At 34.1% G+C, this 144,179-nt stretch overlaps 1 long non-coding RNA gene across 1 annotated transcript; it reads left to right on the forward strand.

The window, feature by feature from the left end:
• The first annotated feature begins 39,106 nt into the window (after nucleotides 1-39,106).
• Nucleotides 39,107-99,680, forward strand: LOC131842298 (uncharacterized). Its single transcript, XR_009357486.1, has 3 exons — nucleotides 39,107-39,304; nucleotides 76,781-76,827; nucleotides 99,652-99,680. It is a non-coding gene; the product is annotated as an uncharacterized LOC131842298 (long non-coding RNA).
• Nucleotides 99,681-144,179: the final 44,499 nt, after the last annotated feature.

Genomic DNA, 144,179 nt, shown 5'->3' on the forward strand with positions numbered 1-144,179 from the left:
TTTTTCAGTTAATTATTTTAAAATATAACAAGAATATTATATAACTATATTTTTTAAGCTCGTATACATATCACATAATAGGAAGTTTCAAGTTATTCCCATGAAAAAACCAAAAAAGAGCTCACCAGAAAAGTTGGACTCAATCACGGCTCTACCTTTTGAGTTAACTATGATTTATTCTCTAAAATAGGATAGTCTATTTATAAAATTTACAAAACGAAGCACTTTATTAGTTAAATATCTATTTTAAATACAATTTTAGGGACATATAGTAAGTATAAAATTATGTACATATAAAACAAAGTTCTTGACTCTACATATAAATGCACGGGAGTCGAAAAAGGGTTATTAAATACATATAAAAATGAAATTTAACATAAAATATCAAATTCTGCACTATGTTCTACGTAATGCTGAAAAACCATAAAATACCTATTTAAAAAAGTAGGTATTTAATAAAGTATAAACCCCTACACAGGAACATAGAGGCTTCAATAGACAAATTTGCATTTTTATTAATATCTTTAACGATCTAGCAAACATCAATTTATATAAAGAACTTTTTTGTATCTCTAAATGAAGTAAATAAAATATATATTTTATATCGATATACAATTTAACATTAGTCTAGCTATTCAAAGAGGGAACGCTGCCAGTATCTTCGGAACGTTGCCTAAAGGGACCCCTTTCAATAATATATTTTAGTCATCATATTATATTTTTTTTAAGCTATTTAATTTTAGGTTCTTAGTTGTACAATTAGTATATATAAATACTAGTAATAAATACGATCAAAATATATTTTATTAGTTAATTTAACATTTGTTTCAAAACGTTAGTCTATTAAAAGGTTAATAATATATATCAATATTATTTCTATGTACCCTAAGTCTTACAATTGTAATAAAAACACATTTAATAATACACATTTATGTTGTAATTAAAAATGGATTACATTTATAAATGAATAATATATTGCACTGCATTGCAACTTTACATATATTTATTATAAAATACAGTGTAATACAATGCAATCTCAAATAGGCTACTTTTAATTATAACTAAAATACTGTCTTTTAATTTTGGTATGAATTTATGATTACAGTTCTAAACAATTTTATTATACTCGTATTTAATTAAATAACTTACAACACTGCACGTGTAAAGATTTACAATGTGAGTATTCATTTAAAATATAATAATATTCACCATATAAATATATTTAAAGTAAATTATTTAATTTAGTGTATTACTTTAAATACCAATGTTGAACATGTGTGGATTATGATTATAGCAAAAAATCATTTTACAAAACGATTTATTCTTAATTATTGTTTAGGAGAGAATAGGAATTGGACATTAAATTATGCTTTTTTTTAATCAACATTGTGCACTATTAATAATGACAAAATATAATTATTTTAATCAATATTATTCACTATTAATTATGACTAAAAATATAGTTATATCAATCAATATTGTTCACCATTAATAATGACTAAAATATAGTTATTTTAATCAATATTGTCTATCATTAATGACTCAAAAATATAGTTATATCAATCAATATTGTTCACTATTAATAATGACTAAAATATAGTTATATGAATCAATATTGTTCACCATTAATAATGACTAAAATATAGTTATATGTATCAATATTGTCCACTATTAATAATGATTAAAAATTATAGTTATTTTAATCAATATTGTTCAATATTAATAATGACTAAAATATAGTTATATGAATCAATATTGTTCAATATTAATAATGACTAAAATATAGTTATATGTATCAATATTGTCCACTATTAATAATGATTAAAAAATATAGTGCATTTTTTAAATAAAGTGAATTAAATGGTAAATTATCAAAAATAACGTTCTAATTATATTGTCATATTAAATATAGATCTTGTACTATATGAATTATAAAAATTATATAAATTCTAACGTTATAGCGTACCTATACTACAATATTAACTGTATAAGTATTATATATAAATTTTATTAACTATATAAATAATGATACGGACTAAATACCTTTTTTGATGTTGCAATTAAAACGTATTTTTGTGAATGTATTGCTTATATATAATATAACTAATATACTATATAGAAATACAATATATATTTGATACGTTAAAGTAACTATCGAATGTTTTTATTAGATTTTGTTTTAGTATTAATTATGTACACATATAAATAAAATTGGAGCGTCTGTTTGTAATATTGAAATAATCGTTATTTACTCCATGCATATGAATATAAATACGGTACATAAATCAAAGTATCACTTTTACAATTTTTGACCGATTTTGACGGGACTTTTTTTGGCAGATAGCTGATGTAATAAGGCTATCTACTTAGGAAGAACTACTTATTACTTACTCTACTCGGAAGAAGTCGCGAGAACAGACAGTTATTAAATATAAATATATTCTTAAGTAAAATCATAATAAATAATTAATATGTAACTAAAATGTACCTTTAAAATATTAACAAACTATTTACTAAGATGGTTTATTTGAAAGTGTTCTCAAATATTACTCTGTATAAAATTTAATTTATTTAACCCACTGAACATATTCATTATATATATTAGAACTATTTGAATTGACATAATATATAATATATATGTATAATAATCATATATATATTTAATCAAATATCTATAAAAAAGTAATTTTCTTATGTTTAATAAAAAAAAAATACATAAAATAAATGAAACAGTTATATAAATAAATATAGAAAACAGATTATATCATTACATAGTATAAAACAAAGTCGCTGTCGCTGTCTGTCCGTCTCTATGTATGCTTAAATCTTTAAAACTACGCAACGGATTTTGAAGCGGTTATTTTAATAGATAGAGTGATTCAAGAGGAAGGTTTACATGTATAATACATATAGATTACTAAGATACTAGTAATTAAATTGATGTAAGTAACTAAGATTGTGTTTGTGAAGTGTTCTCAAAACGGCGTTAGGCGGCACACTAAATGGCTAGGCTGATTAGTGAGTGAAAGTAGCCTTAGTTACTCCTTATTACATCAGCTACCTGCCAAGAAAAGTCCCGTCAAAATCGGTCCAGCCATTTCAGAGATTAGCCGGAACATACAGAACGATATACAGACAGACAAAAATGTTAAAAAATGATTTTTTGGTGTATGTACCGTATATATATTCATATGCAAGTAGTAAAAAACGGTTAATTCAATATTACAAACAGACACTCCAATTTTATTTATATGTATAGATTTAAATATATTGTTATAAGTTTATTTTTTTTTGCATATTATCACATTTTTAATAGTAATTAGAGTCCTTCTTTAGTGCAATCTTTTGTGACTGTAAAAGAAAGAAAATAACAATAATGTGCTTCGATAAAAAAGACTAATTAACCTTAAAATTTTGAAATTGCAATATTTGTGGGTAGAGTTCTTTCATATAAATTTTAAATGATTAATAAATATAGATAGATAGATCATAATTTTTATATGTATCATAGTACACACATATAGGCTTATTTATAACAACTATTAACGGTAAACCTGAATGTGTGTGCTACAGTAATACATATATATAAAAAAAACATATATTAAAAAAAGCAACACACAAGTTTCTTGCTCATTCTTCTTGTGATGAATCTGCATTCCGAATGAGTGGTAGAATCAAAATATGACTGTTCAAAAGTGCTTGTAATGACTTTATTTGAATAAAGATTATTTCTATTTCTACTTCTGGTACACAGCTCAGTGTGGAGAATCACTCGAGGAGCAAAACACTGATTTGCAGCTATGTCCTCGAGGGTGAATAATGTTGTTTAATTTTTTTTTGTAAACTAAAAATGAATTGAACGAAATAATGTGAAATAAATAAATAATAACGGAACTTGAATTAAAGAATTACAGTTAGAGTACCAGAGCTATATAAATACCGAGATATATCAATGCTATAAATAGGAATATATGTAAATATATGTAATAATAATAATAATAATAGTCATGAAAGAAGTGACATGTATAAATGTATTAAGGAAATAAAACGTAAAAGATAAATAGTGTACTATTCTTCTATTATATGAAAATTATTACTATGACTCATATATTGTAAATATACATATATGTATATATATATATTACTCATAGTACTAATACGGTTGGTAACGGCAGTGAATGTATGGTAAAATAAATATATGACTTACCTATTTTCTAGTAGTGTGTTTAGTAACATATATGACACAATAAAGGAAATACAATGTAATAAAAAATGTATGTCAAAAATCTATACATATAAATAAAATTGGAGTCTATTTGTAATATTGGTGCTGTGGGTGCTGCTTGTGGGGACTAGTCTGTTCAGGTTGCGAACACTGATTAGATTTTTTTATTTTTTTTATATAGCATATGCTGGTGGTCACTCTATTCTCCCAAATTTGAATTTAAATAAAATAGTATTATTGTAAATATGTACAACATTAAAAAAAAATGAGCTGAGTTTCTTGTCAGTTCTTCTCATCTCGAAATCACTCCGAACTGACGGTAGATTTGACACATCATAAGAGTCTGTAATAGACCTACATGAATAAAGATATTTTTAATTGAATTGAAATAACCAATTTTTACTACATGCATATGAATATAAATACGATACATACACCAAAATAACATTTTTTATAATTTTTGTCCGTCTGTCTGCCTGTTAGTTCCGGCTAATCTCTGGAATGGCTGGACCGATTTTGACGGGACTTTTATTGGCAGGTAGCTGATGTAATAGGGAGTAACTTAGGCTACTTTTATTTTAGAAAAATAAAGTTAAATTCCACGTGGAAAATCGCGGGTGTAGCTAGTTGTAAATAAAAAATATATGGTTTAAATTAAGAAATGGCTGTAAAAACAGGTCTGTCACCAACATGTACAAAACGGTTGACAAACATTTAAAATCAATATAAAATAATATTAAGAATAACTCTAGAGTATATACCGACCCTGCTATTTAAATAAACTAAAATCTTCTGCAAATGAATTTCAATATTGATACACTAATTCGGAATGCAATTCAGAGAAGAATGAGCAAGAAACTTGTGTGTTGCTCTTTTTAATAGATGTTTTTTTTTTATATAAATAATTACAGTTTAACAAGTTAGAGGCATGCGACAATCAACATAGAAATTGCTACGCACTCATTATTAGTGTAATCAGATAATATTGTCAGTGCTATGGATTTTAAGTTTTTCTGTGAAAACATTACAAACGAAATATACATTGGAATGAGTTTATTTGAATAAAGATTATTTATATTATATATTATATTTCTGTGTACAGTTATAGTGTTATAGTTTATACAACTTAACTATTAAGTCACGATATAGTTATATATATGACATAGTTCCAGTCAATAAGTAGGTAACTAACATTTTTTGACAATTTGACTGACGTCTGATTGACATTGAAATTGTCACACAAATCACAAGAAGAATGAGCAAGAAACTTGTGTGTTGCTCTTTTTAATAGATGTTTTTTTAGGTAATGTGTCATATATATGTCAATGGTTGTCTGTTTAAGTGACTTTTTTATAGTTTATCATCACGCCAGATCCTTTACGGGGTAGGCAGCACCGAGTATTAATAGCTTCAGTCCTTATAAGTAACTCTCATTATTTGCAACTCATCTCATACCACCCGGTATGAGATGAGTTGCAAATAATGAGAGTTCCAGAGGGGGAAAGGGGATTGTTAGTCATGTGGACTGATGCTAGCAATGTACCTTGTCAGGTTGACCTCCACACGGTTGGCCCTGGTTAGTGAATTGAACGTTTTTTCGGTTTTTGATAAAACAACCAAAGTTGAACGGATTTTGATAAAACTACAGCAATATAGCTTATGCATCAGAATAACTCATTGAAATGTACTATCAGGTTGACCTCCACGAGGTTTCTCCTATAAATAACTGATAAATTACTGGTAAGCCACGATGAGCTGACTGACCTGACCTCATGCTCACCTTATCATCCTCCACTGGTGCCCCGACAGAGTAAACCGTTAGCGCAGGCGGGTGCACCATTCTATTATCATCCATAAAAAAAACCGGTTCCAGAAACTCCTGGATGGTCCATCAGATAACACACGGTCAATCTGAGGCTATACTCGCTATGCTTTAACTTTAGATTTTATATATCGCGGATTCGATTCCAAGTTACAAACGTTTGTATTTATGAGTATTTTCTATTTATTTGCAGAAAAAAGACATATTTCTATCAGTTGTCTAGTACCCATAACACAAGCTTTAGCTAGCTTAACTTGGGTCTAGATGGCGCTGTGTGAATTGTACTGAGATTATTATTATTATTTCTAATTAATATACATATAAAATGTATTTATATATCAGTTGTCTAGTACCCATAACACAAGCTTTAGCTAGCTTAACTTGGGTCTAGATGGCGCTGTGTGAATTGTCCTGAGATTATTATTATTATTTCTAATTAATATACATATAAAATGTATTTATATATCAGTTGTCTAGTACCCATAACACAAGTTTTATATAGCTTAACTTGGGTCTAGATGGCGCTGTGTGAATTGTCCTGAGATTTTTATATTGGTTTCATCAATATTTCTTTTAACAGATATATAAGGTGAATGGTTAGTCATGGCAACTAGTTACCCCATTGCTAGCAATGTACCATGTCAGGTCGACCTCCACATGGTTCCCACTGGAAACCGTATTGGTAAATTTATGGTTATATCGTCACAATTGGCCTGACTTCATGTTCATGAGATGAAGATGATGCCAGTCAACATATAACATCCTTCACTGGTCACCATTCATTCCACTCACCATTCTACCACTAATACAGGAAAAACTACTTAGTAGTTTTTTTTGGTAGGAAATTTCTAGCTAGTTTTTGAGGTTGAAACAAAGTCGGTGTCGCTGTCTGTCGTATGTGTGCTTAAATCTTTAAAACTACGCAACAGATTTTGAAGCGGTTTTTTTTAATAGATATAGTGATTCTAGAGGAAGGTTTATATGTATAATACATGTAATATATTTCAAGAAGGGTATATTAAGGTTTCTTAAGGGTCGGCAACGCGCACGTGACACCCCTGGTGTTTCAGGTGTCCATAGGCTACGGTAACCGTTTACCATCAGATGGGCCGTATGCTTGTTTGCCACCTAAGTGGTATAAAAAAAAATGTACACTCGTGTGAAGCTGGGGTGGGTAGCTAGTGTATTATATAAGTGACTCTACATATGTTTTATATATAAATAAAAATATAGTTATTTTAATTATAATATTTACTACTAGCTCTGCTCGTGGTTTCACCCGCGAAATTCGTAACCTATATGATATTTTGATGCATAATCAATATTATTGTAAAGTTTAATCAAAATCTGTTCAGAAGTTTTTGCGTGAAAGAGTAACTAATATCCATCCATTTCAAACTTTAGCATTTATAATAATAATAATAATCTCAGAACAATTCACACAGCGCCATCTAGACCCAAGTTAAGCTAGCTAAAGCTTGTGTTATGGATACTAGACAACTGATATAAATACATAGATATTGTTTTCGTAAATACATATTATACATAGAAAACACTCAGATCGATATAAACAATCATATTCATGAATACAAATGTTTGTGCCGTGCGAGGAATCGAACCCGCGATTGTATGTCGACGTTTGTTCGCGACTTCTCCGCGTGGAATTTAACTTTCTTTTTCTAAAATAAAAGTAGCCTATGTTACTTCTTATTACATCAGCTACCTGCCAAAAAAAGCCCCGTCAAAATAGGTCCAGCCATTTCAGAGATTAGCCGGAACAAACAGACCGACAGACAGACGGACCAAAAAATGTTATTTTGGTGTCTGTACCGTATTTATATTCATATGCATGTAGTAAAAAACGGTTATTTCAATATTACAAACAGACACACCAATTTTATTTATATATATAAATATATAGTACCTATTATAAACGCGGAAGTGAGTATGGATATGGATATATTTATTACTCTTTCACGCAAAAACTACTAAACGGATATTGATGAAACTTTACAACAATATAGCTTGGATATCAGAATAATAAAGACTGTAAATTTCTTTACCGATTTTGATGGGACTTTCACTATATAGCGAATGTAATAAAGGGTAACTTAGGCTAATTATATTTTAGAAAATGTATTTATTTTAATTGGGGCAATAAAGTCCTCGAGTGGCGACCACGGACCGGAAGACGCAGCGTGGGAAGGCCTCCAGCAAGGTGGACCGACGATCTGGTCAAGATCGCTGGAAGGCATTGGATGCGAGCAGCGCAGGACCGATCGTCGTGGAGATCTTTGGGGGAGGCCTATGTCCAGCAGTGGACGTCTTCCGGGCTGAGATGATGATTTATTTTAATAAAAAAGACAATTTGTATTCACACACATAAACTTAAAAATGTAAAGTAATAATAAAATTATTTAAAAGAGCAACACGCGAGTTTCTTGCTCGTTCTTCTTGTGATGAGACATCTTTCCGAATGAGCGGTAGATTAAAAAAATGTAATGACTATTCAAAAGTGCTACAATGTAAGTTTATTTGAATAAATTTTCTGTTCTATTCTATTCTAAATTAAATTTCACGTAGACGTAGTCACAGGTAACAGCTAGTAATACTACTATAAAGTTACCAGATCTGTCTGTGTAAAGTTTGACATTGGACTCGAAATTAACCAGTTTTTTTTTCATCTAATGTAACGGTCCATAAATAAATAGATTTACGAGTAACATGAGTATATACAATAAAAATACTTTCACCCCTCTTTATCTATCGGGGTGAAACATAATAGAAAAATAGTTCAACCCTATTTAACTACACAGATTAACATTGGTTGATCTATTCCATTTAACTTGTTAAATATAAATTAACAGTTTCATGTAATAAAATATTCACCCTACATATTTATTATACATACACCAAAATAACAATTTTTACAAAAATTGTAATTGTTAAAGTTCTGTCTTTCTATCTGTTTGTTCCGGCTAATCTCTGAAATGGCTGGACCGATTTTGACGGGACTTATTTAGCAGGTAACCGATGTAATGAGTAACTTAGGCTACTTTTATTTTAGAAAATGTATTTATTTTACAAAAAAAAAGCAATTAAATTTCACGTAGACGTAGTCACAGGTAACAGCTAGTAATACTACTATAAAATTACCAGATCTGTCTGTGTAAAGTTTGACATTGGACTCGAAATTGACCAGTTTTTTTTTTCATCTAATGTAACGATCCATAAATAAATAAAACAGGTCTATTTACTAGTATATCTATGAGTATATAACCCCTCTTTATCTATTAAATATAGAAAAATAGTTCAACCCTATTTAACTACAGATTAACATTGGTTGATCTATTCCATTTAACTTGTTAAATATATATTAACAGTTTCATGTAATAAAATATTCATCCTACATATTTATTATACATACACCAAAATAACAATTTTTACAAAAATTGTAATTGTAAAAGTTCTGTCTTTCTATCTGTTTGTTCCGGCTAATCTCTGAAATGGCTGGACCTATTTTGACGGGACTTATTTAGCAGGTAACTGATGTAATGAGTAACTTAGGCTACTTTTATTTTAGAAACTGTATTTACTTTACAAAAAAAAAGCAATTAAATTTCACGTAGACATAGTCACAGGCAACAGCTAGTAATACTACTATAAAGTTACCAGATCTGTCTGTGTAAAGTTTGACATTGGACTCGAAATTGACCAGTTTTTTTTTCATCTAATGTAACGGTCCATAAATAAATAAAACAGGTCTATTTACTAGTATATCTATGAGTATATACAATAAAAAAATACTTTCACCCCTCTTTATCTATCGGGGTGAAACATAATAGAAAAATAGTTCAACCCTATTTAACTACACAGATTAACATTGGTTGATCTATTCCATTTAACTTGTTAAATATAAATTAACAGTTTTGTTTATTAAAATATTCACCCTACATATTTGTTATAAGGATACCTGTTTGTCCGTTTGTTCTCACCGTTGTTGGGTTATGGGAGAGTCCTTGGAGTAAGGGTGACGGCCAAGGGTAACTTCAAGGTCCAACCGACCTGTTCCATTAGGAATTACCATAATATTGAGCTGGTGGTAAGTGAATTGAAGGAGATTTGTATAGTAAGTAACACGCCACGTTTTTGTATTATGATAGACTTATTTTCTGCTGATATACAAGCACCGATTCTAACGTTTAATTGATTTGGTTAGCAATAAGTAATCTATACTAATATATTACTATATAATCCACTCCAATTTTATTTATATACTTATATATTATATAAGTATATAAATAAAATTGGAGTGTCTATTGCTAATATTGAAATAACCGTTTTTTTCTACATGCATATGTATATAAATACGGTACATACACCAAAATAACATTTTTTACAATTTTTGCCTGTCTGTATGTTTGTTCCGGCTAATCTATGAAATGGATGGACCGATTTTGACGGGACTTTTATTCGCAGGTAGCTGATGTAATAAGGAGTAACTTAGCCTAAGTTACTTACACACACACGTCTCACGTGATTTTTATTTTAGAAAAATAAGAGTAAATTCCACGCGGAGATTAGCTGGAACAAACAGACAGTAGACAGACAGTCAAAAATTGTAAAAAATGTTATTTTGGTGTATGTACCGTATTTATATTCATATGCATATAGTAAAAAACAAGCAGACGCTTCAGTTTTATTTATATGTATATATGTCATAATTTTGTACATGTTCTTTCAATGTTGATGCAATAAAGTGTTATAAATAAATATATACATATATATATATAAAGGAGTTATAATAATGTACCTTCATTTTAAAGGTACATTATTATGACTGGCCCATAGACAATTGTCGTATAAACTGCACAGAATAGACAACGTCCAATCATAGAGACGCCGGTTTGGTTTTAAATAAAAATGATTCTATTTAATATGAGACACGCAAACTAGTTTGGCACTGTGACGCTCCCTGCTTTGAATAATAATTACGGATGTCGCCAACTTGTCTCGTCTGGTTTTAGTGGTTGCTGAGCAGTGACACGTTTGCAAACTTACATTGTATATATATATATATATGTATATACTATGCACGCGGTTTCACTCGCATGAAATTTGTAGCCTAAATGTTATTCTCATGTATAAGCTCGCTAAAGTCCTTAGTTGTCCTTCAGCCGCTCCATAAGTTTTTCCTTCGGTTTGGAGTGCCATCTGCACTAGCCCACGATCGTCCGGTGACGCTGTCGCCAGCTGCGGGCGATAACATTAGAGTAGTCCGAAAAACATATATAAGCTATATTATTGGAAACGACCAATGTGTGTTGCCAGTGATGACTTACGGAACAGAGACGTGGTCGCTAACTATGGGCCCCATCAACAAGCTCAGAGTCACTCAGATGGCAATGGAGAGGGCTATGCTCGGAGTTACTCTGCGTGATCGAATCAGAAATGAGGAGATCCGCAGAAGAACCAGAGTGACCGACATAGCCCGAAGAATTGCGACTTTGAAGTGGCAATGGGCAGGGCACATAGCTCGTAGGACAGATGGCCGTTGGGGCAGTAAAGCCCTCGAGTGGCGACCACGGACCGGAAGACGCAGCGTGGGAAGGCCTCCAGCAAGGTGGACCGACGATCTGGTCAAGATCGCTGGAAGGTATTGGATGCGAGCAGCACAGGACCGATCGTCGTGGAGATCTTTGGGGGAGGCCTATGTCCAGCAGTGGACGTCTTCCGGGCTGCGATGATGATGATGATGATGATGATTATTGGAAACTTAAATTTCGGGAGTTTTTGCGTAAAAGAGTAACAAACATCAATTCATGCATTCATGAATATTTACAAACATTCGTATCTAACAATATTAGTTTTTTTTATATAACACAGGGGACAAACGAGCAAGCGGCTCATCTGATGGTAAGTGATTACCGCGGCCCATGAGCACCCGCAACACCAGGGGAATTGCAAGTACGTTGTCGGCCTTTAAAAAGGAATAAGCTCTTTTCTTGAAGGTTTCAATATCGTTCGGAAATACCATTGCTGGAAGGTGATTCCACAATGTGGTTGTGCGTGGCAAAACAGTTTCTAGAAAACCGCACCGTGGAGGACCGCCATTCATCCAGATGATCAGGCTGGTATTTTAGTTCTGACGGGTGGTACGGTGGTGAAACTCAGCAGCTGGTATTAATCCGAACAATTCCTCAGAACACTCCCCGTGATATATGCGGTAAAAAATGCATAGCGATGCAATATCTCGCCGCAGAGCCAATGGGTCGAGTCTTAGTGAGAATACTAGACCATTACACTCGCATTTCCTTGTCAAAGTCAAAAACAGATTCCTTTAATATTATACCTCCTTACTTAAACAAGTTGGGATTTTTTATCACTGTCCCTTTCGTACTTGATCTTCATGTAACTGATGGTGAACGGTACATGAATATCACTACGGATATCACGTTATCATTTGACACTAATGCTACTATAATAATAATTTATGCAGCATCATAGTACAGACTAAAATAGTTAATTTTAAACTTTCGTTTTTAATATACATTATTTAAATTATTAACCGGGTCTTAACACGAATAATTTTATGGCAAATAAAGGTATTTACCTCTCTCGACGTTTCGACTAGGTTATTTTTGTGGTCACGAGCTGACTGGTGTAACAACGATGTCAATGTAGATGGTGACAGCAGTTTTTTCTTCATCTAAAAATCCGTCACTAGATTGTTTAACGAAAGTTCGCGTCACACAGCACTCACGGTATCCGTACACTTATTGACTATTGATGCTACTTAACTTTGCTTGAATTTATTTATGACTGGATTCCACGCAGGTGTTAAGACCCGGTTAGGAGGTGAAAGGGCCTCCACTCAGACAGTGCCGCAGTGTATCACTGCAGCGCTGATTTTCAGTGGAGCCACTTGAAAAAAGGAACTAGCACTCTTGATGAATTTAAATATACAAAATGAAGAGTGAGTTAAATGGATGAATTATAAGTATGTGTAATAAATAGAAGATATATATAGAAAAGTGTTGATTGAAACACTTAATTATGTAATATAATATAAGTAACATATTTATTCAATATATGTACTTTAATGGTTGAAAGGCCGGATCGTGAACCCGAAAGTGGCAACACCAACCTCCATCTGACACTTTCTGAGATTCAAGAGCATATTAATGAAGTACCGAAGTCTCTAGAAGAGATCTTATCAAGGCCTGTACTATTCAAGACTTTATATAAATCTATTTCCAACTCAATTTCTAACTCTAAGTTCTTCTCAATTGGATCTATATACCGAAATGGACGGTAGGAACGGAAAAAAATTATAATGTAAAAACTTGACGTTCATAAGCGGCTAAAATGTCCTACATGAATAAATTGTTTTTGAATTTGAATTTGAAATTGAACACTATGAAGAAACTGTGATTGTGTATAAGTTTTTGTACTTTATGTTGGGTTAAAAAGGACTTGTATCCAGAGCCGTAAAATATTAATAAAAAAAAATCTGACACTTCTTCAATAAACTAAGGATCTTTGCCTATTCCATCACTGAAAAGGAGATGGACAAATATGGGAAAAAAATTAAATTACTATAAATGTCATGCGCAACCAAATTGTACAAAATACTAAAAATGAATTATTTTGTGTTCATAAGGAAACTTTATATTACGCAGTACATCATCATAGTAAGAAATATATATATATATATAGTTAATATATATATTATAATGTATATACGACTACTGAAATTATCTGCCACATTTAAGATTTTTGTAGTTGGAGTAAATATTTTTTAAAATGATGTTTAACAGACGAAACTGTCTGACTGCCTACCACTCATTATTATTCCAGAGGACTATGATGTCTTACTTACCCTGTAATTTCACTGCCTAAAAATCCTACAAACAAATAATAAACAAGCTGGTTGGTAGGTAAAACTGAGGTATATACGCAGACGAGTTTTTACAATGTCTGATATTGTGTGCACCATTTTTCATACCTCTAATACCTGAACCTGAACAGACCCTCTGTTCAGGTTACGAACACAGATTAGACTTTCTGCTTTGCAATAGCATATGCTGGTGGTCACTCTATTTTCCCAAAATTGGAATTTAAATGAATCTGTATTATTGTAAACATGTACAATATGTATTTGAAAAGAATACGAGCTGAGTTTCTTGTCAGTTGTTCTCATCTCGAAATATATACTAGCTTTTGCCCGCGGATCCCCTTAGGGATGGATTTATCAAAATCATTTCTTAAAGGATACCTACATCATAGTAGCTTTATGCCTGCAAAGTCTCAGCCCTATCGGTTTAAAACAACAAAGTTTCATACAAACTTTCATCCCCTATTTTATTCCCTTGGGGCTAGAATTAATCCAAATACTTTTGATTAATTCTAGCCCCAAGGATTGCGGATGCCTATGTCATAACATCTACCTGCATGACAAATTTCAGTCCGATCCGTCCAGTGATTTGAGCTGTGCGTTGATAGATCACTACGTCAGTCACCTTTGAGTTATATATATATACCAAAACCAGTGTAGCATTATATATATTTTTTTATTTTATTTCATTTAGATTTAGACCCATATTGTAAATACCTTATAGAATATACATATTTTCTTTTTAATCAATCAACACACATACACACATATATCACTAACTATAATAAACATCACACCTATTTGGTTTTAGGACGCCCTCGATGGTCTAGAGGTTTAGCACACTTTCAATGGTAACGGGTTCGATTCCTCGCACTGTGCAAACATTTATATTCATGAGTACGATCGTTTGGGTGTTTTCTATGTATATTATGTATGTATTTACAAAAGTAAGTCAGCTCTGCTTACCGTGGGACTAGATGGCGCTGTTAATTGTCCAGAGTTATTTATTAAAAAAAAGTTAGTCACAGAAGCAACCTCGCTATCTGTCCGTATCAGCCCGTCTGCGTACGATAACTCAGTAACCAACACAAGGCTTAAAATAAACCCTGAACGTGTGTAGACGATTTTTTTAACGTCTGCACGTTAAAAAAAAATGTCTGCGCCATGCTGGGCTGTTTGTTTAACAAGCGTTTATGGCCGCTTTATTTGCGCTCCACGTGTACGGGACAAGATAAAGGTGCCCACTCACTTACATGTAACACGAATTACGCGATCGTCGTGAAAAAAAAACATCCAGTGAATGTTTTTTTTCACGACAATTCCCATAGCGCCATCTAGTCTTAGACTAAGCTGAGTCTGTGTTAAGGGTACTAATTGAAATCTATAACATACTAGCTGACCCTGCAATTGCTTTTTTTGCCATATAAATTAAAATCGCTATTAAAAGATAGGGGTTGATGATAGAAGGGTGAAAATTTAGGGTTGTATGTATTTTTTAATGATACACAATAAAAAATTTTGCACTAAAAAATAAAAAAATAATGTTAGGGGTGGACAATCCTTATCACTTAGTGGTATGAAAAATAGATAGTACACTACTGATTCTCTTGATATTAAATTCATTTTCAAGCCGTTTATATACGTAACTAACATGACACGAGAATTTTATATATAAGACTTAGGTCCCAGATTGTTTTGTATATTTTCGCATATAAAAAATTGTTATATCACTACGTCGTATAAGTTGTAATTTTTCTTCCTAAATAATAATATCATGAAATTAAAAATCAAAAATTATCAAAAATAAAGTGGATATCCCGTTATCATTATTCTTGAAGCGGTGGTCAGCTGTTATATCACATAATAATTTAATATTCATAGATATTTGACTTGAAAATGTTATATCACTACGATGTACAAAATTATCTGTTATCACAAAAAAGCACACTCGATAATTGTGGTCTCACGCACGCTAATGCAAGGAAGAACTTAAAGCTTCCAGTAGTGGTGGTCAGGTTTCACACTGAATATTATTGCTCTCTCACATGCTGATAGTCTATGTCCAGCAGTGGACTGCAGTGGGCTGATAATGATGACGATGATGATGCTAATAATCGAGGAATTCAACAAAATAATATAATCCATTAAGTAATGAAATAGACTTGGTAAAATAATATCTAATTCGATTAAATATATACAACAAATCTGATACATTCATCAATATTAGTTAGTTTAAAACAAGTAACATAAAAGAGAAAAAATCTTAGTAATACATATAATAAACGCAAAATTATCTGTATGTATGGATTTATGAAAGGATGGTTGTTTGTTGCACTTTCACGCAAAAACTACTAAACGGATTTTGATGAAACTTTACACTAATATAGCTCATACATCAGAATATCACATAAACTACAAATTTCGGATTAAACCGCAGGCATAGCTAGTAAATAAGTTACATAGTATAAAACAAAGTCGCTGACGCTGTCTGTCCCTGTGTATGCTTAAATCTTTAAAACTACGCAACGGATTTTGAAGAGTTTTTTTTTTAATAGATATAATGATTCAAGAGGAAGGTTTATATATATAATACATGTACACCCGTGCGAAGCCGGGGCGAGTAGGTAGTATATATTATCGATAAGAGGTGTGGTGCGGAGCGGTGTAGTCTGTACGCACCTCTAGGTAAACTATACCTACTCTTGCTGACTAAGAAGTCAGTATAAGGGTTACAGTTATAACTTTAACTAATCTTTTCACTGTTTCGTGATTGTAAACTTTACACTTTGTGCAAAGTCGTCTAACTTAGTATCACCTATTTTAGCTGCTAACGCTAATCTCATTCTCATATATGCTGCAAATGGCTTACTTTCTAAGCTTACATTCTATATGTATAACTTCCTGGGGGGTGAAATCACATGCTACGTTTACATTCAGCCGCTTCCCCTGCCACTCGCGCTGACGGAAATATTACAGAGCGACAATAGAGGGAGAAGGCTGAATGTAAACACACGCTGCCACTCGCGCTGCCAGTCCTATGACTCGCGCACTCTATTCTATTCTATTCTATTCTATTCTATTCTATTATCATCCATTAAAAAAAACTAAATTAACGTATGACGTCATCTTCTTATATGACGTCACCATAGTGACGGCCTCTTTGGTCCAGCGGTTTACCACAGCGCTTACTTCTGATGGTCGCAGGTTGGATTCCTCATTTGTATTCATGAGTATCATTGTTTGGTCGGTCTGAGTGTTTTCTATTAGTCGTGCCCGCGGTTATACCCGCGCTAGATTTCAATATAAAATATAGTCTATGTTAACATGTTAATGATTTGTAAGCTATATTACTGTAGAGTTTCATCAAAATCCGTTCAGTAGTTTTGTATGAAAGAGTGACAAACATCGATACTTACAAACTTTCGCATTTGTCTATACATATAAAAAAATTGGAGCGTCTGTTTGTAATATTGAAATAACCGTTTTCTATTCATATATGGTAAATATAAATTGTTATTTTAGTGTATGTACCGTACACTAAAATAACAATTTTTGTCTGTCTGTCTGTTTGTTCCGGCTAATCTCTGAAATGGCTGGATCGATTTTGACGGGATTTTTTTTGGCAGGTAGCTGATGTAATAAGGAGTAACTTAGGCTACTTTTATTTCCGGAAAAAAAAGTTAAATTCCACTCGGACAAAGTCGCGGGAACAGCTAATAATATTAATAAGATAGTTCTTACTGTGTGTCATCGTAAGCGTATTTATCTAATCATTATCATATACATCCGGACCAAACGTAACCTAAACCTGAAGGTGACGCATCTAGAATCAACTCACAGCGCGAGTTACAAAGCGTTTTGGCCTGGGTCCCCACTAGAGTTGCTAACTCTAAAATTTAGAGGGTTGGGGGGGGAGGGGGGGGGGGGGGGGGGGGTTGAGAAAGAAAATCATGAATTTTTTAATTTATATTAATTTGTTTCCGAGCAGCATCTAACATTTGTCGGTTTTTCACCACTACATCATAAAATCACTAAATATACAAAATCGAAGTTTATAACTTACGTACTTGTAACTCTGTTTTTTTTAAAGAAATACACAGTTTCTTTCGTAATACGAGTGAATAGCAACGGGCGAACAATGGATGCATTCATTTTGTAGAGAAAACCGGAGAAATTATTGCTCTCCGGGAGGTCGGGAGGTTAGCCATTATTACCGGAGTCTCCCGGGCAATCCGAGAGGGTTGGGAAGCCTAGTCCCCACCAACATGCTGCCCACCTTCATGAAGGAGGACTACTGACCGAATGGAATGGTATACCGGGTCTACCGTGACAGATCGCCAAAGTGAGTTTTTTTCGGACTACTCTAATGCTGGCCGCAGCTGGCCTTTACAGCTTCACCGGACGATAGGAGGCGAGTGCAGATGGCACTCCAAACCAAAGGAAGGACTTATGGAGCGGCTGAAGGCCAACTCCTGCTTGAAAATGAGTGTGGTGACCACAAAGACAATGTTATTATTTTATATAATTATTACATAGTATAAAACTAAATCGCTGTCGCTGTGTCCCTATGTATGCTTAAATCTTTAAAACTACGCATCGGATTGAAGCGGTTGTTTTACTAGAGTGATTCAAGAGGAAGGTTTATATATATAATATATGTACACCGGGCGAAGCCGGGGCGAGTAGCTAGTATATTAATAAAGCAAATAACTAACTATAATATATCATATCATATGCTAGTCCTAATGATGTAGATGTAGATAGATAATTTATACTAACATTTTTTTTATAATTTTTATAATGTAGCATTAAAAATTTAGCCCTAATATTTCACCCTTCTATCACCAACCCCTATTTCTTAATAGCAATACTAATTATTTTATATGGCAACACAACGTTTGCCGGACAGTTAATAAATAAATAAAAATCGTCTATAATTGGAGTTTATGTCACTGGTGAGTCAGTTGGACATTTAAATTGGCATAGATAGATAAAGAGATATAGACTAGATAGATAGACAGACTTTTTGGTGTCAGATTTTACTCACACTTACATCCGGGTCGGGACACTAAACCCAGACCGTACAAGTCTTATACAGCTTATTATTTATGCAATATTAATGGCCTCTTACAATGTCTGACTATCAGGACTTTACAGTGGAATATGCTGATAAGATAACGGTGATAACAGATTACGCGATACGGGGGCGCCGAGGTGTCTCATACGTACCAGTATGAACTGATGAAGACTGGCCTCAGTCTACATTTTACACGTGTCATACAGACAGAAATACGAACTTGCTGTCCCCAAGTATCGTTTAGAAAAAGTCAATATATCTTTTATGGGAATAGGTATAAAATATACAATAAGATACCAAAAGATATATTAGAGTTACACTTAAATTCAGAACATCTGTTAAATCATATTTACTGAGCGAAGCCTATTACTCACTAAACGATTACTTGAATGACGAGCGTGCATGGCAATAGTTGTTCATGCACGGGATTTTCATTTAATTTTCAGACACCTATATAAATTAATGTTAGACATAGACATATAAATATACATGTAAAACAATTATAGCTAAAATGTAAATATTTGAATTTTTAAAAGAAAAATTAATTAAATTGAGTTTCTTGCCAGTTCTTCTCAATTGAATCTATATACTGAACTAGACGGTAGGGGAAAAATTATAATATAAAAATTCGACGTTCATAAGCGACTAATATCCTACATGAATTTAGGTTTATTGATTTGAAAGTAATGTGTTAATAGACTGCCAGAGGATAATAGGACAACCAATCATGAGAATAATGTGCAATTGAATGAATGAATGAATGAAACCACATGAATAAATGGTTTATTGATTTGAAAGTAATGTGTTAATAGACTGCCAGAGGAAAATAGGACAACCAATCATGAGAAGAACGTGCAATTGAATGAATGAATGAATGAAACTCTTTACTGTACCAGTCACAGAAAATACAGTTATATCTTATATATAAAATTCTCGTGTCACAGTTTTCGTTCCCATACTCCTCCGAAACGGCTTGACCGATTCTCATGAAATTTTGTGAGCGTATTGAGTAGGTCTGAGAATCGGCCAACATCTATTTTTCATCCCCCTAAATGTTAGGGGTAGTCCACCCCTAAATTTTTTTTTTATTTTTTAGACAAAATTTTTGTTTCTTCTTTTTTATGATACAACATACAAAAATACATACAATCCTAAATTTTCACCCTTCTATTATCAATCCCTATTTTTTTATATCGTTATTAATTTATATGGCAAAACAACGTTTGCCGTGACAGCTAGTTATATATATAAAAAATAAAACACAATAGTAAACAAGACAAACAATGGGCGGCCTTATTGCTAAATAGTGACCTCTCCAGGCAACCTTGGGATGGAGAGAAGTGATTAGCCATGAGTCTGGTAGAGGATGACATGCAGAACCCATAGTGGTCTCCATAGTGGTCTCCATATAAATATCTCTTGAAATTAACTATTCGCTTCAAAATCAATTCGTAGTTTTAAAGGTTTGTACATATAATATACATATAAACCTTCCTCTTGAATCACTCTATCTATTAAAAAAAACCGCTTCAAAATCCGTTGCGTAATTTTAAACATTTAAGCAACATAGGGACAGACAGCGACAGCGACTTTGTTTTATACTATGTAATGTTGATTTATGAATCTCTTCTCCATTTTATTCGTAATGTTTATATTTCTGTAAAGGGAGAGGACATAAAGAAAAGATGGATTGTGTGAAAGATGATATGAATAAAAGAAGAGTATGCTCAGATATGACGAATGATAGAGAGCAGTGGAAGAGAATGACATACTGCGCCGACCACAAATAATGGGATAAAGGCAAGGCAATGAATATAATTTATATCTGTATATTTTTAATTTGTGAAATTAATTTCTATTTATAAAATATCACATGTAAGTATATATAATATAATATAATAATAACATATAATAATCTCAGGACAATTCACTACTAGACCCAAGTTAAGCTAGCTAAAGCTTGTGTTATGGGTACTAGACAACTGATATACATAGATTTTTTTTTGTAAATACATACATATTATACATAGAAAACACCCAGACCGATACAAACAATCATACTCATGAATATAAATGTTTGTGCCGTGCAAGGAATCGAACCCGCGACCATAGATCGTAAAGCGGTGTGCTCGACCGCTAGACCACCGAGGTCGTCAAATATATATATATACTATGTGTATATATGTATATATATGCTATGTATTTGTAAAAAGACACTGGAAGTCTTTTTTTTGTGCTACAAGTGTCTTGCCAGAGAGTCGAAGGTCTTGCTATACTCCTCTTGTCTGGCGGGCTATTAGTTACTTGCGTTGTCCCTCTCATTTTTTTTTGGTTCAATTTTTCTCTTCTCAGGGAAAGGCAAAAGGACTCAGCCCATACAGCCATTGTCTTCAGTAAAATTTTCTTATATTATTTCTTTCTAATAATTGTCTTCACAAGTTATAAATCCTGAAATGTTGATACGACGTACTAAAAAATGGGTTTGTAAGTTTCTGGGTTCTTTAATAGATTCTGGATGGAGCGCGGGATCTCGATTTTATCGTATATATTGATAAATTTATCAATAAATATTAATCGCTGGATTGCGAAATGTTGAGTCAAAAAACAAGTGATCTAATGATTGATCTTCGTCCGCAGAACAGAAGATCCCTCTCATTATTGTATGTTGTGCAGTAAATTGTTATATATTTTAATGTTGGATTGTTCACAATGTCACATGAAAGTATGTCGAGCGAGGTTCGTTGACTCTGTGACGTCACGTTGCTACAGGACTGGCTTACAAATTTTATTGTTGGCAGATTACACATTTTTCGCGCCATTCCAAATTTAAATGTGTCACCTCTATTTACTCTATGGCTGATTGAGAGAGAATGACATATGAAACGAATATTTTTTTTATATTACGAGGTTGGCAAACAAGCATACGGCCCGCCTGATGGTAAATTGTTACCGTAACCTACAGACGCCTGAAACATCAGGGGTGTTATGCGCATTGCCGACCCTTAAGAAACCTTAATATATCCTTTATTTCTATTTACTCTATGGCTGATTGAGACTGACATTTGAAACGAGTTTTTTTTATGTTACGCGGGTGGCAAACAAACATACGGCCCATCTGATGTTAAATGGTTACCGTAGCCTATGGACGCCTGAAACACCATGACTGTCACGTGCGCGTTGCCGACCCTTAAGAACCCTAATATACCTTTCTTGAAAAACCCCATGCTGTAGTCTCGTACGTGGCTTAAAGGGCTGGTCTTCTAGATTAGTAAAATTTATAGAACAAAATATGCGAGCTGTGAATTTCTGTATAGTACTGCAATGCACTACCATATATAATCTAAATATATATAACTCAAAGGTGACTGACATAGTGATCTATCAACGCACAGCCCAAACCACTGGACGGATCGGGCTGAAATTTGGCATGCAGGTAGATGTTATGACGTAGGCATCCGCTAAGAAAGGATTTTGATTAATTCTACCCCCAAAGGGATAAAATAGGGGATGAAAGTTTGTATGAAACTTTGTCAATTTTAAATCGATCGGGCTGAGACTTTCCATGCTTAAAGCTACTATAACGTAGGCATCCTCTAAGAAAGGATTTTGATAAATTCCACCCCTAAGGGGATAAATTAACACGAGCGAAGCCGTGGGCAAAAGCTAGTATACTATATTAATATCTATGAGTTATGAGGGGGTCAAAAGTGGCTCCAAATGGTTCGTGTAAATATACACACGGTGCTGCTCGCCAGTTCTCTTACTTGAAACTCGGCTTTGACACGCTACCTCGTGTCTAGATGTTTCTGGTTTAAACTATTAACTAATAAATATATAGGTACATAAATTACTCTGGAAGTAGACAGAGGTGGTAGAAAAGTCTGTTTTGATTTTATGTAATACTAGCTGTACACGCGTTATTGTCCGCGTGGAATTTAACTTTATTTTTCCAAAATAAAAGTAACCTAACTTACTTCTTATTACATCAGCTACCTGCCAAAAAGGTCCCATCAAAATCGGTCCAGTCATTTCAGAGATTCGCCGGAAAAAACAGCCAGACAGACAAAAATTGTAAAAAATGTTATTTGAGTGCATGTATCGTATTTAAATTCATATGTATGTAGTAAAAAACGGTAGTTTTAATATTACAAACAGACACTCCAATTTTATTTATATGTACCTATAGATTAATGATATTCTTGTATGTATTAATTTTTATTCATGTATATATTTGATTATTAGGTTTTTTTTATTTCTAATTATATATTTTTGTATTGAATATTTATGTACATAAATATATATATTGTTAGTATATAAATATATTTATATAGTATATAAATATATCCTAGAGAAGGAAAGAGAAAGAGGGGAAGGCAGATGATGAAATGGGAAGATGAGTTGGAGTCAACTGTGGGCACAAAATGGAGAACAGTTGCACAGGATAGGAGTCAATCGCTGGAAGTCGCTGGAGGAGGCCTATCCCAAAAGCCACACTGAAATTAGAGACATATTATATAAAAAAATTGTAATAAATCTGCTTACGTAATATTTGTACAGCCCCTTACTTCCGATGTTCGCGGTTCGATTCCTCGCACGGTACAAACATTTGTATTCATGAGTATGATTGTATCGGTCTGGGTGTTTTCTATGTATATTTTATATGTATTTATATCAGTTGTCTAGTAGCCATAACACAATTTCTGCTTAGCTTGTGTGAATTGTCCTGAGATAGAAATAGAAATAATCTTTATTAAAATAAACTTAATATAAGCACTTTTGAATGGTCACATTTTTTTTATTTTACCACTCATTCAGAATGCAGACTCATCACAAGAAGAATAAGCAAGAACTTGTGTGTTGCTCTTTTAAATAAATATTGTTTTAATTATATTTACATTAACAAGGATTAGGCATGCGACAATCAACATAGAAACCGCTACGCACTTAATCTCAGTTCAATCTGATAACATTGTCAGCGCTATCAATTTTAATTTAGATATTTTCTACAAAAACATTATTATTATTTTATTATAAGTATAGCTACACGCCCCGGCTTCGCCTGGAAGTACATGTATTATACAAATAAACCTTCCTCTAGAATCACTCTATCTATTAAAAAAAACCAGCTTCAAAATCCGTTGCGTAGTTTTAAAGATTTAAGCATATATACGGAACAGAAATCACTTTGTTTTATAATAATAATAATAATTGAAGCACTTTTGAATAGTCATTACATTTTTTTTACATATATCTTTTTTTTTTTTTTATAACACAGGGGACAAACTGTCTCATCACAAGAAGAACGAGCATCCGCAACACCAGGGGAATTGCAAGTACGTTGTCGGCCTTTTAAATTAACTCTTTTTATCAATATCGTATCGGTTTACATTTGGAAGGTGATTAATGTGTGTGAATACAAAAAAAGTTACATCTATATCTATCTATATCTACATAAATACGTAGATAGAAAAACTACGTGCAACATGACATACAAATGCGACCTTGCATGTAGGTCGTATATAAGAAACATGCCATTGTAATAATAATAAACATTTACAAGTGTTAAATACATGACAGACGTGTCAACCACATATATCTACCTGCGGCCTCTTTTTTTTATAACATAGAACGAAAAAAAGGGCCTCAATCCAGTAACCGGTTGCCTATCCTAGAGATTTATTTGAATAGATAATAGTAGGGCTGTTTCGAGATTGGTCCGTTGCCTCGTATACGCTTGTTTTTTTTTCTATGATGACACCTCGTAAATACTGGCTGTTATTTATTTGTGGTTGGAAAAAAAAGTTTAGGAATTTTGGCGGGAAGCACTATTATTTGTAGCGGAGTGTGGTTTGAATTTATTTTTTATTTTAAGTGTATGTTATTGATAGTAGTAAAAATAAATGTTTGATCTTTTTTTTTTTTAATTTATCTAGGACTAACAAACAGTAATACAATATTATATATATATATTACATTATAATATAATAATAATAATATCTCAGGACAATTCACACAGCGCCATCTAGGTAAGCAGACACTAAACAACGGTCATTTTTTTCTGTAAATACATACATATTATACATAAAATCATTTACAAACAATGTCTATGAATACAAATGTTTGTGCCGTGAACCACGACCATCGGATAGTAAAGCGGTGTGCTAAACCACTAGACCACCGAGGCTGTCAATGTGTATTGAGATGTAAGATAAATGTATCACCAACGAAGGTAATCACAGTTTACTAAAGACAATAACGACGAAATATAGCAAATTTGTTTACGAGTAGTGGTGAATTTTGTACAAAGCTACAAATATAGAATTCAAATACAACTTATTTATATATATATATAAAGTATAAATGCAACTTATTATATAACTAGCTTTGGTCGCGGTTGCTCTCGATAATTTACCCTTAGGGGTGGAATTTATTTTTCTCAGTTAACGCCTACGTCAAAGCTTTATGCTGCAAAGTCTGTGATAGGTTTATAATTGACAAAGTTTCATACAAACTTTAATCCCCTATTTAATCCCCTTGGGGGTAGAATTAATCAAAATCCTTTCTTAGCCTACACAACAACGTTTTGCGGGGAGAGCTAGTAATCCTATATTAAAAAATAACAAAGAAATTTGAAAATAATAATAAAAGAATTATTTTAATATTTTCTTGATAATGTATGTTATTGATAAAACTTAAAAAAATAAATGTGTGTTAAAATTGATTATTTTTTTTTAATTTATCTAGGACTAACAAAGGGATAATACTATAAATATTATATGTAAAATATTACATATATATATATATAATAAACAATAACTCAAAGGTGACTGACATAGTGATCTATCAACGCACAGCCCAAACCGCTGGACGGATCGGGCTGAAATTTAGCATGCAGGTAGATGTTATAACGTAGGCATCCGCTAAGAAAAGATTTTGATTAATTCTACCCCCAAGGCGAAAAATAGGGGATGAAAGTTTGTATGAAACTTTATCAATTTTAAACCGATCGGGCTGAGACTTTGCATACATAAAGCTACTATAACGTAGGCATCCCCTAAGACAAGGATTTTCATAAATTCCACCCCTAAGGGGATAAAATAGATGACGAAAGTTTGTATGAAAGTACTGTAAAGGCGCAAAAACTATACCTAATAATGATACTTCTTAACGCGAGCGAAGCCGCGGGCAAAAGCTAGTTTTATATATAAGAATAATGGTAAGATATTTTTTTCAAAATTGTTCCTAAGTTTTGGAGTCTGTTCAATACAAGTAAATATACAATTACATAATCCGTCTTTGTAATTAATTAATAGATTACTAAAACTTCCATTTGTCTCGCCATAGTATAAAAAAAATACTACTAAACATAAAAGTACAATAGTCACTTTTACATCGTTACATAGTATAAAATAAAGTCGCTGTCGCTGTCTGTCCCTATGTATGCTTAAATCTTTAAAACTACGCAACGGATTTTGAGGCGGTTTTTTTAATAGATAGAGTGATTAAAGAGAAGGTTTATATGTATAATACATGTACACCCGTGCAAAGCCGGGGCGAGTAGCTGGCTAGTATATAAAATGTAGTCTATATATTTATGTATAATAATAATTATTATTATTTAGTATTGCTATGCCTTATTTTTATTTCTCTAGACCATTCTTGCGCCATCTACCACTTTCTGTCTTCTTTCCTCTATCCAAAGGTGTAAAGTTTCATAAAAATCAGTTCAGTAGTTTATGCGTGAAAGATTAACAAACATTCATACTCATAAACTATCGCGTTTATAATCTATGCATCTATACATATACCTACATAAAATTGGAGTGTCTGTTTGTAATATCGAAATAACTGATTTTTACTACATGCATATGAATATAAATACGGCACATACACTAAAATAAGATTTTTTATAGTTTTTGACTGTCTGTTTGTTCCGGCTAATCTCTGAAATGGCTGGACCGATTTTGACGGGACATTTATTGGCAGGTAAAAATAAAGTTAAATTCCACGTGGACGAAGTCGCATCTTCAATTAGTATAAAATATGCCTCTAAAGACTAGGACTGCTGTATCTGTGAGTTATAAGGCCAGCCGTATGACTTATTGTATGGATAAGTGAATTATTTAAAAACTTAACTGTACATTCGTTGCAAGCAGTTGCTGAGTAGCCAGGTTCGTTCCATGTCTATGTCACAAATGTATAATATTTGATTGTATAATCAAATATCATACATTTGCGAAAGGTTGTACTTTGTTTTCAATGTGTTGGAAAGAGAGGGTGGATAGTGGGTGGTAGTGTGAGAGAGACAGAGCATCGAGGTCTTCCGTCGCGCGGCTGTCTGTAAGTTGGGTGGGGTCACTGTGCTAGCGTTTTAAAATATATATTAAAATTACGATTGCAGATATCAACACTAACGTTGGGGTTGAAAAAATTGTTAGATAGTAAATATCTATATCTGTCATCATCATTATATAGTATAAAATAAAGTCGCTGTCGCTGTCTGTGCCTATGTATGCTTAAATCTTTAAAATTACGCAACTGATTTCTATGCGGTTCATTTAATAGATAGAGTGATTCAAGAGGAAGGTTTATATGTATAATACATGTACACCCGTGTGAAGCCGGGGCGAGTAACTGTTTTTTTTTCGGACTACTCTAATGATGTTGGCCGTAGCTGGCCTTTACAGCTTCACCGGACGTTAGGGGGCGAGTGCAGATGGCACTCCAAACCCGCGGAAGGACTTATGGAGCGGCTGAAGACCAACTCCTGCCTGACGGATACGACTTTAGTCTGAGGGCACTACTAGGGGTTCGAACCTCGGCTCAGGCCGTCGTAATTTCGATCCCCGTTTGAATTGGACGGGGGATCGATCGGAGGGGAGTAGTTAATATACCAAATTTCTATTTGATACAAATATTAAAGAAATATATATTTGTTTTTATAATATGACTCAAAGATAGTCTATCTATATATACACTGTTACTATCTTTATGTTAAATTTCAGTAAGATCCGGTCAGTTGTTTAGTCATGCAAATATGACCGACAGATACACTTTTGTATTTATAATATGATTATACTTTCTTTTATTGTGTTTTATCTTGAAAATTACAACTGAAAATTCAAATTAACCTATCTAATAATAGAAGAAGAATATCTCGAGGCAATTCACACAGCGCCATCTAGTTCCAAGCTAAGCACAGCTTGTGTTGTGTACTAGACAACTGATATAAATACTTAGATTATTTTTTTGTAAATACATCAATATACATTTACATAGTATAAAACAAAATCGCTGTGGCTGTCTGTATGCTTAAATCTTTAAAACTACGCAACGTATTTTGTTTGTTTTTTTAATAGATAGAGGAAGGTTTATATATATATAATACATATATACCTGTGCAAAGCCGGTGCGAGTAGCTAGTATCTATATAAAACACTCAATTTGCTACAAACAGTCATACTCGTCTAAGTAACGGAAAATCTAAACCAGATCATCGTAACCGCTGTCCGCTCCGCTCGTCGCCCCGCTGTCCGCCCTGCTGTCCGCCCCGCTGTTAGTCAGCCCCACGCCACTAGCCCGGCCAGAATAAGCTCTACCGGCAGGTTGTTGACCCGTGAAGCCTACGTACTTCCGTGTCTCGAAAAGTCTAGACAGACGCTCGGATTTTGGTCTGTCCCTTAAGAGAGAACGAAACTTGTAGAAATGATATATATACTTTAATTAAATAGACGTAGAAATAATCTTTATTGAAATAAACTTAATATAAGTACTTTGAAATTTAAAATTTTTGTATGAATGTAAACTGACCAATTGCAAGATTGACTAAAGTAAATAAATATACTAGCTACATACTTGAGCAACAAAAGTTATAGTCATAAAGTCCAGTACCAACAAGTACCACTCGTTCTCGAGTATGATATCTATAGAAAACTATCTTCAGCTAGAGTAAAATTAAAAAAAAAGTTAACCGCCAAGTAACTTGGTTTGTAAGCTGTTTTGTTGACATTTTTTGTAGTCTTCTGAAGTGGAAACATGTCTGGTATGAAGGTAAACATAACGTGATGTTCATGGTGCTTTTATAAATCATATTTACTGAGCAAAGCCTATTACTCACTAAACGATTACTTGAATGACGAGCGTGCATGGCAATAGTTGTTCATGCACGGGATTTTCATTTAATGTTAGACATAGACACCTATATATATATACATTGTAAATAAACTGGCTTTTAAAAAAAAAGTAATTCAATTGAGTTTCTTGCCAGTTCTTCTCAATTGGATCTGTGTACTGAGCTGGACGGTAGAGAATAAATTAAAATTATAATGTGAAAAAAATACGTTCATAAGCGGCTAAAATGTCCACCGTGAATAAATGGTTTTTGAATTTGAATTTGAATAAATAACTCTGGGCAATATACAAAGTGCCATCTAGTCCCACGGTAAGCAGAGCTTGTGTTATGGGTACTAGATAACTAGATATTCTTTTGTTTTTGTAAATACATATATAATATACACAGAAAACACCCATATCAATACAAACAATCATGCTCATACAAATGTTTGCACCATGCGAAGAATCGAACCCGCGACCATCGGAAGTAAAGCGGTATGTTCGACTGATAGAACTGCTCTGATGTGTACAGTTGGTACTTGTTTGTCATCTATACATTTAAATAAAATTGGAGCGTCTGTTTGTAATATTGAAAAAACCGTTTTTTACTACACGCATAAATACGGTACGTACACGGCACAAAAATAATTGTTTGTATCGGTCTGGGTGTTTTTTATATACCATATGACATGTATGTATTTATGAAAAAAATATATCTATGTATTTGTATCAATAATTTAGTACCCATAACACAATTTTTTTTTTCTAGATGGCGCTGTGTGAATTGTCCTGAGATTATTATTATAAATACGGTACGTACACCAAAATAATATTTTTTACCAAATAATATTTTCAAATTTTTTTTTTTGTATGGTTGGACCAATTTTGACGGGACTTTTTTTTGCAGGTAGCTGATGTAAATGATGTAAATAAGGAGAAACTTAGATTACATTTATTTAAAAAAAAATCTCTAATTAACTTTTTTTTTAAATTTCACGCGAACGTTGTCACTGGAACAGCTAGTCACTAATGTATTAAACCAACCGAGTCCATCATTATACGGTTTTAGATGATGATAATAATACGGTGATCCCATCTGCTCTAAGGGTATGTACTGAAGATGCACCAGTGGAAGATGATGAGGATGAAGTCGGATTTATTAGTGAATTTATCCATGCTTTGCAAGGGTAACAGTCTGAAGGTCAGCCTGGTGAAGTCTCTGTGTAACATTCGGTTCATGATAACTGTAAAAAATTGAAATAAAATATAATGAGAGTGTGATCTTATTACCCTAATATAAACAGAAAGGAAATATAGGTATGACATACTGACATTAGATATTTTGCCTGTACCCGTCCGTCCAACCCCAGAGACGGCCGGGTCACCATGAGGGATTTTCCCCACGTAGAAAACAAGGCCTTCAGACGATAATCTGTAAGCAGGCAGGATCATATTATGGGTACTACGAATGATACATATGCGTATGTTTATAAATTTTTTTTCGGACTACCATAATGATGTAGGCCGCTGCTGGCCTTTACAGCTTCACCTGACGGTAGGGGGCGAGTGCAGATGGCACTCCAAACCAAAGGAAGAACTTATGGAGCAGCTGAAGGCCAACTCCCTCCTAACGGATACGAATTTAGTCTGAGGGCACCGCTAGGGGTTCTCGGCTCAGGCCGTCGTAATATCGATCCCCGTTTGAATTGGACGGGTGATCGATCGGCGACCGGGGGCACCGGTGTGGAGCGCCCCGGCGCGCGCATGCGCCCGGTAGATTGCGCGGTTTTAAAAAAACAAGGTAAATGACAAAACCAATATCGAAATTAGTAATATATGGTTTTGAAGAATAAACGGAGAAATGGATAAACGTAACAGACTTGGATTAGACGAAACAGACAGAGAAGAAATAAATAAATATTAATACAAGCCACACGGTTAGATACATGATTTATATTTAGTATGATAGGTTCATTCAACTGACTGCCAAGAGTTTCTCAATTCCACGTTAATTTGTTTTGTGTGTGTTACTTGATATCGTTGCGAAAACTCAATGGAGATCGTCATTGAAAACTAATAACTTGTTACTAATTAGTGTAAAAACAATATTTGCCTGGTAATTATCTGATGGTTAGCTGTGGCTTTATTATTAAGAACTAGTTGTGCCTGCGACTTCGTTGGGTGATTATTAAATACATCGTTTTGCCAGTTTTTGCTACATTTTTCACTGATGCTTCACTTCTATTGGTCGTAGCGTAATGTTTCAACGAATTGACGATCCAACAAATATATATTTTTTTTCAATTCGAACTAGTAGTTCTTGGTTAACGCGTTCAAATAAATTTTTCAGCATTATAATTTTGGTATAGATTATCATGTTAGGTTGACCTCCACGTGGCTAGATGACTTGATGGATTTTGTCTTGCAAGCGTGTACCGTTAATACAAACGGAAGCCATACCATCATCATCCACAAAGATATAAAGGGACAATCAATTAGTATTGAATCAGATTAACTAGTAAACACACGCATCGCTTTAAAGCATCGCAATTGCGACCGTACCGGAGCACTTAGCAACAGCGTACTTTTCACCCACTTTTGTTTTACTTTACAAAGGCCTTCGACAAACTCGACCATACTGTTCAATGCTTAAATACGTACAGATAAAGTGCGTTTTCCCTCGCACATAATGTTTATTTCACTTACGAGCAAACCGGCCGCGGAATAAATGATAAGTCTCGAGATTTCGTTTGTTTTTTTATTGGAGTCCCTCAAGGCTCTGTATTGAACCCGAACCGCTTTGTAATGCAATGACCTTGATACGTGGGGTTGTCATATGTATATTTATTAAAAAGGGTGATTTTATTAAAGACCCGGTTTTAACAGGTTAACGCGTGTCGTATAAAGACAAGTTTTAGAGACCGCTTCTCATAAAAAAGCCCTTATCGGTTCAGTGGTGGAAGATTAAATTAGAGTTTCAAAGATTTTAAGTATAAAAAAATTACGTGATGGAGCATATGTTTAGGCCGTCGGAGGATGCAAAGTCCTGCAAGAATTTTTGAAAAAGATAGCAATGAACAGTTCTTGTACATGTATCTGAAACGACAAGCGAGGTAACCTTCAACCTGATTGAAATTCATGAATACAATAGAAATAGAAATAATCCTTATTTAAGTAAACTTAAATATAAGCACTTTGGAAAAGTCATATTTTTTATTCTGCCACTCAATCGAAACGCAGACTCGTCACAAGAAGAATGAGTCTAATTGAAAATGAGAAACTTGCGGGTTGCTCTTTTAAATAAATATTATTCAGCATCACACATTTAAGATTTTGTATGAATGCAAACTACCAGATTACATGACTGTTTCCTATATATAATAATACTACATATGTCAAATAAACAATATGTGATACTATTAGGCACATTGATTGAAGTAGAAAAAGTATAATCCATCACATTTAAAATAAGTGTTGTTGCTAAGTAACAGTTTGTGTGTAATTGCAATCGGAACGAAATAAATTATATTTACAACTGTATACGTAATCCACTGAATATCTCTATCAGGGGCGGTATAGGTCCAACAGAAATTTTTAGTATTTTAACAGATTTAATTTTGGATATGTTTTTTGCTAGTAGTTCTATTGTTTACTCTTCTGTATATTGTTTTATATTATGTATGTTATTTAAATGTCGAGATGTGGAATGTCTTAAATGTAATGGATTAAGGGACCGTATTAGGCACATTGATTGAAGTAGAAAAAGTATAATCCATCACATTTAAAATAAGTGTTGTTGCTAAGTAACAGTTTGTGTGTAACGTGCAACTGCAATCGGAACGAAGTAAATTATATTTACAACTGTATACGTAATCCACTCAATATCTCTATCAGATACCTGGTGAACAATATTACTTCAAATTTAAAATTCAAAATATCTTTATTCATGTAGGTCTATTACAGACTCTTATAATATGTCAAATCTACCGTCAGATCGGAATGATTTCGAGATGAGAAGAACTGACAAGAAACTCAGCTCGTATTCTTTTCAAATGAATGTTGTACATGTTTACAATAATACAGATTCAACTTTGGGAGCATAGAGTGACCACCAGCATATGCTATTGCAAAAGGAAAGTCTAATCAGTGGAATAGAAAATAATATAGTTGAAAAGCAAAGTCTAAGCAGAGCCTAATCAGGAGAATAGAGTAACCTCTATTCTCTTGATTATATGTATTATACTATTGTCTTATTATATTATATTATCTGCTTAGACCGTTAGTTATAACGGTATATGTTATTGCAAAAGCAAAAGCATTACTGAGAGTTATTGTGTCATGTTTCATTACACTGTAAGTCCGGAACGAACCTTGTAAAGTCAGCTATTTGCAGCAGACATGAGCGAGACAGACGTACGTACGTATGTATATGACTTTGCACAAAGTCAAAGTCTCCCACGTTAGGACAATGATAGGAATGTTAATATTCTATTTCTATTCTATTCTATGAAAACAAATACTTTTGAATTGTTCAGTAATGACTCTCGAGAAATCCACATGGAGTACCTTTCTCATCTTTGGGCGGGAGCACCTGGATATTATCTCGGTCCTTCCCAATCTCTCGCGGTATCGAGCTACTTAGCTTGAGGCGAGACTTCGCTTCGCTTTGTGTGTTCTACCGATTATACAACGGACTGTGTTCTGAGGAATTGTTCGACATGATGCCGACGGCCACCTTTTACCACCGCACCACACCATCGACAGGGAATTCATCCCCACATGCTGGAACTTGGATGGTCCCGAAGAGTGCGGTTTCAGAGGAGCTTCCTCCCGCGTACACTTAGGTTGTGGAATGAACTTCCTGCCAAGGTTTTCCCATTAGACTACAGCATGGGGTTTTTCAAGAAGGGTATATTAAGGTTTCTTAAGGATCGGCAACGCGCACGTGATATCCTTGGTGTTTCAGGCGATCATAGGCTACGGTAACCATTTACCATCAGATGAGCCGTATGCTTGATTGTCACCATCGTAGTATAAAAAAAATCCAGACGGCGTATAAAACTATAGACAATAACACTGTCTATATAAAGATAACATAGACAAAACAATCGTTCAGACAAATCGTATCTCATTCTAATATAGACTAAACAATAAACATTGTACTTTTATCGAAGTGTTTAAGAAAACCACCAACGCAAATGTAATATAATTCCATACTAATGGAGAAAGTCTGTCTATTTATTACCTTTTTATGGCTAAACTACTGCTACCATCGCACTACACGTTAGAAACTAAAATACCATCCAGATCATCTGGATCAATGGCGGTCCTCTACTCGGCGGATTCTCCTCGAAACCATGCACAATTATATTGTGGTACAGTATTTCGAATCGAAACGTTATTGAAGCCTTCAAGAAATTACCCCCCATTAATTACTTCAAGAATTTAATTAATTTAAAATTTACCCCCCCCCCCCCCTCCCCCCCCTCCACACCTTCCCATTCCCCTTGTCAGCAAAAGTAAGCAAAGCTCATACCTCCCTCCATGCTTACGTAAACATTTTTCAATTAATATATTGTCTTTTTAGTAAAGACAATGTATGGGTTGCAGATGTCGTAATCAATGGTATTTTCCGAACCGATACGATATTGAAACCTTCAAGAAAAGAGCTTATTCCTTTTTAAAAGGTCGACAACGTACTTGCAATTCCCCTAAGTTTGTGAGTGCTTATGGACGGCGGTAATCACTTACTTTTTTTGACCTCTATGCAAACAATACTTAATTTGTTTTGAAAATATAGATTGTTTTAGAATTCGGTAATAGGTTATCTTTTAACTTATATTTTTACGGCTAATCTCTGAAATGGCTGGATCGATTTTGACGGGACTATATTTGGCAGGTAGCTGATGTAATAAAGAACATTTGTATTCATGAGTATGATTGTTTGCATCGGTCTGAGTGTTTAATATGTATTTATAATAAACTAGCTACACACCCCGGCTTCGCACGGGTGGGTGTACATGTATTATACATATAAACCTTCCTCTTGAGTCTATCTATCTATTAAAAAAACCGTTTCAAAATCCGTTGCGTAGTTTTAAAGATTTAAGTATAGGCGGTAAAAAAAGGCCATACAGCGACAGCGACTTTGTTTTATACTAGGTAGTAAAAATGATTTTCTATATCAGTTGTCTAGCAAGCTCTGTAAGCAGAGCTTGTCTTAGGTACTAGACAACTGTAGTACACAAGGTACTAGACAACTTGCAGTAAGCTGCAAACTTAACTTGGGACTAGATGACGTTGTGTGACTTATCCAGGATTATTATTATTATTATATACTGCCCAGCATTATTATTACATTCCACACTCAATGTATTGTATGGATAGATTGAGTTGGCATTGTTTATAAATAACTCTGCACAGTAACAGAACCCGCGTACCTATCATCGCATTTACGAGCTATAATAACTGGCGTAGTATGACGTAACCTCTAACAATTCTCAATGAAGCTAAAATTGACCATCTCATTCCATCGCAGTCAGAAATAGAAATTGATCAACGAGTATTTTTGGTGTCTGCCAGATTTGAACTCAGAACCTATCTATGTAAGTCCACCCATTGGTTGAACATTCCTTTTGACAAGACAAAAAAATAAGTTAAAAATAAATAAAAAAAATAAAAATAAAAATAAATTCAAAGTCAAAATATCTTTATTCATGTAGATCTATTACAGACTGTTATGATATGTCAAATCTACCGTCAGTTCGGAATTATTTCGAGATGAGAAGAACTGACAAGAAACTCAGCTCGTATTCTTTTCAAATGAATGTTGTACATGTTTACAATAATATAGATTCAACTTTGGGAGTATAGCGTGACCACCAGCATATGCTATTGCAAAAGCAAAGTCTAATCAGTGTTCGTACAATAGCATAAGCTGGTAACATTCTACCTAATTGAAATTTAAAAGAGCAAGAGATTTTGTGCGGAAAACAGTTTATCTTGTTTAAAATAAAAACTATTGATTATTATATACATCTGAATTACACTATGTATGTGTGTATTTAATATAATGTATACTGGAAAATTCCTGTCTTAAATCAGTCCCGTTTTTTTATACAAAATAAAAATATATTTTATAAGACCAATCTTTGAGATTTTTTCTCTGCTACAAAAGTTAATCAATCATGTAACGAGAATTGTAAATATGATGTCAAAGATCTGAAAAATGAAATACCTAAATATCAGCCCCGAAGGATTTGTAATTGCTGAGAAAAATTAAGATTTCTGAGGTCAATATTTGCGATGCGTCGCTTTAATGTTTATTTTTGTAATCTACAAGCTCAATAGAAAAAAGTAAGTAATTTTAAGAAAGACGTGTTGTAACTTAAATAATGTAATTGTAATGGGTGAAAACTGTTATTGATATAGTTTATGTTGTAAATAATATAAATGACGTAGTGGAGTAACTTGAAACAGTCATGCTCGCTATAAAGTTCAAACTTGTGGCGGCGTGGTGGGACGGGTCGATGTGCCTCTAATATGGTTGAGTGCAATGATGGCTGACTCATCCGTCATACTCGTGAACGGGTGTTGCTTGTGAGGACTGGTCTGTTCAGATTGCGAGCACTGATTAGATTTTTTATTTTTTACAATAGCATATGCTGGTGGTCACTCTATTCTCCCAAAATTGAATTTAAATGAATCTGTATTATTGTAAACATGTACAATATTTATTTGAAAAGAATACGAGCTGAGTTTCTTGTCAGTTCTTCTCATCTGGATATCACTCCGAACTGACGGTAGATTTGACATATCATAAGAGTCTGTAATACATTAATAAAAATATTTTGATTTGATTTGATTTGATCCTGTCCGTTCATGATTGTCGGCGAGAAATATAATGAAAAGTACCGTATAGTGAGTGATAATCGTTAAAAATATTATCACATCATCATCATCCGATGATAATGTGATAATGTTCTTAACGAAGTAGACTTTTGCAATATATATATTTATATAGACTATATATATATCTGGTGCGGTATGTTGAGGTCGAAGTGAATGAAACAGTTCACATATATGTACATTTCTAAGTACCTATATCTATAGTGAGTATCTCCTAAACTAAGTAGAGCTTGTGTTATGGGTATTAGACAACTGATATATAAATACATTTTATAAGTATATTAATTAGAAATAATAATAATAATCTCAGGACAATTCACACAGCGCCATCTAGGCCCAAGTTAAGCTAGCTAAAGCTTGTGTTATGGATACTAGATAACTGATACAAGTACATGTCTGGACATTTTAGTGAGCATGACTACTCATTCCACTCGACCACGTCACAGCTAATTACAAGTCAAGCAGAGCTTGTAGGCACAAGTTCTACCTACTTAACTTGAAACTAGATGGCGCTGTGCAAATTGTCTAGGGATATTATTATTAACTAGCTGTATCCGCGACTTCGTCCGCGTGGAATTTAACAAAAAAGTTAATTAGTTTTACATTATTTTTCTAAAATAAAAGTAGCCTAAGTTTCTCCTTATTACATCAGCTACCTGCCAAAAACAGTCCCGTCAAAATCGGTCCAGCCATTTCAGATATTAGCCGATACAAACAGACAGACAGACGAAAATTGTAAAATATGTTAATTTGGTGTATGTACCGTATTTATATTCATATGCATGTAGTAAAAAACGGTTATTTATTTCTTTATTGAATTTTTTTTCAATATTACAAACAGACTCTTTTGAAACAGAATTTTATTTATATGTATAGATAATATTTGATCAAAGCTATTCTGTATGTCTTTTGTATATCATGACTTAATATTTTTTATGCCATTAATTTTATATGTCACTAAACGATTACTTGAATGACGAGCGTGCATGGCAATAGTTGTTCATGCACTGGGTTTTCATTTAATGTTAGACATAGACACCTATATAAATATACATTGTAAATAAACTGGCTTTTAAAAAAAAAGTAATTCAATTGAGTTTCTTACCAGTTCTTCTCAATTGGATCTATATACTGAACTGGATGGTAGAAAAAAATTAAAATTATAATGTAAAAATTTGACGTTCAAAAGCGGCTAATATGTCTTACATGAATAAATGATTTTAGAATTTGAATTTGAATTATGTATTTTAATGACAAAGGTACAGCCTACTTCATAATATGGCTGGTAATCTTGATCATCACGTTATCACGTGATACCACATACGTCGCCTGAGATGAAGATGATGCCTAGATAATCGTAATTTCGCTGCTCTATCTCACCATACTCGACAGCCTCTGTGGTGTAGTGGTTTAGCATACCGCTTTACTATCCGATGGTCGTTGGTTCGATTCCTCGCAGGGTACAAAATTTGTATTCTTGAGTATGATTGTTTGTATCGGTCTGGGTGGTTTCTATGTATAATATGTGTTTATTTAAAAAAAAATGTATCCATGTATTTGTTATCAAGCTCTGCTTAGCTTGGGACTAGATGGCGCTGTGTGAATTGTCATGAGATATTATTATATATACAACCGAAACAGCTTACAGAACAAGCTGCTTGGTAGCTCTATTAGCTAGACAGAGTGGAGACGACTTTTACAAAATCCACCCCGTAAAAAATGTTGCAAATTTCCTTTTATAATCTCTCTAGTATGAAAACTAGCCAACGCCCATTTTCATATATAAATTTGCAAGAGAGAGTAGATGTTTTACGTAGTGTGTTGGGTTTTAAGCAGAATGTACGTGTCCTTTGCCTGTGAACGAAAAAAGATGTAACATATGTTCGAAATATAATCGACTTTCTTTTCGAAATCGGCTAAGTACAAGCTGTTGCTAGGGTATCGACGTCGCCCGGTTTTGGATTATGTACATGCACCAATTGCAGTGGTGTGTGTCGTGGCTGTGTGCGCGCCCTGCGCCGCTGCAGCCAAGCCCTAGGTCAGTACTCCTCGGTGCATCCAACTGAGTGCACCGCGCGTCGTCTCGTCCAGAAACCCCACCACAAAGCCATTATGGCATTAAAATTCACGATTCCTGTGCCTAATTTAACGTTTAAAAAGAGAAAAAGCAAAAAAAATACGTTTCACGAAAATAGGATTTCAGTTTTCGAATGTTCTCCTTTGTCCGCCGCCATTTTGGATCCGCGATTTCGAGACTGCAAGGTGAGTGCGCTTTCCAATTTCTTTTTTCGAATTCACACTTTTTAACATTTATAAATTCTATTTTCAAAATTATTTTATGTAAAAAAATAAAATGCGTTTTGTTACTAACCATAATGTTTTCCTTTCAAATTTGTTAAAAAGAAGCGAACAAAGACGGTACAGATACGTGTAGGTTTTAAATAAAGTATTGTTTGAAATTTTAATTGGATATTTTCAGTGTTATAATTTGTTGAATGAATAATTGCTTTTGGTACTACGTGTTACTTGGTCATAAATCAATAGATACGGAGTGATATGCGCTTGTCTTGAAAGATACCTACCTATGTTGCCCGGGCGAGTTGGTACATACCTGCAAGTATTGATCCGAGCTGTACACCTTATATACATACTATATATATACATATATAGTATGATTTTCATCATTGATTCTCATTTATGACTTTATATATTCGTCTAATATTACAAATAAATTATAATATTTCAACAAAAGACGACTCCATTGTTACAAGGTAGGTACCTTCGACTGCCCTTAAATACATTTCCCTTAATTATATATTAAAATAATGTAATATTTTCTACATTTTAAGTTATATATATTAATTTCTCATATAATTTATATATAGCATTTAAACTTGTTACGTCATTGTACGCCATTTTGGAAATGTGCACCGCCCCTCTCCAAGATGCATTTCCTTCTTCACAAGGATTTTATTGATTTCGATGTGCGCAATGAAATATATTTTAATTATATGGACATTTATTACTTCTATTACAGGTCAAAGGGTCGTGACTTTTAATGAATATATAAGATTATTAGAAGGATGTATTGCTACAATAACTTCGGGAATTTTAATTTAAAATGACATAGATTTTTTCTACGGATACATTTAATTGCGACATCGTACTTTGTCTATGAAATATCAATGATTAACTATTATTTTATTTGTGGATATATTGGTTCTATTTTTGTATCTGTACCAGTAGGATCACTGGAAGAATGTTCTAGATACATCGAATCTTGAACTATTGTGTATACAACTGGTAGATATAGCTTACAAGCTGTTGATATACCAATAAAGGAATTAAATAAACGATATAAAATTTATTTAGATGATATAATATAAAAAATATAAATAATTTAACGCAATTTTCCTTTGTGTAACAAAGGTTCTTTGTTCTACTCTTAGTTAACATCTATGCGTATCTGATTTTCTATCTAGCATCAGGCTAGACTGATGACTTTGTATCAAATTTTAAAAAATATACAATAGATTTTTTATATTTATATATACATTTTTTGTCGCTATGAAATCCAGGGCTTGGTTAGGGCAGTTAGAAACAGACATTTTAGAAAATCTTTATTTGACATTAATTGGTTTGTAACTGCAACTGTCAAATAATTTATACTTACACAATCATGAAATGTAAATTTCTGTCTGTCTATCTGTTTCGTCAGTTATCGATTTACCTAGACAGTCTTTGTGCGAAATGTATGCGTGGGGGTAATTTTTTTTTATATGCAACGGTGCCCGCGCCTGCGCTCTCAGCTCCTACCTATGTGAGAGGGGGTGAGTGGAAGGGGTTGTGGATATGCTGAGCATGCGAATTTGTAACGACGTTTTCCAGGGTCGGTGGCCATGTTGGATTTGACTGCATTGGGAATGGGATCGCCCCACCTTACAAGTGGCGACCTCTCATGAATATCAGAGGTATCACGTTATCATGTGATACATGTGATAGCTGCTCTTCCCGCGTTGCTATTCTGAAGGATATTGCTACCAATGGAGCCACTATGACCCTATACACAGTGCACATTTCTCTCCGGGAGAGTGATGCGAGAGTTATTGATTTGTAGATTTTTCTCATTTTTTACGTAATAATTTTTTTTATTGAATTCGTCATGAATTATACTGAGAGATGAGTATCGCTGGTCAAGAATGAAACACTCTTTGTTACACACCCAGACCGATACAAATTATCATACTCATGAATACATGTTTGTGCGAGGAATCGAACCCGCGACCATCGGACGTAAAGCGGTGTGCTAGACCGCTAGACATATAAATATATAAATAAGGGACATATACCAAAATAATATTTTTTTAAATTTTTGTCTGTTTGACTGTCGGTTTGTTCCGTTTACTCTCTGAAATGGCTGAACCGATTTTGACGGGACTTTTATTGGTAGATAGCTGATGTAATAAGGAGTAACTTAGGCTACTTTTATTTTAGAAATTTAAAGCGGACGAATTCGCGAGTACAACTAATTTATATATATATATATTTAATCGAATTATATGTTATTTTGCCGTGCATTTCACTAATTGATGGAGTTTAATATAACTCCATCAATATAAAGCCCTCAAGTAGCATTTATGTCATCAGTACCTAGTAATAATGTTAATTTCGACATTTTTCAAAGTTCTACGTGAAGTATTTCAGGTAACTCAGTCGAAACGTCTAATTTATAAATTTGTGGATAATAGTAATATATTTTTCCATTTCATTCGTGCTCCATTTATTAGGGAAATTTTGTGGTGCTTTCCCCATTTGCCTTCCACATCTTGGTTCACCGGCCGAAGGAGTTCGCCCGTTGATATCTGGTCAAAATTTTTTCCGAATGGAAATTATTTCTTTGCTAAAAAAACAATACATTAAGCGTCGTTTACGTCCAACGCTAGGGGAAGAGCTTTGCTTACTTTTTAATGGGATGGGGGGTAAATAATTTTAAACCATGTCACAACGCCGTCTTAGACCTTTGTGGTGTTTTATAGAAAGATTCACCTCGCGAATCTCCCACCACGTCCTGATAACGCTGCCGCTGTTTGGTCGGGGACTGTTTATTCCACATATTCGCAGCTAACCACCATATCTGATGACCATCACTGCTGTAGGCTACCAACGGGGTCACAGGTGGCGGATAGTGAATGGCCATCAGATATGGTGAAGAATTAAAGAGCATGATGGAAGATCGCGGAAAGTGGCAAGAGCTCCACCGACAAGAGCGTAGCTCTTAAATTATGAATGAATGAATGAATATTTGTCTTTGGAGTGGTTTTAAATATAATATCATTATAGGACACAGTTACCTAGATACATCAAAATAATAATTGCATTTAATAATGTCTAGTAAGACAAATTCAATATTGTCTACTAGGCACTGCTGTATCTAAACTGTGTCACCCCACCTTACATTTTCCTATTGTTATTTAGTATATAAGATCATTATTTCTATGTACATATTGTCAGTTTATTACCATCTGTAATATACATCGTCTCTACCAACAACATAGTATCATTTACCCGCAACATTGGTGACACAGCATATCTACCAACAAGCGGTAGTGCTTTAGAAAATCATCATTACATAGTATAAAATAAAGTCGCTTTCTGTCCGTCCGTATGTATGCTTAAACGTTTAAAACTACGCAACGGATTTTGAAGCGGTTCTTATAGATAGAGTGAGTGGTTTATATATATAGTAATACATGTAGACCCGTGCGAAGCCGGGGCGAGTAACTAGTACTTACTTAAATATACTTAATGTATGTAGTGAATTATAGAGCTAACATGCTCTCTATTAACAGAATCCTAATTAAACTTTACGGGTTAGTTACAGAAGAAATAATATATATATTATAAATAATATATATTAGGTACAGAATATATAAATAAAGAAAAAATATATGATATCCCCTTAGGGGTGGAATTTATCAAAATCCATTTTTAGGGGATGCCTACGTCATAGTAGCTTTATGCATGCAAAGTCTCAGCCCGATCGGTTTAAAATTGTCAAAGTTTCATACAAACTATCATCCCCTATTTTATCCGCTTGGGGGTAGAATTAATCAAAATCCTTTCTTAGCGGATGCCTACGTCATAACATCTACCTGCATGCCAAATTTCAGCCCGATCCGTCCAGTGGTTTGGGCTGTGCGTTGATAGATCACTAAGTCAGTCACTTTTGAGTTATATATATATATATATAGATAATGATATTAATAATAATTGTAAAAAACATTATATAATAATCGTTAAATATTAAATTAGGATATAATTGTATAACACATGTAATTTTTAGGCTAAACTTGTAATAAAAATTTGCATGTCTACTGTAAAATGTCATATTACAGCGTTGTCTGCTGATATCATCACTATGGCTTAATTGTTTACTTATATCTGTCTCGTATATAAACGACTTGCTTATAATAATAATAATAATATCTCTAAAACCGTGCGAGGAATCGAACCCGTGAGCATTGATAGTAAAGTGGTAAGACTGCTATACCATCGAGCCATCAAATACGGGTTAAAAAAAACACTTTGGCGTCTGAAATACACGATTTAGGTACACATGCCGTCGACTTTTATCAAAGTGTTTTAGTTAGTCGTAGGTAAACATATCTAGTTCAGTTGTAGAACATGCCTTATTATGCCTAATTTACAGTCAGCCCGAGTGGGCAGGGAAGTGAGCAGCGCGGGAGTGTAAACACGAGTGGAAACAGTTCCCATGCCATCGGCGCTGCCACTCGCGCTGCCCGGCGCTCCCTCGATTGTAGGTTTTTCGTGCGCGAGTCAAAGGACTGGCAGCGCGAGTGGCAGCGTGTTTTTACATTCAGCCCTCGCTCAGTTGTCGCCCGCAACATTCCCAGCAGCGCTAGTGGCAGGGGAAGCGGCTGAATGTAAACGTAGCAGAAAGTCATTTCTGCGAAAGTGAAATAAAATACAGTGCAATTATGATTAAAACATTTCTGTCTGCCATCTGTCTGCGACGGTCAACGGTCGTTTATCTGGCTTCTGCAATTCAATACTGATAACTCACGTTATACTCATTTAATTGTTGGGAATATGTTCTGTATCATTATTACATAGTATAAAATAAACTCGCTGTCTGTCCCTATGTATGCTTATATCTTCAAAACTACGCAACGGATTTTGAAGTGGTTTTTTTAATATATAGAGTGATTCATATTACGCCGACCCCAAATAAATGGGATTAGGAAGAAGCAGAGAGTAATTCAAGAGGATGGTTTATATATAATACATGTACAACCGTGCGAAGCCGGAGTGAGTAGTTAGTTATATATAAAAATTACGTATCACGTTGTTTGTCCGCGATGGACTCCTAAACTACTGAACCGATTGCAAATTTGATTTGCACGTTGTGTGCAATTTGATCCAACTTGAAAGATAGGATAGCTTACATCTCAATTTATAGATGCAATATTGTTTTATTAAAGAACCTACAAACTTACCAGTTGTAAGTACTTACTAAATTGTAGAGTTTAAAAATGGTTACCTAATGAGAGAAGATTATAACTTTGACGACCTCGGTGGTCTAGCGGTCTAGCGCACCGCTTTACGTCCGATGATCGCGGGTTCGATTCCTCGCACAGCACAAACTTTTGTATTCATGAGTACGATTGTTTGTATCGGTCTGGGTGTTTTATGTGTATGTATTTACGAAAAAAAATCCATGTATATGTATCAGTTGTCTAGTACCCATAACACAAGCTCTAGCTACCTTAACTTGGGTAGATGGCGCTGTGTGAATTGTCCTGAGATTATTATTATTATTAAACTTTAAAGATGTTTTTATCTTCATTTAAAAGAGCAACACACAAGTTTCTTGCTCATTCTTCTTGTTATGCATTCCGAATGAGTGGTAGAATCAAAATATGACTATTGAAAAGTGCTTGTAATGAGTTTATTTGAATAAAGATTATTTCTATTTCTATTTATTTGTCACTGTTTATAATCTATACATATAAATAAAATTGGAGTGTCTGTTTGTAATATTGAAATAGCCGTTTTTTACTACATTCATATGAATATAAATACGGTACATACACTAAAATATTTTTTGTTACAATTTTTGTCTGTCTGACGGTCTGTTTGTTTGTTCCGGCTACTCTCTGAAATGGCTGTACCGATTTTGACGGAACTTTTATTGGCAGGTAGCTGATGTAATAAAGAGTAACTTAGGCTACTTTTATTTAAGAAAAATAAAGTTAAATTTAATACATAGGGACAGACAGCGACAGCGACTTTGTTTTATACTATGTAATGATGATTTGGAAGATCATCATTAATTAAATTTAATATTGTAACTTATTCACAAACATTATTGACGACCTCGTTGGTCTAGCGGTCTAGCACACCGCTTTACGACCGATGGTCGCGGGTTCGATTCCTCGCACGGCACAAACATTTGCATTCATGAGTATGATTGTTTGTATCAGTCTGGGTGTTTTCTATGTATAATATGTATGTATTTACGAAAAAAAATATCTATGTACTTGTATCAGTTATCTAATACCTAGTAACACAAGCTTTAGATAGCTTAACTTGGGACTAGATGGCGCTGCGTGAATTGTCCTGAAATTGTTATTATTTGGTAGACACTTACAAACTTATAGGAACCATGTTGAGGTTCCTATGGGTTTACGGTCACGGCCACTCACGTAATCCTGGTGGTCACGGAAGGAACACAAATCCTCGAAACAGTGAGGTCACTCCGTGAAGCCTGTGAAAACATCAGGAGACTGCGCTTTTGGGAGCAGATCAGCTGGCTACTCTAGTAGTCTCGGCTCTACATGCACAACGGTCCAGATGAGAGTCTGATTACGGGGAATGGAGTCCAACTTATATTTACATTTTTATGTGAAACTATAATCAGTCTCGTAACATATTTCTTTGTCAATTCCGTTTGTTATTTAAAACAGAACACAAACACATGAGATATTTATACTAAATTATATGTTTTAGAATGCGCTGATTTCAGAAATAATGGCCATTTTCTTCTATCGCGTCATCATTGCCTTGCCTTTATCCCGTTATTTGTGGTCGGCGCAGTATGTCATTCTCTTCCACTACTCTCTATCGGTCGTCATATCTGAACATACTCTCTTATTTATATCATCTTTCACACAATCCTTCCATCTTTGATTTGATTGGCATGCTCTAAGTTTTTTCTTCTCTCCCCGGTTTTTTTTTAGTGGAAGTTAATGGAATGATGCACCCGCCTGCGGTAATGGTTTACGCTGGCGGGGCACCAGTGGAGGATGATAATAATAATAATGTCAGGACAATTCACACAGCGCCATCTAGACCCAAGTTAAGCTAGCTAAAGCTTGTGTTATGGGTCCTAGACAACTGATACAAATACATAGATTTTTTTTTTCGTAAATACATACATATTATACATAGAAAATACCCAGACCGATACAAACAATCATACTCATGAATACAAATATTTGTGCCGTGCGAGGAATCGAACCCGTGACCATCGGTCGTAAAGCGGTATGCTAGACCGCTAGACCACCGAGGTCGTCATAATAATCGATAAGATGAGCATGAAGTCAGGTCAGTTAGCACATGGTATCCAGGGGGATAGATCATAGATCGTTTCCAGGGGGAACCGCGTGGAGGTCAACCTGATATGGTACATTGTTAGCAATGGAATCATCAGTCCACGTTACTAACAATCCCCTCGCCCCGTTTTTTTTATGGATGATAATGGAATGGTGCTTCCGCCTGCGCTAACGGTTTACGCTGGCGGGGCAGCAGTGAAGGATGATAAGATGAGCATGAGGTCAGGTCAGTTAGCACATCGTCATAAATTCACCGGGAATTTATCACGATGGTTTCCAGGGGGAACCGCGTGGAGGTCAACCTGACATGGTACATTGCTAGCAATGGGGTCAAGAGTCCACATTACTTACAATCCCCTTCCCCCCTCTCACCCCGGCTAGCAAATTAGTTTTTTCTGTCACGTATATTGGAAATTAAAAAAAAGCACTCGTTTTTTTTTTACTGCCTAAAAATAATATATACATATAGGTATATACTCATATACTTACCCTCCGATCGATCCTCCGTCCAATTCAAACGGGGATCGAAATTACGACGGCCTGAGCAGAGGTTCGAACCCCTAGTGGTGCCCTCAGACTAAAGTCGTATCCGTCAGGCAGGAGTTGGCCTTCAGCCGCTCCATAAGTCCTTCCCTTGGTTTGGAGTGCCATCTGCACTCGAAAAGCTTATACACTTATTAATATTTTTAAGGAAACCTATTCTTCTATTAATAGATTGGAAGCAGTCAGAAAACATCTCTTTCTCAAGCAGCATCAGTCAGTAATGACTTTGAATGTCCGTTATAGAGTCAAAATACCTGCCCTTCACACTATTTTTAGTTCAGGAAATAGCCAGAAGTCCGCTGTAGACAAATCTGGTGAAAAGGTTTTTCAAGAAGGGTATATTAAGGTTTCTTAAGGGTCGGCAACGCGCATGTGACACTAGTGTTTCAGGCGTCCATAGGCTACGGTAACCGTTTACCATCAGACGGGCCGTATGCTTGTTTGCCACCTACGTGGTATAAAAAAAATGTTCAATAACGACAACGTTCTTTTTGGCCAAATACTACTTCAGAATCATTGCCTCGTTATTATGGAGACTCCACGATCCTTGTTGCCGATATTCTGGTCTGATCCGATGAACTCTGCCAGCTGACGTTTCATAACTCTTAGTAATATTCTCCCAGCATTGGAAGTGACTATTCGAAAGACGAATCCTCGTCAATTTTTACCCCTCCGATCGATCCCCCGTCCAATTCAAAACAAACGACGGGAATCGTATCCGTCGTCAATTTTTTCGGTGAAGCTGTAAAGGCCAGCTACGGCCAACAGCATTAGAGTAGTCCGAAAAAAAAATCGTCCATCTTTGAAGAGTGAAAACCAAGTGAAAACGGTGTGGCTTAAAGGTTCCTCGCCAGATACTTTTGTAATCATTTCGAAAGTTTCTGTAGCACTTTTCCAAGCTTGTAACAGAAGTTGATGTTTGCTATAATTTCGAATTTAAAATCTATAACGAGACAGCTAAACTTTGGCAAAAATGAAATTATTAAAAAACTTGGAATCTGAAAATTTCTATAAAATAAAAATACGATGTTTGTTTATTAATTATTTTTTTTGACAATTAGTATTAAATAAAAAGAACCACATAAGTTTATTTTTTGATCATATATTAAAAAAAAAAATATGTTGTTATTAATATCTATAAAAATGGGATAGAATGTTTTGAATATTTTTCCTTTATTTTAGGAGGTCTATAATCTATAAGAAAATGTAAACATATCCTATGTATTATAGTTCCTTTAAGTTTACAAACCTTTTAGTAAGTAATTCAAACTAACTTTACAGTTTCTTAATAGGAATCTTATAAGCTCTACTGTTTATAATAAAACAAGAGTAACTATTAGACCTACATACAAGCACTATATATTCATTCACACCCACAGAATAAATTATATCTAGACAAATAAAAAAAAAGTAAAATATATATTAAACAACAAATGTGCGACCAGCCAATAAGTTCATCTAAAAAATAATTTATGTGTAACATAACAGAAACAACCCGCCAATCGGCGTCTACCTGACATATATAAATAATAAAAAATCATAGCCCACAAGGGTCTAAGAACCCAAACCATCTTTGATTACAATCTAAATAGTTCCCGGTATTTCTTCATGGCATACATAACAAACCAAACCCCACAATATAGGTATCTGATAAAAAAATCCAACACAAAAACCGACAGATTATGGGCTCGATAGAAATGTTTCCTAGTCTTAAAAAAAAAAAATAACAACCTCCAATCATCGTCGTTCCCTCGGAATTTAAAAGCAACGACCAATCGTAACAAAAAATGGTTCGAAATTTGAATAGACCAATAGAGCGGTCTATGATTCAGGCGCATATCGACTGCAGCTGATGCGCTTGTTCCGAATTTGAATCGGCCAATGAGGTGCGCGCGCGTCTCCCGCCCTTTGACTTCGGAGCGGCAACGTCGCATGGCCCAGGGCCCTTTGGCGGGATAAGTCACTTTAAATTCGCGTCTCAGACGCAACGGACGGGTGCTCAGTTTTACTAATCTGTTCATAATGGCTACCTTTTGCTCTCTGTTAAGACGACATTTATTTTTTCCAGCGCTTTTAATTAATCAATATTTAAATTTATATTTTCCATTATAATCTATACATGTAAATAAAATTGGAGTATCTGTTTGTAATATTGAAATAACCGTTTTTTACTATATGCCTATGAATATAAATACGGTACATACACCAAAATAACATTTTTTTTTACAATTTTTGTCTGTCTGTCTGTTTGTTCCGGCTAATCTCTGAAATGGCTGGACCGATTTTGATGGGAATTTTTAGGCAGGTATCTGGTGTAATAAGGAGAAACTTAGGTTACTTTTATTTTAGAAAAATAAAGTCAAATTCCACGCGGACGAAGTCGCAGGAACAGCTAGTAATTCTTATAATTATTTGAACTATAATAACACTTTTGAATACTTATTCAAAAAATGTAATGACTATTCAAAAGTGCTTCAATGTAAGTTTATTTGAATAAATGATTTTCTAATCTATTCTATTCTAATACGGTACATATACCAAGTAAACACTACAATTTTTGTCTGTCTGTTTTTCTGTTTGTTCCGGATAATCTCTGAAATGGCTGAACCGATTTTAACGGAACTTTTTTGGCAGCTGATGTAATTAGGAGTATATTAGGCTACTTTTATTTTTAAATTCTTAAGTAAAGTAAAATTCCACGCGGACGAAGTCGTAGGAGTAATTCTTCTTCTAAAATATGGTCGAGCGCAGTGATGACTGGCTCATCCGTCATACTCGAGAACGAGTGCTGCTTGTAGGGTCTGGTCTGCTTACTTATCGCTACGACTGATTTAATCTTATTGTATATTTATATTTGAGCCTAAATAAATTAGTGCTGGTTGGTAGTTTGTATTCACACGTTTCGACTTGTAAAATGTGAACTTACAAGGATTGTTTAAAAGAGCAACACACAAGTTTCTTGCTTATTCTTCTTGTGATGAGACAGCTTTCTGAATAAGCGGTAGATTTAAAAAAAATGTTGACTATTCATAAGTGTTGTAAGTTTATTTGAATAAATGATTTTCTATTCTATTCTATTCTTATAATCATTTGAACTATAAGGTACATATACCAAAACAACACTTTTTACTGAATCCGCCAGTACAGCCATATATCTAATTATAAATAAAACATTAATCCAGTTAACATTTAATGAAAATGCCCTGAAACTTGTGAATTAAAATATCTGAATAGGTATTATTGTAATATATTATTTATCGTTATACATATATATTAGTTCCATAAATATAGTTACATTGTTTGATAAGAGAAAACAATGGTGTGTACCTACCTACCTATAAAATATAAATATATCTACTGAATATAAAAGCTAAGAATAATGATTTCAATTGCTCATGTTTCCGTAGGGTAGGCATAAAAAAATTGTTTTGAAATAAATTTTATTATATAGTAGCTGTTCCCGCGACTTCGTCCGCGTGGAATGTTATTTTATTTATCTAAAATAAAAGTAGCCTAAGTAACTCCTTATTACATCAGCTACCTGCCAAAAAAAGTCCCGTCAAAATCGGTCCAGCCATTTCAGAGATTAGCCGGAACAAACAGACCGACAGGCAGACAGACAAAAATTGTAAAAAATGTTATTTTGGTGTATGTACCGTATTAGAATAGAATAGAATAGAAAATCATTTATTCTAATAAACTTACATTGAAGCACTTTTGAATAGTCATTACACATTTTTTTTAATCTACCGCTCGTTCGGAAAGCTGTCTCATCACAAGAAGAACGAGCAAGAAACTTGCGTGTTGCTCTTTTAAATAATTTTATTATTACTTTACATTTTTAAGTTTAAGTGTGTGAATACAAACCACCAATTAGCACTAATTCAATTAAATACTCAAATAGAAAACAATATTGAATATATAATTTATATTCATATGCAAGTAGTTATAAACAGTTAGGTACATCATTATTACAAACAGACACTACAATTTTATTTATATGTAGGTATACATATAGAAAATTATACTCTTATTTATAGGTTATTAATAATTTAACATCCTAGTTGTAGAATTATAGTTATTCTATAAATTTAAGACAATAATCTAAACAATAGTTTGTCTGATGAATGAATGAATGAATGAATGAATGAAACTCTTTATTGCTCCTCTCACAGAAATACAATTATGTATGAAATGATAAAAAAAACAAAGAACAAGTTAAAGAGATAACAATGTTTTGTGAGAGTGTTACACGCTCAGTAACGAATAAACATTTGTTAGGTGGTGTTGTTATCTTTAAACTGAGGTATCATCTGGTGTTCTACAGTAACCGTTTACCATCAGGTGGGCCGTATGCTTGATTGTTACCATCGTAGTGTAGAAAAGTTTTTTGACTTCGGCTTGAATGAATGAATGAATGAAACTCTTTATTGTTTCTCTCACAGAAATAAAATTATGTATAAAATGATAAAAAAAAAACAATAAACAAGACAAAGAGGTAACAATGGGCGGCCTTATCGCTAAAAAGCGATCTCTTCCAGCCAACCTTAGGACGGAGAGAAGTGATTACATTTGCGTCTGGTGGAGGTGTAATGATGGTAACAATATTGGAAGAAATGTTATAAATATACATATAACATAATACATACATATACAATACAAAATAATATAATAAAATTACATATACATACCTATATATGAATACTAGCTGTCCCGGCAAACGTTGTTTTACCTTAAAATAAAAAAAAAATTAGTGGTGGACTACCCCTAACATTTAGGGGGATGAAAAATAGATGTTGGCCGATTCTCAGACCTCAATACGCTCACAAAATTTAATGAGAATCGGTCAAGCCGTTTCGGAGGAGTATGGGAACGAAAACTATGACACGAGAATTTTATATATAAGATATATACAATTATACATACATGTCGTATGTATGTATGATTGTATATATATTCATTGGGTAATATATTACGATAACTTACGTAAATTGTGGTTTTTGATATCTAATTTGAAGCTCTGCAGTGATTTTAGTCTTTGAACAGATGTGGGCAGTTCGTCTGATCTAGTGACATGGTTTAATATATACCTACATATCCCTTTTTTTTTAATTTTAACTTGGAGAAAATCCCTCATGGATGCCCTCCCACCCCCGTGGAGTATACCTACTGTGAGACTAGTACCCACTAAAAATTCCAAGATGTTCCTCACCCAACGTCATGTGCCGGAGTTGCGGGATCGAATTCAGTCCACCGAGACTATACCTACATATCTACGTCACATCTATTTTGCCGCCAAAAAGTGACAAGGCAATGATCACTCCAAAAAACAGCAATATTCATAATATTAATACTAGATTTAAAGACAAACTTGCTGTCCCCAAGTATCGTTTAGAAAAAGTTAATAGGTCTTTTATGGGAATAGGTATAAAAATTTACAATAAGATACCAAAGGATATATTGGAATTACCCTTAAATAAATTCAATACATCTGTTAAATCATATTTACTGAGCAAAGCCTATTACTCACTAAACGATTACTTGAATGACGAGAGTGCATGGCAATAGTTGTTCATGCACTGAATTTTCGTTTAATGTTAGACATAGACACCTATATAAATATGCATTGTAAATAAACTGGCTTTAAAAAAAAAGTAATTCAATTGAGTTTCTTGCCAGTTCTTCTCAATTGGATCTATATACCGAACTGGACGGTAGGGAAAAAAAATAAAATTAGAATGTAAAAATTTGACGTTCATAAGCGGCTAAAATGTCCTACATGAATAAATGATTTTTGTATTTGAATTTGAATTTATTATTTTGACGTCCAAAACCCCAATAAAAACCCATTGCTTACGTTATACGTGGGCACTCCAGTTGAGACCTACCCTTGGATGGGCAGTAGCCCAAAACCCCAATAAAAAACCCATTGCTTACGGTATACGTTGACACTCCAGTTGAGACCTACCCTTGGATTGGCAGTAGCCCAAAACCCCAATAAAAAATCCCATTGCTTACGGTATACGTTGGCACTCCAGTTGAGACCTATCCTTGGATGGGCAGTAGTCCAAAACCCCAATAAAAAACCCATTGCTTACGGTATACGTGGGCACTCCAGTTGAGACCTACCCTTGGATTGGCAGTAGCCCAAAACCCCAATAAAAAACCCATTGCTTACGGTATACGTGGGCACTCCAGACCTACCCTTGGATGGGCAGTAGTCCAAAACCCCAATAAAAAACCTATTGCTTACGGTATACGTGGGCACTCCAGTTGAGTATGATAAAATCAGGATTATATATACTCCAAATGAGTTAGCAAATAACAACGAATTTACGATTATAATTTCCAGTGGTATCTCGTCCAGGTCAACCTGACATGGTACACGACAACTAAATTTGTTAGCTGGACCATAGAAGCCGTCAAATTAGGATATGCCAACACATGAATGTAATTCTTCCGCACTATTGATCTCCAACGTCTTTTACCTCAACTCATTTGATGTGATTTGATAAAAAAAATCATCGGATAGCTATAAAAATATCTTTGGACCAATTCCAAATAGCACTTGGTGCCAATAATCGAGCGCATATCTTCACACACTTCGTTTCGTGTTTTAGGGGAACTGTCAGGGAAAACTAATGCTGTTTTTACACTACCCTTTGCCTCTGGCCTTTTATTAATTTAATTAGTTCAGGTTATAATATCCTATAATATCCTAACATACATATGAATAATATAATTAATAGAAAAAGAAATATAAATTGTCTGTATGGTCACGGCACTGACGACGGTAATCTGCCACGGTAGCGTCGTCATCCGTCATACTCGTGAACGGGTGCTGCTTGTAGGGACTGGTCTGCTCTAATCACTATGACTGATTTCCTCTTATTAATTGTTTAACCAGTTGGTTATGTTTTTTTCTTTTTGAGTATTTAATTGAATTAGTGCTAATCGGTGGTTTGTATTCACACACTTAAACTTAAATTGTAAGTAAGAATAAATTATTTAAAAGAGCAACACACAAGTTTCTTGCTTGTTCTTCTTGTGATGAGACAGCATTCCGAATGAGCGGTAGATTAAAAAAAAAATGTTATGACTATTCAAAAGTGCTTCAATGTAAGTTTATTTGAATAAATGATTTTCTATTCTTTCTATTCTATTCTATACACCACACCCTTCCGCCAGTAGTCCTCCTTCATGAAGGCAGCATCTTGCTGGGGACGCCGTGAAACTTGCATTATGACAACTCCAGCTGCGTCACCATCAATGTCAGGTAGCTCCTGGTCCGTAAGCTGTCGACATTGTCCTGCTCCTTTAATATATCTTTAAAAATCTTGCACAATTCACAGCTCCATCTAGTCTCAAGTTAAACTGATGGGTATAACCTATATGTTTCGAACAACTGTTATATCTAGTATATATGTGTTAATAGATGATAATGTACTGGTGCAGTATACTAGGTTGTAGGTAGGTGTAGTGTAGTGTGTTGTAGGTAGTCATGTAGTGGTGCAGGTACTAGTATTTTATAATATACTGTTATTTTTACATATTGCGCCTTTAGTTACCACCATCGTTGGCTGCACCCACCCCAGCCATACACAGTCCCACACAGCAGCGTATATATTTAGTGTTATGTTGTATTTAAACTATGTAACAGCGACTTATATTGCATGTAACAAATCAAATAATAATTTATTCGACTTACATAAAAAGTTGTATATCTAGATTGCATGATTTCTTGGCGCCATAGCGACGGTCGCTAGAGACGCGACGGTAGTGTTGTCACACTATTCGATAAAACATTCTATCGATGATTTTTTTTTATTAAAATTCAAGAAATATTTATACATGTATAATTGTGACCAGATTCAAATCTAATCATTTCTCTCAATCCTAAGGTTGCCTGGAAGAAGTCACTTTTTAGCAATAAGGCCGCTCATTGGTGGTCTTGTTTACAATTGTGTTTTTTATACATGTGTATGTAGCTATATTTTCTGTGACTGTAACTGTTAGATGTTTTCTGTTTGTACCTAAGCACATATTTACTGCAACATTTAATTTTACCACCTTGATCTCTGGTTCAGTTTGGACCCCCACCCACATGGTTTATGATGGTAGATAAATATCACTGTTTGTTCATACTGTTGTTTGGACACACCCAGTCCTGTTACGTAGAAACAGTACTATTGTTCTTCCTCGCAATAAAATCAAATATAAAAGTTAATCCTTGACTTTTCAATAATCTCGCCTTTGAAAACGTAATAAAAGTTTCAGGAACAGTAAAGAGTTTCATTCATTCATTCAATTACATATTCTTCTCATGATTGGTTCTCATCTCCTCTTGCAGTCTATTAACAGATTACTTTCAAATCAATAAATCATTTATTCATGTAGGACATTTCAGTCGCTTATGAACGTCAAATTTTTTATATTATAATTTTCTCCCTACCGTCCAGTTCGGTATATAGATCCAATTGAGAAGAACTGGCAAGAAATTCAATTGATTTTAAAAAGCAGTTTATTTGCAATGTATATTTATATAGGTCTATGTCTAACATTAAATGAAAATCCCGTACATGAACAACTATTGCCATGCACGCTCGTCATTCAAGTAATCGTTTAGTGAGTAATAGGCTTTGCTCAATAAATATAATTTAAAGATGTTTTGAATTTATTTAAGGATAATTCCAATATATCCTTCGGTATCTTATTGTAAATTTTTATACCTACTCCTATAAAAGACTTATTGACTTTTTCTAGACGATACTTGGGGACAGCAAGTTTGTCTTTAAATCTAGTATTAATATTATGAATATTAAGACAGATAGGTAAAATTCTTATCATATAGAATTTATTTATAAAACATTAATGCTAACAAACCAAAATGGACATACGCGTCAGAATCATCATCATCATTACATAGTATAAAACAAAGTCGCTGTCGCTGTCCGTCCCTATGTATGCTTAAATCTTTAAAACTACGCAACGGATTTTGAAGCGGTTTTTTTTAAGAGAGTGATTGAAGAGGAAATAGAAATAGAAATAATCTTTATTCAAATAAACTTAATATAAGCACTTTTGAATAGTCAAGTTTTTTGATTCTACCGCTCATTCGGAATGCAGATTCGTCACGAAGAATGAGCAATAAACTTGTGTGTTGCTCTTTTAAATAAATATTGATTTACTTATATTTAATTAACAACAAGGATTAGGCATGAGCCAATCATCATAGAAACTGCTACGCACATAATCTCTGTTCAATCAGATAAAACTGTCAGCGCTATGAATTTTAAGTTAGATATTTTCTACAAAAACATTATTATCATTTATAAATTCTTACATTTAGGAAGGTTTATATATACAATATATGTACACCCGTGCGAAGCCAGGGCGAGTAGATAGTATCCAAATAATTAACAAAATTATCATATATACGACCTCGGTGGTCTAGCGGTCTAGTCTACCGCTTTACGACCGATGGTCGCGGGTTCGATTCCTCGCACGGCACAAACATTTGTATTCATGAGTATGATTGTTTGTATCGGTCTGGTTGTTTTCTATGTATAATATGTATGTATTTACGAAAAAAAAATATCTATGTATTTAGCTTTAGCTAGCTTAACTTGGGTCTAGATGGCGCTGTGTGAATTGAGATTATTATATATGTATATAGAGATGGCAACATTATTATTATTATTATTATATATGTATAAAGGGATAGGGATGGGGAGGAAGGATATGAGAGTAATGAGTACTAATGGCTCCCATAGAAGAAGAAGAAAGAAGAAAAACATTTATCGACAACCATTATCACATTTACACATTTGACAAAGCTACATTTTACATATATATGTATATTACATATATACATATACACATACATACATACACACTTAGAACAATTACAAAAAATCATATTATGTTATTTATACATATGGTTGGCAACATGGCTGACACTCAGCGTATGCTGTAATAGCTAACTGTTGTGACGCTGGTATTCTGTGCCTGCCCAAAGCTACCAAAAACTACCATATCTGGTGTTTCCTCCTGGAAACCAGTTGTTAAATCTTAATTATCATCATCATCATCTTTGACGACCTCGGTGGTCTAGCGGTCTAGCACACCCCTTTCAACCTATGGTCGTGGTTCGATTCCGCGCACGGCATAAACATTTGTATTCATGAGTATAATTGTTTGTATCGGTCTGGGTGTTTTCTATATATAATATGTATGTATTTACGAAAAAAATCTATGTATTTGTATCAGTTGTCTAGTACCCATAACACAAGCTTTAGCTAGCTTAACTTGGGTCTAGATGGCGCTGTGTGAATTGTCCTGAGATTATTATTATTATTATTTGCTTCTTATCCCATTTATTCCTTTATTATACTCCATATCCCATTTATTTGTGGTCGGCGTAATATGTTTTTCTCTTCCATTCATCCATTGTTAATTCTTAATGATTAAACTATAACAAATTTATTACATGTCATTTTCATGAACTAAAGGATTACAGATTTCCCGTTATTGAATATATCAGTAATTGTACATGCAACTTATACAATAACTAGCTGTTACCGCGACTTTGTCCGCGTGGAATTTACTTTATTTAAGCAAAAAAAAATTTTTTAATAGCCTTAGTTAGTTTTTTTACATTAGCTACCTGCCAAAAAAAGTCCCTTCAAAAACGGTACAGCCATTTCAGGGATTATCCGGAACAAACAGACAGACAGACAAAAACTGTAATAAATGTTTTTTTGCTGTATGTACCGTATTTATATTTATATGCATGTAGTAAAAAACGTATATTTCAATATTACAAACAGACACTCCAATTTTATTTATATGTATAGTTTGGTAATCCATTTATCGATAATTGTGTGTACAGCACTGGTTGCGAAGCGACGCAATCGACAATCGATCAGTCTAATGAAATGTTAATTATAAGATTTAACTCTTTCCTTTTAAATCGAGGGCAGATTGATAATAATAATAATAATACTCCCACAAACACACACACACTCACACATACACACACACACTGCACTTACTTAGTTTCGGCCTATAACTGTGGTTGAAAATGCAACAATAGTGAAAATAACAATAATAATCTCAGGACAATTCACACAGCGCCATCTAGACCCAAGTTAAGCTAGCTAAAGCCTGTGTTATGGGTACTAGATAACTGATACAAATACATAGATTTTTCGTGAGTACATACATATTATACATAGAAAACAGATAGATGCAAACAATCATACTCATGAATACAAATGTTTGTGCCGTGCGAGGAATCGAACCTATGACCATCGGAAGTAAAGTAACGTGCCAAAGCGCAACACCACCCAGGCTATCATACTTCTATATTGCTATCTGAACGTAATCCAGCTAAGGTCTATCTTTAATGTAAACTCTATTTCACCATCATCATCATCTCAGCCCGGAAGACATCCACTGCTGGAGAAAGGCCTCCCCCAAAGATCTCCACGACGATCGGTCCTGCGCTGCTCGCATCCATCGCCTTCCAGCGATCTTGACCAGATCGTCGGTCCACCTGGAGGCCTTCCCACGCTGCGTCTTCCGGTCCGCGGTCGCCACTCGAGGACTTTACTACTCCAACGACCTGTCCTACGAGCTATGTGCCCTGCCTATTGCCACTTGAGTTTCGCAATTCTTCGGCAAACCCTATTTTAGGAACATATGTTTTTTGGCATAAACTTGTGGTTCACTTGATGCATACCATCACACTTACACTACACTACACATACTTGTATTTCTGTCCACACTCGAGATCCTTCCATTAGTACCTCTCCATACAACATAGATTTAAGTTCAGTGTAAAGTCAGCCACGCCCCGACTCTGCGTAAGAGCGGATCCAGCTTTGGCTCCAGGAGGGGGTCACATAGTCGTGGTCAATTCAAGAACTTATAATTAAATTTTGATAACAACAGATATATTAAAAAGTAGGTATTTTAATAATGTACGGTATATAATGTACTTAAAAATATTTATTCTTTATTGTACACTTGAAAAACTTAACACTTAATAACTTGTACATATAAACATATATATTGCCATCTTCTCTTGAAGACATCAAGAGAAGCACTATTTAAATACAATGAATTAATTATTAAAGGTATGTAGTTACATAAGATTTGTTAGACGACGACCTTGGTGGTATAGCGGTCCAGTACACCGCTTTATGTCCAATGGTCGCGGGTTCGATTCCTCGCGCGGCACAAACATTTGTATTCACGAGTATGATTGTTTGTATCGGTCTGGGTATTTACTATGTATAATATGTATGTATTTACGAAAAAAAAATCTATGTATTTGTATCAGTTGTCTAGTACCCATAACACAAGCTTTAGCTAGCTTAACTTGGGTCTAGATGGCGCTGTGTGAATTGTCTTGAGATTATTATTATTATTATTATTTGTATGGTGACAAAATGTATAAATAAAATCATTTAGTTACCCAAGGTATCAAGTCAAAATCAGTAAGGTACCCCCCAGCCCAGACTTAGTTGGACAACTAATAGAGTTGTCCAACTAACTCTGGGCTGGGGGTCATGACCCCCCCTGGATCCGCCGTTGACTCTGCGTCAAACATATGCGTTACTAATAAGTCCTGTAGCACACTACTAAATAAACTTACTAATCCTTACTTCCTTACTAATATTATAAATGCGAAAGTAACTCTGTCTGTCTGTCTGTCTGTCTCGCTTTCACACCAAAACTACTGAACCGATTTAAATGAAACTTAGTACACATATAGTCTAGAACCTGAGAAAGGACATAGGCTACTTATTAATCCGAAAAAAAGGGTTGTAAGGGGTTGAAAGGGGAGATGAAAGGTTACATGGAAGTATCGACAATTTACGCAGACGAAGTCGTGGGCACATCTAGTGTACTATTTTTTTTTTTTTTATTGGATTGTTTGGGCTATTGTCAGATGTGTAGCACCTGTAGCACTGCGACCTACATAGATCTATTGTGCTCGCCCTTTTCAGAGTTCGCTACCTAGACCCGTCAGGGACAAGAATTGAAGGATATTCTTAGGAGCGATCGTTTTTATCTCCTCGGGAAAGAGTGTAAACTTTCCAAAGGAGATATTTCGTTTATGCATGAGTGGGCTACAACCACATAGGATGTGTAGTGTACTATACATAGTACAATCACTACACCGGTATATTCACTACCTATATCATCATCATTACATAGTATAAAACTAAGTCGCTGTCGCTGTCTGTCCCTATGTATGCTTAAATCTTTAAAACTACGCAACGGATTATGAAGCGATTTTTTTTAATAGATAGAGATTTATATGCGAAGCCGGGGCGGATAACTAGTCACTAATAATCCCTTACTACGTTGGTTCGTATGTGGAAAGAATCTAAATATATATAACTCAAAGGTGACTGACATAGTGATCTATCAACGCACAGCCCAAACCACCGGACGGATCGGGCTGAAATTTGGCATGCAGGTAGATGTTATGACGTAGGCATCCGCTGAGAAAGGATTTTGATTAATTCTACCCCCAAGGAGATAAAATAGGGGATGACAATTTGTATGAAGTTTTGTCAATTTTAAACCGATCGGGCTGAGACTTTGCATGCATAAAGCTACTATGACGTAGGCATCCCCTAAGGATTTTGATAAATTCCACCCCTAAGGGGATAAAATAGGAGATGAAAGTTTGTATAAATCTTCTTAGATTTTCGACTGATTGAACTGAAATTAAAGATTGGAGCTACTATGATGAAGACGTTCGCTTAAATAGGATTCTGATAAATTCAACCCCCATGGGGATAAAATAAGGGATTATGCAGGATGTAAATATATTATGTAGTTTGAACGTATCAGTACCTAATGGAACGAATAAATTAAGACGAACAAAATAATTTCTAGTTCTTTAGGCTACTTTTGTTTTAGAAACAACATATCAAGTAAATAATTAGTTTATTAGCATACAACGTTATAATTTTATTTTCTCATTGCTTTCTTGATTTAATTGATTGATTTTAGAAATATGAAAGCGTAGCGGTTTTTGTATTAATTGCCGCATGCATTCTTATGTAAAATGTGAATACTATAACTATCAGATGGCAATTGTAAGTAGCTTTGACGTGGTCTGGTGTTTTGAGTAGTCATGCTTACTAAAATGTCCAGACTTGTGGCGGCGTGGTGGGCCGGGCCATTGGGCTCCCTAAAATATGGTCGAACGCAGTGATGGCTAGCTCATCCGTCATATTCGTGAACGGCGTTGCTTGTAGGGACTGGTCTGCTCTAATCACTACGACTGATTTCCTCTTATTAATTGTTTAACCAGTTGGTTATGTATTCAATATTTTTTCTATTTGAGTATTTAATTGAATTAGTGCTAATTGGTGGTTTGTATTCATACACTTAAACTTAAAAATGTAAAGTAATAATAAAATTACTTAAAAAAGCAACACGCAAGTTTCTTGCTCGTTCTTCTTGTGATGAGACAGCTTTCCGAACGAGCGGTAGATTAAAAAAAAATGTAATGACTATTCAAAAGTGCTTCAGTGTAAGTTTATTTGAATAAATGATTTTCTATTCTATTCTATTCTTAGAAAATAAAGTTAAATTCCACGCGGACCAAGTCGCGGGAACAGCTAGTGATAATATAAATGCGAAAGTGAGTTTGTTTGTTATACTTTCACACCTTAACGGTTTCAGCAAACGTAACGAAATTTGGCACAAACGTTGCATTTAGAGTGTGTTTGTTTAACTAGCTGTTACCTGCGACTTCCTTCACGTAAAGATACATTTATTTAACTAACATCACTGCGACTTCATCTTTTAAGAATTTTTTGAGCTGTAATGCTTAAAGACTCCATCATCATCATCATCATCCATGCGCCATCCACCATCCATCTTTATTCACCTTACAAGCACTTTTGAATAGTCTTTCTCTCCGGAATCTCACCCAAACTTGTGTGTTGTCTAGGTTTTTTTTTTATATAAGAGATCTCATAAGCGATAAGACCGCCTTTTGTACCCATAATCTAAATATTGTTTTCGTTTGTTTATATGTTTTTTTTTTGTTATTATAGTGCAATAAAGAGTAATAAAAAAAAAAGATTTAAGCATATATAGGGACGGACAGACAGCGACAGCGACTTTGTTTTATACTATGTAATGATGATAATAATATGCTCTACTGTATGAGGAGTCGTGACTCATTAAGAGAGAAATTCAAACAGGCAAATATTCTCACCGTTGCTTCTCAATTTATATATTCAAATATCCTATATGTTCATAAAAATCTTGACTTATTTCCAAAAAACAGCAATATTCATAATATTAATACTAGATTTAAAAACAAACTTGCTGTACCCGAGTATTGTTTAGAAAAAGTCTTAAATAGGTATTTTGTGGGAGTACCTAGGTGTAAAACTTTTTTACCCCCTTAAGGGTATCAATTTTACAAACGTAGTCATATTTATTTATATTTAATTGTTAGGGTTCACATCGATATTGTCGAAAAATCTGATATTTTATATTAAAGGAAGGTAGTTTCATTATTACTCGGTATCGTTAAACTAATTGCATATAACCACCACTCATATCTTCTCTCCATAAAAGGGAGGGTTTTTGTATCGATCCCCCGTCCAATTTAAACGGGGATCGTAATTACGACGGCCTGAGGTTCGAACCCCTAGCGGGTCCCTGAGACTCTGAGGTTCCGTAAAAACCAGGCGGGAGTTGGCCTTCAGCCGCTCCATAAGTCCTTCCTTTGGTTTGGAGTGCCATCTGCACTCGCCCCATAACGTCCGGTGAAGCTGTAAAGGCCAGCTACGGCCAACAGCATTAGAGTAGTCCAAAAAAAAAAAAGGCCGCGGCATTCGGTCTTTGAGCACAGGATGTGCTGGTTGTATTTTAATTGCTAAAGTGAATTGTGTTAGAGACATAGTTAAATCAATGTTATATAGTTGTTATTTTATTATAATACATACTTTTACTAGTACATAGAGTTGATATATCTAACATAATGAATAGCCTAAAAAGTAAGTTTCAAGATTCTAGCTTTAAAAATGACGATACTTCCATAGAACCCTTCATCTCCCCTTTCAACCCCTTACAACCCTGAATTGCATTAAAAAGTAGACTATGTCCTTTATCAGGGTCTAGACTATATGTGAACAAAATTTCATTAAATCGTTTCAGTAGTTTTGGCGTCAAAGCGAGACAGACAGACAGAGTTACTTTCGAATTTATAATGTTAGCACAGATAGAATAGAAAAGAAAATCATTTATTCAAATAAACTTAATTTAAGCACTTTTGAACAGTCATAACAATTTGTTTTTTATCTACCACTCGTTCAGAAAGCTGTCTCATCACAAGAAGAACGAGCAAGAAACTTGTGTGTTGCTCTTTTAAATAATCCTTGTAAGTTTACATTTTACAAGTCGAAACGTATGAATACAAACTACCAACCAGCACTAATTTTTTGGGTCAAATATAAATATACAATAAGATTAAATTAGTCTTAGTGATAAAAGCAGACCAGTCCCTACAAGCAGCACTCGTTCACGAGTATGGCGGATGAGCCAGCCATCACTGCGCTCGACCATATTTTAGGGAGCCCAATGACCCGACCCACCACGCCGCCACATGTCTGGACATTTTAGTGAGCATGACTACTCAGTCACAGCTAAAAAAATTACTATATGGTAGTTACAGTATTCGCACTTTACATAAGGATGCATGCGACAATCAATACAAACATAACATATGATATTAGTAATGATAATGATTTTTGTCTGTCTGTCTGTCGTTCTGTTTGTTCCGGCTAATCTCTGAAACGGCTGAACCGATTTTAACGGGACTTATTTTGGTAGGTAGCTGATGTAATAGGAACTAACTTGGGCTACTATTATTTTAGAAAAAATATTTTATTTTTGAAAAATGAAGTATAATTCCTCGCGGACGAAATCGCTGGTACAGCTAGTCAAAAATAAAATATTTTATAATTATATACTATAAAGTATATAATTATAAAATATTTTATTTTTTGTTATAAGTATGTTTGGCAACCCTAGTGCCTATCTGTATATAGCAAATAATTGATGAGACTTTTGAGAAATACATTCCTTCGTGTGGGCCGTCAGATCAATTGCACTGGACTTCCAACTACATAAATAAAAAAAACATTGTGTTCTCTTATGCTACGTTTACATTCAGCCGCTTCCCCTGACACTCGCGCTGCTGGAAAAATTGCCGGGCGACAACTGAGCGAGAGGGCTGAATGTAAACCCACGCTGCCACTCGCGCTGCTAGTCCTTTGACTCGAAAAACCTACAATCGAGGAAGCGCTGGGCAGCGCCAATGGCATGGGAAGTATCGTGTTTACACTCTCGCGCTGTTCACTTCCCTGCCCACTCGGGCTGAGTGTAAATTGGGCAGTCCTCAGTACTCAAGAATAGTATTATGACTGTCCTAGTTTTTTTTTTAATGGTTGATAATGGAATGGTGCACCCGCCTGCGCTAACGGTTTACGCTGGCGGGGCACCAGTGGAGGATAAGATGAGCATGAGATCAGGTCAGTTAGCCCATCGTGACAAATTCACCAGTAATTTATCACGATGGTTTCCAGGGGGCACCGCGTGGAGGTCAACCTGACATGGTACATTGCTAGCAATTAGATCATCAGTCCACATTACTAACAATCCTCTTTCCCCCTTGACTGTCCTAGTTGTCCCTATCCATGTATATGATGTTTTTTTAATGGATGATAATGGAATGGTGCACCCGCCTGCGCTAACGGTTTACGCTGGCGAGGCACCAGTGGAGGATGATAAGATGAGCATGAGGTCACATCAATTGGATTTTAACTTTATTTCTCTAAAATAAAAATAACTTAAGTTACTCCTTATTACATCAGCCATCTGCCAATAAAAGTGCCGTCAAAATTGGTGCAGCCATTTCAGAGATAAGCCGGAACAAACAGACAGACAGACAAAAATTGTAAAAAATATATTTTGGTGTATGTATCGTATTTATATTCGTATGCATGTAGTAAAAAACGGTTAGTTCAATATTACAAACAGACACTCCAATATTATTTATATGTATAGATGTTTTACGGGTATGGCAACTCACATATTATAGGCTGCCAGTTACAATTCAGTACAGTGTTTAATGTTTGTTTTTTTAATAATGGTCTTAAATCTAGGCTTTGGAAATCGATGATTGTCGTACAATCCGCAATAACCCGAGGCACCTGACCTTACCTCATAACTGAGCTAAGTCAGCAGTACAGGCACGCGTGTCGCTCGCGCCTCGGATGAACGACCTGGCGGCCATGTTGGCGTCACGTGACCTTGCGCGCGCGCACACCACGCCGACCGATCTCTGTGATGTCACACAGTCTTGCATCCAATATCACGATACGTCATTTCAGTTTTATTTTTTATTTTCATTTGTTTATTTCCATAGACTGCGGTATATTCTATCTGTATTAAGGTTTCATTACAGTTTTCTTTTATTAAAATCTTTGGTATCATTACATAGTATAAAATAAAGTCGCTGTCGCTGTCTGTCCGTCCCCTATGTATGCTTAAATCTTTAAAACTACGCAACGGATTTTGAAGCGGTTTTTTTAATAGGTAGTGTGATTCAAGTGGAAGGTTTATATATATAATACATGTACACCCGAGCGAAGCCAGGGTGGGTAGCTATTATATAATCGGTATCAATCAATCACAATTAAAATCATTTCAATTAGTGTAGTAGGTACATAGGCCAGTTTTTTTTATCATTGGATTAGGATGGAATGGTGCACCCGCCTGCGCTAACGGTTTACGCTGACGGGGCACCAGTGGAGGATGATAAGATGAGCATGAGGTCAGGTCAGTTGCCTCGTCTTGGCAAGTAGCATTTTACAAGTACAGAGGTTGAAGGGAGAATTGCGTGGAGATCAACCTGACTTGGTACATTGCTAGCTATGTAGTTTATTAGTCTAAATTTCTAACAACCCCCTTCCCTCTGATACACTATGTTAGTTAGTGTAGAATATAGGCCATAGGCCACCGTTTTTTTTATAGATGATAATGGAAAAAGGTACCCGCCAGCGCTAAAGTTAAATTTAAATAATGTAAAACAAATTATTTATTTAATTCGACGACCTCCTGGTCTAGCGGTCTAGCACACCGCTTTACGACCGATGGTCGCGGGTTCGATTCCTCGCACGGTACAAACATTTGTATTCATAAGTATGATTGTTTGTATCAGTCTGGGCGTTTTCTGTGTATTTACAAAAAAAAATCTATGTATATGTATCAGTTATCTAGTACTCATAACACAAGCTTTAGCTAGCTTAACTTGGGTCTAGATGGCGCTGTGTGAATTGTCCTGAGGTTATTATTAACTCAGTCAGCTAATGGCCCATATTATAAATACCTTACAGACTAACATACATATATGAATGATGTAATAATAAGAGAAGATATATAAATTGCCTGTGTTGGCACTGATGATGGTAATCTGCACGGTAGCTCCGATACACTACACTCTTCGGCCAGTAGTCCTCCTTCATGAAGGTGGCCAGCATGTTGGTGGGGACTCGGCCACAAACCCCTTGAAACTCGCGTTATGACTCCACTCCAGCTTCACCCTCATGTTAATACTGTTTGGACATTTTAGCTTGCACAATCTTATATATAAAATTCTCGTGTCACCGTTTTTGTTCCCATACTCCTCCGAAACGGCTTGACCGATTCTCATGAAATACTGTGAGCGTATTGAGTAAGTCTGAGAATCGGCCAACATCTATTTTTCATCCCCCTAAATGTTAGGGGTAGTCTACTCCAAATGTTTTTTTATTTTTTAGACAAAATTTTTAGTTTCCTTTTTTTATGATACAACATACAAAAATACATACAATCCTAAATTTTCACCCTTCTATCATCAACTCGTGAACGGGTGCTGCTTGTGAGGACTGGTCTGTTCAGGTTGCGAACACTGATTAGATTTTTTGTTTTTTACAATAGCATATGCTGGTGGTCACTCTATCTTCCCTAATTTGAATTTAAAAATGAATCTGTATTATTGTAAACATGTACAACATTCATTTGAAAATAATACGAGCTGAGTTTCTTATCAGTTCTCATCTCGAAATCATTCCGAACTGACGGTAGATTTGACATATCATAACAGTCTGTAATAGACCTACATGAATATAGATATTTTGAATTTGAATTTAAATGAATCTGTATTATTGTAAACATGTACAACATTTATTTGAAAAGAATACGAGCTGAGTTTCTTGTCAGTTCTTCTCAATTCGATATCATTCCGAACTGACGGTAGAGTCATAGAGTGATATCAAAAGAGTCTGTAATAGACCTACATGAATATAGATATTTTGAATTTGATTTTGAGTTTCAATTTAAAGGTTTCCGCTGACAGGCTACCAGTGGAGGGTGGTAGTAGTCATCGTGACAAAATTCACGAGGATTTTTTTTTTCGGATTTTGATTTTTTAAATTACTATCTATACTTATATTTTTAATTTATCGCTACTCGAATGCTGTTGGACTAACTGTATTTAACCAGAATATAAAGGGTGCATGCAGATCGCACTTTGTTCTTTCAGGAAACCATCGTGGTTAATTCCCAGTGTATTCGCTACGAAAATCCGCTACTTCGACGCGGAATTTAACTTAATTTTTCTAAAAAAAATGGCTAAGTTACTCCTTATTACATGAGCTACTTCCCAAAAAAAGTCCCATCAAAATCGGTCCAGGCGTTTTAGAGATTAGCCGGAACAAACAGACAGACAGACAAAAGTTTTAAAAAATGTTATTTTAGTGTATGTACCGTATTTATATTCATATGCATGTAGTAAAAAACTGTTATTTCAATATTACAAACAGACACTCATAGATATAGGCTACTATTAAATTCGAATAAAGGGTTGTAAAGGGTGGAAAGGGGAGATGATAGTTTGTATGGTATTTTTTTGATTAGATTTTTTTTTTATTTTGTCACTATAATGTGCGGACCAAGTCGCGGTAGTATATATATACCTACTTTAGACCAATATTTTTTTTGAGTTGTACTTATATTTAAACACAATTGTATTTATCTATGTACATCTATACTCTATACATATAAATAAAATTTGAGTGTCTGTTTGTAATATTGAAATAACCGTTTTTTACTACATGCATACGAATATATATACGGTACCAAAATAATATTTTTTATAATTTTTGTCGGTCTGTTTGCTCCGGCTATTTCTAAAATTGCTGGACCGATTTTGACGGGCCCTTTTTTGGCAGATAACTGATGTAATAAGGAGTAACTTAGGCTACTTTTATTTTAGAAAAATAATATAAACATTTATCACGCGTAGAAAACATGGTGTTAAGTCGCAGGCTTTACTATATTTTATATATTGTGTGCTAGTTAAATATATATATATACTAGTATATATATAGTTTATAAAAAAAAATATTTTCTTCCTTTCTTTCTTCAATATTTTTTATGATTTGTACTTATATTCAAACACAATTGTATTATTTATTTATGAATAAATGACGAGAACTTGTAAAAATGTTTTTTACAAGTTATATGCATTTTCTATGCAATCCCCAAAAATTCCAAATTCAAATCACCCTCGACAGTGGGACGGGACGGCAACTGCGCATTATTAATATCGAACACAATGTGGGGGAGCATCCTCCGTCTCTCTCTGGCACAGCGCGCCGTCCCTTTCTGAATTATCTATTCCATTTTCCGCAGCCCGTTGTATACATGTGACGCATGTTGTGTTTGTGTGCGTGTGATTTTTTTTTCTTTATTTTCCCGCCCGGGGTCAGGGTTGGCAATTTTTCCTTTTGTGGGCGATTTGAAAATCTGTAAAATAAAAATAAACATATTATATATATTAAATATTTATTAATAATATATACTAGCTGTCCCAACAAACGTTGTTTTGCATTAAAATAAAAAATAAAAATTTAGGGGTGGACTACCCCTAACATTTAGGGGGATGAAAAATAGATGTTGGCCGATTCTCAGACCTACTCAATACGCTCACAAAATTTCATGAGAATCAGTCAAGCCGTTTCGGAGGAGTATGGGAACGAAAACAGTGACACGAGAATTTTATATATAAGATATAAAAATATTATAAGTATATATATGTTAATATAATAATATGTTTTTTTTCTGGTTGTCAAGACACAGATACACACTTTGATAGTATTCGTTGATCTCTTTTCGTAATGAATTAGTATTATTTAAACTAATTAAATTAATTTAATGAGATTTATCACAATTATATTATTTTTCTAAAAAATAAATTGTTTTTTTTAGCAAAGACAATGTGAGGGTTGCCAGTTAAAAAATAAATTATTACATCGTAATCATCATATCCCCCACCCCCATGTCATCCAAAATAAAAAGAAAAGACCCCCCGCCCCCCTATAGTCAAAATCGCCCCAAACCAGTCCATGATATTTTTATATCTTATATATAAAATTCTTATTTAGTACTAGCTGTTCCCGTGACTTCATTAATTTAATGAAATTTATATTATTTTTCTAATATAAAAGTAGCCTAACTCCTCATTACATCAGTTATCTGCCAAGAAAAGTCCCGTCAAAATCGGTACAGCCATTTCAGAGATTACCCGGAATAAACAGACAGACAAAAAGTGTAAAAAATGTTCTTTTGATGTATGTAGTAAAAAACGTTTATTTCAATATTACAAACAGACACTCCAGTTTTATTTATATGTAGGTGTAGATGTTTATGGGTAAATTAATTTTAATATTTATTTTCTCTACAAAACACTGATGTGATTTTGAGTGTAACATAGTCTTTTGGGCAGGTAAAGTTATAAGAATAATGCATATAGCATGTAATAAATATATATATATGTACTTATTAACTATTATACATACTATGTAATACTAGCTTTTGCCTACGGCTTCGTTCGCGTTAATTTATCCCCTTAGGGGTGGAATTTATCAAAATCCTTTCTTAGGGGATGCCTACGTCATAGTAGCTTTATGCATGGAAAGTCTAAGCCCGATCGGTTTAAAATTGACAAAGTTTCATCCCCTATTTAATCCCCTTGGGGGTAGAATAAATAAAAATCCTTTCTTAGCGGACGTCTATGTTATAACATCTACCTGTATGCCAAATTTCAGCCCGATCCGTCCGGTGGTTTGGGCTGTGCGTTGATAGATCACTATGTCAGTCACCTTTGAGTTATATATATATAGACGACAATAGCAACTTACCGTCTGTGGGGCCATTGCAGTAAAAAACCAATATTTTTTATTTTACTCCAACCATCGTACATCCCTCTCCCTCTCCCCTCCGATAGATCTCCGTCCCAATCAAACGGGGATCAAATTACGACCTGAGCCGAGGTTCGAACCCCTAGCGATGCCCTCAGACTAAAGTCGTATCCGTCAGGCGGGAGTTGGCCTTCAGCCGCTCCATAAGTCCTTCCTTGGTTTGGAGTGCCATCTGCACTCGCCCTCTATCGTCCGGTGAAGCTGTAAAGGCCAGCTGCGGCCAGCATTAGAGTAGAAAAAAAATCACCCAGACTTAATTAATCGGAACTCACTACCTGCAGAATATTAATATATAATATAATATCTCAAGAGAATTCACACAACGCCATCTAATCTCAACCTAAGCAGAGCTTGTGTTATGGGTACTAGACAACTGATATAAATACATGGATACATTTTTATTTTTGTAAATACATACATATTATACATAGAAAACACCCAGACCGATACAAACAATCATACTCATGAATACAAATGTTTGTACCGTGCGAGGAATATAGGCCTATTACTCACTAAACGATTACTTGAATGACGAGTGTGCATGGCAATAGTTGTTCATGCACTGAATTTTCATTTAATGTTAGACATAGACACCTATATAAATATACATTGTAAATAAAATGGCCTATAAAAAAAAAGTAATTCAATTGAGTTTCTTGCCAGCTCTTCTCAATTGAATCTATATACTGAACTGGACGGTAGGGAAAAAATAAAATTATAATGTAAAAATTTGACGTTCATGAGCGGCTAAAATGTCCTACATGAATAAATGATTATGAATTTTGAATTTTGAATCGAACCCACGACCATCGGATAGTAAAGCGGTGTGCTAAACCACTAGACCACCGAGGCTGTGGAGAATATTAATATGCTATTCAAGATCTAATTTAGACTCCAATGGCAACCAATGGATTGCTATTTGATATTTTAAATGCTATTAAGAATAATAAACGACTAATTATTGTTATCATAATAGAAGGAAATAGGTTTATTGGGGAGTGGAGGGGGTTGCTAGCTATGGGAACTTTTGAACACATAGCTAACAATGTACCACATCATTTTACCTCCATGGTTGAAACCACACTGATGTATTTGACACGATGTGCTAACTGACCTGATCTCATGCTCGTACCATCATCCCCCACTGGTGCCCCGTCGTTTGCGCAGACGGGTGCACCAATTCATTATCATATAAAAAAATTGATTTATTAGGGGGTGGATGGTAGTTGTCAGTTATGTGAACTGTTGAACACATAGCTAACAATGTACCACATCATTTTACCTCCATGGACTTCCCCCTGGAAACCATCGTGATAAATTCCTGATGTATTTGACACGATGTGCTAACTGACCTGATCTCATGCTCGTATCATCATCCCCCACTGGTGCCCCGCCAGCGTAAACCGTTAGCGCAGAGGGTGCACCATTTCATTATCATATACAAAAAAAAAGATTTATTGGGGGATTGGGGTTGAATACATTGCAATGTACTACAGAGCTGTATGTGTTGCCAGAGTGAGAGAAAGTTGTCGATCTCTTTTTAAAAAATTAAACATCCTTCCATTGCTATGTCTGTATATTAAAGATATTTGTATAGTTGTAAGGAAACATCCTATTTTAAGAAATTAACAGACACAACACTGCGAGTAACGAGACCTAATGATAGACTATACACACCAATGTGTCGATTAGACTTACATAAGAGAAATGTATACTGTATGCCAATCAAAGTGTACAACAATCTTCCAAGAGAGATTAAAGAACTGGGGTCTCATACGTTATTCAAACGCAAACTAAAGAATTGTCTGTCACTTGGTAATCTTTACAGTGTCCAAGAATATTTAAGTAACACAAACACCTTCACGTAATTTGCATGCCTGTATGGTAAATATTGCTGATTATTAGATGATGAATATATTTTTAATACGAATATTGTTTTATTTTTGTTCATCAACTTTATCCTTCACTAACAATACTAGTAGTAGTACATAACCTGGTTTATACCGCTAAAGATATTGAAAGATATACGAGTAATTCAGAATGTTAATGATGAATCAATTTCATGTAACTTTATATTAATTACTAGCTGTACCCGCGACTACGTCCGCGTGGATCCTTTATTTTTCTAAAATAAAAGTTTAGCCTAAGCCTAAGTTACTCTGTATTACATCAGCTACCTGCCAAAAAAAGTCCCGTTAAAATCTGTTCAGCCGTTTCAGAGATTAGCCGGAACTAAACCAAACAGAACGAAAATTTTAAAAAGTGGTTTTTTGGTGTGTATACCGTATTTATAATCATATGCATGCAGTAAAAAACTGTTATTTCAATATTGCAAACAGACATGCCAATTTTATTTATATGTATAGATAATACTGTACTAATATTTCGCATATAAATTATTTCATTTCATTTCAATGTACATGTCATTTTGACATGGTACATACATCGTACATTTGTGATGAATTTCTGGTGACTTATCACGATGGGGTAACTGACCTGACCATTCTTCACTGGTGCCCTCCATCGTAAACCAGCGTAGCGCAGGCGAGTGCCATTTTCATACATTAAAAAAATAGGTTTAAGTGCAATAGTGAGTAAAAAAGACTCCTACCTAACTTTAGTAGGGGGTGGAAGGGGATTGTGGACTGATGATCATATTGCTAGCAATGTACCATGTCAGGTTGATCTCCACGCGGTTCCCCCTGGAAATCATCGTGATAAATTCTTGGTGAATTTATCACTATGGGCTAACTGATCTGACCTCACCTTATCATCCTCCACTGGTGCCCCGCCAGAGTAAACCGTTAGCGCAGGCGGGTGCACCATTCCATTATCATCCATAAAAAAAATCTAGTAGGGATTTCATTTCGCTTGTGAATTTGTATAAACCTTTCTTTTATGATGTTTAAATTTTTTAAGAATGCAGAATGCAATCAGGGACACATTCAGAATAAGACCTACACTGGATAAGCTAGTTTAAGCACGACTTAGATGGTATGTCCATGTTATGAGGAGACCGGAAGACCACTTGACGAGAAAAGTCCTCGACCTCAAGTCAGGACCGCAAAATGTGGACGAACCCGATTAAGATGGATGTCAGTAGTTAGTAAGGACCTTGAGGACAATGGCAACATAGCCGGCAGCGGTCCAGAATAGCAGAAAAGACACCACTGGAGACAGATTAGGAGACCCGGCCCCAAATGAAAGTGTGATAAGGCTTTACAATAAGGTTACGTATCAGAATAATATATAGGCGATAAATTTGACGTGGGCACAGCTAGTGACACATAAAAGAAATTGTACAAAAATTAAGTTTAGAGTGTTGCATTTTATATATTACTAACTTTTGCCCGCGGCTTCGCTCCCCTTAATTTATCCCCTTAGGGGTGAAATTTATCAAAATTCTTTCTTAAGAGATGCCTACGTTATAGTAGCTTTATGCATGCAAAGTCTCAGCCCGATCGGTTTAAAATTGACAAAGTTTTATATAAACTTTCATTCCGTATTTTATCCCTTTGGGGGTAGAATTAATCAAAATCCTTTCTTAGCGGATGACTATGTCATAACATCTACCTGCATGCCAAATTTCAGCCCGATCGTCCAGTGGTTTGGGCTGTGCGTTGATAGATCACTACGTCAGTCACCTTTGAGTTATATATATTTAGACCAGCTACTCGCCCCGGCTTTGCACGAGTGTACATGTATTGTATCTACATATAAACTCTTACTCTTGAATTACTCTATCTATTAAAAAAAAACGGTTCCAAATCCGTTGCGTAGTTTTAAAGATTTAAGCACTCATAGGGGCGGACAGACAGCGACAGCGACTTTATTTTATACTATGTAATGATGTGATAGACTCGACCAATTGGCTCTACGGCGAGATACTGCATCTCTGTGCATTTCCTACCGCATATATCACGGGGAGTATTCTGAGGAATTGTTCGGATTAATACCAGCTGCTGAGTTTCACCACCGGAGGGTGGTACCCGCCAGAAACTAAAATACCATCCTGATCATCTTAATGAATGGCGGTCTTCCACAGTGCGGTTTTCTAGAAACTTTTTGCCACATGATGATGACATATTTACGAAAAAAATATATCTACGTACATGTATCAGTTATCTAGTGCCCATAACACAAGCTTTAGCTAGCTTAACTTGGGTCTAGATGGCGCTGTGTGAATTGTCCTGAGATTATTATTATTATACTAGCTGTCCCGGCAAACGTTGTTTTGCCTTAAAATAAAAACAAAATTAGGGGTGGACTACCCCTAACATTTAGGAGGATGAAAAATAGATGTTGGCCGATTCTCAGACCTACTCAATACGCTCACAAAATTTCATGAGAATCGGTCTAGCCGTTTCGGAGGAGTATGGGACCGAAAACTGAATGACACGAGAATTTTATATATAAGATTATCTTTCATGAAAAGATGATCTGCGTTAGGAATGTGTACGCATTTCAATATATTTTGAATTGTAGAACAAACTTATCGTTTATTTTGTACAATTAATGGTAAAACTGTCGCAACCCTAACGTTATATATACGTTTTTTTTCATCCCTTTCTATTGAGGGTGGCTGGCGTTTTTTTTTCATTTGTGGGGCTGTTTTAGGTTCGTATTAATGAACAGGTCTGTTTGCGTTGTTTTTTCTCTACCCTCTTTGCACGTTGCGTTTGATTACGTACTAGGTATTTGTAATAGGTTCGATGCCAAAAAAAAATATTATAGGTACAGGAAGGTTTTTTTCTCTAACGATAGAATTAAATTTGAATGAAGTAATAATTTTTAAACTTTCGTGTTTAATATACATTATTTAAATTATTAACTGGGTCTTAAAATAAATAATTTTATGGCAAATAAAGGTATTTACTTCTCTAGACGTTTCGACTAGGTAGCCATGGTGACGGTAGATGAAAAACTGCTGTCTGCTGTATTTACGATTGGTTTTTTTTATGGATTATAATGGAGTGGTGCACCCGCCTGCGCTAACGGTTTACGCTGGCGGGGCACCAGTGGAGGATGATACGATGAGCATGAGGTCAGGTCAGTTAACCCGTCGTGATAAATAAAGGTATTTACCTTTCTAGACGTTTCGACTAGGTTGCACTAGCCGTGGTCACGAGCTGACTGGAGTGTGCGGATACCGTAAATGCTGTGTGTCGCGAACTTTCGTTGAACAATCTAGTGACGGTAGATGAAAAAACTGCTGTCATCTATCTACATTGACATCGCTGTTACTCCAGTCAGCTCGTGACCACGGATACTGCAACCTAGTTGAAACATCGAGAGAGGTAAATACCTTTATTTGCCATAAAATTATTCGTGTTAAGACCCGGTTAATCATTTAAATAAATTAAGTAATTATTTTATTCATTCATTTCATTCATTCATTTGTGTGTATGTTGTGTCCAATGTTGCAAGCAGGTCTTACAATATTGTGTATTAAATCCAATATATTCAGCCTGCATACAGACAGACATGCAAAATTTATATACATTATTACGCAGAAGAACCAGTGTGACCGACATAGCCCGAAGAATTGCGAAACTGAAGTGGCAATGGGCAGGGCACATAGCTCGTAGGACAGATGGCCGTTGGGGCAGTAAAGTCCTCGAGTGGCGACCATGGACCGGAAGACGCAGCGTGGGAAGGCCTCCAGCAAGGTGGACCGACGATCTGGTCAAGATCGCTGGACGGCATTGGATGCGAGCAGCGCAGGACCGATCGTCGTGGAGATCTTTGGAGGAGGCCTGTCCAGCAGTGGACGTCTTCCGGGCTGAGATGATGATGATGTTTACTTTTGATTTACTTTTCAATGATGTTTTAATAATTGAATTAAAATTTATCTGACTGTTAAATTAATTTGTTTGTTTATTAAAATATCTTTAACAAATATAATTCTAAATTCTAAATATAATTGCTTTAGCACATCACTTCACTATCCGATGGTCGCGGGTTCGATTCCTCGCACGGTACAAACATTTGTATTCATGAGTATGATTGTTTGTATCAGTCTGGGTGTTTTCTATGTATAATATGTATTTATTTACAAAAAAAATGTATCCATGTATTTATATCAGTTGTCTAGTACCCATAACACAAGCTCTGCTTAGCTTGGGACTAGATGGCGCTGTGTGAATTGTACTGAAATAAAAAAAAAAGCGTTTTTGAAATGATTTTGAAAGTTTATTTTCTTTTTTCAGATAAAAGCGACTATTAGAAGACAACAACGACGTCTGAGGGAGCAATGGTAAGTCATAAGTACTAATTTATGCCTAACGCATTCAACTGCAGAAAGTGTTATTTGATAGTGTATGTACATAGGTAAACCACTCTTGCTTTATAATTTACTAGTGTTAGGGTTCGCATGGATATTTTCGAAAAATCTGATATTTTATATTAAAAGAAGGTAGTTTCATTATTACTCGGTATCGTTAAACTAGTTGCATATAACCCCCACTCATATCTTCTCTGTATAAAAGGGAGGGTTTTTGTAGGCCGCGGCATTCGGTCTTTGCGCACAGGATGTGCTGGTTGTATTTTAATTGCTAAAGTGAATTGTGTTAGAGACATAGTTAAATTAATGTTATATAGTTGTTATTTTATTATAATACATACTTTTACTAGTACATAGAGTTGATATATCTAACACTAGCTACTTGCCCCGGCTTCGCACGGGTGTAAATGTATTATTAGGGTATACCTATATAAACCTTTCTCTAGAATAACTCTATCTATTAAAAAAAACCGCTTCAAAATCCGTTGCGTAGTTTTAAAGATTTAAGCATATATAGGGACAGACAACGACAGCGACTTTATTTTATACTATGTAATGGTGATAATATAACATACTAGCTGTGACCGGGATTTTACTCACGTGAAATTTATAGCGTATGTGTTATTCTGATATATAAGCTATATAATTGAAAAATTTCGTTAAAATCCATTCAGTCTTTACGTGAAAGAATAACAAATGTCCATACTCACAAACTTTCGCGTTTGTAAAATCAGTTATGTGTTTTTAAGATGTCAAAGAAATCGAGAGGTTCGAGTCTACCTTACGTATCTGAAAGTCGTCCAATAGAGCTTCAAAATTAAGGTCAAAATAAGTTATTAATTTGACACAGAGTTCCACAACGTTTAGAGTCAAAAGAGACTAGCCATTACATTTAACAATTATTTTTATGAGGTTTTAAAGTGTCATAATTTTTTCTCTTAATAGAAAGAAAAGAAAAATATGTCTTATACAAAAGTAAAAAAAAAACTATAATTTATTAATTCATAAGAAAATTATGTATGAAATCTATACATACGAATAAAATTGAAGTATCTGTTTGTAATATTGAAATAACCGTTTTTACTACATCCATATGGATATAAATACGGTACATACACCAAAAAAACACTTTTTACAATTTTTGTATGTCAGTCTGTCGGTCGGTTTGTTCCGGCTAATCACTGAAATGGCTGGACCGATTTTAACGAGACTGTTATTGGCAGGTAGTTGATGTAATAAGGAGTAACTTAGTTACTTTTATTTTACAAAAATGAAGTTAAATATATATATATATATGGCGTTTTTTCAACAAATTAAATAATATATACTAAGTGGATACAGAAGTTTGTGAGTTTGAATGGATGGATGGATGGATATCTGTTGTTCTTTCACGCAAAAACTACTAAACGGGTTTTAATGAAAGTTTCCAATAATACATCACAATAACATATAACGTAGGCTATAGATTTCAAGCGGCCGAAACCGCGGCCATAGCTAGTATTAGTGATATGTGGTCGTGTATTATTTTTTCAGTCGTATTATCACTATATTTAGAACGAAATTACTATGCGCGCATGCGCTGCCGGGTAGAGGGTAACGACCTACCTTTTGACAAGGCGAGGTCATCACCGTGATTATAAAATTTCACGGCACGCTTTTAATTGTGTCATTCTTTTACTGACTGACTGACTGACTGACTGACTGACTGAAGACAGAAACGGTAATGATTTTCTGGCACTTTACTTTTACTAGCTACTCGCCCCGGCTTCGCACGTGTGTACTGTGTACATCGGACTAAACAACGGCGCGCCGTTTAGTCCGATGGTCGCGGATTCGATTCCTTGTACAATACAAGCATTGGTTAAACCATGAGTGTTTTGTATTGGTCTGGTTGTTTTGTAAAGTTATATATTTATGAAAAATGCATATGTAAGTATTTATATTTTTTTTTACCTACAGCAATGATATTTCCGAACCGATACGATATAGAAACCTTCAAGAAAAGAGCTTATTCCTTGTTAAAAGGCCGACAACGTACTTGCAATTCCCCTGGTGTTGCGGATGCTCATGGGCGGCGGTAATCACTTACCATCAGGTGAGCCGCATGCTCGTTTGTCCCCTGTGTTATTTAAAAAAAAACCCTATACGAAGATGTTATTTTGCGGAAGTAATTGAGCATTAAATATTTGTATTTTGTATCACATCTCATCAACTTAGCTTGGGACTAGATGGCGCTGTGTGAATTGTCCTGATGTTATTATTAGGTATATCAGTACGGCTGTGGTATAAAAAATCAATAGGTATTAGTAAATTAGTTATCTATACATATAAATAAAATTGGAGTGTCTGTTTGTAATATTGAAATAACCGTTTTTTACTACATGCATATGAATATAAATACGGTACATACACCAAAATAACGTTTTTTACAATTTTTGTCTGTCTGTCTGTTCCGGTTAATCTCTGAAATGGCTGGACCGATTTTGACGGGACTTTCTATACATACCTATAAATAAAATTGTAGTGTCTGTTTTTAATATTGAAATATTTACTACATGCCTATGAATATAAACGGTACATACACCAAAATAACATTTTTTACAATTTATCTATCCGTTTGTTTGTTCCAATTACAATTTTTGTCTATCTGTCTGTTCCGGTTAATCTCTGAAACGGCTGGACCGATTTTGCCGGGACTTTCATTGGCAGGTAGCTCATGTAATAAGGAGTAACTTAGGCTACTTTTATTTTAGAAGAATAAAGTTAAAATAGCCGTGTATAGCTAGTTCTAAATATGAATATAGAAATTATCTAATCCCACTGACCTACTTGGCTGGTTCAGTGTTCGGTCGCAGGCGTGTTGTCTCCGTAACAGCTGATAACACTATCAGGGATGCTGTATCTATTAATTAGTTTGATTGTAATTATACTAAATGGTTGTAAAACTTATCTAAACGGTTCCATCTTTGTTTTATGACTACATGTGGTGGTGAGAGCTGGTAGCTTATTTTCACTGTTAATAATAATAAAATACCCTGAACTTGCCTCCTAGTATACATATATACTTATTCGTGACTTCGCGTGATATTTAACAAAAAAGTTAATTTGAGAATTTTTCTAAAATGAATGTTGCTTAACTTATTCCTCAATACCTGATGTAAATAAAAGTAGCCTAAGTTACTCTTTATTACATCAGCTACCTGCCAATAAAAGTCTCGTCAAAATCGGTCTAGCCATTTCAGAGATTAGTTGGAAGAAACAGACAGACAGACAAAAATTGTTATTATTTATATTCATATTTCATATGCATATAGTGAAAAACGACGGTAGGGAAAAAAATAAAATTATAATTTAAAAAACTTGACGTTCATAAGCGGCTAAAATGTCCTACATGAATGAATGATTTTTTAATTTAAATTTGAATTTAAATACAAACCGCATAGTCAGAAAATTTCTACAAACAGATTAGGCCAATATTCATAGAATCGTAAGGTTGACCTCCACACGGTCCACCCTTGGTAATTAACGTGGTCAACACATGGTTAATTTTATTCATTCTTACATGGATGCATCCTCCTAAGGCAACTAACATGGCGACGGCAAAAGTTGTATAATTTAGTTATTTCCATAGCATTATGTCGTATGGGGTAAAGCTATAGTGCTGTTTGCAGATGATACTTCGTTAGTGTTTAAAATTGGACGTCAAACTAATCAATTAGACGATGTAAATTGTGCTGTGTCTGCAATATTAAATTGGTTTACATGTAATAACCTATTATTAAATTCCAGCAAAACAAAGTGTATAAAATTTATACTTCCTAATGTAAGACTAATAAATACACAGTTATTGCTTAATGACGAAATAGTAAATTTTGTTAATGATACAGTTTTTTTAGGTATAACAGTGGACTCGAAATTACAATGGGGGCCCCATATTTCAAAATTGGCCAGTAGACTCAGTTCTGCTGCATATACAATTAGAAGAATTAGGCAATTAACAGACGTGGCGACGGCTAAACTTGTATACTCTAATTATTTCCATAGCATAATGTCTTATGGCATACTGCTGTGGGGTAAAGCTGCCGATGTAAATACTATATTTATTTATTATACAAAAGACAGCCATACGTTCTATTTATGGTATGGGTTCGAGAATAGAATAGAATAGAAAATCATTTATTCAAATAAACTTACATAGGAAGCACTTTTGAATAGTCATTACATTTTTTTAATCTACCGCTCATTCGGAAAGCTGTCTCGTCACAAGAAGAGCGAGCAAGAAACTTGCGGGTTGCTCTTTTAAATAATTTTATTCTTACTTTACATTTTTAAGTTTAAGTGTGTGAATACAAACCACCAATTAGCACTAATTCAATTAAATACTCAAATAGAAAAAATATTGAATATATAACCAACAATTTAAACAATTAATAAGAGGAAATCAGTCGTAGTGATTAGAGCAGACCAGTCCCTACAAGCAACACCTGTTCACGAGTATGACGGATGAGCCAGACATCACTTCGCTCGACCATATTTTAGGGAGCCCAATGACCCGGCCGATCACGCCGCCACAAGTCTGGACATTTTAGTGGAGACCACGTCAAAAAAGACCACGTACTTACAATTGCCATCTGATAGTTATAGTATTCACATTTCACATAAGAATGCATGCGGCAATCAATACAAAAACCGCTACGCTTTCATATTTCTAAAATAATTAAATCAAGAAAGCAATGAGATAAATAAATTATAACGTTGTATGCTGAGAGAGTAATTACATCAATGCTTTAAACAATCAAATATCCTCACCGTTGCTTCACAGTACATTTATGAAAATATTATGTATACAAGGAAAAACTTAGATAGTTTCAAGAAACTAAAGACTGTACAAGTAGAAACTTACGCAATAAAAATAAGTTAATTTTACCTAATACTTCTGCCCGGCTTTGTTGCTGTGGTCACCGTATGCTTCGCTTTGAGGAAGGGAGTTTTGAGTAATGTGGATTTCCATTGTTAGCAATGTCGTATATCAGGTTGACCTCCACGCGGTTTCCCATAAAAACCGCCATGTTAACTCCCTAGTGAATTTGTCACGACGGCCTAATTGATCTTACCTCACCCTCGTCTTCAGTATTTCAACACTTTGTTCTGTCAGCTGAAGGCGGGTGGGGACTCCACGCGGTTTCCTCTGGAAACCGTCATCTTAATCAATCAATTTTTCATGGACTAACTTACCTGATCTCATGCTCATCCAATCATCCATCGTGATAAATATTTACGAGCTAAAAAGCTGCCCCGCCATGTTTTGTGCACCATTCCATTATCATATATTACGAAAAAATATTTTGGCTTCAACTCAAGATTTGACTAAGACAAGGTCATTGAACTCCTAAACCAATATAGAAGTTCAATGAACTTTCCTTTCATCATCTGCTTCTTCCTTATCCCATTTATTTTGGTCGTAATATGTTTTTCCCTTCCATTCATCCCTGTTCGCAGTCATCTCGTTATTTACTCCCTTTACCATATCATCTTTCACACAGTCCATCCATCTCTTTTTCGGCCTTCCTCTGCCCTTATAACCATCCACATTCATATGTAACACCTTTAACTTTAGGACCTCGGTGGGTATCTAAATAAAGACTCATAATAACAACGCTTGATAGACCTTACAAGCAACACATGATGAGGTGATATCCGTGATACCACAGATAATATAATATAACATAGTGATACTGTTCATATATACATATGTCCTTACTAAAAGATATCATAAAATCGAAAGTAACTCTGTCTGTATGTCACGCCAAAGCTACTTAAAAGATTTAAATGCAATTTGATACACAGATAGTCTAGATCCTGAGGAAAGATATAGGACACTTTTTAGATTGTAAGGTGAGTTAAAAGGTTGTATGGGAGTATCGTCATTTTCAAGCAAAACATGATGGAGTGATTTCCTGATGCTGTTCATATACTTATACATATAAATAAAATTGGAGTGTCTATTTGTAATATTGAAATAACTGTTTTTTACTACATGCATATGAATATAAATACGGTACATACACCAAAATAACATTTTTTACAATTTTTGTCTGTCTGAATGTTTGTTCCGGCTAATCTCTGAAATGGCTGACCGATTTTGACGGGACTTTTTTTGGCAGGTACCTGATGTAATAAGGAGTAACTTAGGTTACTTTTATTTTGGAAAAAGTATTTTATTTTAGAAAAATAAAGTTAAATTCCACGCGGACGAAGTCACCGGTACAACTAGTATGTATGTATATACATAAATTCTTACTAATATCATAAAAGCGAAAGTAACTCTGTCTGTATGTCACGTATTCACGCCAAAACTACTGAACAGATTTAAATGAAATTTGGTACACAGATAGTTTAGACCCTGAGAAAGGAGATAGGACATAGACTACGTTTTAATGTAAAAAAAGGGTTGTAAGGGGTTGAAAAAGGGGATGTAAAGTTGTATATATCGTCATTTTTAAAGCTAGAAACTTGAAACTTATATTTTGGCTGTTGATTAAATATAAACAAATATAATTTTTTCTTTAAATATTACCCTTATAGGGGTAGAATCTAGAACAATGAAACTTTTTTCTTTGGCTTTTTAGGTTAGATTATTAAATAGATTTTCTTTATTTTTCGTCAAGATCACTATTACACTATATACCTACAGGTAGTGGAGTAATGACCTTTTATATAAATAAATTCTATAATTAAAAAATAGACAGACAGAATTTTTTTCATGTAAGTATTTATACATAATTTTATATACATTTAGTGAAACGTTGTTAATTTTAAATTATCAACAGATATCCTTTTTTATTTATTTAGTTGGTATATTATGGACATTTTAAAAAATGAGTTTTAGTATGTCTTTCCTTAACGTAAGTTCTACTAACTTTGAAACTAGATGGCGCTATATAAATTGTTCAGGGTACTAAAAATAGAAATAGAAATAATCTTTACTCAAATAAACTTAATATAAGCACTTTTAAATAGTCAAGTTTTTTTATTCTACCGCTCATTCAGAATGCAGACTCATCACAAGAAGAATGAGCAAGAACTTGTGTGTTGCTCTTTTAAATTAATATTGATTTAATTATATTTAAATTAACAAGGATTAGGCATGCGATCAACATAGAAACCACTACGCACTTAATCTCTGTAAAAAAATATTTATTTTAATATATTATTTATATATCTATTTACGACCCCTTGGTACTAGAAATAGCTACGTACCTACCTATATACATATATATACATACGTACATATATACATATACCTATAAAGTTGGGTGTTAAGTATAGTTAAGTAACATATATACTAAGATAAACATATGTACGTTCAGTGGATTCCTCCTTTCAGTGAATTTATTTCTTTATACTTGATGGTTATGTTTCTTATTGTTACTAAAGATGTAATAGGTGACAATAAACAAGCAAAACATTTTTGTAAATTCATCCCGAAAGGTGTGGTGTATCGGCGCTACCGTGGCAGATTGCCGTCTTCAGTGCCGTGATCACACAGACAATATCATTGTATTGGTTTTTAAATATTATATTATATGTATGTTAGTCTATAAGCTATTTATAATATGGGCCTAGTTGCCTGAAATAAATGAATAAATAAAAAAAAATAAAAAGGGAACTGAAAAATGTTTTCCAAATTTTCCAAGTTATTGAATTAAGTATTTGAGACGTGTATCACAATTGTTATCATATCACTGAGGGGGTTGGAAATAGGGGTGTGTTTGCAATGTATATCGCATCATTTTGTAAGTTGGAAACATTAATATTTTTATTTTTACTGAGTATAATGTAATAGGTATGAGAGTGAATTAAAATTTTCTATAATTATAAATTCATCCCCCTACAATTTGAAGTGGGGGTGAGTTTGAATAGGATTTCTGTTCGTAACACCAAAAATTTGTGTTCAGATTGCAGAAATCTTACTTTGAGGTTTGTTAAAAAAAATTTCAAAAATTAACAACTATTTTCTTTAATTCATCCCCTATAGAAAATAGATTTTATGTCATATTTATATCAGGTGACTGTTGGTGAAGTTAAAATATATATTAGGTCATTAAAAAAACAGAGTTCCTACTCTGTTCCATGTATTTAAAAAAAAATTAACATTTTTATGATATTTATTATTAATTACCACAATTTTTTTTATTTATATATCTATATATATATATACATATAACTGACATATATCTGACAGATCCTTTGCCTATCAAAGAGTTTAAAGAACGGACCGCTAGAGGGCATTGTTTAGTCTAAACCTCTTATAAAAAAGACTATAGTCATGAGTTCGAACCTGATTGTCAAAACTGTGTGATAATGTAAACTCTCTGCTGATGGTTAGTGGCGTTAACAAGCCGTACTAATATAGGTTTTTTTATTAAGAATCGAGGACATAGAAGCAAGTTAAATGTTAACATAAATTTGATGACACAAACTGACTCATCAGGTTACTCTATTTGGTTACCTATATATGTGTAAATATACAATAGTATATATTTATATATATATTATATGTGCCAAATAATAAAAATATAAATTTAGATATATAAATAGTTTTTAAGATGTCATATTTGTTTTCCATTAATTTCAATTATGCTCTAATTCATTTCCACATGAATTCAGTGTTTTCATATGTTTTTTATTTATCATATATATGTATGTATATGTTTTTAATGACTTATGAATTTCTGTAAAAGTTATTAAAAAATACATGTATGTAGGTAGGTAGGTATTTATGTCTTAATAAAAAATTTTGAATCACTACAGATATAATTGCAGTTAATTATTTATGTATTTTTATATTAAAAATGAGATAGTGTCCCATATTATTTATATATATATAATATTACCTACTTATAGGTACGTATAGCGCATTTAGTGTCCGTCGGTAAATTTATAAAATGATAATTAAAATATTAAAAATCCAATTTTATAAGATTTCTCTTTTAATACAGATAATTTATCATTACTACCGTCTGTTATTTGAAGAAATTTATGTTTTTTATTATTATTTTCAATTTTTTTAATGACATGAAATTACACGTAAATTTCAGACGTCTATCAAAATTAGTTTTCAATTTATTTGCAATGAAATTTTTATAACATATTATCCGTTACACTCCATTGTCCTGGAAATGAAGCGTTGCATACGTTTTATTTCAAAAATAAATGTGCAAATTGCATTTTACATGCACATGCACTCGAAAAAAATATTCAAAGTGTATTCACAAGTTTGTGTTTAAATGAAATAAAGAAAATATGTTTAAATATAGTTATTGGGGGTGTATAATATACATAATAAAAGTTTATTTAATTATGCACTTGTTATAATGCATTTTTATTGCACATGCATCTTTTTTGTCGCCAACGAACGTTTAAATATATTATTCTCTCCATTAACAATCTTCTTTTTCATTTTTAGTGCTGACAGCATAGAGCAATTAATTCAGATTAAGATATATTTTGTTTATTAATAATGTAATTATCGAAATAAATGCATATGTAGTCCAATGCAACTGATGCAACATGTTCAGATAACGAAAAAATATATTATAGTATGAAAAAATACGTCGAAATTACAATTATTAGTAAATAAAATTAATTCTTCTCAGTTATTGAGAAGTTATTGCTGATATTTTTTATATTTATGTACTTTTATATGTTGTTGCATTTGCAGACGATGCAAATTAAACGAAAGAATATATTAATAAAGTGATATTTTGAAATCCAGTTAATGTTTGTAGAAATATAAGATATATACTGTTAATTTATAGCAATACTTTTTAGATATATTAAAAATTTCTAATAAAAAAATGCATTCTAAAAATAGGTGCAGCCAACACTAAGTTGCGAATGATCTGTACATTATTAGGATCTAATTAATGATCCATTTCAACTGCCATTTGGTCAGTAATGTTACAATCTATATGAATTCATAAAATTTTCTTCAAAAATAAGTCAAAATAACCGAGAAAAAGCGGTCGATTTATAAAAGTATGGACTGAAGCAGTGCGCCCGCGCATCGCTCCGTTACGTTTCATGGGTGAGACTGTCGCGCATATCGCTGTCTCACTCCAACACGCCCGCCTACCTCACTCCCCCAGAGACAGGCGAGCGTGTACAATGACTGTGAATTTTGATACTTTGTCTGGCTTTATTAATTCGACATTTGATTTTTTTCTGAACATTATTTCGTGTTTTAAGAAGATAAATCGGTAATATTTGCATGTGCTGTGTTAGTACATATGATAATAATTTGCTCAATATCACATATTGTATAATAAGTTATATATTTAATGGTAATTAGAATTTTATTTTATCAATGTTTTTCTAATCATCTTTCTCTACAACTTCCTTTATCCTTTATACAATAGGTACATAAATTTCTTTAAGTTTGTGTATTCAGAATATTATTACATTACTAATTATTGTATTAGAGCCTTTTTTATTGCCGTATATTAATTTTGTTATCTTGTACTACCATTATTTTAATTACAATTTTGTCGTCATAATTTTAATTCACACTTTTTATATATATTATGTTATGTATAAAGTATAAGTAATCTAAAAAAAGTACTGCAGATTTAATATCACCAAATAAGCACTGTTACCGACTACAATAAATGCCAAGAATAAGCTTAAGACTTTACAACTGTTTTAGACGTCGTAAAATTACCACAGTTGGCATTTTTATAGCTGTTTCATTGTTGCTTGTTCGGTTATGAGGTATTTACTTAAGAAGGCCAGGACGGGTCGGTATCGCGTTGCCATTGCATGTAGTAAAATGATTATGAATCAATATCGTTAAAGCATAACTTATATATATAGTATAACCTTTTTGTGTCATTTCATTAATTTTATACTGACTTTAAAAAATATATAATACTTTTTATATATGCAGTTTTGACATGGACTGCAATTAAATGTTATTTCATTTCACACATATTATTACAATGAAATTATACGACCAGTAGGGATAAAATTTCGACTAATAACAATAAGCCTTTTAATTTAGTAGGTGGAATAGACTCTCAGACAATAATGTAAAAAATATGTTATTTATATTAAAAAAAACTAAAATGTCTGTCATTGTACTCTTTAGTAGGTGAAATTATTTATTGTAGCTTTATCATATTCACTTGTGATGTGTGTTGGTTATATAAACTAAATAATACAGTGTCGCGAAATAATAAAAATACAAACTTAATTTATTTTGATATTACGTGAGATAAATATATTTTGAAGCAACTGAGGACAGTGCTCTTTAGTTTTGAACAGTTATAAAGGCTATCTTAACGACGTGGTACATGCAGATATTGCCTACAATAATCTAATGTTGTAAATTTGAAACACTTCACAAACAATCTCATGAATTATAATTAAGTATTTACGAGCGTAATAAACAACATACAATAATTAAACGTCAATTATCGACTGAATCGTCTGAATACAATAGCACGTGATGCTAAAATGGTACGCCGGTCCATTCACAAGATACTGTTACTATAGCAACGATCATTAGCCGTTGTTCAATTTTAAAATAGCACCATGCGATCAGTAATGCAGGCTACATTCAAGATCATTAGAGAAATTTCTACTGCGTTAACTTAGTACACTCTGTAACTTTTAAGTTATTTTGAGTTAAAATTTCAACAAATTGTATGTATTAGTAAAATTGTAGATTGTCCTTTTCTGTTTATATATAGTGCAAATTATAGTACAGGATATACTACAGATAATTCGATTGTCTGTACTACTTAAAAATTTTCTACTTCTATAATTGGCCACATATTCTAAAATCCGTTAGCGTATTAATCCTGATAATCATCGCACCATTCAACATTGTATACTTTTTAATCAATCCAGCAAGCAATTTTAATTGTTCATTTACGTACAAACGCCTGCTTTTTATACATTACTATCTAGACCGGACCTCTAATTGACTGATTTCGCTATAAATAACCGGCTATAAATAAACTCGGCTGTTACCAAGCGCATCGCTTGAGTGCGAACTCAGCAAGGATATTGTTTAATGTCGGCATAGCGATGTGTCACGTATCATACTGGTCATGTATCACTACTGTTACCAGTCTATCGCTTTGCTATTTATTACCAATGTTTAAATAGCGTGAAATAAACTTGACTGAAAGAAGGTAAAGGAAATAACTTATTCCATAACATATAAGTGATACTGTTGGGTCATAGAATATGTTTCAAGCTTTGCTTATTTAAAGAGAGGTGAAGGTCCAATTATTTTTGCAATACTCTGAATGCGTATGGGAACAGTAAAAAGTGGTATATATGTTTAGGTAAATTATTGAGAACATTAACTTTGTTAGTCAAATCCCTACAACCAAAATTGTCTTTTCTTGGAAGTTTTAAATTGACACAAAGAATACGATAAGCAGTTTTAAAATCCAATCGTTTGCAAAGTCATATGGTGTGAAGATCGATGAAGTATTTATTTTAGGTACTTATGAAATATATACTAATTAATTTCAACTTATACTTTTATATTTAAATCACATAAAACGTTATAGCACTAGTACAAATTTCATTTACGTTAATTCTTATATTTATAACTCATATTTTGCAGTCTATATACATTTTCCGTTACGTTATTCTGAAATTGTATCACAAAAAAAGGCATTACAACGGCATGTAATTAAATATCTGCATCTCATTAATATTTATAATTATGAACAAAATAATGGTGATATGAATCTAAACTAAAAGGTTCATTGTGTTTACCAGTAAAAGCCTTTCAACATACCAAGTAATCAACACTCAACATTGTAGTACAGGAACACATTCATACATCTATTGTGGTGCCGTTCAGACCGACCCTTAACATACAACGTACGTCCGTGACCGGATTATTACAAAAAAACAAACAAAATAATGACCCTACATTTCACTCTAAAGTTATTGAGGCGAACAAACGATAAAAAAATAAAAAGATATACAAGTACCAAGACGGTTTGCGTCGGACTACACCGATCGAAATTCAAGTTCGGAACAAAAAGTGGACCGAGTGTAGCATCTCGCTCGCGCATGCGGCGTCGATTCGCGAGTGAAAGGAAAGGAGAGAGACGTCGCCCGCGCCCACGTAAGGAGGACGGTACATTGAACTCGCGAGTTCGAGGCTGCGCGCTCGAAATAATACCATCTCTTTCTGCCTAGAAGCAAAACGGCCTAACGCCTTTCGAGGCAGAGCATTCGAAATTTGAAATGAGAGCCACTGTTTTAAAGATTCGAACACTGATCGTTTGTCCTTGTCAGGCGTCGCGACACGCGAATTTGTCTCTGAATAGATTTTTTTCAAAAATCGAACGTCTGTGCTCTTTTTAATAACTTGTTCCCTCGTTTAAGAAAAAATGTCGTGAACTTTTTGGTTTAGTGGTGGTGACAGTGACCTTCCGAGTGAAAGCGTAGCTCCAACGGTGAGTGATTTTAGAGTTAGGCCTAAATCTAGATTGGAATATCTGGATCTAGTTATCACTGTAATTGTATGCTTCTGGTACGCAGCAGAGACCTTCCGCTTGATAAAGATCTGCATGAATATCTCCATGACCTAGATACATAGTCGAGTTCAGACCTAGATTTTTTCATGTCTAGACTTTTCCGTGGGCCATTTGCTGACGTCGTTGCTAGGCAGACATTTAACGTTGTTTAAATTCTATCACGTGACATCTTTTGACCAGACCACGTGCCAACCAAGCAATGTATATTATTAACAATTATACATTACATTATAAAAAAAATATAATTAAAATTATAGCCTGAAAATTTTACTCCAATATATGAATCTGAGTTTGTTAACATCTGGTAGTTTCTAATGTGACGTCATTGGACAAAGACTATAGAATATAAAAATATAAATAAATTAATAAATAACAAATCCATTAAAAATCATACGTTTTACTTTAGGTAATTCAATGTTTCAGACAGACAAAACTGTAGGTATCCTTATTAGAAAATAGTTCTAACATATCTATAATATATATACATATAAATAAAATTGGAGTGTCTGTTTGTAATATTGAAATAACCGTTTTTTACTACATGCATATGAATATAAATACGGTACATACATCAAAATATTTTTTTACAATTTTTGTCTGTCTGCCGGTCTGTTTGTTTGTTTGTTTGTTTGTTCCGGCTAATCTCTGAAATGGCTGGACCGATTTTGACGGGACTTTTATTGGCAGGTAGCTGATTTAATAAGGAGTAACTTAGGCTACTTTTATTTTAGAAACATAAAATCAATTCCACGTGAACGAAGCTGCGAGTACAGCTATATAAGCATATATTTATTTAAACCTATCATATACAAAAGTAAGTAAACACTAAATAATAAAAATACAATTAAATACAATAATAGATATAAATAGATTTAAGACTCTAACACTATATTCGTATACTTAAATAAAAAAAAAATTAAGTGCCGTCCATAAATCACGTGATCTTTTTTAAGCATTTTTTTAACCCCCCCTCACCCTTGGTGATACGTGATGAAGTTTAAAACTACCCCAGCCTCTCCCACTCAACATCACGTGTATATTTAGTATCTACAAAGTATGTTAAAATTTTTAGAATATTATCTTCAAATACAGGTATGAAGTATAATCTCATTTTATTCTAAAATTAAGGACCATGATAAAAATGTCTAGACAGTAAGGTTGCAGATTGTTTTTGATTGGCATAAAATAAATGTCTTACTACACCCCCTCCCCCCTCCCCCCTTGTGATATTTCGTGACTTTTGCCAAACCCCTCCCCTCTCCTTTGAAGCCTCACGTGATCAATGGATAACCCCTTAAAAAAATCTAATTATGTATATGTACCTCTCGTCAAATAATCTCCATAATTAAATAACTATTAGTTAAATAATATATAGTCGTTATTTGAGTATATGTTTTATCAAAATCATTTTTTTTATATGCAAAATGACTTATATAGCTATTACATTATATGCAGTATATATATATATATATATATTTATAGATGACTAGCTGTACCCATGACTTCGTCAGCGTGGAATTTAACTTTACTTTTCCTAAAATAAAAGATTTTTTTTAAATAAAAGTAGCCTAAGTCACTCCTTATTACATCAGCTACCTGCCAATAAAAGTCCCGTCAAAATCGGTCCAGCCATTTCTGAGATACAAAAAATGTTATTTTGGTGTATGTACCGTATTTATATTCATATGCATGTAGTAAAAAACGGTTATTTCAATATTACAAACAGACACTCCAATTTTATTTATATGTATAGATAATAGAATGGTGCACCCGCCTGCGCTCACGGTATACGCTGGCGGGGCACCAGTGGAGGATGATAAGATGAGCATGAGGTCAGGTCAGTTAGTAGTTAGTGACAAATTCACTAGGATCACAATGGTTTCCAGGGGAAATTGCGTGAGGTCAACCTGACATGGTAACGATGATTTCCAGGGACTCCAGGAACCGTGTGGAGGTCAACCTGACATGGTACATTGTTAGCAATGGGGTCATCAGTCCAGATTACTAACAATCCTCTAACCCCAATCCTTGTGGTTAATCCCAGACAAATTTGTCACTAACTACTAACTGACCTGACCTCATGCTCATCTTATCATCCTCCACTGGTGCCCCGCCAGCGTAAACCGTTAGCACAGGCGGGTGCACCATTACATTATCATCCATTTAAAAATTCACTAAGATTTCAGCTTGGAGGTGTACCTGACATGGTACATAAATAGCAATGGATCTTCTAATGCCCTATTATCTATACATATAAATAAAATTTGAGTATCTGTTTGTAATATTGAAATAACCATTTTTTACTACATGCATATGAATATAAATACGGTACACACACCAAAATAACATTTTATACAATTTTTGTCAGTCTGTCTGTTTATTCCGGCTAATCTCTGAAATGGCTGGACCGATTTTGCGGGACTTTTTTGGCAGGTACTTTTAATTTCAGGATTCCGAATGAGCGGTAGATTAAAAAAAAAAAGTTATGACTATTCAAAAGTGCTTCAATGTAAGTTTATTTGAATAAATGATTTTCTATTCTATTCTAAGTATATAAGTAACTAACTTCGTCTAAAAAGAAGCCTAAGTTACTCCAACTTAGGCTACTTTTTAGACGAAGTTAGTTAATGTAATAACTACACATACATACCTAAATATAGTTTTCCATCCAAAAAACCATAGATAAGTAGATACCTATGTTCTAATATGACATCATTAGTGATTAGTCTGAATCATTATATTATGTTTTTTTTATTATATAACCTGAGAGCTTAATGATTCGAAACTGTATTATATCATTAAATGGTTCATTAATTGATACCCACTAGTAATTTCTCTCGCGTCATGATTCTGATGACGTCATTCGAGCTAGGTATGACGTAATGTAAAACTGTACGAAAATTAGTTTAGTTTTTTTGTTCAATTACAATAAATGGATTTTCATACCGAATATTCAGATTCAAATTCAAAATATTTTTATTCATGTAGGTCTATTACAGACTCTTATGATATGTCAAATTTACCGTCAGTTCGGAATGATATCGTGATGAGAAGAACTGATAAGAATCTCAGCTCGTATTATTTTCAAATGAATGTTGTACATGTTTACAATAATACAGATTCATTTAAATTCAAATTTGGGAGAATAGAGTGACCACATACATATGCTATTGCAAAAAACAAAAAATCTAATCAGTGTTCGCAACCTGAACAGACCAGTCCTCACAAGCAGCATCCGTTCTCGAGTATGACGGATGAGCCAGCCATCATTACACTCGATCATCAATACCAAACTTTATACACAAATAATTGCATAATAACAGCTCTACATACTATATTAGCATAAAATCTTGAAACCTGACATTACAGAGAAGAAAGGATATGTAGTAAGGGCTTAGTGCCCCAATTGAAAGCTATGTGTCATATCAGCCCGACCTCCACGCGGTGACCTCTGGAAACTATCGTGGTTAGTAACTAATTTTTTTCTGATGATGTCGGCAGCAGCTGGGCTTAATAGTTACACCGGACGTTATAGTCCGAGTGCAATCAACGCTTCCTGATGAACAGCTTATGAGCAGCTGAAATACGACTCCCGCCTGATATGACTTTAATCTGAGGGCATTTCTAAAGGTTTGAACTTTAGACTGTCGTCGTGAGTTCGCCACGTTGAGAGACGATACTGTTGGTACGATACGTCCAACTCCAATTTACGTCTTCTATACCATTTTCGGAAGCTGATCAGATGATATGATCATCAGGATTTGATGTCACAAGTCCAGTTCCTTCATTAGACAATAGCCGTCTCCATTATCAGGTACTATTTACCTGGTTTACCATGAGTCCAATACTAATTGGGTCTACTGTATTGCAAAACTGACTTTCAGTAACCTATTCCATCATCATGATGATGATTCTGGGTTCATTCCAAAGTATAATTTATGGGGTAGACCTACATTCAGCTGTAGATTGTGGCTGAAATGGTCAATGGACTGAATGCGTCTTCAGTGCGTTAGTAGTGAGGATCATGATCTTCAGGTATCTCCGTCTTCTGAAGGCAACTGACCCTCCAAAAATTCCAACCAACCAGGAACATGTGGTTTATTATTTCTATAGTCTAACCTGTCAGATAGAGGGAGGGAATTGTTAATAATGTAGACTGATGATTCCGTTTCTAGCAATGTACCACTAGCAATGTACCACGTTAGAATGATCTCCACGGTGTCCTCTGTTTTCATGGGTGTTCTAATGTCTTCAAGGGTTTTCACTGTTTTTGGAGTATTGTACCCAGAGTGACACCAGGAATTCTAGGAGACTTCCTTGGTAAAGAAGGTCATTGATTTTGATGCAGGCATATTGGACTGTGATCTTTATTTTACGCCAACACCTCACCTGGAACTCAAGTCTCTTATGATCCATGACTTTTACTTCTCTCATAAGAAAACTTCTCTCATTTTGCAGAGTTGCACTCTACTTGAAGAGGACAATGAGATTTTGAGGAATGAGATTGAATTCCCACTTATAATGAAGGATTCCCAATTCCGCTAAATCCCAACTCCCTTCAGCATCATCATGCATTCTCACACTCTATCCCTTATTCCCTCAGTATATTAATGTCCTCAACTGGAGATTATGCCTCTTGAATGGAGACCTATTTTATCATCTAGATATTGGTCTCTTTCCATGACTTGTAATTTTTTATGTAATTGCAGTGGTAAATCTAATGAGCCACCTGAGGAAAAATGGCTACCGTTAGCTAAAGACGTGGCCATCATGAAGGGCATTCTCTTATAATATGACTCCCTTGATGAGTACCATGTATGTCCCCGAATTGTGTTAACGGTATGAGCTGACGGGACACCAATGGAATATGCTAGGATGAACATGAATTCATTCAGATCAGTTAGCCAATTATGACCAATTCACCAGGTATTACTAAGGTTTCTGAAGATGGTAATTTCTAGTGACTAGAATTATGTGACCCATATAGACCCTTTATGGTTGTGATGATTATTCATCATACAATGACAAAACATCAGGTATGCTCTATGTAAGAAGCACTAATTATGATGGACGACTGAGGCTTTGCAGTCGGCTACCGCAAGGGAAACCCCAAGTAGCGCCCGTGACTTGTGACACGGGTGTAGGTTTAAAAGGCTCTTTTAGAATGCATTAACACTCACCTTCACAACTTGCAGCTTCCCCCCAGGCCCAACTAAGACCGGGATAAACCCATTGCTAATACAATTCACTTTAATATCCAAAACAACTGGCACGCTCTGCGCTCGTCGACTGAATGCCGCGGCTCACGCAACGAAAGAGGATTATTCAACTACCGACCTCCGTATTTATAGACCAAAGTCAGTGTAGTAGGTTGGTCTATAAATACTAGATGGCGCTATTTACAATATTCGTAATAATCCTTACATTGGGTACTTCATTAGTACTAAAAACAAACTACCTTCCTTTAATATATTTTTAAAATATCGGATTTTTTCTACAATAATGATGTGAATTCTAACATCTATGAACGGTAACCGTTTACCATCAGAAAGGATGGATGCTTAGTTGCTAGCATCGTAGATTTAAAAAAATCCGAAGGTAACAGTACAAACTCCTGATGAGAGCGATAACTTTAGCTTCAACAATTTTAGTCTTATGGTTTACCACCATTTTCCGTCACAAGCATGTCCCTTAACCATCAATTCAGTCTATCCCACAGTAAACAGATCCAGTATTAATCCAAATCGATTCAGTATTTTGGTGCGAACGAACTAACAATATTTAACACTTTTTTATTTGAGTTAGTATCGTTTACAAATATTTTTTCTGACAATTTCACCGGCCGATAAGGAAGATTGTTATCTATTGAAAATAGCCAGTACCCAACAGAGAGACACACATTCATAGCATTAATACGGATTAGTCAAATATAATTTGTTGTTAAAAAAACATGTCCACAATTTTGTCTAATAACTTTACCCGTATCGCGTTTTTTTACGTCTACACTAACTGTTTGCTTACAATGATATCATGTAATTTGACACATGGACTATATTTAGGTACCTATTTGGAAAAATCTTTTTTTTTTACAGCAGCGTAATAAATGCTGACCTAAATCTGCCCACCTGATGGACTGTTTTTGCCACGCACAACCACATTGTAGAATCACCTTCCAGCTATGGTATTTCCATACGATATTGAAACCATCAAGAAAAGAGGTTATTCCTTCTTAAAAAAATACCCTGGGTAATCACGTATATAAATCGAGGCCCTTTTGACCTTGTGGTTACTATCCCACCTTAGACCTTAACGGTCGTAGTATCCAATGCGATTGAAACCATCGTAATAATTTTCTGGTGAAATTACAATGATGTGCTAACTGACCTGACCTCATGCTCATCTTATCATCTTCCACTGGTGCCCCGCCAGCGTAAACCGTTAGCGCAGGCGAGTGCATCATTCCATTATCATTCAGCTACTCCTTATTACATCAGCTATCTGCCAATAAAAGTCCCGGCAAAGCTATTTCAGAAATTAGCCGGAACAAACAGACAGACAGACACACAAAAATTGTAAAAGAATGTTATTTTGGTCTATGTACTATATTTATAATCTTATGCATGTAGTAAAAAATGGTTATTTCAATATTACAAACAGACACTCCAATTTTATTTATATGTATAGATGTGCAAAGATATAACAGTTGACAATGACATATATATTTTTCTACATAATCATTACATAGTATAAAACAAAGTCGCTGTCTGTCCGTCCCTATGTATGTTTAAATCTTTAAAACTACGCAACGGATCTTGAAGCGGTTTGTTTTAATATATAGAGTGATTCTAGAGGAAGGTTTATATATATAATACATGTTCACCCGTGCGTAGGCGGGGCGAATAGCTAGTGTAGTATATATTTGCTTCTCAATATATTTATGAAAATATCATTTATGCCAGGAAGAATATAGACAGTTTCAAAAGAAGGCACTAATAAAAGGTAACAATAAAAAGATTTTACCTAAATTTAGTAATGCAATTGCGTAAGGTTTTAAATAAAACAGAGTCTGTTATAAATCTGCCAGAAAAAAGATTTAAATGTCAAATAAAAAAAAGCTTACTATAAAATTGAAGAATTCGTTAACGATAATAATGTTTTTGTAGAAAAATTTTAAATACATAGCACTGACAATATTATCTGATTACACTAATAATGAGTGCGTAGCGATTTTTATGTTGATTGTCGCATGCCTCTTACTTGTTATACTGTAATAATTTATATAAAAAAAACATCTATTAAAAAGAGCAACACACAAGTTTCTTGCTCATTCGTCTTGTGATGAATCTGCTTTCCGAATGAGTGGTAGAATCAAAATATGACTATTCAAAAGTGCTTGTAATGAGTTTATTTGAATAAAGATTATTTGTATTTCTATTTACTTTTCTGGTCTATCGGTATGTTTTGCAATTTTGACACTTATAGACTGGACCTGTGGCCAGTTATTGCGTCTCATCTAAATCGGTAGATGGGACCCATCAGTAAATCTTAAATATATTTAGGGTCACCCCTTTACCCTTGCATCTACAGGCTGACCTTTATAATACGAAAGTAGGTCACTCTGAAAATAATATAATATTCCTTATATATATTTTCTGTAATGTTCCTAATATTATTTTAAAGTCATACCTGCGACTTCGTCCGCGTGGAATTGAACCTTTTTTTTCTAAAATAAAAGTAGCCTAAGTTACTCCTTGACTTTTTGCATTTAGACCACTGTTAAACTAGGGGCATCGCAGGTCTAACTTTAGACCAGAGACCAATCACGGTTTAAAGATAAACTTCTTTTTGTAATACTTTGGTCAATGGTTTATTACTAGTGCTAAACCAGGTTTATCTTTTTGTAATAAGACAGAAAGTGTCATAGCGGTCAAACGCGCTCAAATTTTTATATAACAAAAAAAACATTACTAACCTTTGCGCACCAAGTTTATTATACAAACCCTTACTCTGTACTTTGCAATTTCACTGTCATTTCTCAGCCTTCAAACAGGAACAGAGCAAGGTACTTGGTTGCAGAAATAATTGAGATACAGACGACTTTTTAGAAAGTGTACTACGTTAAAGAAAATGGTAAATAAGTCTATATTGAGTTATAATAATACAAACTATAATATCTATACATATAAATAAAATTGGAGTGTCTGTTTGTAATATTCAAAATAACCGTTTTTTACTACATGCATATGAATATAAATACGATACATATACCAAAATAATATGTTTTACAATTTTCGTCTGTCTGTTTGTTCCGGCTTATCTCTGAAATAGCTTGACCGATTTTGACGTTACTTTTTTGGCAGGTAGCTGATGTAATAAGGATTAACTTAGGCTATTTTTATTTAAAAAAAAAAAATAAAATTCCACGCGGACGAAGTCGCGGGCACAAGTAGTAAATAATAGAAATGAAAAAATAAGCAATTGGTATGGTATGGTGACTACTCCTTACCAATAAAAATATTCAATTGAGATTCTTGCCAGTTCTTCTCAATTGGATCTATATACTGAACTGGACGGTAGGGAAAAAAATAAAATTATAATTTAAAAAAATTTGACGTTCATAAGCGGCTAATATGTCTTACGTGAATAAATGATTTTTGAATTGAATGAGACCCCTAGCTAGTCTATAGCCCACTCAAAATTGTGTGGAGGTGCTAATTAGAAAGAAAAAAAAATAGTTAAATCATTAATCATAGTATTATATATAAAAAAATTTTTATGTTTAGTTTTAATTATTTTGACATTTTCATAAAAAATATAATTTGCACATTTTAACCCACTCAACACTTCCTATGCCACGCTCTATTGGGTTGACTGGAAGAGATCTCTTTTAGAGATAAGTCCTCTTTTGTTAACATTAGCTGTAATTAATTTACTTATAAATGTATTTAAGTGCAATAAAGAATATTTAAAATTCTCGTGTCACAGTTTTCGTTCCCATACTCCTCCGAAACGGCTTGACTGTTTCTTATGAAATTTTGTGAGCGTATTGAGTAGGTCTGAGAATCAGCCAACATCTATTTTTCATCCCCCTAAATGTTAGGGGTAGTCCACTCCTAATTTTTTATTTTATTTTAAGGAAAAACAACGTTTGCCGGGACATCTAGTAGTCATATATAATCGTTTTGCATTTTAAATGAAGAAATTAATTTTATGTTTTTTTTTTCAGATAATTTTCTAAAAATTGGAGAACAAGTGAGTAGCCTTTTAAATATATTACGCAATTCACAATTATGCACTAGTTCTTACTGATAACTAATATAATACAGGGGTCCGAATATGATTTTGTCCCATTCGGTGTCGAGACCCTTGGTCCGTGGTCCTAGCGCTATAAGACTCTTCAAAGAAATAACGAAAAGGTTAGTCGACATCACAGAAGACCGAAGAGCTGGCAGCTGCCTCGGACAAAGAATTAATCTAGCAATTCAAAGAGGGAACGCTGCCAGTATCTTCGGAACCTTGCCTAAAGGGACCCCTTTTAATAATATATTTTAGTCATTATATTATATTTTTTAAGCTTTTTAATTTTAGGTTCTTAGTTGTACAATTAAGTTATGTAAATAAAGTAATATTGTCATATAATTCAAATTCAAAATTCTTTATTTAGATAAAAATTTTTTTTGTTACAATTACATTCTACAGTTGTTGCAGACTCTTTTTAAGCATAAAGATGCCAGTACCAGGAAGCTGCACTCTTCCATAGCTTATATCAAAACATTTGTAAAATGTTTCTTGTTTATTATACTATAAATAATTAGTTATATAATTCAATTTTAAAATACATACATTATAGGAACATATACACATATATATGTGTGTGTAATCTTGCACACCAGTTTTAGCATTGATAATAATGATGCAGAAGTAATTCAGTTTCATTATAATTTAATATTTTTATCCAATCTATAAGTATATTTTTACATTCACGATAATTTTTGGGGTATATAGCTATCTTTTCATTTATTGTATTATACAAGAGTGCAGTTTGCTTTTAATAATAATAATAATAATTATTATTATTATTATATAGTAAAATATATAGTAAAATATATATAGACGACCTCGGTGGTCTAGCGGTCTAGCACACCGCTTTACCTCCGATGGTCGCAGGTTCGATTCCTCGCACGGCACAAACATTTGTATTCATGAGTATGATTGTTTGTATCGGTCTGGGTATTTTCTATGTATAATATGTACGTATTTACGAAAAAAAATTATCTATGTATTTGTATCTTTTCATTTATTGTATTATACACAAGCTTTAGCTAGCTTTTAATAATCTAGATGGCGCTGTGTGAATTGTCCTGAGATTATTATTATTATTATTATTATGTATATAGATAGATAGATAGAAAATACTTTATTTGCAACGTACAGTAAAGAAGAAGCACAAACAATAGGTATAACAAAGGACTCATGTATCGTTACAATAAGGCGGACTTATTGCTGAAAGCAATCTTTTCAAGGCAACCTTAGGGAAACAGATTGAAATATCGAACAGGTAGGTGAAATGACATGAACGGGAGAAAACTAAAAATTAACAAATATATAATGACTAGATTTTGCTCGCGGCTTCGCTCGCGTTAATTTATCCTCTTAGGGGTAGAATTTATCAAAATCCTTTCTTAGGGGATGCCTACGTCGGTCTTGTTGAAGATTTTTCCACACGTTAAAAAAAAAATAAAGGAGATGCCTACGTCATAGTAGCTTTTTTTTATGGATGATAATGGAATGGTGCACCCGTATGTGCTAACGGTTTACGCTGGCGGGGCACCAGTGGAGGATGATAACATGAGCATGAGGTCAGGTCAGTTAGCCCATCGTGACAAATTCGCCAAGAATTTATCATGATGGTTTCCAGGGGGAACCGCGTGGAGGTCAACCTGACATGGTATATTGCTAGCAATGAGATATCATTCATATGCCATATTACTAACAATTCCCTTTCCCCCCGCTCATATAGATTTTAACAATCAGAATTTACAATTTTTTTACGAGCACTTGCTGGCATCTTATGTTGCTAAATTTTGTTATACTTTTCATTGGTGTAATCTTATTATTAATATTATAAACCCGAAAGTTTGTGAGTATGGATGTTTGTTACTCTTTCACGCAAAAACTACTCTACAGATTTTGATTAAACTTTACAGTAATATAGCTTATACATGAGAATAACATATAGGCTATCAATTTCCCGCGCGTGAAACCGCTGGCACAACTAGTATTGATATATAAAACGTAAAATAGACACTGGTGTCAACCATACGCCAAATTATACAATTGTTAATAGTAAGGAATTAAAATTAACGGGTTTTCTAGTCGCTATAAACCATTTGATAGTTACAGATGGGATCCCAGTTGTACAATTGGCAATTACAACAGTTAAACACTGTATACTGCAAATTCAAATTCAAAATTCAAAATATCTATATTCATGTAGGTCTATTACAGACTCTTATGATATGTCAAATCTACCGTCAGTTCGGAATGATTTCGAGATGAGAAGAACTGACAAGAAACTCAGCTCGTATTTTTTTTTAATGTTGTACATATTTAGAATAATACTATTTCATTTAAATTCAAATTTGGGAGAATAGAGTGACCACCAGCATATGCTATATAAAAAAAATAATAAAAATAAAAAAATCTAATCAGTGTTCGCAACCTGAACATTGTAGATTTCAATTCGTTACTATTGAAACTTGTTAATAACAATTTCACATAATGAAGGTGAGTTAACCCATACTATACATATAAATAAAATTGGAGTGTCTGTTTGTAATATTGAAATAACTATTTTTTACTGCATATGCGGGACAGTTCACGAGCCATTGAATATAAATACGAATATGATCGTTATATATTACATACACTAAAATAACATTTTTTACAATTTTTGTCTTTCTGTCTATTTGTTTCGGCTAATCTCTGAAATGGCTGGACCGATTTTGACGGGACTTTTTTTGGCAGGTAGCTGATGAAACTGTATGTACTTTTATTTTAGATAAATTCTTTTATTTTAGAAATATAAAGTTAAATTCCACGTGTACGAAGTCGGGTGTACAGCTAGTCTAATATAAAGAATAATGAGCACCCTGTAAGTTACCTAATAAACAGGGTAACCTATCATCAGTCCACCAGTCCAACGATCCAAATATCATTTGCAAATCGGTCACCCATCTAAATAATAAAGTTGCTTGACCCCATTGATCGTCAGCGAGTGCAACTAAACTGTGGACGGTTGTAATTAGTTTCTAAAGGAACGCTCCGTCTCAGTTCCGTGTGTGAGCGAGACGGCAACAAGAAACTAGTCCACAAGTGTGACACGTGTCATATAATGCTAGACGCAAGCGCAGAATCGAGTCATTGTCGTAAGAATTGGGCACGTTTCCATTGTCTACTCACGGCATAGTTACAATACGACGTTACGGGAATTGACGCAAGCGATGTTCAATGTTTAGCTGCTCTGTGCGTGACGCACCTTTATTATGTTATAATTATATATTTTTTTATGTAATTTTTTATTTAAATATTTCATATCTTCTTCTACTTTTATTGTTACTTTTGAAATATATGTTTTTTACTACCAGCGACGGTAGTTTCTCTTCGAATTAAAATTATTAATTTATACTAACATATAAAAATATATAATACAATAATATTATAAAGCTGAAGAATTTGTTAGTTTGTTGAAGAGTTTGGTCGCTATCGCTGTCTGTCCCTATTCTGACGCATAAGCTATATTGCTGTGAAGTTTCATCAAAATCCGTTCAGTAGTTTTTGCGTGAAAGAGTGACAAACATCTCTACTTTCACATCATCATTATTACATAGTATAAAACAAAGTCGCTGTCGTTGTCTGTCCCTATGTATGCTTAAATCTTTAAAACTACGCAACGGATTTTGAAGCGATTTTTTTTAATAGATAGAGTCATTCAAGAGGTTTATATGTATAGTATAAAAAAAAAGTATAGATTAATAAATTTATAAAGCAGAAGGTTTTGTTAGTTTGAACCCGCTAATCTCAGGAACTACCGGTCCGAATTGAAATTTTTTTTTGTGTTGGATAGTCCATTTGTCGAGGAAGGCTTTACGCTATATAACATTACGCTACGACTAATAAGAGCGGAGCTGGAATTAAAAATATTGCAAAAGCTGGGGAAATAAAACGCAGACGAAGTTGCGCGGATCAGCTAGTATAAAATATGTATAAAATATGTGGACCGACGATCTGGTCAAGATCGCTGGAAGGCATTGGATGCGAGCAGCGCAGGACCGATCGTCGTGGAGAAATGTCCAGCAGTGGACGTCTTCCGGGCTGAGATGATGATGATGATGATGATGATGAGAAACCTAAGTCGTTGTATTGTTTACACGATTTCTTAAACAAGAGTACATAATTAATGTGATGCATCATTAAACATGTGAACTTCTTAGCCTGTTTCAACGACTTCACATATATTTATTTGTGAAGTGATATTGTGAGTGTCTAAATTAAAAAAAACTAAAAAAATAACAAATTGTTGGTTCGTTTCTGAACCACCTATTTGAAAATCAGAAATATTTTTTGAAATCGACTTGATTATCTATACCTACATATAAATAAAATTGGAGTGTCTGTTTGTAATATTAAAATTACCGTATTTATTTTAGTACCATACATACATATGAATGGTACCAAAATAACATTTTTTATAATTTTTCTCTATCTGTTTGTTTCGGCTAATCTCTATAATAGCAGGACCGATTTCGATGGGACTTTTATTGGCAGGTAACTGATATAATAAGGAGTAACTTATCCTACTTTTATTTTAGAAAAAATCCTTTAGTTTAGAAAAATAAAGTTATTTCCACGCGGACGTAAACGCGAGTACAGCTAGTCAAAAATATATATGTAGCACATGCTACATATATATTTTTGACTAGCTGTACTTAAATAAATTTGTATCGAATTGTAATTGTAATTTCCTCTATCATCTCTTCAATTTGATCAAATTGTAATTTCCTCTATGGTATAGTATGTACTATACCATAGAGGAAATTCCAATTTGATCTAACTACTATAAGGGTAAATAACATGACAAAATATATAGGTATATATATTTTTATACATGCTTTAAATGTTGCGTTCACCACAACGTGCACAGTTCATCATGTCTCTGACTACCCCATCTAAGATAAAAGTCGTAACGATATGTTTATTTTAACTTCCTTGATATAGAATAGTACCTATATTATTTCACTAGCTACTTGCCCCTTCGCACGGGTGTACATCTAAATATACTAAACTCAAAGGTGACGGACGTAGTTATCTACCAACACACAGCCCAAACCACTGGACGGATCGGGCTGAAATTTGGCATGCAGGTAGATGTTATGACGTAGGCATCCCCGAAGAAAGAATTTTGATAAATTCCACCCCTAAGGGGATAATTTAACGCGAGCGAAGCCGCGGGCAAAAGCTAATGTATTATATATATAAACCTTCCTCTCGAATCACACTATCTACTAAAAAATAGATTCAAAATCCGTTGTGTAGTTTTAAAAATTTAAGCATATATAGGGACAGACAGCGACAGCGACTTTATTTTTTATGTCGTGATGTTGATGAGACGTGGTCGCTAACTATGGGCTCCATCAACAAGCTCAGAGTCACTCAGATGGCAATGGAGAGGGCTAAGCTCGGAGTTACTCTGCATGATCCGAGCCCGAAGAATTGCGACTCTGAAGTGGCAATGGGCAGGGCACAGAGCTCGTAGGACAGATGGCCGTTGGGGCAGTAAAGCCCTCGAGTGGCGACCACGAACCGGAAGACGCAGCGTGGGAAGGCCTCCAGCAAGGTGGACCGACGATCTGGTCAAGATCGGAAGGCATTGGATGCGAGCAGCGCAGGACCGATCGTCGTGGAGATCTTTGGGGGAGGCCTATGTCCAGCAGTGGACGTCTTCCGGGCTGCGATGATGATGATGATGATATAGTAGAGCATTATATACTTAGTTGTTATATATCTTTACTAATATTGTAAGAAAGGATGTTCATATAAGATAAATAAAGCTTACTATAAAATTGAATAATTCGTTAACGATAATAATGTTTTTATAGAAAAACTTTAAATCTATAGCACTGACAATATTATCTGATTACATTAATAATGAGTGCGTAGCGACTTCTATGTTAATTGTCGCATGCCTCTTACTTGTTATACTGTAATAATTTATATAAAAAAAAACATCTATTAAAAAGAGCAACACACAAGTTTCTTGCTCATTCTTCTTGTGATGAATCTGCATTCCGAATGAGTGGTAGAATCAAAATATGACTATTCAAAAGTGCTTGTAATGAGTTTATTTGAATAAAGATTATTTCTATTTCTATTTCAAAGAAATTTTGGAACCACTTCAATGTTTCTAGATACAGAATAGAATAGAAAATCATTTATTCAAATAAACTTACATTGAAGCACTTTTGAATAGTCATTACATTTTTTAATCTACCGCTCATTCGGAAAGCTGTCTCATCATATTGTTACACTGTTTGAAATATATATTAATCCAGAATACAAGCTTGTATATTAATTATTAAATGATAAAATATAGCCTATGTGTTTTTCTGACGCATAAGCTATATTGCTGTGAAGTTTCATCAAAATCCGTTCGGTAGTTTTTGCGTGAAAGAATAACAAACATCCTTACTTTCACATCATCATTACTACATAGTATAAAACAAAGTCGCTGTCGCTGTCTGTCCCTATGTATGCTTAAATCTTTAAAACTACGCAACGGATTTCGAAGCGATTTTTTTTAATAGATAGAGTCATTCAAGAGGTTTATATGTATAATACATGTACACCCGTGCGAAGCCGGGGCGAATAGCTAGTTTATAATATTATAATATTAGTAAGAATTAAGGATTAAGATATAACTCCATTAAGTATATACAAAACTCACAAAGTTATAAGTAGGTATTAACGTGAACCCGTGTGTATCCGGGGATTATGTAAATATATCATACTCGTGAACGAGTGCTGCTTGTAGGGACTGGTCTGCTCTTATCACTACTACCGATTTAATCTTATTGTGTTTTTATATTTGAGCCTAAATAAATTAGTGCTGGTTGGTAGTTTGTATTCACACGTTTCAACTTGTAAAATGTAAACTTACAAGGATTGTTTAAAAGAGCAACACACAAGTTTCTTGCTTATTCTTCTTGTTATAAGACAGCTTTCCGAATAAGCGGTAGATTAAAAAAATGTAATGACTATTCAAAAGTGCTTCAATGTAAGTTTATTTGAATAAATGATTTTCTATTCTATTTTATTCTATTCTTGAACCCATACCATAAATAGAACGTATGGCTCTCTTTTGTAAAATAAATATAGTATTTACATCGGCAGCTTTACCCCACAGCAGTATGCCATAAGACATAGTGCTATGGAAATAATTAGAGTATACAAGTTTAGCTGTCGCCACTTACTTACACTTACGCTGTCACGTAATTTTGAAATATGGGGCCCCCATTGTAATTTCGAGTCCACTGTTATACCTAAAAAAACTGTATCATTAACAAAATTTACTATTTCGTCATTAAGCAATAACTGTGTATTTATTAGTCTTACATTAGGAAGTGTAAATTTTATACACTTTGTTTTGCTGGAATTTAATAATAGGTGCTTAAATTAAGTTTATTTGAATAAATGATTTTCTATTCTATTCTATATATAAAACTCACAAAGTTGTAAGTATTAATGTGTACCCGTGTGACGCCGGGGCGACTAGTTAACAATGTTTAACAAGTATAATGCAACAAACATGTCGGAGCTCATAATATTGTGTTTTAGGATCGTGCCTCAAACCTGGTTGTTTAAAACGTATTATTCATATTGAAACATTCTAAAACGAAACGTTGTTATTGATTTGCGGACTATTTTCGTATTTATTTATAATGTAACTAGGTTTTGCACGCGGCTTCGCTCGCGTTGATTTATCCCCTTAGGGGTGGAATTAATCAAAATCCTTTCTTAGCGGATGCCTACGTCATAACATCTACCTGCATGCCAAATTTCAGCCCGATCCGTCCAGTGGTTTGGGCTGTGCGTTGATAGATCACTATGTCAGTCACCTTTGAGTTATATATATATATATATATAGATAATAATAATAATCTTAGGACAATTTACACAGCGCCATCTAGACCCAAGTTAAGCTAGCTAAAGCTTGTGTTATGGGCATTAGAGAACTGATACATATATACATAGATTTTTTTTTAGTAAATATATTATATATAGAAAACACCCAGACCGATACAAACAATCATACTCATGAATACAAATGTTTGTGCCGTGCGAGGAATCGAACCCGCGACCATCGGTCGTAAAGCGGTGTGCTAGACCGCTAGACCACCGAGGTCGTCGTAAAGGTCGTAATGCAACTTTGGATCAACAAAGTCTAGTACATTTTTTATACATACATAGATTATGTCTTTATTAACCAACTAGATACTCACCCCGGCTTCACACGGGTGTACATATATGTACTACATATATAACTCTTCCTCTATCTATTCAAAAACCGATTCGAAATACGTTGCGTAGTTTTAAAGATTTAAGCGTACATAGGAATATACAGTGACAGCGACTTTGTTTTATACAATATAATGTTGATATAATAGGCCTATATTAATGAACAACGTTAAATATAAAACAACTTATATTTAGTATCATCATCTGTTAAATATGAATATACTAGCTGTACCCGCGACTTTGTCCGCGTGGAATTTAACTTTCCTAAAAGTAGCCTAAGTTACTCCTTATTACATCAGATACCTGCCTAAAAAATCCCATCAAAATCGGTGCAGCCATTTCAGAGATTTGCCGGAACAAAAAGAAAGATACACAAAAACTGTAAATAATGTTATTTTGGTGTATGTACCGTATTTATATTCATATGCATGTAGTAAAAAACGGTTATTTCAATGTTACAAACAGACACTCCAATTTTATTTATATGTATAGATAATATATAACGATCATATTCGGACGTAATTTCCCTTCCAACTCGAGCCCCGCCCGTGTCAATGGCTCGTGAACTGTCCGCGTTTCCATTGCACACACACGATACGGTAAACTGAAGTTCTTCGACGGTTCTTCTCAATTGGATCTATATACTAAACTGGACGGTAGGGAAAAAAATAAAATTATAATGTAAAAATTTAACATTCAAAAGCGGCTAATATGTCCTACATGAATAAATGATTTTTGAATTTGAATTTGAAGGATTTATTGCATCAATAGCTTTTGCCCGCGGCTTCGCTCGCGTTAATTTATCCCCTTAGGGGTGGAATTTATCAAAATCCTTTCTTAGGGGATGCCTACGTCATAGTAGCTTTATGCATGCAAAGTCTCATTCCGATCGGATTAAAATTGACAAAGTTTCATACAAACTTTCATCCCCTTGGGGTGAAATGAATGAAGCCAGTAATGAAGTTATATCTTCATTACTGGCTTCATTTTTTAATCAGGATTCCATTTTTACATTTTTTAATATTAGTAATATTAAAAAATGTAAAAGTAGAAATTTTTAATGGATTCAATTGTTCAATTGTTGTGAAATTCAAAGGACGATCGAATTGAATCGTATGAATCGTAAAATAGTGTTGTGGTGGGGTTCTTTTTTGTTGAGATGTGTTAAATAATAATAATATGTATGTTTGCAGAATAATTGTATTGTCTCTTTTTATAATATATTTACACTAGATACTCACCCCGGCTTCGCACGGGTGTATATGTACTATATATATAACTCTTCCTCTATCTATTCAAAAACCGATTCGAAATACGTTGCGTAGTTTTAAAGATTTAAGCATACATACAGGGACAGACAGCGACAGCGACTTTGTTTTATACAATATAATGTTGATATAATAGGCCTATATTAATGAACAACGTTAAATATAAAACAAATTATATTTAGTATCATCATCTGTTAAATATGAATATACTAGGTGTACCCGCGACTTCGTCCGCGTGGAATTTAACTTTCTTTTCAAAAATAAAAGTAGCCTAAGTTACTCCTTATTACACCAGCTACCTGCCTAAAAATCCCATCAAAATCGGTGCAGCCATTTCAGAGATTTGCCGGAACAAAAAGAAAGATAGACAAAAACTGTAAATAATGTTATTTTAGTGTATGTACCTACCGTATTTATATTCATATGCATGTAGTAAAAAACGGTTATTTCAATGTTACAAACAGACACTCCAGTTTTATTTATATGTATAGATAATATATAACGATCATATTCGGACGTAATTTCCCTTCCAACTCGAGCCCCGCTACGTGTCAATGGCTCGTGAACTGTCCGCGTTTCCATTGCACACACACGATACGGTAAACTGAAGTTCTTCGACGGTTCTTCTCAATTGGATCTATATACTAAACTGGACGGTAGGGAAAAAAATAAAATTATAATGTAAAAATTTAACATTCAAAAGCGGCTAATATGTCCTACATGAATAAATGATTTTTGAATTTGAATTTGAAGGATTTATTGCATCAATAGCTTTTGCCCGCGGCTTCGCTCGTTAATTTATCGCCTTAGTGGTGGAATTTATCAAAATCCTTTCTTAGCGGATGCCTACGTCATAGTAGCTTTATGCATGCAAAGTCTCAGCCCGATCGGTTTAAAATTGACAAAGTTTCATGCAAACTTTCATCCCCTAATTTTATCCCTTGGGGCACGGCAGTAATGAAGTTATAACTTCATTACTGGCTTATATATTTTACCTCAGAAAAAATTTCTATTTTTACATTTTTTAATATTAGTAATATTAAAAAATGTAAAATAGAAATTTTTAATGGATTCAATTGTTCAATTGTTGTGAAATTCAAAGGATCGATCGAATTGAATCGCATTGAATCGTAAAAGCTAGTGTTGTGGTGGGGTTCTTTTTTGTTGAGATGTGTTAAATAATAATAATATGTATGTTTGCAGAATAATTGTATTGTCTCTTTTTATAATATATTTACACTGATGTCAATCTATATTTGACAACAACTATTATAAAAAAAACGTAATCGGTGAGGAGGCCGTATATACAGGTAAAAGCTAGTATGCAAATAAATTAGGCAAGTCGAGTCAAATTTTTACATCAAATCGTCGTATATAATAACGTTGCCGTGTGACAATGGACACGTGCACTGTGAGGCTGCGTAGTTCGGTAGCCGTCAGACCGGCTCGCCGCTGATTCACGTGCAAAAAAAGTAATTGATCCCACTGGCGTGGATCTGGAGGGCTCGCGATATAACTAAAAGTAGACTTTAGCGTGAACCAGCTACACTTTGAACAAAGTCTGGATATAATAACTGTATCGTACGTGTTTCTGTTAGAATATTTGACGACCTCGGTGGTCTAGCGGTCTGACACATCGCTTTACGACCGATGGTCGCGGGTTCGATTCCTCGCACGGCACAAACATTTGTATTCATGTGTACGATTGTTTGTATCAGTCTGGGTGTTATCTATATATTTACAAAAAAAAAAAAATCTATGTATATGTATCAGTTTCTAGTACCCATAACACAAGCTTTAGCTAGCTGTTAATTTTGGAGATTAGATATTATTATTGTGTGAATTGTCCTGATATTATTATTATTAATATTTCCAAGCAGCTTACTTTGTTATTTGTGCGTTTGGTTAGATGTGGCAGTGAAAATTTTTACCTTCCAATGACAACATACAGACTAAACTCTGATATATATGACATAGCATACATCTTGTATGCAATGTCATATATATCAGAGTTTGTCTGTCTATCTACTGTTTTAACAAGAGAGTATTATAGGCTTCACTTCAGTCACTTAGACTTCACTTAAAAAATAGATCAGTAACCTTATACCCAGTATACATATAAATATATGTACGTACATATAATGTAACATATAGGCGAGAATTTTATCTATAACATATAAATAAAATTGGAGTGTCTGTTTGTAATATTGAAATAACTGTTCTTTACTACATGCATATGTATATAAATGTACCGTATTTATACACCAAAATAACATTTTTTACATTTTTGTCTGACTGTCTGTAATCTCTGATATGGCTGAACCGATTTTGACGTGACTTTATTTGGCAGGTAGCTGATGTAATAAGGAGTAACTTAGGCTACTTTTATTTAATAAAATATTTTGGTGTATGTACATACACCAAAATATTTTATTAACATTTTTTGACTGTCTGTTTGTTTGTTCCGGCTAATCTCTGAAATGGCTGGACCGATTTTGACGGAACTTTTTTTGGCAAGTAGCAGATGTAATAAGGAGTGACTTCGGCTACGTCTGTTTTAGAAAAATAAAGTTAAATTCCATGCGGACGAAGTCGCAAGTACATACATGTACAGTCGCAGCTACAAATAAAACTTTAAATATATATTTCTAAATGTGTAGTGGAAAAGACATCAACGAGCTTAAGGCTTTATTTCATACATTATATATTCAACCAACATCAAAAATGTGAAGTTCCAATTTGCAATTACATTGTTCTCTTTTTACGTAATAATCTCTTGTCTACACTTCTGTGTGTAGGTCACAAGATATCTTAGTTACGGTCTTGTACTATTTATATATTTTTTTTTGTGGTAATTATTTTATATTTAACTAGCTACACGCCCCGGTTTCGCCTGGGTGTACATGTAATATACATATAAACCTTCCTCTTGAATCACTGTATCTATTAAAAAAACCGCTTCAAAATCCGTTGCGTAGTTTTAAAGATTTAAACATACATAGGGACGGACAGCGACAGCGACTTTGTTTTATACTATGTAATGATGATTAAAACTTGTTGAAATGAATTTCTTCTTAGCTATCTTTTACCTGTGAGCTAAAACTTCCACATATTTATTTAATCCGGCCGGCCGGATGGACATATGGCCGGCCGAATGGCGGAATTAAAAAAAAATCTGGTAAAAAAAATATTTTATTAAAAATAAAATATTAATAATTTGCTTTATTTAGTTAGTCTTAGTATTACTTAAGGACCAAAATTAGTTTTAGTTTTTAATTTTTAATCACACAATAATAAATGACTGTTATAGAAAGAAAATGAATTTATCAGTTAGATAACTTCCGCCGGATATCCGGCTATTCGGTCACATGGTTGGCCGAATATCCGGTATCCGGCGAAACTGCTATCCGTTTCATCACTAATCTAAATGGCGCTGTGTGAAAAAAAATCTAATAGATTCCTTAATTCAACTGATCTACGATACTCCGGAGAAAGTTTTCTATGAATATCACGAGTATTGCAATGACTCCCCCTCGTCACACCGTTACATACATTCATAAATAAACTGTATCCATCAATAGGAGCCGGTTTTAATCGCCTATCTGCAATAAAGTCCCTTTCTCCTTTCCCCAAACAATGCGTGGAGGGGGGCGGCGACAGCCCCTCGCCGAGATGACGCTAACAACCAATAGCTGATGACCTCCCGACATAAATCATTGATTTTGGGCCCGCGTCGTCTCGGACACGCTTCATGCTTGGTTGCAATGAGAATAGCTATTCTGTATTGTTGTTATTGTTGTAATAGTGATTTTTATAATAACTATTCTCGTTGCAATCAAACTGCACGATCTATACTAATTGAGTGATTTTTATAATAACTATTCTCGTTGTAATCAAACTGCATGATCAATACTAATGGAGTGATTTTTAGAATAACTATTCTCGTTGCAATCCAACTGCATGATCAATACTAATGGAGTGATTTTTAGAATAACTATTCTCGTTGCAATCAAACTGCACGATCTATACTAATTGAGTGATTTTTAGAATAACTATTCTCGTTGCAATCAAACTGCATGATCTATACTAATTGAGTGATTTTTAGAATAACTATTCTCGTTGCAATCAAACTGCACGATCTATACTAATTGAGTGATTTTTATAATAACTATTCTCGTTGCAATCAAACTGCATGATCTATACTAATCATCATTACATAGTATAAAGTAAAGTCGATGTCGCTGTCTGTACCTATGTATGCTTAAATCTATAAAACTGCGGAACGGATTTTGAAGCGGTCTTTTTTAATAGATAGAGTGATTCAAGAGGAAGGTTTATATAAAGACAAATTTTAGGCATTCCACAGAAATTTCTTGGCTAGCGGTTGCAATCTCACGTAATGATTTTTAATATTTTTTTTCTATGTTTTTCTTTTTTTCGTTTAATCCTTACCACTTAGTTAAAATTATATCAAATTATACTCTGAACTATTTATATTATATTTATTATACACACACCGCACAGACAATCACCAATAATATTGCTCTTTTTATTTTAATTATTATTTTCACGTACCCTCAAATGGGTTAAAGATGAAAAGGATACGGATGCGGATATGAAATTATTTCGGATTATCCGTTAGTTTCGGATAATTTCGGTTACGGATATTAATTTTTTAAGGAATTTCAAAAGTAGAATACATATAGCTCATAAAATGGTCACATAACGTGTCTCAATTAGGCTCCGCCACTATCCGATATTATCCGAAACTTTTATTTCGGATTCGGTTACGATTACGGAGCTCACTAACATCCCTGATAACTGCAAAACAAGGAGAAAAGGGGATTATTATTAGCAATGTACCATGTCAGGTTGACCTCCACACGGTTCCCCCGAGAAACCATCATGGTAAATTCTTGGTGAATTTGTCACGATGGGCTAACTGACCTGACCTATGCTCATCTTATCATGCTCCACTGCTGCCCGGCAGCGTAAACCCTTAGCGCAATTTCACCATTTATTATCATCCTTTAAAAAAAATACAAGGCAAAATTACTTCAATACACGCAGATATAGATTTCATAACCAGTCATTTTCACTACCTTATCTCACCATCCATCCTAAACAAAACAAACTAAAAAAATTACTTCAATACACGCAAATACAGATTTCATAACCAGTCATTTTCACTACCTTATCTCACCATCCATCCTAAACAAAACAAACTAAAAAAATTACTTCAATACACGCAAATACAGATTTCATAACCAGTCATTTTCACTACCTTATCTCACCATCCATCCTAAACAAAGCAAACTAAAAAAATTACTTCAATACACGCAGATACAGATTTCATAACCAGTCATTTTCACTACCTTATCTCACCATCCATCCTAAACAAAGCAAACTACTTGATGTCTAAAATAGGCAAGTACTCACTTAGAAAAATTTGTAACAAAGTTTAATATGAAAATTTTAAAGAATACTGGCAGGTAATACCTGATATTCTTTTCTATTTTTTTTTTATGCTTACAAAAGATGTAAAAGGGCGACTTTCCAAAGAATAGAATAGAATAGAAAATCATTTATTCAAATAAACTTACATTGAAGCACTTTTGAATAGTCATCACATTTTTTAATCTACCGCTCATTCGGAAAGCTGTCTCATCACAAGAAGAACGAGCAAGAAACTTGCGTGTTGCTCTTTTAAATAATTTTATTATTACTTTACATTTTTAAGTTTAAGTGTGTGAATACAAACCACCAATTAGCACTAATTCAATTAAATACTCAAATAAAGAGATTTCGATAGAGAGATTTGAAAAGAGATTCGAAATTTGAAATCTCAGTTGCAAAAACCGCCAGCTCGGTCGTCGACCCCATGTCTGTGGTACCAACATTGCAGGCGTACACGTGCCTGTGTGAGTGCAGACATGTCGGAACATGCCCCGGCTGGCTATGTGTACTATGTGTGTCTGTCTACAGCATGGTTCATTTTACGCCAACTTAGCTTTCTAGTGTAATAACTTATTTCTGTGTATTGAGAGATTTATATTAGAAAACTAGTTTTTGCCCGCGGCTTCGCTCGCGTTAATTTATGCCCTTAGGGGTGGAATTTATCAAAATCCATTCTTAGGAAATACCTACGTCATAGTAGCTTTTTTTTTATTGTAGATGATAATGGAAAGTGCTAACAGCCCGATCGACTTGATCGATTGACTGAGTCTGTACTGTATCTCAATCTTCCACTGCCTCTCTTTTCTTAGATCTTTCCTTCAATAATGTTCACAAGTTAATCGTGCAGTTTACAAGTCGAAATGCGAATACAAACTATTTTAGAAATATGAAAGTAGCGGTTTTTGTATTGATTGCCGCATGCATTCTTATGTGAAATGTGAATACTGTGCGTTATAACCATCAGATGGCAATTGTGAATATATGACGTGGTTGGTGTTTTTTTAGTCATGCTTACTAAAATGTCCAGACTTGTGGCGGCGTGGTGGGCTCGGGTCATTGGACTTTATGAAACATGGCTATTCACTGTGTGACCACAAACCTACAAGCAGCACTCGTTCACGAGTATGACGGATGAGCCAGCCATCACTGCGCTCGACCATATTTTAGGGAGACCGATCCACAATTACAATTTATTACTATATCACACTGGTTATCATACTGCAAGGTAAACTCTCAGCTCATTGCCATTTTATAATATAAAGAAGATGAATAGTAATCATCATCTGCTTCTTCCTTATCCCATTTATTTGTGGTCGTCGTAATATGTTTTTCTCTTCCATTCATCCCTGTTCGCAGTCATCTCGTTATTTACTTCCTTTCTACCATATCATCTTTCACACAGTCCATCCATCTCTTTTTCGGCCTTCTTCTGCCCTTATAACCATCCACATTCATATGTAACACCTTCTTAAAATATTATCTTCATTCCTACGCATTACATGTCCATACCATGATAGACGATCACTCTTCAACCTCTCTGACACCGGTGCCACTTTCATACTTCCTCTAGAAGATGAATACTAATATAAAAACTAATAAGAAAAGAAGATAAAAAAGAACAGACTCAGTATTATCGACTACCAAACAATAGTTTAGAACATGAGAACACACATAAACACACATTCGCAACAGTGTTCAGAGAAATCACGCCGCCACATGTCTGGACAATTTAGTGAGCATGACTACTCAGGACACTCGACCACGTCACAGTTACTTAACTGTAAAGTGACAAAGTTTCATACAAACTTTCATCCCCTATTTAATCCCCTTGGGGGTTTAAATAGGGTTAATTAATCAAAATCTTTTCTTAGCGGATGCCTACGTCATAACATCTACCTGCATGTCAAATTTCAGCCCTATCCGTCCAGTGGTTTGGGCTGTGCGTTGATAGATCACTATGTCAGTCACCTTTGAGTTATATATATATATAATTTAACATTAACGAACAAATTGACCATAGTCGGTAAGCATTTGTTAAGACTGATTTTCAGTAGACTCATTATCGGTTATCGTTTGGTAATGGAGTAGGGACTAGACTAGACTAGGGGGCCCCAATCCATCGCGGGGTCTTCTGGCACATGCCCAGTGGGGAAGATGGGCCTGGATATAGGCAGCTAGTGTTGATCGCACTCCATTAATGCAGGTATTGTATCGTCAACCGATTGGTGACCTTTGTTATCACATTGTAGAGAAATTGCAAATGGCCGTCCCTGTTGATTACATTGAATAGAATCATATCACGCCACCTTCAACCTTAGGCAAGAAATTCGCATATTACTCATTCGATAATCGGCATTTTGTTTAAAGGTCTTCTGTATGTTAAATTAATCAATACGTAGGTATCTATTTAATTCTTTGACTTTGTTTAAAGTCATCCGTATTAGGTAGGTAGAAATAGAAATAATCTTTATTCAAATAAACTTAATATAAGCACTTTTGAATAGTCAAGTTTTTATTCTACCGCTCATTCGGAATGCAGACTCATCACAAGAAGAATAAGCAAGAAACTTGTGTTGTTCTTTTAATATTGATTTACTTATATTTAATAAACAACAAGGAATAGGCATGCGACAATCAACATATAAAACCGCTACGCACTAAATCTCTGTACAACGGTAGGTACGAAATAGGTTTTTTTTGTAAATACATAATATACATAGAACACACAGGTCGATTGTTGCAGGTAAATGATAGAAACTTGTTGGTAGGGACGATGTATATTATAGACTAGCTGTTCCCGCGACTTCGTCCGCGTGGAATTTAACTTTATTTTTCTAAAATAAAAGTAGCCTAAGTAACTCCCTATTACATCAGCTACCTGCCAAAAAAAGTCCCGTTAAAATCGTTTCAGCCATTTCAGAGATTAGCCGGAACAAACAGACCAACAGACAGACAGACAAAAATAGTTTAGATACAGCAGTGCGAAATTGCAAAATTGCAAAACGAAATTATTATCATTATAGTTACTTTTGACGATCGACCACCCATCCATGTTATGGCAAATTGCTTAACCTTGTTAATCAGTGGCGACAATCTTGCTGACTCTGCTTTAATTTTACAACACGTATGCAGTAAACACAGTTTCGTAGACGTTGGGACTACTGTATAAATGTACTACATACATATACTTACATGCTGTCACTGCGTTACCAACATACAAAAATATTTTGCACTTGTGTGCCCCTATATTTTGCTTAGGGTTGCCAATTTCTTAATGACTGCATCATTATCTCAAATTTCAATATTTATTTAATAACTAGCTGTTACCTCTGATTTCGTTCGCGTGGAATTTAACTTTTTTATTAAAATAAAAAAATAGCCGAAGTTACGACTAAATCATTAGCTAACTTAATTGAATTTTAGGGTACTATAACGGATTGGACTAAATGATGAAAACACGTATGCAATAATATAATATATTAATATGTGCAATTGCGAACTATACGAAAGACAATGATGGAATAATTGAAATGTATCAAAAAACATGACGTATAAAAAAGAACTCTTCAAAAATATAAATTTAAAAATAACAAAAATATCAAAAGAGTTCGGCGGTCGGTCGCCAACAGGTACCTATTTGAAAAGTGGTTCTTACTTAAGTGGTTCTACTCGCCCCGACTTCGCACGGGTGGACATGTATTATATATATAAACCTTCCTCTTGAATCACTCTAACTACTAAAAAAAACCGCATCAAAATCCGTTGCGTAGTTTTAAAGATTTAAGCATACATATGGACAGACAGCCACAGCGACTTTGTTTTATACTATGTAATGATTATTCACAGCCCTTTTTATATATAAACATCCCTTTAACTAGGCGGAAGGTGATTGTTAGTCATGTGGACTGATGAATCCAATGTACCAAATCAGGTTGGCCTCCATTTATAGTATGGGTTTCAGGGAATCTTTACGAGAGTGTTTTAAGGAATCAAATATCCTCACCGTTGCATCTCAATACATTTATGAAAATATCATGTATATCATGTAATATAGACAGTTTCAAAAGAGTTAGTGATTACACTAATAAAAGCTTACGTAACAATAACAAACTGATTTTACCTAAATGTCGTTTGGCTAAAGTTAGTAATTCGTTTTATGGCAATTGCGTAAGGTTTTACAACAAAATACCAGAGTCTGTTATAAATCTGCCAGAAAAAGATTTAATTGTCAAATAAAACACTTCCTATGCAAAAAAGCTTATAAAATTGAAGAATTCGTTAACGATAATAATGTTTTCATAGAAATAATTAAAATCCATAGCACTGACAATATTATCTGATTAAATTAAACGTGAGTGGTATGTGCAGACGTCTGTGTGTCTGGGTTCATGTATATAGGCGACAGCTACAATTCCAGTGACTTTAATCACTAGCTATCCGCCCCGGCTTTACATGTGTTTTATATTGTATATTTCTCCTTTTGAATCACTCTATCTATTAAAAAAAACCTCATCGAAATCCGTTGCGTAGTTTTAAAATTTTAAGCATTCATAGGGCCGGACAGACAGCGACAGCGACTTTGTTTTATAATATGTACTGAAGAAAGACTAATAATATTCAAATTCAAAAGCAAAATATCTTTATTCATGTAGGTCTATTACAGACTCTTTTGATATCACTCTATGACTCTACCGTCAGTTCGGAATGATATCGAATTGAGAAGAACTGACAAGAAACTCAGCTCGTATTCTTTTCAAATAAATGTTGTACATGTTTACAATAATACAGATTCATTTAAATTCAAATTCAAAATATCTATATTCATGTAGGTCTATTACAGACTCTTATGATATGAGAAATCTACAACAAAAGTTTGGAATGATTCTCGACCTAGATGAGAATAAAATTTCAAAAAAATCTCACCTCGAGTCTAATAGGAATCTAGATATTCAGTATCCAATAGGAATCTACGGTACGGTAACCATTTACCATCAGATGGTTATGGTGGGCCTTATGGTTGTTTCCCACGTTCTTCCTTTTTATAGAAAAAAAGAATAAGAGTGAAAATTTAGTACTGTATATATTTTGTAATGTCACATCATATAAAATAATAAAAATCAGGCCAAAAACTACAACAAAACTTGTGAATACCCTATTCTCAGACCTACCGAATATACATATAAAATTTCATTAAAATCGGTTTAGCCGTTTTGGAGATGTATGGCAGCTAATGTCGTGACTCGAGATTTTTATATATATCTAATCTTATATATAAAATTCTCGTGTCACAGTTTTCGTTTCCATACTCCTCCGAAACGGCTTGACCGATTCTCATGAAATTTTGTGAGCGTATTGAGTAGGTCTGAGAATCGGCCAACATCTATTTTTCATCCCCCTAAATGTTAGGGGTAGTCCACCCCTAAATTTTATTTTTTTATTTTAAGGCAAAACAACGTTTGCCGAGACTAGTAGATGTATAAGTATAAAAAAAATTATTAACCATTTTTTCCCTACCATCCAGTTCAGTATATAGATCCAATTGAGGATTGGCAAGAAACTCAATTGATTTACTTATTTTTTTTAAAAGCCAGTTTATTTACAATGTATATTTATATAGGTGTCTATGTCTAACATTAAATGAAAATGTGCATGAACAACTATTGCCATGCACACTCGTCATTCAAGTAATCGTTTAGTGAGTAATAGGCTTTGCTCAGTAAATATGATTTAGATGTTTTAAATATGTTTAAAAGCAATTTCAGTATATCTTTTGGAATGATATTGTAATTTTTTATTATATAATATTTAATCTATACATATAAATAAAATTGGAGTGTCTGTTTGTAATATTGAAATAACCGTTTTATACTACATACATATGAATATAAATACGGTACATACACCAAAATAATATTTTTTTACAATTTTTATCCGTATATTTGTTCCGACTAATCTCTGAAATGGCTGGACCGATTTTGACGAGACTTTTATTGGCAGGTAGCTGATGTAATAAGGAGTAACTTAGACTACATTTATTTTAGAGAAATAAAGTTAAATTCCACGCGGACGTAGTCGCGGGTACAGCTAGTATATTTGTCTTCCACCGTCCGTACAGTGTACATTGTATATAGTACTACGAGTGCAACGGGAAGTATATTATTTTCCTTATATTCCTAACTAAGCTACTTTTATTTTAGAAAAGATGTTTTATTTTAGAGAAATAAAGTTAAATTCCACGCGGACGAAGTCGCGGGTACAGCTAATATGTTTGTCCCACCGTCCGTACAGTGTACTATGGGTGCAGCAGAATATTATTTTCCTTATATTACTGACTGATACTTCCATAAATTAATGAGGTCATACATGCTGTCATACATACATATCGACTTCATGTTGATACAGTACGATACAAACTGCAATAACAATTTCCAATTCAAATTCATAATTAAAAAATCATTTATTCATGTAGGACATTTTAGCCGCATATGAACGTCAAGTTTTTTATATTATATTTTTTGCCCACCGTCCAGTTCAGTATATAGATCCAATTGAGAAGAACTGGCATGAAACTCAATTGAATTACTTATTTTTATTTATACATATAGAAGCCAATTCTTTTATACATATAATATTAAAATAATAAATAGATAGTTATTGATATTCATGTTTAATAATAATAATCTCAGGCCAATTCATACAGCGCCATCTAGACCCAAGTTAATCCAACCAGCAATAATAAATTAGTGCTGGTTGGTAGTTTGTATTCACACGTTTCGACTTGTAAATGTAAACTTACAAGGATTATTTAAAAGAGCAACACACAAGTTTCTTGCTCGTTCTTCTTGTGATGAGACAGCTTTCCGAACGAGCGGTATATAATTAAAAATATGACTATTCAAAAGTACTTAAATTAAGTTTATTTGAATAAATTATGTTCTATTCTATTCTATTATTAATCTAATTAAACATTTTTTATTTACCTACAACAGAAAAGGTGCTGAGCAAAATATCTTTGCCTATATATCTAATTTTAAAAGCATTTATCTTTAACAGGTTTTACTCACAAAAGAAAGAAAATAGTCTATCCAGATAAAAAAAAATTCATCATAATTTCATGCTATTCTATTCTATTCTAAAAGGATTTTAAATAATTCCAATCCAGAATACTATGTAATATGAAATATATTGTACTTGTAAAAAGTCAACAGTCATATCTATAAGAAACAACTCGAATTATTCCTAAAACCGACTAAATTAAACACACGCAATAACCTTTACCTAAAACCAAGATCAACAAAAAGCATTTTTAATCATAACCGAAAAAAGCAAACTGCAATACTTGAACATGCAAATAACATGGAAAAGAAACAAAAAAACAGAGTATGAAATTGCAATCACCATGTATATAGAGGCTGTTGCTGCGCGAGTGTGAGTCAGGACACGTAACGTCGTGTAGGTCACTAGTGCGCGTGTGTGAGTTGTCTGCTTGTAGCTGTATGTGTACCCGTACACGGTGCGCCCTTCCCGACTTATTAAAAAAAATGTCTGGCGCACTATTGCAGTTATGGCGGATAATTGCTGCGTTGCGAATAGAGAGGTATTGTGTTTTTTTTTGGGTATGATAATGGAATGGTGCACCCGCCTGCACTAACGGTTTACACTGGCGGTGCACCAGTGGAGGATGATAAGATGAGCATGAGGTCAGGTCAGTTAACACATCGTGACAAATTCACTAATAATTTATTAGAATGGTTCCAGGAGGAACTGCATGGAGGTCGACCTAATATGGCAATTGCTAGCAATGTGGTCCCATTACTAACAATCCTTTCCCCCCCAGAAGAATAATGTTAATCATGATGATGATGATGTCTAACTCTGCTCCAGTTCTACCTGGAAACCATCTTGATTAAATCCAAGTGAATTCTCTGCAGTGGACTAGTAAAAATACGTTTTTCAAGAAGGGTATATTAAGGTTTCTTAACGCTCGGCAACGCTCACGTGATACCCCTCGTATTTCGGGCGTTCATAGGCTACGGTAACCATTTACCATCAGATGGGCCGTATGCTAGATTGCCAACAACGTAGTATAAAAAAAAGTTAAATTATTGTACTGACAGCATTAGTATGTATTACGCTTATTTGATAATATTAATAAAACCTAATAACATAAAACAATGTACCAGTTGAGTTTCTTGAGGATGCTCATCTTATCATCCTCCACTGGTGCCCCTCCAGTGTAAACCGTTGGAGCAGGCGGGTGCACCATTCCATTATCATCCACAAAAAAAAACATCAGTCTTGTAATTAATCCTATTTCTAAGTAGGTAATTTTGTGGTGTCATATTTGTCCGTTGTGCACTCCGAGATAGATATATTCCTAAAATTATTTCTGCTCGGTGAACGGCCGCGGGTTCGATTCCTCGCACAAACATGTATTATATTTATTTGTAATTAATATCCTTATAAAATGTATTTAAATGCAATAAAGAATATATATATATTATAAACTAGTTGCAGCCGCGACTTCGTCGAATTTAACTTTATTTTTCTAAATTAAAAGTAGCCTAAGTTACTCCTTATTACATCAGCCAACTGCCAAAAAAAGTCCCGTCAAAATCGGTCTAGCCATTTCAGAGATTAGCCGGAACAAACAGACAGACAGACATTCAAATTTTTTAAAAATGTTATTTTGGTGTATGTACCATATTTATATTCATATGCATGTAGTAAAAACGGTTGTTTCAATATTACGAACAGACTCCAATTTTATTTATATGTATAGGTTTATGTGCAAGTGTTGTACAATACCATTTGTCCCTGTTACCTAGTGATTAGTGACAATAGCCCTTCCACTTAGGGTTCAGTATACAAAGTCCGAATCAATATGATGCAACAACGATAAATTGAAATTATTGAAGTGCGACATCAGTTATTGAGACAAATGAAATGCAATCAAACTGCATATATATACGATTGCACTACTTCATGTGGTAGGTACCATGTACAGTGGTGATATTTACCACTTACCAGCAGGTAAACTGGTAGTTAGATTCAAACTGCATATATACGATTGCACTACGTCATGTGGTAGGTACCATGTACAGTGGTGATATTTACCACTTACCAGCAGGTAAACTGTTAGTTAGATTCAAAGTGCATATATACGGCTGCTCTACTTCATGTGGTAGGTACCATGTACAATGGTGATATTTACCACTTACCAGCAGGTAAACTGTTAGTTAGATTCAAAGTGCATATATACGGTTGCACTACGTCATGTGGTAGGTACCATGTACAGTGGTGATATTTACCACTTACCAGCAGGTAAACTGTTAGTTTGCCATCCCACTTCCAAAAAAAAACGACGTCATAAAACAAAAATTAGGGATATTATATTCATATACATTTTTAAAATTAAAAACTAATTTGTTTATTTTATATATTCCAAATATCGTTCAGAAATAGTCAATAGGTCTTTTATGGGAATAGGTATAAAAATTTACAATAAGATACCAAAGGATATACTGGAATTACTCTTAAATAAATTCAAAATAACTGTTAAATTATATTTACTGAGCAAAGCCTACTCACTAAACGATTACTTGAATGACGAGCGTGCATGGCAATAGTTGTTCATGCACGGGATTTTCATTTAATGTTAGACATAGACACCTATATATATAAATATACATTGTAAATAAACTGGCTTTTAAAAAATAATAATAGTAGGGAGAAAAATAATATTAAATAAAAAATTGACGTTCATAATAATATATCCTACATATAAATGATTTATGAATTTTAAATTTTGAATATTGAATTTTCGTATTTGTTTAATCTCAGGACAATTCACACAGCGCCATCATGTCTCAAACTAACAAGAGTTTTTGTTATACATTTTTTTATAAATACATAGACATTATATATTTAGACCGATATAAACAATCATACTTATGAATACACAATTTTTTACAGTTCAGGGATTGAAAGCGCGACCATCGGAATGAGGCAGTGTGCTTAACCGCTAGACTACAGTAGCTTTCTTTAGCTATTAGACATTTTCTTATTGAATAAATGTCTTATTAGATTTTTTTATAAATGGAATTGATACGACTATTTATTTATGTACATATTATAATCATTACATAGTATAAATTAAAGTCACTGTCGCTGTCTGTCCCTATGTATGCTTAAATCTTTAAAACTACGCAACGGATTTTGAAACGGTTTATTTTAATAGATAGAGTGATTCAAGAGGAAAGTTTATATATAAGTAGCTGTCCCGGCAAACGTTGTTTTGCCATATAAATTAATAACGCTATAAAAAAATAGGGGTTGGTGATAGAAAGGTGAAAATTTAGAGTTGTATGTATTTTTAATGCACATAATTAGGGGTGGACAACTTACTTATCTTACTTATCACTTAGGGTATGAAAAATAGATAGTAGCCGATTCTCAGACCTACTGAATATGCATATAAAATTTCATAAAAATCGATCAAGCCATTTGGGAGGAGTATGGTAATTAACATTGTGACACGAGAATTTTATATGTAAGAATAATAAAAGATGGATGGATTGTGTGAAAGATGATATGAATAAAAGAAGAGTATGTTTAGATATGACGACCGATAGAGAGCAGTGGAAGAGAATGACATACTGCGCCGACCACAAATAATGGGATAAAGGCAAGGCAATGATGAATGATATATACCAGTTCAAAGCCGGGGAGAATAGAACAGAATAGAAAATAATTTATTCAAATAAACTTACATTGAAGCACTTTTGAATAGTCATTACATTTTTTTAATCTACCGCTCGTTCGGAAAGCTGTCTCATCACAAGAAGAACGAGCAAGAAACTTGCGTGTTGCTCTTTTAAATAATTTTATTATTTTTTACATTTTTAAGTTTAAGTGTGTGAATACACACCACCAATTGGCACTAATTCAATTAAATACTCAAATAGAAAAAATATTGAATATATAACCAACTGGTTAAACAATTAATAAGAGGAAATCAGTCATAGTGATTAGAGCAGACCAGTCCCTGCAAGCAGAGAGCAAGCGACAGTGGCTGGTAAATAAATATCTTATATATAAAATTCTCGTATCACAGTTTTCGTTCCCATACTCCTCCGAAACGGCTTGACCGATTCTCATGAAATTTTGTGAGCGTATTGAGTAGGTCTGAAAATCGGCCAACATCTATTTTTCATCCCCATAAATGTTAGGGGTAGTCCACCCCTAATTTTTTTTATTATTTTAAGGCAAAACAACGTTTGCCGGGACAGCTAGTAAAATAATAAATATAACTGCGGGAGTCTAAGCAAGAGCACTGACTGCAGTGCTACGAGAATATCTGTGTAGGTAACAATGGAGGGTGAAATGTCTAGGTCAGTAACCTCACCCCGTCACCTAGTCTCCAGACAGGGCTGACTAGTTTTACAGTATTATCTATACATATAAATAAAATTGGGGTGTCTATTTGTAATATAGAAATAACCGTTTTTTACTATACTCATATGAATATATGTTATATACGGTACATATACCAAAATATTATTTGAAATTTTCATCCAAAATTACCGCTAAATTCACGGAAAGGCAGTTATTATAAAATTTCTTGGCTTGTTTGGAAAAGTCGTTTAGTTCTACGAATGAACTGGCGTTTCCTGCTTATGCATGTTCTTTACTACATTTATGTATAACTAGCTGTACACGCGCTAAAATAACAGTAGCCTAAGTTACTCCTTATTAAATCAGCTACCTACCAAAAAAAGTGCCGTCAAAATCGGTCCAGCCATTTCAGAGATTAGCCGGAACAAACAGATAGACAGACAAAAATTGTATTATAAAAAATGTATTTTGGTGTATGTACCGTATTTATATTTATATGCATGTAGTAAAAAACGGTTATTTCAATATTACAAACAGGCACTCCAATTTTATTTATATGTATAGATTAACTAACCACTTTAGTTCAATCATTGTTGTTTTGGTTTGTAGTTTCTGCGAATGCACAATGTAATCTGAGTTCACGCTTTCATTGCTCTATGTTACTTACTATATGCAAATTGACCAATTCTCTGCCGATGTTAATGATTCTTTTTCTAACCTAAAAACTTCAATCCCTACCATAATTTCCATCAAATTAAAGTCGTTCCTTTTCATAATATTGTGTCTCAGAATTTTCAGATCCTTGATAATCATTAAGTTGTTTTTTTAAGATTTTTCCTACTTATAAATGGACTTATTACAACGTCCATTTTAATATAAATTTTATTCCTACATATATTTAAGGTTGAGAATATTTTGCGCGGGTGCCAGACAGTTATCGCTGTGTTGGTATTCCTGGCAGACAATGGACTACCAACCCATTATTATTATTATAGGTGGAGTGGAGTTGAGTAGAGTTCAGTCGGGCACGCTCCTTCGTGTGGGGTGTACGCGGTGTGGACGCATTTGCGCGGGAAAAATCATAACCTCAAAATTTATTTCGTAATAATAATCAAGTTTGAGTGTTTTGTACTTGTGGTTTTAATAAATATGTGAGTGGCAATAGTTATATGGATTACATTGTAATGTTTGTTGTATATGTTGTTTGTTCATGTAAGTAATATTTATTATTTTCACCGACTTCACAAACGATTATTGTTAATCCATTACTGCGTATTTTTTTACAATTATGATACTGTAGATATAACTAATTTATTTTATCGCGATAGTCAATTGAGTTTCTTGCCAGTTCTTCTCAATTGGATCTATATACTGAACTGGACGGTAGGGAAGAAATTGTAAAATATAAGAATTTTACGTTCATACGCTAAAATGTCCTACTAATAATAACCTATCCTACTAAGAATAAATGATTTTTTAATTTACATTTGACATGAATGACTAAAATCTTGTTTTTTTCAATCAGATAAATATACTTACGAGTATGTGACTGTAATATATGACTTTAATATATAGTTCCACATAGTTTTGTGTTTATACAACATATATATGTTAATATATGTATAGTCTATATCGCTCTAAAATATCTTATAAACTGAAGTTTTCATAATGTTACGAGACCGCGAGCAATGACTGAAAAAAAGTATTACTTTAGGTTACATAGTATAAAACAAAGTCGCTGTCGCTGTCTGTCCCTATGTATGCTTAAATCTTTAAAACTACGCAACGGATTTTGAAGCGGTTTTTTTATAGATACAGTGATACAAGAGGAAGGTTTATATGTATAATACATGTACACCTGGGCGAAACCGGGGCGTGTAGTTAGTTAAATTTAATTACCACAAAAAATATCTATAAATAGTACAAGACCGTAACTAAGATATCTTGTGACCTACACACAGAAGTGTAGACAAGAGAATCTTATATAAAAAGAGAACAATTTTTTAATAGATAGAGTGATTAGACTACTATACTAGAGGAAGGTTTATATATATAATACATGCGTTATTGTATAACAATTGTATATTGTATAACAAGCCGAGATGTTCAAAGTTTTTTAATGCATCCGAAAGAGGTCGGGCCGGGTCGCCACTATACATATAAATAAAATTGAAGTGTCTATATTAACATATAATTAAAAACTTTGCACTAAAAGCTTAAGAAAATGTACGGTACTTATATAAAAATAAAATTAAAATTTTTTGTCTATCTGTTTGTTAATTCTTCTCTCCAAAAGCTGGACCGATTTTTAGTGAACTTTTACTCGTAATTAGCTAATACCATAAGGAGTAACTTAGGCTACTTTCATATTAGAAATTTATTTATTTTAATACCAAAAAATAAATACGCGCGAAGCCGGAGCGAGTAGTTAGTTGTATAATATTCTTATTATTTAAAAAACTTATCACCGTTTATATTACAAATTGTTCTCTAGTAGCTCTAAAAAAACAGTATAAAAAGGGACTTCTTTTTTTTTTAATCTATTAAATATTGAGGGTTTATTCCGGAGAATATGCCACCCCCATCGGTGCAAAAAAAGGGACTTGAAGTAAAAAAATAAGCTCAAAACCGATCACCCTTTTTAGCGATCAATGGAATCGAACCGGCACCCTTTTATAAAGAACAACGCGCAAAAAAACCAATAAAATCAATATAGTGCAGTGGCGTGACAAATAAAAAAAACGTGTTGTTGAAAATGTCCGTTGGTAACTCGCTGCAACTGCTCATCCCCTTGTTTGTTTTGGTAGGCTTCGAGTTTATTATTTATTATATAACTTATATAATATCTAGATTTTAATATTACTACTAGCTGTACCCGCGACTTCGTCCGCTAAAATAAAAATTCTAAAATAAAAGTTAATTTGTTCGTCTTAATTTATTCGTTCCATTAGGTACTGATAGGTTCATATTAATACATTTACATCCTGCATCATCCCTTATTTTATCCCCATGGGGGATAAAATTCATCAAAATCTTATTTAAGCGAACGTCTTCATCATAGTAGCTCCAATCTTTAATTACAGTTCAATCAGTCGAAAATCTACGAAGATTTATACAAACTTTCATCCCCCATTTTATCCCCTAAGGAGTGGAATTTATCAAAATCCTTTCTTAGGGGATGCCTACGTCATAGCATCTTTATTAGCATGCAAAGTCTCAGCCCGAACGGTTTAAAATTGACAAAATTTCATACTAACTTTCATCCCCTATTTTATACACTTAGGGATGGATTTTATCAAAATCCTTTCTTAGCGGATGCCTACGTCATAACATCTACCAGCATACCAAATTTCAGCCCGATCGGTCCAGTGGTTTGGGCTGTGCGTTGATAGATCACTACGTCAGTCACCTTTGAGTTATATATATTTAGATTACATATACTAAAGTCTTGCAATAAGTTCTTAGTTTAATTTCTATTATATTGGCATACTATATGATTCAGAATTCATCCCCACACGCTGGAACCTAAGTGGACTCGGACAGTGCTGTTTCAGAGGAGCTTCCTCCCGCGTACACTTACATTGTGGGATGAACTACCCGCCGAGGTTTTCTCACGAGACTACAGCATGGGGTTTTTCAAGAAGGGTATATTATGGTTTCTTAAGAGCCGGGAACGCGTATGTGATACCTCTGGTGTTTCAGGCGTCCATAGGCTACGGTAACCATTTACCATCAGATGGGCCGTATGCTTAATTGCCACCATCGTAGTATATAAAAAAAACATAACTTAATTATATAACAAAGAACCTAAAATTAAAACCCTTAAAAATATAATATAATAACTAAAATATTAGTCGACATAATCTTCTATAACGAACATATAGACAGACAGACAGATAAAAATTTTACCGATTCCATTTTTGGCATCAGTATCGATCACTAATCACCTGATAGTTATTTTGGAAATATATTTCATGTACAGAATTGATCTCTCTACAGATTTATTATAGATGTATTTATAAAAAAAACTTTATTTAAAATATTTATATCAGCAACCACAAGATTATTATTTTAAGTAATTAAACAGCTTGTTTTGTAAGCTATGTTTCAAGGAACTGTAGGCCGGACCCTAGGAACTCATTTGTATACCTAAATAAGGTCTGTTACTATGAGTCGTTACTACGAGTATCATCATCATTGCGTAGTATAAAAAGTCGCTGTCGTTGTCTGTCCCTATGTATGCTTAAATCTTTAAAACTTCGCAACGGATTTTGACGCGGTTTTTTTAATGGATAGAGTGATTCTAGAGGAAGGTTTATATATATATATATATATATATATATATATATATATATATATATATATATATATATATATATATATAATACATAACATATAATTCATGTATATATATATAGATAAATGACCCTTGCATTTTCCCGGTTGCAATTATAAAGTTAATATATATTTCATAGAAATGGATATTAAAGTTTATAATGGATTACCACAATATTAATAAAAAATGAACAAATATACTTAAAGCCTGATATAACATGATATGAATAATTATGTAAATAATATAAAAAATATGATACAAAAATATATTTTTTATTAAAAAAATAATGTACTTTATAATATATACATATTTTTAATTTAAGATATTTCATGAATAAGCTCCATTACTTAGAAAAAGATGAAAATACTAAATATACTGAACAAGTAATTGTTCAGACAAGGTATTTTCAATAACATTATCGTTACATAGTATAAAATCAAGTCGCTGTCGCTGTCCGTCCCTATGTATGCTTAAATCTTTAAAACTACGCAACGGATTTTGACGCGGTTTTTTTAATAGATAGAGTGATACTAGAAGAAGCTTTATATATATAATACATGTACCTACACCCGTGCGAAGCCGGGCCGAGTAGGCAGTTCATGTACATATATATATATAATCAAAAATGAACAAATAGACTTAAAGTCTGTGATATAACAAATATGTTATGTATTTATATATTATGTAGAATGTATATGTTTATGATATGTATTATTTTATATATTAATATTATTAATGTTTCTACTCCGTCATGCGCCATCCACCACCTTCTGTCTTTTCTCCTCTACCCAAAGGTTGTCTGGAAGAGATCGCATAAGCGATAAGACCGCCTTTTGTACCCATAATCTAAATATTGTTTTCGTTTGTTTATATGTTTTTTTTTTGTTATTATAGTGCAATAAAGAGTAATAAAAAAAAAAAAAAAAAATGATACAAAAAAATATTTTTTATTAAAAAAATAGTTTACTTTATAATATATATTTTTAATTTAAGATATTTCATAAATAAGCTCTATTACTTATAAAATTATTATTACAACGGCCGTGCCAGACATTACTTGTTCAGACAAGGGATTTTAGATATCATTTTCATTACATAGTATAAAATGAAGTCGCTGTCGCTATCTGTCCGTCTCTATGTATGCTTAAATCTTTAAAACTACGCAACGGATTTTGACGCGGTTTTTTTACAGATAGAGTGATTCAAGAGGAAGGTTTATATGTATAGTACATGTCCACCCGTGCAAAGTCGGGGCAAGTAGAACCACTTTTCAAATAGGTACCATCAAATTGAATAAAGTCAATGATTTAGGCGTAACTTCGGCTATTTTTTTATTTTAATAAAATAAGAGTTAAATTCCACTCGAACGAAATCAGAGGTAACAGCTAGTTATTAAATAAATATTGAAATTTGAGATAATGATGCAGTCATTAAGAAATTGGCAACCCTAAGCAAAATATAGGGGCACACAAGTGCAAAATATTTTTGTATGTTGGTAACGCAGTGACAGCATGTAAGTATATGTATGTAGTACATTTATACAGTAGTGCCAACGTCTACGAAACTGTGTTTACTGCATACGTGTTGTAAAATTAAAGCACTCTGCTTTGCAGCAAGATTGTCGCCACTGATTAACAAGGTTAAGCAATTTGCCATAACATGGATGGGTGGTCGATCGTCAAAAGTAACTCTAATGATAATAATGTAAATTTCGTTATTCGTCTTATTTTCTAAAAATTACGTGTCACGTTGTTTGTCCGCGATGGACTCCTAAACTACTGAACCGATTTCAAATTCGATTTGCACATTGCGAGCCGGGGCTCACGACGCTGACGCGTGGGCACAGCCAGTTTATAATATTGATATGAGCTAGTAAAATGTAGCCGCGAAATTATGTTTTTTTAATGTCTTGTATGAGAGACAACTTCCCCCATACTGCAATTCTTGAACAATGAACAATATGGTGCGGAAACCACAAATGGGTCCGTATGCTCGCTCACGTTGCCTCCGTCGCATCATCTGTTTGTCTTTAAAATATTTACACTAAATAGAGTTCTCGTGAAGAAATTGTAATTATACAATTATCCATATTAACACACTTAGTGAGTTTTTAAAGGGGCATGACGGGTTCAGTGGTTTAGCGGTTAAGGACGCCGTTTTACCTTCGCAGATCGCGGGTTCGATTCCTCTTTCGGTAGAGACATTTGTATTCGATTGTTTGTATCGATTTTTATGTCTATTATGTACGTATTTACAAAAAAAATCGAAGTATTTATATCAGTTGTCTATGTACCACAAGCTCAGTTTACCTTGGGACTTTTTTTTTTAGTGGATGAAAATGGAATGGTGCACCCACGGTTCACGCTGCCGGGGCACCAGTGGAGGATGATAGGATGAATATACAGTCAGATCAGTTAGGCCAATGTGGAAAATTCACCTAGAATTTATCACGATAGTTTCCAGGGAACTGTGTGGAGATCAACCTTACATGGTACATAACAATGCTATATATTGCTAACAAGCAATCTCTCATCTCAGGATCATTAGTCCACATTGCTAACAATCCTCTTTCCATATAACGTTGTGTGAATTACCCAGGTATAGCAAGCCAGTAAGGTTCAGTTAAGAGAACCAATTTCTTCTTACCTCTTACAGAACCTACTACCAAATTCTAATCAGGATTTCTTTATCCAAAAGATTTGTAATTGCTGATAAAAATTGAGATTACTAACTAAATATTTGCGATGCCTCGTCTTAAACGATAACATAGCTTAAAAAGCAAGCTGCTTATCTGCTGATATCGTAGAGACTGAGGTACCTACCCACGCAGATAAAATTTCTAGAAATCTAAATATATATAACTCAAAGGCTGACGTAGTGATCTATCAACGCACAACCCAAACCACTGGACGGAACGGGCATGAAATTTGGCATGCAGGTAGATGTTATGCATCCGCTAAGAAAGGATTTTGATTAATTCTACCCCCAAGGGGATAAAATAAGGGATGAAAGTTTGTATGAAACTTTGTCAATTTTATACCGATCGGGCTGAGACTTTGCATGCATAAAGCTACTATGACGGACGTAGGCATCCCCTAAGAAAGGATTTTGATAAATTCCACCCCCAAAGGGATAAATTAACGTGAGCGAAGCTGCGGGCAAAAGTTAATTCTACATAGATGTAAAAAAACGAGAGTTACACCTACCCACGCTGAGTTTTAATAATAAAAATAAAAAAATGTATTCCAAATAAACACGCCTCTTGAATCTTGAAATGTAGAATGGTTCTTATATTCGTTATTTTCATATTCTTATGTTTTTCTTTCAGTGTTATTCTCAGAAAGTCTTTTACATCATTATCGACATTAGTCGATTTATAAAAATAGCTCAGACATAACAATCGGATACAATAATACGAAATCAATTAGGTAACATAAAAAGATTATTAGTCTACCATTCTTCTATATATACATCTTTAATTATAATAGAAATGTATGAATTACTAGCTGTCCCGGCAAACGTTGTTTTTCCATTAAAATAAAAAAAAATTTAGGGGTGGACTACCCCTAACATTTAGGGGGATGAAAAATAGATGTTGGCCGATTCTCAGACCTACTCAATACGCTCACAAAATTTCGGAGATGTATGGGAACGAAAACTGTGACACGAGAATTTTATATATAAGAATAATATATACCAGTTCATAGCCGGGGAGAATAGAATAGAATAGAAAATAATTTATTCAAATAAACTTTTATATATTAGGTAGAGAGCTCGATGTTTAATATTTATGTAATTTTTTTTAGTAATAAGTATAGTATAAGTAAGGAGCCAACAGAATATCAGCGCTGCAGAGTTATCTGTAGCATTATGCTGAGTTGGCTACCTTTTCACTTTTGCGGCACATAAAGTCACTTACATTTCTTTTAGTAATTCGTGTTTTTCTGTATTTCATGTATGTTATGTATCTGTAATTGTGAATAAAGACTTTATCTATCTATCTATAAATAAAATTCCCGCAATTTACACTTTAAAGAAGATTTACTCGTGGCGATCTTGATATCAAATGTATCGTCTATATACGATTTATTTGTTGTTCTCGTAAGCAAAAAAGTAAGCAGTAAGCAGTAAAAGCAGTAAGCAGAAAAAGTAAGCAGTTTAGTACACTACATTACGTTTTACAATAAACTTTTTTTATATATAACACAGGAGACAATCGAGCATGCGGCTCACCTGATGGTAAGTGATTACCGCCGCCCATGAGCACCCGCAACACCAGGGGAATTGCATACGTTGTCGGACTTTTAAAAAGGAATAAGCTCTTGTCTTGAAGGTTTCAATATAGTATCGGTTCGGAAATACCATTGCTGGAAGGTGATTCCACAATGTGGTTGTGCGAGGCAAAAAGTATACTTTAAACAATAAACTTATATTGTCGTATTTGTTTTCTTAAATATTAACAATCGCGACAATGGTCTGAATATCTCGCCGCAGAGCCCATAGGTAGAGTCTGTCACAGAGACGTTGATTACCAGTGATTATGGTTTCTCGGTTGCAATCAAAAGCTATAAATTCTTTATTCAACAATTAGAAACACATATCATACATGAGATACATTTTATAAAGAGAAATAACGTTTATAAATTAAATAATGCAGAAATATAATATTACAAAATAAAATTGGAGGTGGCTTTATGTGTCGCAATGATGAAGAGGCAACCAACTCAGCATGAAGCTACAGAGAAGTCTGCAGCGCTGATATTCTGTTGGCTCCTATAATTAAATACATACTTACATATATGTATACGTGAATGTTTATATATTACACTTCGAGCTCTTAAACAATTATACAATTACAAAACATTATACAATATAAATAGATTAAAAATCATCTGATGTGTTATGTTATACATATATTATTAAACTATACATACTTTTTTTTTTAATTTTAAATACAATAAAATTTTCCACAGACATACTCGTCCGTGCATTTTTAATTTACTTTAATATTATTATATTTCTTTAATTTCTACTTTTGTACAACTCCAGCCGAGATGTTACAATTTGCCTAACAGTGGCACCGAGGCAGACCTTATCCGTCTGGCCCAGAACCACCGCTGGCCGGCCGGGTGAGTTGACAACATGCAGTGTCACCCATCTTTATTAGGAGGATTAGATTTACCAATATGCATATACAATTATATAAATTATATAAATTGTACTTATATACTGGTGACCACCAGGGGGAGGGGATTGGTAGTAATGTGGATTGATAACCCCATTGCTAGCAATGTACCATGTCAGGTCGACCTCCACGCGGTTCCCCCTGGAAACCATCGTGATAAATTCCCGGTGAATTTGTCACGTTGGGCTAACTGATCTGGCTTCATGTTCATCTTACCATCCTCCACTGGTGCCATTCCATTATCATCCATTAAAAAAAACATATACTGGCTGGCTTTAAAAAAAAAGTAATTCAATTGAGTTTCTTGCCAGTTCTTCACAATAGGATCTATATACCGAACTGGACGGTAGGGAAATATATAATGTAAAAACTTGACGTTCATAAGCGGCTAAAATGTCCTACATTAATAAAAGATTTTTGAATTTTGAATTAACTGTTACCGAACCTAGACGCCTGAAACAAAGTGCGCGTTGCTGACCATAAAAAAACTCAATATACTCTTCTTGAAACATACCACTCTGTAGTTTCTAGAAAATACCACGCCAGGTGGTCCATCCCACAATGTAAGTGTACGCGGGAGGACGCTCCTCTGAAACCGCACTGTCCGAGATCACTTAGGTTCTAGCGTGTGGGGATGAATTCCCTATTGATGGCAAGCGGTGAGTTGGTAAAATGTTTATTTTATCGTCATATCAGTTTGTACAAGATTTTAACTTGACCCTAATAAATTAGTGCTGGTTGGTAGTTTGTATTCACACGTTTCGACTTGTAAAATGTGAACTTACAAGGATTATTTAAATGTTTAACTTTATTGTTTTTAAATAACCAATTTAAATATAACTTTAATATTAAAGATAAATTCATGAGGTATCTGTTATTGGCTTTGCTATAAATAATTTAAAAGAGCAATACTATAGTATTTATAGTATTGCTCTTTTAAATTATTTATTTATTTATTTTAGGTAATCAACAATATATAGACAATACAATACAATTTATAGACAATATTATATATTGTCTATAAATTGTATAAGCTGTTGATTACCTAAAATAAATACATAAATTATTTAAAAGAGCAACACGCAAGTTTCTTGCTCGTTCTTCTTGTGATGAGACAGATTTCCGAATGAGCGGTAGATAAAAAAAAAATGTTATGGCCATTCAAAAGTGCTTAAGTCTAAGTTTATTTGAATAAATGATTTTCTATTCTATTCTATTATACTTACGAATGTCTTTCATATTACCGTGATTGCCAGATTCGAGGACCAACGTGCTAATTGTACCGTGTTTATTAAGCGATTCTAAATTTTTTAAGTTTGTCATCCATGCATTGGTGTATCTTTGACGACTATCTCTATATTATAATAATCTCAGGACAATTCACACAGCGCCATCTAGACCCAAGTTAGGCTAGCTAAAGCTTGTGTTATGGGTACTAGATAACTGATACATATACATAGATATTTCTTTTTGTAAATAAATACATATTATACATAGAAAACACCCAGACCGATACAAACAATCATACTCATGAATACAAATGTTTGTGCCGTGCGAGGAATCGAACCCGCGACCATCGATCGTAAAACAGTGTGCTAGACCGCTAAACCACCGAGGTCGTCATATTGACTACAAATAAAAAAATAGGAAGTGTCTGTTTGTATTTTCAGATTATCAGCTTAAATTAAATGCACATTCCAAAAAAAATCTCTATCTATCTATTTCTTCTTCCGAATCTCTGAGAAGCTGTACTGATTTTGACCAAACTTTCATTCGAAGATTGCCAATGTTATAAGGAGTAACTTAGGCTATTTTCGTATTACAATTTTTATTTATTTCAATAAAAAAAACATTTATATTCTACAACGGTACATACGCTTAGAAAGTCGGTGTTTAAGAGCTAGTAACTAACTATAAAATTACTTATACAATTGGATACAGAAATGGTTTTGTGGTGAGTGATAGTGAGGCGAGGCTGGTAGTGGTCGCTCCGTCCACAGACTGCAGCCAGACATTTTTTTGCCATTATCTATATAGTTGCGCTAAACCGGATCCCGGGCGCCGCACCCGCTCTCCGCGCTGCAAGTCACGAGAGATGGCGACTTGGGACAACTTTAACAAAAGTAGGAAATAACTACAGTCAGTTAGTATTGCAAGATTTCCTACTTTTGTTAAAGTAGAAGTTTTGAAATAATCTTTATTCAAATAAACTTAATATAACCACTTTTCAATAGTCATATATTTTGATTCTACCACTAATTCCTTTCATTCGTAATGCAGACTATATACATATATATATACATCATAAGAAATTTTTGTTCCGAATCTAAATATATATAACTAAAAGGTGACTGACATAGTGATCGTCCAGTGGTTTGGGCTGTGCGTTGATACCTAAACCACGTCAGTGGCGATCCACTAAATTTCAAGGCTAAATTTCAGCCCGATCCGATGATCGGGCTGAAATTTAGCACGCAGGTAGATGTTATGACGTAGGCATCACCAAAGAAAGAATTTCTTCTTTTCGTTGCTCAATAGCTTGGTTTCAGAGCGGCCAGAGGTCGATATTTTTTACGGCAGAAGTTTATTGAGTGTTGTTTTTTATAGAATTACGTTATTATTGCCTCACTACATGCTTTAGATTTCCTGTAACTGTGGTGAGCAATCATTACATAGTATAAAACAAAGTCGCTGTTGCTGTCTGTCCCTATGTATGCTTAAATCTTTAAAATTACGCAACGGATTTTTTAAATAGATAGAGTGATTCAAGAGGAAGGTTTATATATATAATACATGTACACTCGTGCGAAGTCGGATAGCTAGTATATAAATAAATAAAGGAATTGTTAAGAAACTAAATAGGTAGTTTTTAATACAGTAAATATTAGAGATACGCTCATCGTTTATAACTTGAGGCCGGTTGGAGAGTTTATGTTGCGGCTCTATCACGAACTATATGTTATTTGGGATCAGCCACTATCAACTGGTTTCAGATCACTGCATCTAAACCTGTTGATTATTTTAGACGATCGTCAGCAATTTATACTGTAATAATTAATTAGGTAGATTTATATCAATTTATATATCACACCGCACTTATATTGCGGAATACAATTTGTGCTACTGACAGTCCACTTTGTGGGGGCTGCTTTGAAGCCGAAACGGCTGCTCACGTTATCCTGGAGTGCGTAGCAGTGGCTACACAATGAGAACAAATCCTCGGAGCGGTGAGGTCGCTCCGTGAAGTTTGTGAAGACCAGGAGACTGCACTTTTGGGAGGAGATTGGCAGGCTACTCTAGTAGTCTCGGCTCTACACGTACAACGGTCCAGATGAGAGTCTGATTGCGGGGAATAGAGACCATACATTATATTACAATACTAGCTTTGCTCGCGACTTCGTCCGCGTGGAATTTAACAAAAAAGTTAGTTAGAGAATTTTTCTAAAATAAAAGTAGCCTAAGTTACTCCTTATTACATCAGCTACCTACAATAAATGTCTCGTCAAAATCAGTCCAGCCATTTCCTAGATTAGCCGGAACATATAAACAGACAGACAAAAATTGTAAAAAATGTTATTTTGGTGTATGTACCGTATTTATATTCAAATGTATGTAGTAAAACATGTATTTATGTATGTAGTAAAAAATGGTTATTTCAAAATTACAAACAGACACTCCAATTTAATTTATATGTATATATAAGTACCGTAAACTTTCATATGCTTTTAGTGCAAAACTTTTAATTATATGTTAAAATAGACACTTCAATTTTATTTATTTGTATAGTAGCGACACGGCCCGACTTCGCTCGGATCCATTAAAAAACTTTGAACATCTCGGCTTGTTATACAATATACAATTATTATACAATAACGCATGTATTATATATATAAACATTCCTCTAGAATCACTCTATTTAAAAAACCCCTTCAAAATCCTGTGCGTACTTTTAAAGATTTAAGCATACATAGGGACAGACAGTGACAGTGACTTTGTTTTATACCATCTAGTGATCATATATTTATTTCGTTTGGCATTTGCAGTGCTCTTTCTTTTTATACCTACATGTACAGATGTAAAAAGCTGTCACCGGTAATCAGTTGCAATTCGATATTGTCCCGGCAGATAAAAATTGCTTATTATGTCTGTATGTGTAGTACATAGATTCGGAACAGATAAGTTTTCAAGAACGCGTTATCGGCAGTCTGTGCGGCTTCCGGTGGGTGTGACCACATTGTACCAGTAATAGGGTTGACACTAACAACATAAACACGTCATAAACACTTACCATGTCCATGTACCATGTCCCCATCGATTCCTGTGCAATTCAAATGGTGGTCGATGTTATGACGACCTGAGCGAGGTTTTTTTTTATAACACAAGGGACAAACGAGCATGCGGCTCACCTGATGGTAACTGATTACCGCCGCTCATGAGCACCCGCAACACCAGAGGAATTGCAAGTACATTGTCGGCCTTTTAAAAAGGAATAAGCTCTTTTCTTGAAGGTTTCAATATCGTATCGGTTCGGAAATACCATTGCTGGAAGGTGATTCAACAATGTGGTTGTGCAAAGTTTCTAGAAAACCGCACTGTGGAGGACCGCCATTCATCCAGATGATCAGGATGGTATTTCAGTTTCTGGCGGGTGGTACGGTGGTGAAACTCAACAGCTGGTATTAATCCGAACAATTCCTCAGAACACTCCCCGTGATATATGCGGTAGAAAATGCACAGAGGTTCGAACAATCATACCTATGAATACAAACCTTTGTGCCGTGCGAGGAATAGAACCAGCGAACAGCGGAAGTAAGGCAGTGTGTTGAACCGCTAGACTAAGACCGTCAAACTACATACTATTTATAAGTCTATACCAATAGTATGTCCCTCCAATCGATCCCCCGTCCAATTCAAACGGTGATCGAAATTACGATGGCCTGAGCTGAGGTTCGAACCCCTAGCGGTGCCCTCAGACTAAAGTCGTATCCGTCAGGCGAGAGTTGGCCTTCAGCCGCTCCATAAGTCCTTCCTTGGTTTGGAGTGCCATCTGCACTCGCTCCCTATCGTCCGGTGAAGCTGTAAAGGCCAGCTGCGGCCAACAGCTTTAGAGTAGTCAAAAAAAAATTAGTATGTCCACTGCCCACCGGTCACGAGACCGACGATGGCACTACGTCCTCCGCCCGATGGTCGTTGACCTCTTCACAAATACAATATTTGCGTGGGTACCTTGCGTGGGTGCTGCGTTTGAGGGTGGGGTTAGGCAGTGAAATTACAGGGTAAGAGGTATGACATCTTAGTTCACAGTATATATGTGATATCACATATATCACATGATAATGTGATACAAATCTATACAAATAAATAAAATTGAAGTGTCTCTTTGTTATTTAATAGCTTGTCACTGAATGCTTATGAAAGTATAAACTGTACTGATATAAAAAAAATTGCCTGTCTGTCTGATTGTTTTTCCTGATCTCTGAACTGTGTGATTTTTTCGGGGTTTTCACTAGCAGATAGCTAATGCTATAAGAAGTAACTTAGATAATTTTGTTTTAGTTTTTTTTTTAAATTAATGTTAAATGCCACGCCGAGGCAAATATAATAAATATATAAAACAATCTATACATATAAATAAATTTGGAGTGTCTGTTTGTAATATTGAAATAAACGTTTTTTTACAACATGCATACATTTTGTTCCAGCTAAGCTCTACAATGGCTGGACCGATTTTGACGCGACTTTTACTGGCAGGTAGCTGATGTAATAAGGAGTAACTTAGTATATAAATAAATATATACTAGCTGTCCCGGCAAACGTTGTTTTGCCATAAAATAAAATAAAAAATTAGGGGTGGACTACCCCTAACATTTAGGGGGATGATAAATAGATGTTGGCCGATTCTCAGACCTTCTCAATACGCTCACAAAATTTCATGAGAATCGGTCAAGCCGTTTCGGAGGAGTATGGGAACGAAAACTGTGACACGAGAATTTTATATATAAGAGAGATATATATATATATACTAAGATTACAGAGTGTAGTGGCAGCCCTATTTGCATTGTGTGTCTGTTTGTAACAACATACAATTGCTCGTCATTGTATGAAGCCATGTAATGAGTGAATGACATTTGGATATTACTTAACAAAATGGACCTGTTGTCCGGAATCAATTAACTTAAACTAACTGAAGCAAATATTGTGCGAAGGAGAAAGAAAAAACATAATATAATCCTCTAATATGAGGGCAATGATGACCGTCATACTCGTGAACGGGTGCTGCTTGTGGGGACTGGTCTATTATGGCCACTGATTAGACTATTTCCTTATTTTTTTTATTAATAATAATAATCTCAGGACAATTCACACAACGCCATCTAGACCCAAGTTAAGCTAGCTATAGCTTGTGTTATGGGTACTAGATAACTGATACAAATACATAGATATTTTTTTGTAAATACATATATATTACAAATGATACAAACAATATGAATACAAATGTTTATGCTGTGCGAGGAATCGAACCCGCGACCATCGGTCGTAAAGCGGTGTGCTAGATCGCTAGACCAACGAGGTCGTCAAATTCGATATATAATGATATTTTGAATTAAAAAAAATTAAATGTAATGTTCATATAGGTCTATTACAGACTGTTATGATATGTCAAATCTACCGTCAGTTCGGAATGATTTCGAGATGAGAAGAACTGACAAGAAACTCAGCTCGTATTCTTTTCATATTGTTGTACATGTTTATAGTAATACAGATTCATTTTTAATTCCAATTTCGGTGAAATTTTGACAATATCATAGATTGATTGGTATGATGCGGCCACTGATTATATACTAGCTGATCCCGCGACTTCGTCCACGAGGAATTTAACTTTGTTTTTCTAAAATAAAAGTAGCTTAAGTTACTCCTTATTACATCAGCTACCTGCCAAAAAAGTTCCGTCAAAATCGGTCCACCCATTTCAGAGATTAGCCGGAACAAACACAAACCGACAGACAGACAAAAATTATAAAAAATGTTATTTCGGTGTATAGGTATAAGGTATTTATCTCTCTCGACGTTTCGAGAGAGGTACCCTCTACACCTAACCTACCTTTATTGGCCATAAAATTATTCGTGTTAAGACCCGGTTAATAATTTAAATAATGTATATTAAACAGTACATATGTTATGGACATGTAATGCGTAGGAACGAGGATAATATTTTAAGAAAGGTGTTACATATGAATGTGGATGGTTATAAGGGCAGAGGAAGGCCGAAAAAGAGATGGATGGACTGTGTGAAAGATGATATGATAAGAAAGAAAGTAAATAACGAGATGACTGCGAACAGGGATGAATGGAAGAGAAAAACATATTACGACGACCACAAATAAATGGGATAAGGAAGAAGTAGATGATGATTATCAGTACATATAGATTTAGATGAATAATTTATTATATTTTTCTCTTTTCAGATGTAACCTCAATGCGGTGGTACTCGATCCTGTAAAGTGACATGAAGTCAGATGACGAAGTAAGTTGTATTTACTTATCTTTAGTTTCCTTTACTTATATTTTATTGAATGGTAAAAAGAAAAGATATGCGGTACGACAGTATCCGTTTGTCAGTAACAAATCGACAGTCAGACAGACAAAAATGATAAAAAATGATATTTTGGTGTATGTACCGTATTTATATTCATATGCATGTAGTAAAAAACGGTTATTTCAATATTACATACAGACACTCCAATTTTATTTATATCTATAAATTTGTATTTTACTTTTGTAATGTAATTCCTTAAAAAATTAATATACGTAACCGAAATTATCCGAAACTAACGGATAATCCGATATAATTTCATATCCGCATCCGTTATCCGTATCCGGTATAATAATCATTCCTATATCCGAAACCGATCCGTATCTGAAATTGCATATCCATAACATCCCTGCCAAAAATTTCATACAAAAAAAAATTCTAATGAAACAAGCTTCAATGAATTGAAATGTATTTTTTTACATATCTCAAGTCAATTCACACAGCGCCATCTAGTCCCAAGCTAAGCAGAGCTTGTGTTATGGGTACTAGACAACTGATATAAACACTTGGATGTTATATATTTTTTGTAAATAAATACATATTATACATAGAAAACATCCAGACCGATACAAACAATCATACTCATAAATACAAATGTTTGTGCCGTGCGAGGAATCGAACCCGCGACCATCGGATAATGAAGCGGTACGCTAACCACTAGACCGCCGAGGGTGAGGCTTCAATAGAACTTTAATAACTTTAAAACTTAAAAATGAATGATTTATCATTCATTTTTATAATATATATCTCTCTACCCCTGGGAGATCTGGGAGATATTTATAGATCTGCATAAACAAAATAAAGTAGACAATACAGTAGCACAGTAGCTGCAAATAGTTTTCTTTGTAACTTACACCACTTTTGAACACTTTCAATTCACATTGTCCGATTTACTACTAATAGTCCACGTGACTATTAGTAGTAAATTTACAACAAAAAATAT

This window comes from Achroia grisella, unplaced genomic scaffold (genome assembly GCF_030625045.1).
Source record: "Achroia grisella isolate CSIRO2021 unplaced genomic scaffold, CSIRO_AGI_Agris_v1 utg2156, whole genome shotgun sequence".
NCBI lineage: Eukaryota > Metazoa > Arthropoda > Insecta > Lepidoptera > Pyralidae > Achroia > Achroia grisella.